The sequence below is a fragment of the Lampetra planeri genome, chromosome 22, assembly GCF_965212315.1.
Source record: "Lampetra planeri chromosome 22, kcLamPlan1.2.h2, whole genome shotgun sequence".
NCBI classification, from domain to species: domain Eukaryota; kingdom Metazoa; phylum Chordata; class Hyperoartia; order Petromyzontiformes; family Petromyzontidae; genus Lampetra; species Lampetra planeri.
This window is the reverse complement of record NC_136128.1, coordinates 11,874,638-11,984,058: the sequence shown is the minus strand read 5'-3', so window position 1 is coordinate 11,984,058 and position 109,421 is coordinate 11,874,638. Positions and strand designations below refer to the sequence as shown.

Sequence of the window (109,421 nt, the reverse complement as noted above, 5' to 3'; positions counted from 1 at the left end):
AAAAGTGAAACTTTACCAACCCAACACGTTCTAGTTGCGTACATCTTTAAATACATTTTTAAAAACCTAAGTAATGATCTTTGATTTTTACAATCATCTCCAACAATTGCCATCTGAGAATGTTCAACGCGACCTGTAGAATGGCTACCGCGAGAATCACCGCGTTCGGTTACACCAGCGCACACGAACGATGTGCCGTCCTTGCATGCATACAAATATCTATTTTTTCTCAGCCTTGTCCAGACCACTAACTCTAAAAGAACTGACTGAGCGGGCCCCACGGATTTGAACAATCACGCGGGGTTATAAACCGCGTACTCAGCAAGAGTAATTTATGAGTGGCAATCACGCGATGCTCTGGGGAGGAGAAACACCGCAGACAATTTGCAGCCAGAGCCCTAACCCCATCGCCGACACCAATCAATCCCAGCCCAATATCACATCTGATAAATTAAAAATATCCTCTGGCAATTCGCACAAAATCGTTATTTACCGCCCACAACGCAGCATCAAGACCACCTTCCACCCCCACTCATCTCCTCTGCCTGTGACCGCCTCTCTCGACGAAGTGGCTTCTCTTCTCTCCATCTGTCCCATAGCCCGTGATCCCTCTCAGCTCCTATAACAAAAGCAAACCCCGAGTACACTACTGGATGTGCCGCAATGCTCCCAGAATGATCAGAGTTCCCCCACATAAATCCACATTGCGCTGAGCGGATGATAATTACCTGTACAAGAGCGTCGCCCTCCATTGGAATGGGAGACGCAATCCCTGAGTTGAGAGGGAATGGTTCGATCCCTGAATCGAGCACAATCGTGTACACGAAAGCAAACGCACGCACGGTGGCGCTACGTCTGGGGGTTGAAAACTCATTCCTGAAGAGCTGCTTTACGTGTTAATTATCACGGTCGGGCTACGTACGGTACGAAAGAAGTTCAACGCACATACATCCCCCACTGCCCACCTGCCTCGAGTACAAGCCCCCTTGTCGCCCGACTCTGGATCGAGGCCCTGGCTCCGTCCCACCCGAGCCACATGAACAACGTTCCCGGTGCGGTGTTCACCATTTGTGATGTTCACCATTTGCGATGTTCACCATTGGCGGTGTTCACCATTGGCGGTGTTCACCATTTGCGATGTTCACCATTTGCGGTGTTCACCATTTGGGGTGTTCACCATTTGTGATGTTCACCATTTGCGGTGTTCACCATTTGGGGTGTTCACCATTTGCGGTGTTCACCATTTGCGATGTTCACCATTTGCGGTGTTCACCATTTGGGGTGTTCACCATTTGTGATGTTCACCATTTGCGGTGTTCACCATTTGGGGTGTTCACCATTGGCGGTGTTCACCATTTGCGATGTTCACCATTTGCGGTGTTCACCATTTGGGGTGTTCACCATTTGTGATGTTCACCATTTGCGGTGTTCACCATTTGGGGTGTTCACCATTTGCGATGTTCACCATTTGCGATGTTCACCATTTGCGGTGTTCACCATTTGGGGTGTTCACCATTTGTGATGTTCACCATTTGCGGTGTTCACCATTTGGGGTGTTCACCATTGGCGGTGTTCACCATTGGCGGTGTTCACCATTTGCGATGTTCACCATTTGCGGTGTTCACCATTTGGGGTGTTCACCATTGGCGGTGTTCACCATTTGCGATGTTCACCATTGGCGGTGTTCACCATTTGGGGTGTTCACCATTTGTGATGTTCACCATTTGCGGTGTTCACCATTTGGGGTGTTCACCATTGGCGGTGTTCACCATTGGCGGTGTTCACCATTTGCAGTGTTCACCATTTGCGGTGTTCACCATTTGCGATGTTCACCATTTGCGGTGTTCACCATTTGCGGTGTTCACCATTTGGGGTGTTCACCATTGGCGGTGTTCACCATTTGGGGTGTTCACCATTTGTGATGTTCACCATTTGCGGTGTTCACCATTTGGGGTGTTCACCATTGGCGGTGTTCACCATTGGCGGTGTTCACCATTTGCAGTGTTCACCATTTGCGGTGTTCACCATTTGCGATGTTCACCATTTGCGGTGTTCACCATTTGCGGTGTTCACCATTTGCAGTGTTCACCATTGGCGGTGTTCACCATTTGCGATGTTCACCATTTGCGGTGTTCACCATTTGGGGTGTTCACCATTTGGGGTGTTCACCATTTGCAGTGTTCACCATTTGGGGTGTTCACCATTGGCGGTGTTCACCATTTGCGGTGTTCACCATTTGCAGTGTTCACCATTTGCGGTGTTCACCATTTGCAGTGTTCACCATTTGGGGTGTTCACCATTGGCGGTGTTCACCATTTGCGGTGTTCACCATTTGCAGTGTTCACCATTTGCGGTGTTCACCATTTGCAGTGTTCACCATTTGCGGTGTTCACCATTTGCGGTGTTCACCATTTGCGGTGCATTTCCCTGCTCGGTCAGTTCCAGTCCCTTCGCATTATTTAATTATTTTACACACACACACACAAAACCAAACCCATGCCCATCCCGTCCAAACGCCCCTTTTCGCATCGCTACACCGATTTTTTTTTTTAGCACAGAAGCAAGCGCGCGTCTTAACACCGCTAACATGCAAGAGCAAGGCAGGTGTTGTTGGTGCATGTGTGATGTGGATGGTGCATGTGTGATGTTGTTGATGCATGTGTGATGTTGATGGTGCATGTGTGATGTTGTTGGTGCATGTGTGATGTTGATGGTGCATGTGTGATGTTGGTGGTGCATGTGTGATGTTGATGGTGCATGTGTGATGTTGTTGGTGCATGTGTGATGTTGATGGTGCATGTGTGATGTTGATGGTGCATGTGTGATGTTGTTGATGCATGTGTAATGTTGGTGATGCATGTGTGATGTTGTTGATGCATGTGTGATGTTGATGGTGCATGTGTGATGTTGATGGTGCATGTGTGATGTTGTTGAAGCATGTGTAATGTTGATGGTGCATGTGTGATGTTGATGGTGCATGTGTGATGTTGATGGTGCATGTGTGATGTTGTTGATGCATGTGTAATGTTGGTGGTGCATGTGTGATGTTGATGGTGCATGTGTGATGTTGTTGATGCATGTGTGATGTTGATGGTGCATGTGTGATGTTGATGGTGCATGTGTGATGTTGTTGAAGCATGTGTAATGTTGATGGTGCATGTGTGATGTTGATGGTGCATGTGTGATGTTGATGGTGCATGTGTGATGTTGTTGATGCATGTGTAATGTTGGTGGTGCATGTGTGATGTTGATGGTGCATGTGTGATGTTGTTGATGCATGTGTGATGTTGATGGTGCATGTGTGATGTTGATGGTGCATGTGTGATGTTGATGGTGCATGTGTGATGTTGTTGGTGCATGTGTGATGTTGTTGATGCATGTGTGATGTTGATGGTGCATGTGTGATGTTGATGGTGCATGTGTGATGTTGTTGAAGCATGTGTAATGTTGATGGTGCATGTGTGATGTTGATGGTGCATGTGTGATGTTGATGGCGCATGTGTGATGTTGTTGGTGCACGTGTGATGTTGTTGGTGCATGTGTGATGTTGTTGATGCATGTGTGATGTTGAACTTTACCCACGCTCACCTGCAGCTCCCCAAGTCTTCCTCCTGGACGCGACGGGAGCTCCCCATGCCTCCTCCATCTCTGCACGACCCAGCAACTCTCAACATCCGTGCCAAGTCCCTCCCGCGCTGCAGTCGCCCCGTGGAAAGTCAGCACCCTGGGCCACGGCTGTCCTGCATTCGCTTTGTCCGGGGGTGCCGGCCCACTGCCGAGTCATTTCTCAGCAGTGGGATGTTTGCCGAGAGAACAAACATATTCCCACATTGACAAACATCCTAAAGGAATTCTTTTTGGTGGACACGCCTTGCACATACACACACCGTGTTGCTACGAGAAAAGGGGCATTGGCTGAAACGCTGCCTATCGCACATGCAGGGTTACCTCGCTTTGTGCGGGTTCGGTGTTTGCGATTTCGCGTAAATGTGGCGAACTGTGCCTACCCAAAATTCGCTCTATGCGGTTTTAATTCGCTCATATGCGGATATGCGCCGGGTGTGATACTACCTTGTGTGTGTACTGTGTGTACTGTGTGTGTACTGTGTGTTGTATGTATGCTGTGTGTATGCTATGTACTGTGTATGTACTCTGTGTATGTACTGTGTGTATACTGTATGTGTACAGTGTGTATTTTGTGTGTGTACAGTGTGTATTTTGTGTGTGTACTGTGTGTTGTGTGTATACTGTGTGTATGCTGTGTATGTACTGTATGTACTGTGTGTATTCTGTGTGCTCTACACGGCAGGCAGCTGTATACTCGTGCGGTTTCACTCTGTGCACCCTTTTTTGGAACGTATCTACTACTACTGCACCTACTACTACTGCACCTACTACATCATCTACTCCTACAGCTACTACTAAGAGCGCGTTATCTGTATTTGTGCAGCACAGATAACGCAGCAGCAGCAGCATCATCATCACACGAGTAACAACAACGGGGTGTTTGGCTTTGGGATTTTGGCAACGTGGGCTTAGCTCGCTCCCTCCGTGTCCTCCGTCGGTTTCCTCCTGTTCCTCCCGAAGATACATAAAATGAACGTGGCCAAACCCCCCCCCCCCAACGCCGAGAAATTAACGAGAGCAATTCCCTTCCTTTATCCGGGATGAAAGCAATCAGCGAGTGTCAAGACAAGGCTCATTTTCATGAGAGTCCGTACATACAAATCATGCACGCACGCGTGAACACGACACACACACACACGCGTACACACGCGCACGCGTGAACACGACACACACACACGCGTGAACACGACACACGCGCACGCGTACACAGGGCACAAACATAGGACGCGAACACACACGCTGAGCAAACGCCGCAACACCGCCCTCTGCCCAACAGTGGACCCATTTTGATCTCGCCGCTGCGTAGAAGGACCCCTGCCACGAAACGTCGCCCGCGGTGCGTTTTGCTCCACCGCTCTGCGAGACGACGGTGGGAGACGGACGGACGTGGGGGGGGGTGGTGGCGTTCCGCGTGATCCGCGCGCCTCTGCATCGCCGCCAGCGGCTCCCACGCTGCACGAAGAGCGCGCGAGCTGCGCGTGGCGCCGCCTCCTCGCTGCTCCAAATCGACGGATTTCTTCTCATTCAAAGCAGCGGCATTATTAATATATTTATCTACTTCTACACGGGAGATCCCATCCTCATCACACCCACCCACTATAACCCCCCCCCTCCTCCTCCTCTCTCGCCCGGCTCAGCTCAGACTAGCCTTGGTTGTGGTTGGTGGTGGTGGTCAGTTGTGGAACACGCGCGCGCGCGCACACACGGGTGCCAGGCTAGGTTGACCGGGACGCCTGCGAACGACGCTGGCGACGTCATTGCTCATGCAGCCCGCGCTTCCACTGCGGGAAGGCGCCGTCAGGGCTCTGTGAGGAGGAGGAGAAGCAGCAGCAGCAGGAGTAAGGATGGGGAGCCAGTGGGCAGGCTATGCTTGTCTGTAGCCCCCCCACCCACCCCCAGCGTGCTATTGTCCTGACCCCCTCGCTCGCTTTTCTCGAAGCCATTGGAGCTGTCGCTAAGGGCGTTGGAGTAGTGGCCGGGGGTCCCCCCACCCCGGGCTCGCTCAGCCACCGCAGGTCGGGGCCCGGGCCCCCTAGAGCCGACTCGGGGCTGGTTGACCGGCGAGACGTGGGAGGAGTGCGTCTCTTGGTCGGGTTACTGCAGCATCAGCGGTGACTTCATCACCAGCAGCAGCAGAAGCAGCAGCAGCAGCTACACAATCAACACATCGTCGTCATCGACAGCAGCTACAGCAAGGGATTGCAGCAGCAGCAGCAGCTAACACGGCGTCATCATCGGTAGCAGCAACAGCAGGGACTACAACAGGAACAGCAGCTGTAGAAGCAGCAACAGCAGGGACTACAACAGGAACAGCAGCTGTAGAAGCAGCAACAGCAGGGACTACAACAGGAACAGCAGCTGTAGAAGCAGCAACAGCAGGCAAAACGGCTTCTGCAGCAGCAACCAGCAGCAACACACGCGACCGCTACATCAGTGACGGATGTAGCAGGCGCATCACATAAAACCAGCCGTAGCTACATCTCCATTTGCAGCAGCTAAACAACATCATCATCATCAGCAGCAACTACAGCAGCAGCTACAGCATCATCAGCAGCTACAGCATCATCAGTGGAGCGAGCGCGCTGCTTGCATCTTCGTGCCGCAGCGCCGACTCGCTCATCACGAGTGTCCGTCTCGCCACTGACGGCGTCCGTGTAAGGTGTGTAACACACACCACACACACACCACATCATACACACCACACACACACACCACACACACACACACCACACACACCACCACATCATACACACCACACACACACACACGACACACACCACCACATCATACACACCACACACACACACCACACACACCACCACATCATACACACCACACACACCACCACATCATACACACCACACACACCACCACATCATACACACCACACACACCACCACATCACACACCACCACACACACACACGACACACACCACCACATCATACACACCACACACACACACCACACACACACCACCACATCATACACACCACACACACACACCACACACACCACCACATCATACACACCACACACACACACACCACACACACACCACACACACACACCACACACACCACCACATCATACACACACACCACACACACCACCACATCATACACACACACTACACACACCACCACATCATACACACCACACACACCACCACATCACACACCACCACACACACACACGACACACACCACCACATCATACACACCACACACACACACCACACACACACCACCACATCATACACACCACACACACACACCACACACACCACCACATCATACACACCACACACACACACCACACACACACCACACACACACCACACACACCACCACATCATACACACACACCACACACACCACCACATCATACACACACACTACACACACCACCACATCATACACACACACCACACACACCACCACATCATACACACACACCACACACACCACCACATCATACACACACACCACACACACACCACATCATTCACACCACACCACACACACCACCACACACACACCACACCACCACACACACCACCACCACACACCATACAAACACCACACACACACACCACACACACCATACAAACACCACACACACACCACACACCCACTCATTCACTCGTCCACTCACGCCCAACGGGGTTAGAGTCGATCTCCGTGTCGTCGTCATCATCATCGTCATCGTCGTCACCACCATCGATATATCCCCCAGGTCGTCCTTGCAAAAGAGACTGCGTCTCAATGGGGATGATGACATCTCCTGGTTAAATGAAGGATACATCAACATACGTCCCATCTATTACATGTCAACATTCTGTGTATGTGTCGTCACCAACATCATCATCATTATCATCATCACAACCGTCCATGGTCGATCCACTGCTGGATGAAGAGTCCCTGTCGCCGTCTCTCGCGACCCTGCGGCGGTGTGACAATCCAACCTCGCACCTTGGGCCACGAGCTCATTTCGTCGCTCCATCTCCTCGGTGTTGTTCCTGTGTGTATCGACTGCAGTACACACACGTACAGACGAGGTGTGTGTACGTGTGTGTACGAGGTGTGTGTGTGTACGTGTGTGCCGAGATCTAACTACATTTCTTATTTTAAGCATAAACCAATTTATACACGCGCATGAATTACACCCGTCACAGATACGTGTGTAGAGTAGCACATGTATTCACACATACAACTGGATAAAGGTTTAGCTTAGGGGCAATGCTCAAACCTGTGAAATATTCAACATCACATCTCAGATTTATATACAGTACACAAATACCGATGTCTGTACTAAACGCACAGAGACTGCTGGGGCTGTTAGCGAGCACCTATTAAGGGCGGCACGGCACACTAGGGGGTGCTGTGGCCAGAGTCACGCCCGGCCGCCTTTGTCTCCCAAGCGCTGATGTTTACACGTCGCACCAGGTACTGATTTTAAGGCTGAGTCGATCTAGGGGAGCTGGAATCGAACTCGGTTGACCGGGTTCGTAGCGCAGTGCGCTGGCAAAGATGAACACCCCCCGTATCGCCTTTTTAACAGGCTGGTGGGACAACTGCTCTAAGCGAGCACCGTCAAGATGCGGCACGCACACTCGCACAGATACACAGCCTAGCAAGGCAAGGACAAAAACGCCCCCAATATAAGAGAGAGAGAGAGTGCAGGCCAAGTGCCGTCAGTGATCACCGGTCTCCTGCACACACGGACAAAGACGCACGCGCTCACATGCGCACGCGCAATATCCCTTCCGTCGCGGCTCTCCTGTGATGTCGACATCATCGTCGTCGTCATCATCATCATCGTCGTCATCGTCGTCGTCGTCATCATCGTCGTCGTGATCATCGTCGTCGTTATCATCGTCGTCGTCGTCATCATCGTCGTCGTCGTGATCATCGTCGTCGTTATCATCATCGTCGTCATCATCGTCGTGATCATCGTCGTCGTCATCATCGTCGTCGTCGTCGTCGTCATCATCGTCATCATCATCGTCGTCGTCGTCATCATCGTCGTCATCATCATCGTCGGCTGTGCGCTCAGGTGCTGCGGTGACTCATCTCCTGGCTGATGGAGGAACGCGACCTCCCCCCACGCGACCTCTTCCTAAGAATTCGGTACAAGCAGGAATTATTCCTCCGACGCAGGCGGCGTGGAACCCTCTTTCCCGCTGTCGCTCATCGTGATGCTAGAGGGGAACGCAGAGCCGAATTTTTGGCTCACTGCAAAAAAACTCGCCCCACCCCGCGTGAATGAGCCCCCTACAACATCCACAACATTCAACCCCACTCTTCTCTCAGCCCTTACCGACCAACATTCCTCCTCTCATCTCAATCCTCCCCTGGCTCTTCCAGTGACCAAAACCGATCCTCTTCGCTGGGCACAGAGACTGCTGCACGCTCCTCGAGTGTGCAGGCGGTGCAACTGCGCCCGGGGAGTCCTTCGGGTCTGAAGGGCACAGGCATGCGGGGCTGGAGGCGCGACGGCGGTCCCTGCACCAGGGCCCACGCCGACCGCGCCACTGCGTGGGCCCCTGACGCCTCTCCACCCCCCCCCCTTTGTTCCCGGCTGCCCTCCCAGGTCACGTGGGGTCGAGCGCGAGTCTCCACACGCACGCGGAGCTGGTATGATCGCGGCCCCGGCTCCACTTGAGGGCAGCTCCTCCTCCACCCGGGGATGTAGCCGCCGCGCGACCGCCGAGATCACCGCAGACACCATCACACCATCGCCGCCGCTCGCGCAACCGCTCCAGAGCCCGAGGCGACGGCGCTGAAGCCGAGGAGCCGATCGGCCCTCCGCCAGCCGACCCAATCTCTGACCTTCTGAGGTCGCCCACCAGCCGTGGCTCGAACCAAAGTCACACCTCGTTCGCCTCCTCCTCCTCCTCGCTCTCCGCCCCGTCGTCCCTCTCGGGCGGAGGCCATGGCGCACCTGCAGGCGGGCCTGAGGCCCGAGACGCTGGAGAAGGCGCGACTGGAGCTCAACGAGACCCCCGAGAGCGTCCACCAGGCCATCCAGGAGGTGCGCGACCTCATCATCACGAGGCCCGACGTGGGCTTCCTGCGCACGGACGACGCGTTCATCCTGCGCTTTCTGCGGGCGCGCAAGTCGCAGCCGGCGGCCGCGTTCCGCCTGCTCGCGCAGTACTTCGAGTTCCGGCAGCAGAACTTGGAGATGTTCAAGAACTTCAAGGCGACGGACCACGGCATCAAGCAGGCACTCCGCGACGGCTTTCCCGGCGTTCTCACCGAGCCCGATCACTACGGCCGCAAGGTCCTGGTGCTGTTCGCGGCCAACTGGGACCAGAGCAGGTGATGGCACGCCTCACGCACCACACGCCTCACGCACCACACGCCTCACGCACCACACGCCTCACGCACCACACGCCTCACGCACCACACGCCTCACGCACCACACGCCTCACGCACCACACGCCTCACGCACCACACGCCTCACGCACCACACGGCCCCCCACTCGGCCTCGATTCAGTCACAAGACATCATCCAAACCGACCAGTCTCATTCACGTAGCGTCGGTCAACTGCGCAGCTTCATTCACGAAAAATCTTAATTCAACCGCACAGCCAAATTCAGCCGCGCAGATTATATTTCAGCCTACTTCAACCGGTATTATTCAATCGCGTAGCCTCATTAAACTATGCAGCTTAACTCAATCCGCCTCATTCATTCCTTCATTTCACTGTGTGGCATCATTCAACCGCACGTCGATTTTTTTTGCCAAGCTTAATTCATCCTTGCAGCTCATTCCACCACACAGATGAATTCGACTCCACAGCTCCATTCAACCACTCCTACTCAACTCCGCATCAATCAATCACACGACATTCAAACGTGCAGTCTCATTTAACCATCCATTCTTTTAACCGCATTTTTTTACAAATTCAATCACAAACATTATTTTAAACGCGCAGCCTCAATCATTATTAAATCCTTGCCCTCTTGCAGAGCTTAATTCGCCGTATTGACCCACTGTACTGCACAGCCCTCCCTCCCGCGGGCTGTGAACATCACTGGCGTAACCTCCACGTGTCAGAGGTGGACAGTGAGTTCGATTCCTGACCACAGCTGACATCAGTGGCGAGCGATGTTGAAACCAGTCAGGAAACCCCATTTATTCAGAGGTCAGAGCACTGGTGTGGTGCCATTCAAAATCCGAGGTTCAAATTCAGGCAGCTGATTGTAATTCAAACTGGGCTCTTAGAGGGCTAGTGAGTGGATGGTCTCACCTGGTCAACGGTGACTGCACACAAAAACAATTGTGTGAAAACTGGTGTTGCACTCATTGTGGCTAAAATTATTGAGACTTTATTCTTGGCACGCAAACACAACCCCCATCGCATTCAATTGGCGTTGTACTTAATTAGGATACATTCCAGCGGTTAGAACCGAATATGTGTTTGTACGATTGTCAAGCGATGGACATTTCACTCGTATGCAGAGCAGGTGGGGAAAATGCTGCCACCTACGTTGTGGACCAGAGATCGCTTGCAGAGATGTCAGAGGTAGCTCCGTGGTGTCCGCTTCTGTGGGACGCTCTCCAACCCGGAGGCTTGCGCTGCTCTGTGAGGTTTTCCAATGGATTCATGGTTCGTCTCGTGACCACGTGATGCAGTCAGCGCAATCTGGATTAAATTGGGGGGGGGGGGGGGGGTAAGACAAAAATATCTAATTATTCCAACCAAAGATAGAAGACGTCATTTCGAGTGACATTTAACAAACTCTCTTCACAGGGCATACGAATGGTGTGCTCATAGCGTGGATAAAAGAGGCTATTGAAGTGATCTCGGAAGCAAGCTTCACATTTGAAGTGTATTTTGTTGAGCCGGGTTCAGAATTCAAGAGACCAGGATGGGTCTCATTTGTAAGAGCGCGACCTGGGGCACCAAACTGATAAATGAAGAAACAAAAAATGGGTCTGTGATCTCATCTTTTACGGATGTTTTCTGATGCAATGTGATCTTATACTGATCGCTGAGAAAGTTCAAGATGTAATAAAAAAAAATATTACTGGTAGGAACCTCCTGGTTACACCAGCCCACAGGGGATTATTGTGTCCGTCCGTCCGTCGTGCAGGGAGGGACTGGGTGGGGAGGGTGGGGCTGGGAGGAGTGGGGCTGGGTGGGGAGGGGCTGGTCACCCCGTGGTGCCCTTATAAAACTCAACGTTTAACCTACTCACGCCGGCTTGTGCCCGCCCTCACAGTCGGGCATATTTGCGGAATACACCACGCCGCCGTTGACCCTGGCCATTGACCGAGCAGCCCAACGTTCCTACCAGCTCCCTCTGCAGGAATGCGTTGTTCCGGTTAAATTCCAATCATGTTATCGATTTAGATTTTTTATTTAGTTTATTATCCTGCAACTCCGATTAGCACGGTTGGCTAAACACGATGCGAAAGAAGTTCAACATAGTATATACATACGTACCATGAGCAAAAATAAATTTGCATACGAAACTCTGAGATATCAGTGAAGTCACTCCTATAGATACGTTGTGATCCATGCTCTGGGGAACACCTTTGGCATCACCGCTAACAGTGTTTGTCACGTGTTCAGCAAACCGTTATTTAAATTTCACAGCTGGAAAAAAGCCAAATAATATACAAATAGCTTAATGCATTGTACCACCACGGCTGACCGAGCTGAGACCATCGATTTGCTACACAGCGGCATAGCGTGGTTAGCATGGGCCCTGGCGTGAGCAATTAAATGGGGGTCCCTCCAACCCGTGGCCCCTGGTGCAGATGAACCGCCCGCACATTCGATGGCTGCGCCACTGCTCGGAGCTGGGAGAGAGGAGAGAGAGAAAAAAAATCCCAATTTAATTAACAACAAAATTAATTGTGCCGTCTTTGGTGACCGGGCCAAAACCATCAACTCACTTCACTTGCGAATTCGATTGAATCACGGGTGGCTGAAATTTGCATTTAAATGCAGGTCCCCACCTGTGGCGGTGTGGTGTTTCTGACGCAGCATTAGCCACCTGAGCCACACCTCCGCCTCCATCTCATCATAATTTGACACCAATGGAACAGACCGGGAACGCGGCCTCAGTATTACAACAACAAAAAAACACAAGCGAGGAAAGATCATGCACGCTCATGGATGATTCAACACTTTCCAACAGGCGTTCGTCCTTGGAAATGCTGAATTGACCGTACGGAAGCTGCCGGGTGTGGCTGTCGAGGCAAAATGCACGTGGATATTTTCATATTTAAAACTGTGGATATTTCAATGTTTGAATATTTTTTTCCCCGGTTTGTGCTTCCAATTTTTGGGCGGCTCTTTTTGTTGTTTTTCTATCAGTTTGACTGGTTTCCAATCGCATAGCTTCAACTTTACACTACAAAATGAAACACATGTTTTTTGGTGATGCCGCTGCTGCTGCTGCACTGTCAGTTGTGTACAAGCACGAATAAGAAACGCAAATATAACTCAACACATTCGTCAATAACACTGTGGCCCCTAAAATGACAAATATACAAAAGGTAACGTTTCGGACGATGACCCTTCCTCAGGAGGTATAGAGTCCCTTTCCCATCATACTCATCATCAACGCTGCCATGCAACAGAAATGTACGCAGTGGGCCGTTGTTTCGAGAAAAGTGCCTTCTTCAGAGCCAAGAAGAAGAAAAAAATAGCGCAGAGTGGTTGACTGACTTGGAGTTGTGGATCCCGCTTGTGCGGACGGGCACTTCCAACCTCCGAGACGTCAAGAGCGCCCGCCGGGGTGAGGTCTCACGCAAGCGTTAATCCGCGGAGGGCGCAGGTACACGTTCGTGGACATCCTGCGCGCCATCCTGCTGTCCCTGGAGACGATGATCGAGGACGCAGAGTGCCAGGTCAACGGCTTCGTGCTCATCATCGACTGGAGCAACTTCTCCTTCAAGCAGGCCTCCAAGCTGAGCCCCAGCATGCTGCGGCTGGCCATCGAGGGCCTGCAGGTGAGCTCCCCCTCGGCGCTCCGGAGGGGAAAACGCACGTCCATCGAAGCGGGAGTACGTCGGCGTGATGGCAAGCACCGCGTGTGGCTCATCTCCCCGTTTACCGCCCAGAGACAGAGGTTGGAATTCTACAAGCTCATTGTGTGCACCGATGTGCAAACGTTATCGTCGTCGTCGTCGTCATCATCATCATCATGGCTGTCCAGACCTGGACAATATTGTTCTGGCAAGACGTTAGGCCGATGAGACACTTCCTAGCAGGAATACGTGCCCATCGCGATCAGATTCAGGTTTCTCTCGCTCGATGCGGGTTCGGTTTGTCCAATTTCGCGTCTATGCGGCTAACCTACGTCGACCCAAAATTCGCTCTGTGCGGTTTTAATTCACTCAGACGCGGCTATGCGGCCGGGCATGGGACAGCATTGTGTACCGTTTGTACAGTGTATGTACTGTGTATGTGTGCTCTGTGTATGTGTATACTGTGTGTACTGTGTGTAGTGTGTATGTGTGCTCTGTGTATGTGTATACTGTGTGTACTGTGTGTAGTGTGTATGTGTGCTCTGTGTATGTGTATACTGTGTGTACTGTGTGTAGTGTGTATGTGTGCTCTGTGTATGTGTATACTGTGTGTACTGTGTGTAGTGTGTATGTGTGCTCTGTGTATGTGTATACTGTGTGTACTGTGTGTAGTGTGTATGTGTGCACTGTGTATGTGTATACTGTGTGTACTGTGTGTAGTGTGTATGTGTGCACTGTGTATGTACTGTGTGCATTACTCGGCGGGGCATTGTCGGTTGAGTGGCTGTTGCGGTCCACGCACCGCGTTTTCGCTTTGTGCGCCCTCTTTTGTTGGAGCGCATCTACTACTACTACGACGACCGCATAACGCGAGGAAAGCCAGGGGAGCAGGTGATGCGTGCTGCATGTCCGGCGACAACAAGCGTGCTCTCCCGACGAGCATGGCACTCGGTGGCGAGCGAACTGCGACGCGACAAGAACGCAGCGGACGAGAACCACCAAAGCGATGCCGCCGCCATGGCCCATGAGCAGATCGCCCGTAAAGCGCCTGACCTCAGAAGGTCAAGCCGGGTATCGATATGATGCACGAACAGGTTTTCATAAGCGGAAGGGGGGGGGGGGCGTTACGCTGTTGGCAGCAGCGGATTGTGAAAGCCAAAATCCACGGTTGTACCGCACCTAAGCGCTCCCGCGTTGATGCTCCGGGCGTTCAAATAAGAACCCACACAGTACACTCCCACCACACAGTACACAGCTACCACACAGTACACCCCCACCACACAGTACACCCCCACCACACAGCAGCACACTCTCTGCACGCGACGGCCTCGAGCTCCGAGGGGCAGTCCCGTGGCGTTGCCCCTCGCCCCGTGCCCCGACTCCCACCCCCCACGTCTGTGACGCTGCGCAGTGAGGCGCGGGAGCGTGATGGCAGGTGAATATTAATCACGCCGCTAATGACGCATTAGCATTCATCGCAGTCCTCTCTATCTGCCGTGGGCAGGCGGGCGTGCGTGCGTGCGAGTGACGCCTGCAGCAATATCTCCTCCTCCACCACCACCACCTTTGTTTCTCGCTGCCCCTCTGCTCTTTCAGCTCTTTGCGAGTCGTAGGGGTTGGGGGTTGCCAGCTGTCCTGAATTTTTCCAGAGTCGTCGTCGTCGTCTTCCTCCTCTTTTTGAGGATGTAGCCGTCTTGGGTGATCTCTAAACTACAAAACCAAAGTGGTTGTGTTTCACCCGGCAAGGTCCGCTAAGCCACGTAGCTCTTTCACCGATGCGACCTGGACATCACAGATGATAGCCCAACGAAGTGGGCTACCATTGTCATCGTGTGGACATGTAACGCAGCCGAATACTCTGAACGCGTGATGTTGATTCTAAATGTGGAGGGGAAAACCGGAGAGAGACACGCAAACTCCAAATATGCTGCAGGCGTCAGGGTCGAGATCGAACCCACGACCTCCTGCACACCAGACGAGGCCGTTAACATCTGTTCCCGGGACGTGAAAGCTCGCGGTGTCTGCGTGTTCATAATAATAATAGAGTACACCGCTCACGAGAACGCGTTTACACACAAGTTCTCCCTTGCTGCGGCGCCGTGAGAACCAGTGCAGGATTCGTCTGACTTCACACGACTCGTCACAATGTTTGAACCAGAGCTGTAAAAGCGACCAAACGCCCTCTCATCCAGCAGTGGGCTGGGACATGTGCATGCGTAACGTGTGCTGGGGGTGGCACTGTGGGTGCTATAGGCTACTGTGGGGCTGCACGGTGGAAATCTGTGGTGCGGTGTCTGCACCAACGCGCACTGACCAGCGTGGCGAGGTATGGTGGAGAGGGGGGGGCTGTATTGTGAGGATTATTCCAGGGAGGGAAGCTTGGAAGGGGGGGCTGCTTTACGCAGTTACCCCATACAAGGGTGAGCGGAGATGTTAATGAGCTCGCCCGGTACACGAGAGGTCGTAGGTTTGATCCTGCCACGACGCCTGTTGTATATTTGGAGGTTTTAACGTCTCTCGATCTCTCCCCGTGGTCGCGTGGATTTTCTCTTGGTCCTCCGGTTTTTTCCCTCCACATTTAGAAACACGCGTTTACAGTGTTATGGCTGAAATACATTCCCACGTGATATTCCACTTCGTTAAGATTATCATTTGTGGCCAAGTGGCTTCTGAAAAAGAGCCACACAGTTCTGTCGGCCTTGCCTGGTAAAATAACACAACATAGTTTAGTTTTAAATTTCGATTTAAAGCTTTCGTGACTGCAGGGATTCATCTTCTTGGTTCTTTCGGTAAAGTCACGTAGAATGGAAATAATAAGTCACGTAGAATGGAAATAATAAAATAAAATAAACATCATAAAATATTTATTTTATCATGTTATATTTTTATTATTTTATTATTTCCATTATACGTGACTTTTTATTATTATTATTATTTCCATTCTAATAAAATAAATATTTTATTATGTTTTATTTTTATTATTTTATTATTTCCATTCTACGTGACTTTTACCGAAAGAACCAAGAAGATAGTTTAGTTTGAGTTCATTCCTTCCCATCCCCCTGCCCACTCTGTAAACACGGCCCGCTCGAGAAGGCGAGACGGACTCTTTGACGTGGGAGGGGCAGCAACCTCTGGGGTTTCTCTACAGTTTCTGCCCTCCTCCTGCTCGACTCCTGAGGGGGCGGAGCTACCCGAGTAGTGGGCGGGGCCAATGCCAATAAGAGCCAATAGGAGGCCTCTCACTCGCTCTTTGGGGGGGGGGGTGCTAGTGGTTCGAGTGGGCGTGGCTATGCTCGAGTGGGCGTGGCTCTGTTGGAAATGGGCGTGGCTCTGTTGGAAGTGGGCGTGGCTCTGTTGGAAGTGGGCGTGGCTCAGACATTTGTTAGCTCACCGTGAAACCCACAAACATCACAGGGGGCAGCTGCCCGCAAGGAGATTTGCGTGCGATCAGCTGTGAGCCCCTCCCCCCCACCCCGAGGGCTGCGTTTGTGGTTGTTGGGGTGTGGGGAGCGGGGGAGGATGGTGTCAGCGTTAAGTGCATTTGGCTGTAGAAAGGTCGCGGTCTCTCTAAAACGCTAAATTTAGCAGCTAAAACTCCAACGAGCCGCTCGGTTTACCAATTGTAAGAGAGTAGGAATTAATATATTAAGCCACTATGCCCAGCAAGTGGATTTCCCGTGAATAGATTAAAGTTCACGACTCTATTTAGACAGCAAGCACATTTTTGCAACTAATTGTTACCGTCCCATTTGTAATATGGCTCTATTTTCAATGTTGTTCCTACCGTTTAGTTAATTAGCCCAAACGTTATTTGAGGATATAATCTGCACATTTGTATAAGTCGGTCTATAACCAAATCAAGAAATTAAAAAAATAGTACGAAACTATTATTAACACCCTTGTGGTGACCGCTCTGCATCTCTGCAACTTTAACCCCGACCCTTAACCCCAACCCTTCTCAATCCTTAACCCCAACCTTTAACCCTAACCCTTGACCACAACCCTTAAGCCTAACCCTTATCACAAATAAACACTGCTGCGTGGCAGAAGCATTTCAAGATGACACCACGCTCATCAATAGGCACACATCCTTTTCGCCGGAAGCGAACGAGTCCCCAGCCTAGATTTAACGAACGAGGCCATTAAAGTCGATGACCAGCCACCTGGAACGCGCCCGATTCTCGCCAGACCTGGGGACTCTCCGCAGCTTCCAGTGTGGATAGCGCCTGGATGGGTGACCGCCACGCATGGCAGCGTGGTTATCGGCTGCTGCCCCACCCCAGTCTCCTTCATTGCCCCACCCCAAATTTCGATTTAAAGCTTTCGTGACTGCAGGGATTCATCTTCTTGGTTTTTTCGGTAAAGTCGCGTAGAAGGGAAACAATAAAATAATAATAAAAACAAGAATAACTAAATTTCGATTTAAAGCTTTCGTGACTGTAGAGATTCATCTTCTTGGTTCTTTCGGTAAAGTCACGTAGAATGGAAATAATACAATAATAAAAATAAAACATAATAAAATAATTCTCACGACGTTTCGGCCACAACGCAAGTAGCCGTCCTCAGGACAGACCTGTTCTCCACCTGAGGACGGCTACTTGCGTTGTGGCCGAAACGTCGTGAGAATTATTTTATTATGTTTTATTTTTATTATTTTATTATTTCCATTCTACGTGACTTTACCGAAAGAACCAAGAAGATGCCCCACCCCAGTCTCCTTCATTGCCCTGCCCCAGTGTGGGCTCACTGGTGGCCTGTCAGTGCGGCCCGTGACCAAGACACAACGGAATCCTCGTCGTGCTGCTGGTTTCACAAATGTCGTGGCGGCCCTCACACCGATGATGTCTTCTCGGCGAAAAGTTGCCACCACCCTCTCTGTAAATGAGTGAAGATGATGCCCTGCCTGGTCGACATCGCCATCGTCGTCTGACCCCAACCGGGTCACGCGCCTGCTAGGGGGTCCCATCCGTGTGGACGCGTATGGCCAATATCGTCATAATTTAGTTTACCATACATCGGGGGTGGGCACATTCGGAGCATGGTAACGTACAATTCATGTAGCTGCAATGAGCTCTGCTGGCGACGTAGCCCGATCCGAGCGCGACTCTCCAGGCTCTACGCCTGCCTGGCTCGAGTCGGGGCGCTGGGGTCCAGCGTGAATATAAAACCACGCCGGTGACGCCACGCGCAGCGCTTTAATCTCCTAATGGCCGTGGCCCTGCGCGTTCAATTCGCTACCGGCGTTTTACCGGCGGGCGGCGTGGGGAGGAGGAGGGCGGCGAGGCCTGGGCAGGCGCCCTGAGGGGAGGCGGCCGCGTGATTGATGGCCGCGTGGCGTCTCTCCTCCACCGCCCAAGAGCCCCGCCGCTCACTCGCTCCTCAATCACCGCGACACAGCGCTCCCCCCTTGCTTCATCCCTCCCTGCTCCCTCACTCACCACTCACTCCCTCACTCACCACTCACTCCCTCACTCACCACTCACTCCCTCATCACTCCCTCACCACTCACTCACTCCCTCACCGCTCACTCACTCACTCCCTCACCACTCACTCCCTCATCACTCCCTCACCACTCACTCACTCCCTCACCGCTCACTCACTCACTCCCTCACCACTCATTCACTCACTCCCTCACCCACTCCCTCACCACTCACTCACTCCCTCACCACTCACTCACTCCCTCACCACTCACTCACTCCCTCACCACTCACTCACTCACTCACTCCCTCACTCCCTCACCACTCACTCCCTCACCACTCACTCACTCACTCCCTCACCACTCACTCACTCACTCCCTCACCACTCACTCACTCCCTCACCACTCACTCACTCCCTCACCACTCACTCACTCCCTCACCACTCACTCACTCCCTCACCACTCACTCACTCCCTCACCACTCACTCACTCACTCCCTCACCACTCACTCACTCACTCCCTCACCACTCACTCACTCCCTCACCACTCACTCACTCCCTCACCACTCACTCACTCCCTCACCACTCACTCACTCCCTCACCACTCACTCACTCACTCCCTCACCACTCACTCACTCACTCCCTCACCACTCACTCACTCCCTCACCACTCACTCCCTCACCACTCACTCACTCACTCCCTCACCACTCACTCACTCCCTCACTCCCTCACCACTCACTCACTCACTCCCTCACCGCTCACTCACTCCCTCACCACTCACTCACTCCCTCACCACTCACTCACTCCCTCACCACTCACTCACTCACTCCCTCACCACTCACTCACTCACTCCCTCACCACTCACTCACTCACTCCCTCACCACTCACTCACTCCCTCACCGCTCACTCACTCCCTCACCGCTCACTCACTCCCTCACCGCTCACTCACTCCCTCACCGCTCACTCACTCCCTCACCACTCACTCACCACCCCCTCCCTCACCACTCACTCACTCCCTCACCACTCACTCACTCCCTCACCACTCACTCACTCCCTCACCACTCACTCACTCCCTCACCACTCACTCACTCCCTCACCACTCACTCACTCCCTCACCACTCCCTCCCTGCTCACTCCCTCCCTCGCCTCTCCCTCCCTCGCCTCTCCCTCCCTCGCCTCTCCCTCCCTCGCCTCTCCCTCCCTCGCCTCTCCCTCCCTCGCCTCTCCCTCCCTCGCCTCTCCCTCCCTCGCCACTCACTCCCTCGCCACTCACTCCCTCGCCACTCACTCCCTCGCCACTCACTCCCTCGCCACTCACTCCCTCGCCACTCACTCCCTCGCCACTCACTCCCTCGCCACTCACTCCCTCGCCACTCACTCCCTCGCCACTCACTCCCTCGCCACTCACTCCCTCGCCACTCACTCCCTCGCCACTCACTCCCTCGCCACACCATCGCACCATGACTAGCGAGGTGAAGTATGGTCAAATAACCCCAACACGATTAGCGCGGTTGGCTTACGTACCGTGCGAAAGAAGTTCAACATAGTGCATACGAGCGGCACACGGCGTGGGGTGTCGCTCATCCAGCAGTGGAGAAACAAAAGGGATGTACGAGTAGTCGCCTTACCCGCTATCCTGTGCCACGCCACTCCTGGTATCCACGAAAGTTCTAGAATCTGCAGAAAGCCCTATTATCTGCACCCTAATTCTTCCTATTATCCGCGATGATTTGCGGGTTTTCCCCATACCGCAGTGTGGAGCGGCTTCCTATTCTCCGCAAATATTTTTCGGATATAACCGAGTCGCATGACACATTCCTCCAATTAGCCGCATGCTATACGCAATATTTATTCTGCGGATGAGTACATTTGCGGATAATAGAATCCACAGTGTTCATCGCGAGTAACTACAGTGGATTAAAAAAAAAATGTGCTTCACTGTGCACACACGTGGTGAGATGGGAACGCGAGACGGGGAGAATTCCGGGGTAAAGGTTAACGGCACACGACATCCATGCGTATTCTGTTGAAGCAGGTGAGAAATCGCGAGGCGAGGATTGAGTCTGGTTTGCAAGAATGTCCCGGGGCATTCGTCTGCTGCCAGTGGGGATTGGTGGGGTGGTGGTGATGATTGTCCGTGCATCATCCCAATCGGGAAATTCAAGGTGTAATTTTCAAATTTTGCCAATTTGCATTTGTCGACGTGAACGAGGAGGCTGCCCGCTCGCGGGAAAACCAGAAAATCCCGCTCGCGGTTGTCCTTGAGATTACCCGCAGAGCTCGCGGAAGAGAGATGAATAATTTAACGAGGCCACAGCATCGCGATGATGGCGGTGCGGCTCTACCCCCTCCCCCCCCGTCCCAGCGACCGTGCCCTCATTTACAAATCCCGTGATTTGTGTCCCAAATAAATAAATAAATAAAGAGGAACGAAACAATTGCGGCGCTGCTGCTACTGCTGCTATTGGTGCGGCGTTGGTGGTGGTTGAGCACACTGGGGCTGCAAGCCGGAGGTTCGCCGGTTTGATTCGATCTCCCGGTGTGGCACTTGAACAAATGGGACACGTTTTTCGAATTCCCAACCCCGCCCCCGGCTCTGGTCGACCTGTTTTCCGTTTTTGCTTGCCGTGTTTTTGTGCGATAGAAAACAAAAAACGGCATTGGGGAAAGGGCTTGCCACCTGACCTGGTTTTCCCAGGATCGTCAAACTTTTTGAGATAGCTGCCATCGTGGGAAACAGATCTGCAAGTATTTACACCATTGGAACCTCATTTGCCAGTAAAAAATATAATTGATTTTTTTACCCTTCTATCTGGCAACCCATGTGAGACTAGGCTCTAAGGAAAGCTGTCTCGGGTGTGGACCAATCAACTTCAAGGGCAGTGCATATATTATCAGAGTTATGTTTTGTGTTTGCATTATGGCTGCAGGTATTGTGGTCTATGCAAACATGACTCTTTGTAAAAAAAAAAGGTGTCAGTTTTGTTGCAAGATAGAAGGGTAAAAAAAAACAATTATCAGATCTGCAAGTCTTTACCGGGGACATTAACATTCGCCCTCCTTGTCCGTCGCCTAATGGCGCTCAAGATAATTGCACGTCCATAGTTTCCGCCACTCGCTTCTCTTCTGGTATCGTGAGATATTCTTTCCACGATGTCTTTCTACTTCAGAGGTGGCAAACCCTAGTGGAACATCACAGGGCCCAAAATGGTGAATCGGATGGCAAATTGAAGTCGTATTTTGAGCCACTCCAATTCAAGGGAGAGTTCAACCCCTGAAAGCACAGCTCTTATTTAGCGTCTCGAGCTCTGCGAAACGACTTTGAAGCTCCGCTTTTGGAGCTCCCTGGCGATGCAAACCCTAGCCGTTAGGCGCACCTTTCCGATTAAACCTGCCGTCAAATTGAATTAATTGACCGTCATTCATCGGAAACCCGTGCTTCTGCTGCCATTGAGCAGATGTCACATGGCTCGGGGCGTCGGGGAGGAGGCGGTCGTGGGTGGTTTCCTTTTTCCGCCTCCGACCTTTCCACATCAGATGGTGTCGGCGTTGGCTCTGCGCCTTGGCCTGGTCTCACGGGACAAGCTGCTCATGTCCTCCAGGCCGTTAACCGTTTTACCGCTTCTCTCTTTTGTCCGCGATGCTGCTGCTGCTGCTGCTGCTTCCACACAAACACAACGGATGTCCCGAAATTGGCACGGTACGGTAGAGCACTTCGTGAGACTGCTCCAGTGGCAGTGGTGGACAGGCACGAATGACAATCTCGACACGTCCGTCAGTAACGCTGCCCTAGGGAGACGGAGATCTCTCCGAGAAGGGACAATAAAAAAAATATAATTTGTTTATTCTTTCAGTTTATATCGTTCACCTATTATATTATTATTAATATATATTTTTCTTCTTTCTGTGGGGGTCACCACAAATCCGTCGTTGGCAAAACTCGACCAGTAACCCTGAACGGACTGAGACAAAAACAATTGATTAATGTTCAAAGATGACACTGTGTGATCTATAAACAAAATTCCTCAGTTAATTTCAAAAGAGAACGCATGGATTAATGTTAATGGAGATCAATTTGAACATTTGTTAAAATAATATCTTTCAAATCACCCTTTGTGCCCTGACTGTTGGGCCCACCCTGTGTATATTGCGTCTACTTTAAGGCAGCGCTAATGAAGGACCGTGACTCTCGGCGGGTGCTAGACAATGGCAAGTGAATGGCGAGCAGTCGGCTCGCGTGCAGCTGCTGGACAGGGAGCCGCGAGGCGGCGAGAGACGGCGACGCAGCTTGGGGAGGCTTTCATCCGCCCTTCTTCCCAACATAGTCTTTTAATCTTTCATTTCAACGAGGACATGGAGGAATCCGCCTCGCTACAGGGTCGAGGGAAGTGCAATGATTTAATACATTTTCCAATTACGCTTAACATCTCTCATTCCCCAATGTAAATCCGAGCTCGGCCTATTCACCCACGTGGGATCGGGGCGGAGAGTTAATGGAGATCGGGCTACGCGTGGTGGAGCAGTGCCCAGGACATCCCCCTCCCACCCGAACCCCGGCGCCGTCACCGCCCGTTGCCTGACCGTAATCCTCGCGACGACGGTTCACGCCGCACGCGGGGAGATCTGGGAGGGGAGATCTGGGAGGGGAGATCTGGGAGGGGAGATCTGCGAGGGGAGATCTGGGAGGGGAGATCTGCGGTGGGAGATCTGGGAGGGGAGATCTGGGAGGGGAGATCTGGGAGGGGAGATCTGCGAGGGGAGATCTGGGAGGGGAGATCTGCGGTGGGAGATCTGGGAGGGGAGATCTGCGACATCGCGGGCTCTCTGAAGGCGACGGCCCGGCAGTCACACGAGGATTCTAAATCCCGAATCTCGCGACGACCATCTGCTCTCGCCATGCGGGAGGCTCTTCCGCCAGAGGCGACTGACCGAGGACAAATTTGTTTTGAGGTCGCCCTCGGGGTCGCTCAAAGGTCAGAGCGCGGAGCTGGCACCCGTCGAGAGCCTGGGTTCGAGTCCAGGTTTTTAGCCGCCGGTGATTGAAGTTGGTTCTCAATCGCAAGTGGGATCATGGTCTCAGCTCGGTCACCAAACTGTTAACACACACACACACACAAACGCAGAGGGTTGCACTGCACTCCAAGAGACCCTCGTCTCGTGACATGATGCCGACAGCACGATCGGGAGATAGAGTTGGGGAAATATTACGAACGCCGCGTGTGCCCTGGACTGTGCCCTGCTCTATCTAGCGGGGCCGTCTGTTGTGCTGCTGCGTGGGTTTGCCGCCGTGAAGACGACAAACACGCATTAGCGCCGTCGCCAATTACGCAACCACAAACAGCGCACTTGTGGTGCTGTTAACGATTATTTTAATTACGCATGTAATTACTGCACGAGTCTTAAGCGCAGTTGGCCACTGGATTGGCTATGAACGCACAAACGAAGGAACGTTGCCGATGTTTTGTTGTTGTTGTTGTGGAAATTTGTTTTGAATTTGTCAATACGACTCAGCAACGGAGTCTTCATTATATTTCCATTTCAAGTGTTCGCAGTTTCAAGGCGCGCAGAGACGCGTACTGCGCAGTGAGTGGCATAGCAATCGAGTCGGTGTGTAGGCGGTGCAACTGCACCGGGGCCCACGGACCAGAGGGTTTGGGCGGCCAAGCGAGGGTGAAATTGGACAGGCAATCACATTTTAATCCTTGCACCAGTGATCTGTGCCAACCACACTGTTCCATTTACATTCTGCACTATAATTACTACAACAACTACTTCATTACTGAATTCACCGTTGGGAGAGACCCAGAGAGAACAGGTTCAGTTATCACTCGGCACTGATGTTAGCCGTGCACTCACGACCACACCGCCAACTCGCCCACACGCCACACGCTCACCCACCAACTCAAATATCCAAAACCGAACACTGACCCACCCTTAACACGTGAGCTTCGCGACCAATTATATGATTCATGATTGCGTTTTAGGTCAGCTGGCCGCATGAGTAAAATGTGAATGTGCCATGCACTCTCCTCCACCCGACACAGCTAAAACAATGAATCAGGCACATTACCAAATGTTTCAATGTATTGTTGTTTCACCACACTGGTATGCCGGAGAGCAAATCCACAATATGTACAATTGTGAAGTGTTGTGGTTTTGATGCATCTGTTCACGTGACGACTTTGTTTATTCGGCTGTGTCACGTTGAGAGCGGTGTACGACACACATTGCCATTGTACTCACGCAGCGATCTGACGCAACATAAATTATTAATTACTCACCCACCCAAAAAACACTCACCCATTAACCCAAAAAACACTCACCCATTCTCCCAAAAAACACTCACTTACCAACCCAAACTCACCCAAAAAACACTCACCCATTCACCCAAAAAACACTCACCCATTCACCCAAAACACTCACCCATTCACCCAAAAAACACTCACTTACCAACCCAAACTCACCCAAAAAACACTCACTCATTCACCCAAAAAACGCTCACTTACCAACCCAAACTCACCCTAAAAATACTCACTCATTCACCCAAAAAACACTCACTCGTAAAACACCTCCCCCACCCTCCCATCCACCAATGCATTCATCCACCCAGACACCCACCCGACAATCTACTTAACCAACCCAGGGCTGATCAATCGCTCGCCCTGACTCAATTTACTTCAGTTTGCAATCAAGACGCAATGATTGCCAACTGCATTCTTCACGGTCATGTATTGTTTATTGTATTGTGGAGCGCGTAATTGTTGGGGGGTTTTTTTACGATTGACACGCGCGTTTCTACGCGGCCAGTGCAATATAAAAACACACAAACCCACAATTATACGCTGGGACATCCCTTGTAATTGATTCGGCAAGCTGCTGCTTGTTGTCGTTGTTGTTGTTGTTTACAACAAGAGGAGGAAGACCGTTCCGTCCCATTCATCTCGGCGTCCACTTTGATCCGCCTCCGATCGCGGCGGTGATTGGTGGGCAGCAGCAGAGGCAGAAGATCCTCTCGCGAGAGGCAAATTAAACATTCTGATCGTCACTCACGGCCACACATCGCCACTGTTGTCATGGAGATGGAGTGAGAGTGTGTTGGTGGGAGTGAAGGGAGGAGGAGGAGAGGGGCACGCAGTGGAAGAGCCATTAGCATAGATATAAACAGTCCTCCCTTCTGTGGTCTCCATATAAATAAAATATATTGTGTAGTCCTTTTGGCCCATTGGCTTTACCAGACCAATGATATGCAGCAGCAGCTTTTGTTTAAGCAAATTCTGGACCGGCGTTGACCGGGCTATCATCAGAAAAGCCAAGCTAGTCGCGTTCGATTCAATGCTGCCGGGTTGCCATGTTAGTGGCAACAGCACGCCATCTAAACGATGCAGCCCTGTTCAACACAAACTCATAAATCGTTGTTGTGGAGCATCATGCGTGCAGTGTTAAGGTGTATCGGGTGCTTTAAAAATGTTTTAACACTTCTATGGGACTATCGTTTTTTAATGTAAAAAAAAGAACGGTGAATACACTTAACATGATAACAAACACGTGTCAATAGCTTCAAAATACTCTTTGTTTTTTTCAGTAAAGTCACGTACATAGAAAACTAGCTAATCGATCACGACGTTTCGATAGCAACACAAGCCATCGTCTTCAGGTGAAACAGCTTCGAAATGTCTCCACTTGTGCGCCCTCATTGTCAACGCGTGCCTGGAATTTTTTCAAGAGCCCGGAGGAGGCACATTTCCTGTTTATTGTTGCCCATTCTCAGACGCGTTAACATTGTTTCGAAGCACCCTGTACAAGCATACAGACGACATGCGTCCACGTTTCAGTCAATTAACCCCTGCCGGGCCTTCCACACCAATATCGCTCGACAGGCAGCACGTGTCCCGACTAATGCCGTTTGCGATCGGCGCTCATTCGCCAGTTCCGTCCACTGCGTCACTGACTGGAGTGGTGACGTGGGGGGCGGGGCGGGAGAGGGGGAGAGGTGGTGGGAGGGGAGGGGGGGTCACGACCTTCGAGGTAGGGTGGGGGAGGTATGACCGAAATTACAATAAGGCCGCTGCTGCAGCTGCTGCAGCTACGCACAGACTGTGGTGCTGTCAAAACCTCCCTCTTGCGGGTGAGGGCGTGCGGGGAGCGGTGGTGCAGTGCCATGGTGTCACCCTCGCTTCAGCCGGCACGCTGCTTCCTCGCACATGGCGCACAACGCCAGCAGCTCGTGGTATCTGAGCGTGTCTCCACACCCCCCCCCACCCCCTTAGGTAAACTCGGCCTCAAATGAATTTTCGTCAGCCATGGTCAATCCACTGCTGGATGAATAAGGCAGTTTTGTATTGGGCCGTGTTGGTAAACGTGCACACGCAGAGGTTCTCACGATAACTGCGGCACGCGTTGTGGTGGAAATAAATGCTGATTACGGGGCGACTAGCATATAACCATCATGATGCACATCATCATCGTCGTCGTGGCAGCGGGAGGTCTTGTTGAGGTAATTGAGACGCCAATGGAAGCCCCCCCAACCTGAACGCAACATTACGGTACTCCATCCCAGCGTGAGCGGCGATCGCCACCGCCGGCCGACGAGAACACGGGGCAGACGCATCGGTAATTGAGCAAATGGGAGCTCTGCCACCTCCTGCGAAGCCGAATTATTTTCTGATCCTACCCACCGGCCATTGCGTTGACCACCCCACTCATCCTCTCAACCCCGAGGGATGCTCACCCACCTAGCCAGTTATATTCTCCACCAAAACACAAAACCACAAATCCATGAGCACACCCAAGTAACCACCAGAATGTGCAACCACAGCACACCGACTCAACCTACCGAATCAATAACACACCCAGAAGCACTCAACCACCCACCATCTCACCCAACCACCCACCACCTCACCCAACCACCCACCATGTCACCCAGCGGCACACCCAACTACCTCACAAAATCACCGATGCACTTTCCAACCAACTCACTGACGCACCCAACCACTCGCTGAACCGCACGCCGAACTGCCCACACACCTCAAGCAGCGTCAATCGTTTGGGAGGGATGAGGAGGGCGGAGGATGGGGAAGAGAGGCATCGAGGGAGGGAGGGAGGGACGCTTTGGTCGCCCGCCCGTGCTCCACTCTCGCCGCGCGTTCTCGCCAAACGAGCCGAGTGGTCCCCACGCCCCGGAGCAATTCATTAGGAGCCGCCGCGGCGCTGATGTAGGACACGCGCAGTGAGCGACGCGCGTCACTCGCACCGGCGCAGCCCGAGTGCCTTACTCAAGCTCCACAGTGCCGCCGCACACGCCAGCCCTTCCACTCATCCACCCACTCACCCACCCACCCGCCCGCCCGCTCGCTCGCTCGCTCACTCACCGACCCACCAATACGGCCACACACTGAATTACCCATCCACCATCCCAATTACTTAGCCACCCTTCTACCCACAAACCCACCAACGTATACACCGACGCACCTACTGCCCACTCACGAAACCATCCATTTAATTATCCACCGACACAATCATATACCCACCCATCCAACCAAACACTCGCCCTATCAAATGAAGCTCATCCTGGTTTCTTGAGTTTTCACCTCGTGAAACAAAATAGCAACTCACCCACCCGACCGTACACTCACCCAACCGCTCGCAAGCAAGCCCCGCTTCACCCCAAACTGGAGAGCGCACAGCGGCTTGGCTCTGGCTCGGCACGGCAAATCGCCAGTGGAAAAAACCACGCGTACATGAGCCCCCCCCCCCCCCCCCCATACTCGGCTCGGGACGTGACACTGGAAAAGCGGCGCGCGCGTTGTGAGTGGTGGAACGTTTATCGTTGTTCGTGTGCCCGCGTGTCCGCAGGACAGCTTCCCCGCGCGGTTCGGCGGCGTGCACTTTGTGAACCAGCCGTGGTACATCCATGCCCTCTACACCATGATCCGCCCGTTCCTCAAGGACAAGACCAGGAAGCGGGTGAGCCCCCCCGCGGAGCGCGACTGCCGCCCATGCGTCACCGGCGCGTCACCGGCGCGTTCTCATCTTGCGCGACGCTGCCCTCGTAACCTGCATGACTCGCGTTACGGCAATTTTGTGAGATTTCACTCAATTTGAATTTTTTTTTTCCCATGGCCGTCTCACCCATTCGAGCAACTTATACAGTCTCGAGGCTGCTTAGCTTCTCAGATCTGACAAGACCGGGTGCATTCTGGGCGGTGTGGTTAGAAGCGTGCTATTCTGTTCTTGCGTATGGCAGCAATATGTTCGGGAAATAAATGTCAATCTCTGCTAGCCACGAGAGGGCTTCGGGAGAGAGTTGGTGTGGATTTACTATCCCTGCACCGACGGAGCGCAGACTGCAGTGCTTTACTGGATGCTCCTCAGTTTGAGTTGCATGGCCACAAATTTCCCATGAATGAAGGAGATGCGCGCATTGGCCTGTTGACAGGCCACAGGCATTAACATTTATCAGCCGAGTTATTTCCCTCCACACCCCATTGAACAACCAAGGAATGTGTCCATCTCCTCCCACCATCACCATAACCATCATCATCCATGACCGATCCGCTGGTGGATGAAGGCCTCCCGAATCCCATTACCATCTCTCGCAGGCTGCAGCGATGCAACAATCCACCTAGCTCCTGCACAGGAGCTGATTTCATGAGTCCATCTCCACGATCTGTCGTCCTTGGAGGCGTTCCTTCCACTGGTTCCGCCGTGTCCTGCCCACGTCCACTTGCCACTTCCTATCACAGTGGCTGAGTGCAGGCCCAACACGTCAGGTGGCCAGTAACAAACAGCGCGTTTCCTGAATTGAGCAAGGTTATTATTATTATTATAGCTTGGGGGTGAAAGAGACGATGGTGGGAGGAGGGAATTACAAAGTGGAGCAGTGCGTGGGAAGTAGCAGAAAGCGAAGTGAGTGGGTGGGTGTGTGAGTGGGTGGTTGGGTGGGTGAGTGAGTGAGTGGGTGAGTGGGTGGGTGTGTGAGTGGGTGGGTGGGTGGGTGGGTGAGTGAGTGAGTGGGTGGGTGGGTGAGTGGGTGGGTGTGTGAGTGAGTGGGTGGGTGGGTGAGTGGGTGAGTGGGTGGGTGGGTGGGTGAGTGGGTGGGTGGGTGAGTGGGTGGGTGGGTGGGTGGGTGGGTGGGTGAGTGAGTGGGTGGGTGGGTGGGTGGGTGAGTGAGTGGGTGGGTGGGTGGGTGAGTGGGTGGGTGGGTTTGTGAGTGGGTGGGTGGGTGGGTGTGTGGGTGGGTGTGTGAGTGGGTGGGTGAGTGGGTGGGTGGGTGAGTGGGTGGGTGGGTGGGTGAGTGAGTGGGTGAGTGAGTGAGTGGGTGGGTGAGTGGGTGGGTGGGTGTGTGAGTGGGTGGGTGGGTGGGTGGGTGAGTGTGTGAGTGGCTGAGTGGGTGGCTGAGTGGGTGGGTGGCTGAGTGGGTGAGTGGGTGGGTGAGTGGGTGGGTGAGTGATTGGGTGGGTGGCTGAGTGGGTGTGTGAGTGGGTGGGTGAGTGAGTGGGTGAGTGGGTTGGTGGGTGAGTGGGTGTGTGAGTGGGTGGGTGGGTGGGTGTGTGAGTGAGTGGGTGTGTGAGTGAGTGGGTGAGTGGGTGGGTGGATGAGTGTGTGCGTGGGTGGGTGAGTGGGTGGGTGAGTGGGTGGGTGAGTGGGTGACCTGCAGTGAGGTGAGTGGGTGTGTTGTTGTGACCTGCAGTGTGGTGAGTAGGTGGGTTGGTGAGTGGGTGGGTGAGTGTGTTGTTGTGACCTGCAGTGTGGTGAGTGAAAACAGTGTAGGATGAGACGAAACAGTGAGTGTCTGACAGAATTTGAATCAATTGAGTGAAATTCACCGGAACAGAAACCATGGTTGTAGCAATAGAAGAGTGATACGGAAGCGACTGACCGCCGGTGAGCGAGCGACAGAGAGACAATCGGCGTGTCCTCCGTCTTCGGTAGCTGTGCTAGCTACACGTAATCTCCTGCCGCTCCAGTGGTGTCCCTCCCATAGATCATCTGTGGTCGCTAAGTGGAAGCAACTCACGACGCCAGTGCAAAAACTCATTTCTTGAGAAGTACTTTTTGTGATTAGTTTTTTGCCCTTCCCCGCACCTCCGATTAGCACGGTTGGCTACGTGCGGTGCGAAGGAAGTTCAGCGTGCGTACACACATCAACGCCCTCCCCCACCGTCCGCCTCCCGAGCAGATATTCCTCCACGGCAACAACCTGACGAGCCTGCACCAGCTGCTGCACCCCGAGATGCTCCCCTCGGAGTTCGGGGGGCTGCTGCCCCCCTACGACATGGGCACGTGGGCGCGCACGCTGCTGGGCCCCGACTACGACGACGACACGGAGGGGCGGCACGGCGGCGGGGGTGGCGGCTTCTTCGACGGGAGGCGCGCCTCCGAGAGGATGGGGGGCCCCGTGACGGGGGCGCTGGGAGACGGCGAGGGGGGCCTCGACGGGTCCCCCCGCAACAACATCCGCAGGTGGGGGGGGGCAACAACACGGGACACTAATGATGCACGAACAACAATGCTCGCAGGTGTAACGCGGACAACAGCATTCGTGATTGTTCGTGCTTTTTCACATTGCAGGTCTCATCCCCATGGTTTCTTTTTTGCAATTCTCCCCCCAAGTTTACTCCGATTGTGCTTCTGGCAGATGTCACAGAGCTACCCCTGAGATCGCATCATGTGACCTCTGGCCCCACACAGTAGAGGACAACACTTTGCCACGTGCTCTGCCACATGAGAGTAATGTGCATCACGTGACAGTCAAACCGATATTCAATTCTCGCAAGCTGAAAATACAGCCACATTTAGGGCATAAAAAGTGTAATGTCATGGGATTTTTGTGCCTGGGTGATTGGGGACACTAGACTCGAGGATCCGGTTTAATCGCAAGCGGTCGAAACCTGGATTTGAACCCAGGGATCTCAGCGGTGTCGTCTCACCGTTCTGAAACTCCGACCTTCGAGGTCCTTTCCCTGTTAGCACTTCGAGCCTTGAGCGGCAGAGGCCACGGTTCTCACCGCGCCGGCGCGCGTCGCCCCCCCACCCCGCCCCGTCCCAGATCGCAGTCGGCCGTGGAGCCGGGCGTGCTGAAGCGCAGCGCCGACGGCGAGGAGGAGAACATGCAGCCGCTGCTGTCGCTCGACTAGACGTCGCGCCACGCCGCAGCATTGCCGCCGCCGCCGCCAGCACGCAGCAGGTGCTTCAGCGTCTCCGAACTCGCGGAGCCTCACGCCGAGACTTGCGGCACTGGCACCCCACGGCACGCCGCGTGACGCGTCCGTGCCACGCCGCTCCACATCCCGCCAGAAACGCACCCTCGCCACGCTGCTACGCTGGATCACAGGCGGGGAGGGGCTTCATTTCTCACCGAATATTTGTGTTACCGGGTCGCCGGTTGCCCGGAATAGGCGGCGCCGTGACTCACAGCAGCCGCGGCCGTAGGAAGATGGGTTATGCCGGGCAAGGGAGCCGTCACCCAGCGGAGGCAGCTCCGACACCGCGGGGCAACGTGGCGGCGCCATGGCAACCACTCGGAGCACGGCCCCAGCTCAGACTCCGTTTTCGATCGCGATCAGGAATTCTCCTCAGGTTTGCCGGGTCTGTCCGCCGCGTCCATCCGTCCGTTCGTCCACCGCAAATGCGTCCAGAACATTGTCTGTGTAAACGACCTATTTGAGTACAAGGCCGTTGGGAGTTACTGTCAGCAAGTTTTTTTTTTAAAGATAAATTCACATTGGCTTCGGTTTTGGGGATTTGCCGTGCTTACGAGTGACGTTGGCGAGGTTTTGCGCTGTTCTGCCGGTCAAACCGATTACGGAAGAAATGTTTACTCCGTGGTGTTACGAACAGCAAACATGATCTGGCCCAGGGACTCCGCGGGAGGCGTAACGGTGCATCTATTCGACAATTGATATCCTTAGCTCACGATATCATCAATAGAAAGCGATTCTCATTTGCATCGCGATTGAGCTATCACACTCACGCAATGAGATGAAGTATCCATTCAGATTTCTCGTAGGGCAGTGCAAGAGAAAAGCCCACGGAAGCGGACATCAGAGCTTCCACTCTGAATATGACATTAATGTTCTTTGCATGACAGCCGAAGCAATTGTTTTCGTGTTCAGTGTTTGAATGTAGCCAAATTCAATGTAGACTCAAATGAAAAGTTGTGCGCGGTCATTGGTGACCAAGCTGAGAATATCAACTCTCTAATCTGAGAATCCGCTTTTATCACGGGTGGCTGAAACCTCGATTCGAACCCACGTCCTCGGCAGTGCGGGGCTCAGCTCTCCGACCTCTGAGGCCAGTCAGCCACCTCGATTTACAAAAAATCTTACGCTCACGATATGTGGACGGAATCGCACGAGAGTTGACTATTTTCCAATTGGTACACGTGGTATGTAATGGGTTCACGTGACCTCTGCAGTTAATAAGCGTCCGCCACAACCACCGCAAAATATATAAAAAAGATGACCTCATGGTGACGCGCCATGGAATCGGCATTTAGAGGGTGAATCGTTACGCCTCTCATTTCCAGGGAGATCGTCGCAATGTACTCGATGTGACCACGTCAACGCAAGTGTTGCCAGAAGACGTAGGCCCGGTCACTCTGACCCCGCTGCTCCGGTTCAAATTGACCAACACATTCAGGCTGTAGACAGTGGCGGTCAGTGTCGTCTCAAACACCAGGTGATCCTGGAGAGGTGCAGCCCTGCAATTGCTTGCTCACATCACTGCTGGTGGATGGGTCTCCACTCGAGGGAGCTCTGTAGTCGCCCTCGTTCTAGATCACATATCTTACGCTGCATATCAATTCAGTGTCACGGACGCTATTTATTTCATTAAAAAGTAATTTTTTACGCGTCGTAAAAAGTGCGACGGTGACTCGGGACGCCCGGCACGCGCTCCGAGTTTTTCTTCTTTCGCCACGCCACTGTACTTCACGAGCCACTAAGCCAGAGAACGTCCTTGAAAACGGATGTTTAGATGTTCATTTTTTGTCAATCGCACGAGGGAGGGCAAAGCGAACCGCTTGTTACGCGATGGCCGCATGCAATCTCTTCCGTCAGCTCGGCCAATTAACCAATTAATTTATTATCAGAATTGAGCACGGGGGGGGGGGGGGGCATAATTCAGCGTGGGGAGATTCAGCGTCGATGGGATGAGGTCGAGCAGACCGAACAGATCAACGGCCCCAAGGCCCTGCGTTGACTCACAGCGAGCGGGCGAGCGTTCACGTCTGAATGAATGGTGCCAAAAAAAACGCCACCAAAATCAGTTTCTGCTTTTGACCGTAAGTTCCCTGACTTTTGACAACCGCCGGGTCACCTAAAAGCAGAGCTGCCCAGAGTGGTGAAGGGGGAAAAAAAGGGGGGGGGGGGTGGAGGGGGGGGGGGGGCAATTTGCCCCCAGGCCTCGCACAAAAAGAGGCCCCCACAGCGGGCCTGCTTTAGTCGCTCATGAACAATGAGACCCCACGTGGTATTATTCTGGCCTCCAACCCCAGGCTCCAACCCCGGGCGGCCCTGCCTAAAAGAGCAAAGTTTACAGAGAGAATTAAGCGTCGCTTTTCAGCAGACTCCCGTTGCGTACAGATATATATTTAAAATAATAAAAACAGTGTTCATTTATAATGCAGGAATAACACAAATGTACAATGCGTGCACGTCTCACAGCAGTATTTCCGTTCACCTTGTTTTCAAAGCCATGCTTGGCAAATTCTGTACCTACGGCAATTTTGTAAATACGCCCTAAGAGATGCAGATAATCACACACAAGTGTTAGTCTTATTTTTTTAACAATCTCATGCACCATAATGCCATATATATATTATCATCATCTTCAGAGATTAATTATTAGTATATGCACCAACTCACAAGCAACACGTCCTATATATAAATATATTTAAGTATGACCAGGGCTTCATTTTCACTTTTTTCCAGGTTGCTGGTAGACTGGAATAGTCACGTGACCCGTAGTCACAGCAACAGCGAGAGGTACACTGGATGTGGTGTGCCGGATACCGACATATTTTCTAGGGTCGCCGATCTGGACAACCCCGTCTGAAACTAAGCCCTGAATATCAACGTTAGCTGAACAGTTACAACCTCAATGCCAACTTAACTCAACTTTGGCCCAACGGTTCCAAACTGCAATTCAACGTTGGCCCAACGTCGGCTACGTTTATTGCGTCGACACTTTCAGATCAAGGAAAGTAATTTATCATGTATTTTGGCAGTAGGCGAAAGGATAACGAATTAGTCCTGGGATAGCCAATCGGTCTGACGGCGCGGAGGGAACACAGCGTAACACTTTAGCACTCAACGGGTACCATTGCACGCAGGCGCTACTGAGCCCGTACGTCCTGACCGCCGGGCTGGTGATTGATGGTGCCGTCTCAGCCTACGAATGGGAATTCCCACGCAGCCTCGCGAGCCGCTCGTAAATTTGAATAAAGAATCAGCTCTGACCAGGAGGTGGTGGGGGGAGAGGGCGGTGTTCGAGCACCGGACGCTCGGATATATGTCCAAACGACGTTGTGAAATACAAGAGACGGGAATTCTTCCCCGGGACGCGAGTGCACAGGCGCACGCACGCAGCCACACACACGTCCAAGCGCACAAAGACGAAGATCCTCTAGAAAGCCTTTACAGACTATTGGGGCAAGTGCCGTTCGCGAGCACCTATGAAGGCCAGGATGGCACACGAGAGGCTGGGTGGCCAGCACCACACGCGGCTGGCTTTGTGTCCTCAATGGCGATGTTTACACATTATACCAGGTATTAATTTGATGCTAAGTCGACCTAGGGGAGGCCCAGAACCGGTTCAGATAAACGTCACTGGTGTTGGCCGTGAGACAAAAATCAAACTGGGGTCGCCGGGTTCGTAGCGCGGCGCGCTAACCACTACACGACAAATACACACATGCAAGCATATGCACTTACAAATGCACACATCATAAATGCACACAAGTTACGTACACAGAGACGCATCAAGTTCCTTCCGGGTGAATTCTAAATTCTGGAGATGCTGTGCCACCAGCGTCGTCCGCAATCGCTTGGAAATTCAGGGCGAATCGAATTCTCGAACCCCGGCTCCAGGCGCTGGATGTGAAAATACCAAATTGAGTTCCTACCAATAGAGAGCTCAAAGGCACACCGAGTGATTGCCGTGACGTAGATCCCCCCCCCCCCCCCCCCGTGTGTTGTAGCTAGATGCAGACCTACATCGATACACTTCTCAGTGAGCGGGGGGGCAAAATATGAAGCTTTTTGAATAGGAACCCCTACATTAAATATAAATTATATCTGGTGAATATCAACAAAATATCAATAATTGGGGTCTCTAGGGGAGATGGGGGGGGGAAGTCGTCATTGCCCCCATCTCCCCCCTCCCCCACCGATCTGCCAGTGTTTGTAGCAGCAGTCAAGGTAGGAGACACCGTGATCAAAACCATCTCAGAGATCCACACATTCCCAACCAACGCTGTAGAGAGGCAGGTGCCGAAACACCCCAAGCAGCGTAGCAAAATAAAACGTGCGCCGCCATGCGGTGCAGTCTGTTCCCCTGGAACGCCGCGTGTTTTTGGATGAATGTATTCGAAAACGCGTTTTTTTTTTATAACGTGGATGCCAATTGGATATAACGCGATCGAGAGAATGGGACTGCGTCGCGCGAGTAGGAATAATCGGTCGTACGCCTGCCTCTGCGTAGCAACATCGCACGAGGCACTGGGATGCTGCTGGATGCTCCCCACGCGCCTCGGTCTTTGTCCAGCCTGCGCACGCATCTCACGCGTTATCGCGGACTGGTGCTTAACCCCCATGTTCAGTATTATTTATTAGAACGCGATTTTCCATAACGCGGTGTTCTTCGGGAACGCAACTACGACCGCGTTTTAGGAGAACGGACTACAGAGGCATCGCCAGCTGCTGTACCGGGTGACACGAGCGCAGATTCTGACATCCACCAGCAGGGCACATGGGGTCACTCGCGGCAAGAGCTATCCGACATCTCAGTTGTGCTTACACCATCTGGAACTACAGGGCACGTTCAGCTCACATCACCACCACCACCATCATCATCATTCATGATCAATCAACTGCTGGACAAAGGCCTCCCAAAGTCGTTGCCATCTCTCACGATGTAACGATCTGCCTCGCACCTCCGTGCACGAGCTGAACTCATCGCTACATCCCATCAAACACGTTCCATTACTTGGCTTCCACTCTTTTGCTATTGTGGGGCCATTAGCATCCCATTAGCCACGTTTCATGCCCAAACACACTTTTCTATAGAGTTTGGATTTCGCCATTAACCTGCGTATGTTTTTTAGTCCATGTGTTGTATGTGTATAGAACTTCTTTCGCACCGTAAGCAGCCAACCGCGCTAATCGGAGGTTTTTCTGTCTCTCAATGTCATTCCAAGCAATTTCAAAGCACGCATCGTGGCTAGCAGAGACGCGAAAGTCACGCCACAGCTGTGCCCCAAAACCCAGCGCAGGCTAACACAGTTTTTACTTTCAATCAAGGAGATGATGTTCAAGATTTTCCAATTAATTGGGGTGTCACATCGGTGCTAAACACACCATGAGGGGAGCGATAATCCACACGCGCGCACACGCACGCACACACACCGCAGGAAATTACATGAAGATATTCAACAATGCACACAGGGACACGTGTAGGATGACGATGGCCTCGAACGATCACGATGGGGGTGGCAGATTAAGCGCTGCGCCCTTGACGCGTGCACCCTCGCGTTGCCTCCCCCCCAACCTCGTGTGCACTCTGCGCAAAGCAGGAAGAGTTGCGTGATTCGGTGCCAATTACGTCTGCTGAACTTCGTTCGCACCGTACGTAAGGACGACAAATTAAACACAAAAAGTAGTTGTAAAGAAATTACGTTTCAATCTAGGTTACGTAAAAGTGAGTAGCTCACAGCGGCTTCCTAATATCGGAAGGAAGAGCGTTCCAGACGGCCGCAGAAGCGCATCTGAAAGCGCGCGATGCGGCGACCGTCTGTTGTTCGATGGCCAGCCAAAAGCCGCTGCTGCGAGGATCACCTGGGGGGGGGGAGTTCGCGGGATGATGGTTTATGCTCCTTGACGAGATAGGCGAGCTGTTGCGGTTCATGGTGGCGAGCGCTTTGTTTGTCGTGAGCGCGATAATGCCGTGAGCGACCATATCGTAGAAGCCGTCTGATAAACACGGAAGTACAAGACGAGGATTTTGCCGCACTGCCCTCGACTGCCCAGCACGCAGCCGACTGCAAACCCCACGGCAGCCGTGCCGGTGCATTGCCGGTGGTGATGGCTCATCCCAGCGCTGTCCAGGCTCTCGACTCTGCGTAGCCTCCGAAGATCTGGCGAGATCGGGCGAACTCCCGAGTGAAATTTAGTCACAGACTACAGCCACAGTTAGCGCAGGAAAGAAAATCTGAAATGTCTCAAGGGTGAACCGAAAACAAGCGCGTACAAAATGATCAATGGGGCAAAGTGAACACGGCACCGCAACGCGTGAATGGCACTGCCTGCAGCGTGCGCTCTGGGTACCTTTGCAGCGAAAGAGCAGAACTCGTTCCTCACCCCCCCCCCCCCCCCCCCCAAGTGTGGACACAAGCGCAGCGCAGTGGCAGGAGCAGCAACGAATAATTATTTGGGCATTCCCACACATCCAACATCCGAGAGCCGAGATCGCATCGTATGCGATGTCCTCGTTTGTTGAACGCCCTCGCTAACCGCAAACTGCGGCCATGGCATTTACCGCTGATGAAAATAAACGATCCGCATATCGGAGGAACCCAACGAGTTGCAGGAAAGTGCTTGGAGGCCGGCGAGCGAGTGAGCGAGCAGGCGATCGCCGCCACAAACGAGGGCCCGGCTGGGCAGAAGCAACTGCAGGCACCAGATTCAGACCCCAAGTAGCTCAAGGGGGGTCGTCCCCCCCACCCCACCCCCTTCATGTTCATGAGAAAATATGGGTGCACGAAAACATCAACTCAAAGTCAAATCCTAATGGTACGTAACACGATAATGAACATAAAGCCAAATAATCTCACTCGTGTGTCTCTCTTCTCTCATCTCACACCACCTCTATTTCTGTCTACATTTGTCTTATCTGACGACATCTCTTGTGTATATCTCTTGTTATCTCGCTACGAGTTTATGAAGTGAAGAACAGGGGGGAGGGGGGCCCTCCAATCGACCAGCACCACCACTGCCCACAATCGTATATCTGTGTTTGGCCGTCTGCGCGCGTGTGTCTGTGTGTATATAGTTTGGGCAAATTTACAGGGAGCGTGAGAGCAAATGTTTTGGGGCGACTGATATGACATTCTACAAATAGACGGTCGCACCACTCCGACAGGAATGATTTAGAAGCCGCGTCTGTATTGATTAAACATAATAGAGAACGAGCATTCGTATGAAGGGTCACAGCATTGAACAGACGAGAGTAACGGGCGTGAAAGTGCGTAATCTAATATACCACGAGCACGTTCTGACTTACCCCTCGCACAACACAACGTAGCATGTAACAGCTCATCGATTAAAATTATTCGGTTTTTTTTCCACGTGTGAGAATCGTTTACGATTTATTTCATTTATCTTAATGACATTCATCCCACGATCCAGCCACCCATAATGCACCTGATCTCATCGGATGACGGAAGCTAAGGAGGCTTGAAGCCTGAACAGCCCTTGGACGGACGACCGCTGTGCTTCGCCGGTGTTTGGCCACGTGAGCGCCTGCCTACGCCGTGCGGGTCGTGGGGGCTAAATGACCATACTTCACCACGCTGCCCAGTGCGGATTGGTGAAGGCGCGGAGAGGGGGCGTAGATGGAGGAACACAGTACATCACAACTGATTTTGCAGCACTGCGCTCTGCTGCCTACAACATAGTATGGCGATGAATCGTTACACGCACATAAATTACGTGCGCGCGCGCAAACACTCACGCACGACGGACGGCGGACGCCAACAACGCCGAGGTTTGGGACAGTTCCAGGAGCCCCGCTTCGTTGCTGCCTGCCAGTGTCACTGCCTGTGTCTCCGCCAGTGTCACCGTCTGTGTCACCGCCTGTGTCACCGCCGGTGTCACCGCCGGTGTCACCGCACGGGCGCACGCCACGCTGCTCCGTGAGGACGAGCTGCTAACATGACAGGGTAGTTTGATGCGTGAAGTCTAAATGCTGTTGGTGTCGCGAGGATCCGTGTCTAGGCCGATGAGAGTCGTTTGAAATAAACTGCATTCAATGACAAGCTCGCCTGCGTGGTTCATGCGGATTGCTGGGTGCTCAAGTGGACCCGGGTCGGCTGCGGGGGCACCAACGTTTCCGCTTCGACTCCTTCGCTCGCAGCGAGAGCTGGGATGTAATCCGATTGCTTGGGTAAAAATATTACTCTGCCCATTACTTTGTAAACAAATCAGATTACTCGACCGATTATCGATTCCATTACTTGACCAATCGGATAACGCGAAGAGTCCTGCCTCCGTTCCCACGTGTGCCGCTGGATGGGAGGTGACGTGTGGCGGGGCTTGGCGACATCGCCGGCATCATCATCATCACCCAGGTCAGGTTGGGTGCGGCTTGTAGGGGATTTCTGCCTGCGGGAGGCAGGATATTGGGATGGCCATCATTCTTAAGGGGCTCCTGAGTAATTAATTTAGTCGATAATTCGATGTCATCAACGGATCACCCTGGCTACACTCACGGCTGCCGCTTAACAGGCAAACCTGTACACTATGAGATCTCTTTTACCAGTGGCAAAATATAGTAATAGGTTTTTACCCTTTTAAACTGGTACAAAACTGACACCTTTATTCAAGGCATCATGTTTGCAATAACCACAACACAAGTAGTCAAAAAAGCAAACAAAAAGAAGCAACTCTGATAAGTGCATATTATTATCATTATCAGAGTTGATTTTTTTTGTTTGCTTTTTTGACTACTTGTGTTGTGGTTATTGCAAACATGATGCCTTGAATAAAGGTGTCAGTTTTGTACCAGTTTAAAAGGGTAAACACCTACTACTATAGGCAAACCTGTGTTCACGTATGGCAATCAGCGGTGCAATAGCTGCACCGTACAGCAGCGATTTCCATTGATAATAGTGTCTGAAGCAGCTTGGTCGAGTGGCTCAGCTGGAGAGCGAGCGAATCGCAAATGAGGTCAGGAGTTCAAACCTCGGTTGGGGGGTCAACCCAGCCCATCATCCCTCCCTCCTGGGTGCATAACATTAAGACCACTCTGTGGAGAAGTCAACAGCACATAATCCCACGGACAGACTCATACCGACCAGAGAAATGTGGAATTTCCACCGCTGCCTCAGAGCTTTAACCAGGATATTATCACCATTGAAATGCAAGTGCATGTAAAGTCATTCTACAAAGGCGTAGAACTACATTGGGGTAGAAGGGAGGTGGAAGAGGGGGTCAGGGCAGAGAAACGGGAAATGGGCCCAACACCAACGGGTCCCAGGGAGAGCCAGGGCAGCCAGGGCAGCACCGACCATTCCCAGGGCATCCGTGGTGGGTGGGTGGGTGGGGGGGGCGGTGCCTCTTTACCAACGAGTCTCAGAGTGGTACCGGGGGGTGGGTGGGCTGGGCCCCTCGCGGCGCATGTTGTGACGATGCGACGCAGCGCGCACGGCGGGTCCGTGTGCGCTGCGTCGTCTGCCAGTCTGTCGTCTACAACGGTGGCATCTCCTGTACGACAAGCGACGTCGATGAGCGTAGCTCGCGGCGTCCCCAGGCCTCGCTGGAGAGACACGCGGACGCTGGCTTCTCAATCACGGCTTCTTGGGTGGCGATAAAATAAAATATTTCCCCTCGACCTCTTCACCTTCCTCCACCCATGCAGCTCCTTTATGGAGGCCGCTGGGTCCACGAACTCCCAGAAGCAGCAGCAGTCCTCCACGCTTGGCAAGCATCATCATGTCCTATCCGCTGCAGATGTATATATGTGAGTTGAACTTCTTTCGCACCATAAGTAGCCAACCGTGCTCATCGCAGGTGTTTCCACGTCATACCTCTCCACCCCAGCGCCTCCTCCACTCCATTCGTCAATCGTTTTTTTCAGTCGTCCTCCGCCTCCGGTCTCTTTCCACAAAGCGTCGCCGTGGCTTTTGCTGGAATTTGCTGTTTGGTGGCGTCCTCCTTGAGGTGACCGTGGAGCAGCGGCAGCAGCAGCCTGCGTAGGCCTCGACGAGACGACGCGGCTTGGCCAGCGGCTCGGCCCTCCGCGCTGGGATGCTGGCGCGAATATTCTCTCCAAGTGTCCGATGGCAACACGATTTTGTGCTCAAGCCTGGTCCGTACTGGATCGTAAAAGTTACCGTGTCCCTGTGTCGCAAATAGCGTCCGTTAAAGGAAGGCAACCTTCGTTGGAAAGAGTTGATAAAAAAAATCCTTCTGAACAATGAGAGAGATTCTTCGCGGTCGGGCGTGAGTGGTGGAGAGGTCACGAGCGGCCGGGGATTTGGCTTTGCGATGGAAATGCTTGCGAGCAAACATCACAGCTGCGTTCTCCTCCCGGAGAGACAGCAAAGCCTCAAACGATCTCCCCAACTTCACACGTCCAGCCATCCTCCCGCCACCTGATGGGCGAGGGCAGCCAAGGGTGCACACGAACACAACCACACGCACGCACACGCACGCACACACACACGCACGCCTTTAACGGCCTGTAGGGGAAAGTTCTGTGAGCGAGCGCCCATCAAAGCCGGCAAAGCACACCAGGGGGTGGGTGGGTGGCCGGCACCACGCTCGGTCACCTTCGTCTCGCCAGTAGCTGATCCTTATACACTGTGCCAGGTACTCATGTTTGAGTCGACCTAGGGGAGGTCCAGGATTGGTTCAGATATTCGTTGCACACAGGCTAGCATGTACATACAGATACACATCGGCACGCTACCTCACGTTTGTACACGCCTACGCATACACGCACGCATGAGAACACGCACCCACGACACGGCCCGATCAACAAATGCCTGAGACATGCCAGTCATGGGGCTCGTTTGACCATGTTTCACCTCACTGGCCGGAGTGGGTTGGTAAAAGCGGGGCCATAGAAGCACAGTACAACATCACATTATGCTACATTTCCGTCTGCTGCCCACCATGTAGCTTACCCGGCAGGCACCTATGGCAACCTGGCATGCACAGTGGTCACCGATCCAAGTGCTATCCAGGCTGAAACCTGCTTAGCGTCTGAGATCTGACTATATTTGGGTGCGTTACAGGTGATTTGAATCACAGGCTGTAAATTATCACCCACCTATAACAATTAAAAAACGATGATTTTATCCAGCAAGGCCTCTCAGCACGTTCGTGACGGTTGCTGCCACATCGGGTCGCTTGGCTAATTAGGTTAACGAGAGACTGGCTGCGCTTGCGAAGAAGAAGAACACGTCACCCATAAATGAGGCCAAACATTCAAATCCAGTGGGAGGCGGTTATTACACTGGTCAACACACTTTTTTTGGCATTAGGTATTCCAACGGTTTTAATGTAATTTTGGGGGTTGCTGATTCCAAATCTGGCATCAGTTTTTGTCTATCACATCAGTTTTTTGAGATATCAAATATTGCATTTTCAATAAAAACTGCAAAAAAAAATATTAAATAAATGTGGATATCTACATAAAATTATATTATAAATTCTCACGACGTTTCGACTGCACCACAAGCAATCATCATCAGGTGTGAAATCCACAGATGTATTGTTTTATTTTTATATTATTTTATTATTTCCCTTCTACGTGACTTTACCGAAAGAACCAAGAATATGAATCCCTGCAGTCACGAAAGCTTTAAATCAAAACCGTGGCTTAGCTGCAGGACTAATCCCCATGAGTTTATTTTCCTCTCTCCGATTCGGTACTAATTGTCTGCACTATCCAGGGTAATCGGGGGTGGGGGGGGATGGAGGGGGGAGGGCAGAGGAGACAAGGCCCGGATAAAACGAGATAATGTAAAACCGCACGTAAGTGTGGCTATTGAAACTTTTTTTTCATCGTTGAGCTACACGCGAGATGCGTCATCCGCTTTGATCGCTCCTCAAAGTAATCGGTGACTGAGTCACGGACTAGGAGCAGCTAAGAATAGAACTGGCGAGGATGCAAAGACATTGATCGTCGCCGCATTTAGCCCTGAAATGTCTCGCGCCGTGCCACGCCTGAAGGGCCTCCGCTAAAGAGCGTACTTTGGCCTACTCTTCCACACTGGCGGGACGTCTTGGTAGAGGTGGGGTCGTAACCGGCACTTTAACTCGCCCACGCGCGACCCGCCGGCCCGACTCGCTGCCCTGAACCTCATTCACATGACTGGATGGACCTAAGCCAGACCAGGATTCAACAAACCTGCCCCGCCGTTTCAACTGCCGCGCCGGCGGGGATGGAATCGACCCTGCGACCGCTGGGTTGCAAGTCCCGCGTGTGAATTGCTGACCACGACACCGCCGCCACTGCGGCAGCACCCTCGCGATTATTATTTACGCGACGCAGACTGCGCTGGGCGGATCGCGGTTACGCTGAAAGCAATCACACGGCCCGTGGCGATGGGGCAAAAATATCTGAGCTCATTATCGCTGGTGGCAGACAGGACCAGCTGGTGGGACTGTGCTTGGCTGATTGAGCCGGGGAGAGAGAGAGGGAGTGATGAAGAGCGAGAGAGAGAGCGAGAGAAAGGGAGTGATGGTGGAGAGGGAGGGAGGGAGAAAGGGTGACACAGATGGCAAGTCTGCAGCCACTGATGCCTGCAGGTCACTCTTCTCGTCCGACCCAGTAATCCCACGCAGCGCGTCACATATTGTCACGCTGCCTCCATTTATGTTACTGTTGTTATTATTGTTATTATTTACCGCATGCGCTCATGTAAATTAGGCTGAAGATGGGGGTAGGAGATGGGGTGTGAGAGGTCGTGGTGATGCAGGGGAGAGAAATAAAAGGGGAATATCCGTGCCGCGGTATGAATCACCCGGCCAACTTTACTCACAGCCGGGTTGAGACACAAGATGGTACCATTTAGATTCATCATCATCAGCAGCAACAGCAGCATCACAGCAACAGCAACTGCGATTATAATCAATGCACTGATGGATGAAAGACTCCCCAAGCTGTCGCCATCACTCACAGCCCCATGATGCAACACTCCATTTAGATTTTTTTTTTCTCACAATTTATTTACAGCCCTTTGTAAAGCCAGTGCTGGATGAGGTCAATTAACCCACCATGGAATTGTGGGTCATGGGAGTCTCAGCACCGCATCTTTCCCTCTTTAAACGTGACTACATCAGGCTTGCCTGGGCTATTACTCGGTACACTAACCGTAAACGTATGCACCGTCTGCTTCACAGAGGATGTGAAATATCCACAGATGTGACCCGAAACGAGTAGGGCCATTGCATGACAGTGTCACGGTCCAAATGAGAAAATTCAAAAAATCACACCGCAAATTTCTCCATTTTGGGATCACACGCAGCAGAAATCATCGCCCCCCTACTAGCTTGGACGCCAGGTGCCGAGTCACCTTCGTGCCACACAGGGACAACTGCCACTGGGGGTGCCCTTTCAAATGTTTGCGATGAGATACGATGCAAGTCACTTGCCAAGGAGGGCGGCTCTATCAGAAATAAATTATTATTGTGTCCCAGCAGGTAGTACGCTAGCTGCAAACTTGGATTTCATAACTCGTGAACATCGCAGGTGGAGCACCTCGCTGGCGCAGGGCTGGGGTGGATCCTCCGCCCGCTTCACGGAATCCGCAATCCTCTTCAGTTCCGCCCTCAGCGAGGCGTCCTTGGGAAAAACCTTGACGAGCCTCCGGAACGTTGAGAGGGCCTCGCAGGTTTTGCCTGTGGCAACATTGGCGAAGTCGGTGTCGACAACTTCAGAGAAGAATACTAATTATCTTAAAGGTTTTATTTTATTCTTGCGAATGATGGCAGTGTGGTTCTGGAGCTCGATGCCAATGTCGAGGTCTGCTGCTGCTGGCCACGACCAGAGGGCATCAGCAGAGAGAGAGAGTTCGTGTCGTGTCGCTGTTCCTCCTCCTCCGTCGAAGGAGCACAGGCTACACTGGGTTTACTATATTGTCCACAGTTAAGTTTATATTTAAAATTTTATACATGTATGTGTTCACGTTTCACATCCAATTCTCATCGCAGGTAACGTACACTGATTACACCCATTATTGGTGCTTGGTATATGCAAATATACAAGGGTATGTTGCTTATCGTTGGAAAAAAATGTGAATAGTTCGCAAATAAGCACGGAGAGATACACGCTCGGAATTAAGAGACAAGCGAGAGCAAAACGTGGATTAGAAATAAATGCAGATTACATGCATCATATTGACTGTCAAAGCACATACGGTCAGGCAGAAAAAAAACGTTGCTTTTGGACAGACTGGCTCAAAACATGGCCATTCTGAACCTTCTAAGAAGGAAACAAAGACAAAGATCCCCCGTATAGCCTGAAACAGACTGTAGGGGCAAGTGCTGTTAGCGGGCACCTATGAAAGCCAGTACGACACACAAGGGGGTGGGTGGCCAGCACCACGCCCTGCCGCCTTTGTCTCCCTAGTGGCGACGTTTACACATCGCACCAGGTACTTATTTGAGGCTGAGTCGACCTAGGGAAGGCCCAGCCGCCCCCCCGTCGGGTCACGTGACCGCCGTGCCTCACCGAGCGACAGGAGCAGCGCCGTGCGCCGTTCCAGCGCCGGGCGCACCAGGCCCGCCGGCACCTCCGGCATCTCCACCACGGTGGCGTAGAACCGCGTCGCCACCCTGCCCAGCGACGCGCAGCCGCGGCGATCGGCCAGCTCCTCGGAAATCTGGGGGGGCCACAAGCACAGCGCCGTTGTGTTGACGCTTTCTGTGGGTCTGTTCGTAACGGGGGTGGGGGGGCGTGACGGCTGTCGTAAAGATGATCTCATGCGAACGAAACGTGAGTAAGGCGTGAGGTTTAGTTGCTGTCGGGGGACTTTCACGATTGAAGTCCGGTTAAATGAAAAGTCCGGTGAAATGAAAAAACCTCGTGATTACAGGAGCCCCCTCGGTGTCCCGTGGCCTGCCCTCCCTCGCAGAGCCACGGCCGACATCTGCTGCGCAGTAGCATCAGTATAATCATCTCGTCTGCATTACCCGTAACTAAATAAAAACAAAAAGGGTACCGGTTTGCCACACACGCGCGCAGGTAGAAATTTCTCGTGCAATAAAACTTTACATTTTAACCTAAATTCCACGGGAAATGATTGCCGCTTCTGGCTCTCGGATGTAGTAATCAGTTTTAAATGGTTACCGGTGAAAGTTTAGCAAGCCTACTTTCTAACACTCTCTAACTGGCATGCAAAGAATTATAAAAGGACAAAGATAAACCATAAATACAAAGATCCCCCGTATAGCCTTGAACTGGCTGTTAGTGAGCAACTATGAAGGCCAACATGGAAAATGAGGGGGCGGCACCACGTTCCGGCCGCCTTTGTCTCCCCAGTGGCGATGTTTTACACCACACCAGCTACTCATTTAGGGCTGAGTCGCCCTACACAGACCCAGGACCGAGCTAGATATTTGCCGTGCCTGGGAATTAAACTTGGGTTACCAGGTTCGTAACGCAGTGCGCTAACCACAGCGCCACCGCTCCCCCCACTAATACACAGACAAAGATCCCCCATGTAGCCTTCAACAGACGGTTGGGGCAAGTGTTGTTAGCGAGCAACTTTGAAGGCTGGCACGGCACACGAGGGGGTGGGTGGCCAACACCACGCCCGGCCGCCTTAGTTTCTCCAGTGGCGATATTTATACATCGCACCAGGTACTCATTTGAGGCTGAGTCGACCTAGGGGAGGCCCAAGACCGGTTCAGATCATCGTCGCTGGTGCTGGCCGTCAGCGAGAATCGAACTCGGACCGCCGGGTTCAAAGCGCAGCGAGCCAACCGCTGCACCACCGCTCCCCACTCCACACGTACAGGCACACACCAACGCACGCAGGCGACCGCTACACCACCGCTCCCCACTCCACACGGACAGGCACACACCAACGCACGCAGGCGACCGCTACACCACCGCTCCCCACTCCACACGGACAGGCACACACCAACGCACGCAGACGACCGCTACACCACCGCTCCCCAATCCACACGGACAGGCACACACCAACGCAAGCAGACGACCGCTACACCACCGCTCCCCAATCCACACGTACAGGCACACACCAACGCACGCAGACGACTGCTACACCACCGCTCCCCACTCCGCACGGACAGGCACACACCAACACACGCAGGCGACTGCTACACCACCGCTCCCCACTCCGCACGGACAGGCACACACCAACGCACGCAGACGACCGCTACACCACCGCTCCCCAATCCACACGGACAGGCACACACCAACACACGCAGGCGACTGCTACACCACCGCTCCCCACTCCGCACGGATAGGCACACACCAACGCACGCAGACGACTGCTACACCACCGCTCCCCACTCCGCACGGACAGGCACACACCAACACACGCAGACGACTGCTACACCACCGCTCCCCACTCCGCACGGACAGGCACACACCAACGCACGCAGGCGACTGCTACACCACCGCTCCCCACTCCACACGTACAGGCACACACCAACGCACACAGCAGGCGCTGCCTGTGTCCACACGTCACACCTGCGCCTTCCTGAAGTGGCACCACGGGCTGTAGGGGTACGACTCGAGCAGCTCATTATACGCGCCCAGTGCCCTCTCCAGCCAGCCCTGCACGGGAGACACAGAACGGAGGGCGCGGCAACATCGTGGGTGTGCGTCCGACAAGCTCCACGTGCTGGGAAATGAGTTGCAGCACGTGCAGCGAAACGTCGGACAACAAGCCGGCTCGGCTCCTCTGTCACAGTGGGAATGGTGGAGCTGCACGGTACAGTACGGCAGCGGAGTCCCTATGACGACGCAAGACATCCCTGGAAAATGGCACTTCCCACCAGGGCTCAGTCATGGAAGTCGTAAGCCACCAGGTGAGGAGGAGGAGCTTTATCGGTTCAGAATTTTTATGGGGAGGTTGGTCACATGTAAATAATAATACTACCTGTCTTCTTGGTTCTTTCGGTAAAGTCACGTAGAATGGAAATAATAAAATAATACAAATAAAACATTATTAAATAATTCTCACGACGTTTCGGCCACAACGCAAGCAGCCGTCCTCAGGTGGAGAACAGGTCTGTCGAGGAGACTTTACCGAAAGAACCAAGAAGATGAATCCCTGCAGTCACGAAAGCTTTAAATCGAAATACTATCTGTGTGAACATGACAATCTCCGTCGGGTGCTGGAGGGTTAATGACAATATTTTTGGAATAAAAACTACCACCACGTGGCCCTCAACCTAAACACGAACGTAGATCGATGATAATTAGGTTCGAAAACCGGTAACTCCCGGACAGATTTTCCTCGTGCGAGCGGAGTAGCGGAAAATCAATCGGAAGCCACAACGGCCAAAACATTTCTCTCTAAATCGGCCAAACGCTTTCTTGCTGTGAATCATCTTTGAATGCTCTGCCAACCTGCCACAAAGTGCCACAGAGTGCCACAGCGGACTGCTGTGTCATTTTAGCAACTGCGAGCCCAAGGTTGGACACAAAAACACACTGTCAGTCCACACAAAAACAAATAAATAAAAGTGTATTTTTAACCTTCCCCGTTCTCTCTTGGGGCCCTGGCCAGCTTAAGACAGATGGAGGGCTCCGGCTCTGTTTCGTGCAAGACATTTATTGAGTTTCATTGATTTTTGGAGAGCAAAGCACTCGGTTGGAAAAGCCATCTATCGCAAAAAAATGTCCCGCAAGAGGCCCCCGCGACATGAGCCACGGAATATTTATTTTTACGAAAGCCATTTGCCCACGGGCAGCAGTGTGGGGCCATCTGGCCAGCGGTGCACGGGGCGCCACTCCCAGGTCGCGATGATTTCTGCCTCCGACTTCGGAGGCGTGCGCGCCATCGTAGCGCCGCCATCGCACGCCGGGAAGCGTGACCGCCCTGCAGGTAAAGTCTAAATAAAAGGGCAGAGGGCAGCAGCCGTGGGCAGCCGAAGCCGCTGTGGCGGGGGGCCCAGGGGGGGAAGCCCGTGAATAAGAATGAGCGTGGCTCTCCGACGCGTTGTCCAGTTTGTGCCGCATGTCGTTCGGCATGTCCGACAACCTGAGCCGCGGCACGCGGAGCGAAACGTCGGACGACAAGCCGGCTCCTCTTTCACGGTGAGAATGGTGGAGCTGCGCGGTACAGTACAACGGTGGAGTCCTACGCAGACACGAGACATGCCTGTAAAATGGCACTTGCCACCAGGGCTCACTTCTGACTGAATATATTACAGGAACGCTGGTGGACTGGAGATGGTGGTACGTTACTCGCAGCCGCAGACACAATGAGAGGTATACTGGATGTGGTGTGACGGGCACGGCCATTCCTTTTGGATCACGGACCTGTACACATCGGGCTGGAAGTAAGACCTTCTTCCCCTTGGCCCTCGTCCACGCCTCTGACGAACACGGCCTCTGACTCGCAAACCTGACATCACCTCCTCCCGCGTTATCCTCCTCCAGCCCCGCCTCTTCCGTGACCCTCGTGGCGGCAACGTCACCGTGTGGCTGACTGTCATTGGCATGGCAACGAATGAGAATGTGGCGAAGAATAATGTTTAATTACAGAGGAATTGCCTTGGGCTGTCAGGATAATCAAACTAGAGGCCGCTCTCGCTCACACGTGAGCATGTACCCCGATAATAACAATTTGGTTATCTTTAGATTTAAAGCTTTCGTGACTGCAGGGATTCATATTCTTGGTTCTTTCGGTAAAGTCACGTAGAAGGGAAACAATAAAATAATAAAAGATATAAAACAATACAGCAATAATTTTTTCTTGCCGTGTTTTTCACACCTCATGATGATTGCTTGTGTTGCAGTCGAAACGTCGTGAGAATTTTATTTTTTATATTTGTATTAATTTATTGTTTCCCTTCTATGCGACTTTACCGAAAGAACCAAGAATATACATTTGGTTATCGTTTTGTATTTGTGCCATTATAGCACGAGGCCACCACGAAGGAACTGTGTTTGACAGATGGGTATAGTCTGCCAGGAGGGTGCGATGCTACTAATTGACTTTACCCAATGAAGTAATTTGCAATTTTTCAAAGTTGGAAAATATAGACCGTGGCAGCGGCACACAAAGCCTACCCCGTTTTCGGATAACGTCACAAAATCTTTAACGTTCATCGTGAAGCAGAAGGTGCGTGGCATTTAAGGTATTAACCAGGGTGGCCACTGGGCTCGAACCCGATAAAGATGCCTACATCAGGCCGTGATTACGAGCCAGATGACCGGCGTCCCCAGGTCCCCTGTAGGAGAACAGGAGGTGGTGCCCTCACCTTCAAGTAGAATTTCTCGGCCCATTCCAGCTCCTCCAGCACGTCCCTGTCAAATCTGTTGAGAAGCTTCTGATGCAGCTGAGGAAAGCCTGGGGGAGATAATGGCTCAGGGCTTTACGGATCGTTCAACATTTTAACTAAAATCTTTCTCCCCAAAATTTCAACCCTGATCGTGTCGCGCCACGGGGTTGAAGAATCAACTCGGATCTCTCGTGGACCAGCGGCGGCCCTTCGTGCGAGACAAGAGTTGCCTTCACGTGACATCTGTTCCACGCTGCAGAGGGCAGCACTTTCCCACTCGCTTTACCACCGACAGAAATGTTTGTCACTCGACGGCCAAACTCTTGGAGCTTAAATGTAGCTAAATTAAGCACAGACCCATATTTAACATTGTTGGGGGTTTTCCTGTGTGTGCAGTCATTGGTAACCAGGCTGATAACATCGACTCGTTACACTTGAGAACCTGGTTTAATCACTGGCTACTGCCTGGATTCGAACCCAGGTGCTTGACAGTGCTAACTGAGCGCTCTGATCCCAGGCCACCCGGCCACCTCTAGTGGTACCTAATTTATCAACATGGGAGGAACGATGGTCACCAAGTTGACCCATGAACAGCACTTGCACCCGCAAGATTCCCGTCATTGCGATTTGAGCCGTCTCTTCACGAACGCCACGCGGCCGGATTTCACACGACGTCCGCACGGACTTTAGGACAGTCCTTCATGAGAAAATCGCACGGGAAAGCAACGTGGAAATATGACCTTTGCAGCTGCAAGAGCGAGTGCTGTCTGGCAGCAAGGTTGATGAATCTACCCAGGGACACGGGGAGAACTGGAGGCGCAAAGCTCGCCATCGTGCAGCAGCCCTTGCCAGCGGGAACCCACGGCACCATTAACGGAATTTAAAAATGAGGCTCAAGAACAAAAAAAAGTAATAAAAAAATCGAATCACATCAGGGGTCAGCAGCGTGGGTCAGAGGCAGAGGCCGTCCTGACACTACTGATTTTGAGACGGGGTGTTCTGTGTCACTTTTAAAATGACCTTTTGGGTTTTTTCAGCTTCAGAGACGTCACCAGCGATAGGAGACCACAAATCATGCGACGAGTTAAAAGAGCAACAACTCCCTCGCACTGACTCGCATACGTACCGATACATACATGTAAAGCGGCGCACCAATGTTTAAAGGTGAATGATTTTAATCGTCGCGTATCACCTGCTGTGACACGGACACCGACGGAGACCATGGAACAAAAGATGACAAGTGTGCCAAGAAGCATGGACAGGAAGGTGATTGGGTTTACACCGAAACAGAAAGATGAAGGCATGGATAAGAGACCACATGCGGGTTAAAGGTCATCATTGAGACTCTTGGTAAGGGTTAAGTGGGCCCGGGAAGGGCGCGTCGCCAGTAGGGATGATGACCGATAGGCGAGATAACAAACGAGCAGCAGTCAAGGGAGGGAACACGCGAGAGGGGGTACGCGCTCATGGAGATGGAGCGATGGGATCGGGATTGTCACATCGCGAGATCGTGAAAGATGACGGTGGCTTGGGGAGGCATTTGGCAGTGGAAATATAGCGGCTGATGATGAACATTTTAGCATGAGCTAATTTACCCAGGAGAGCCACCTTAGACGACTTTTCATTATTTGTAGCGATGGGAGAAAACAAGCCGGAGACAAACCACGCTCCATGCTGATGGGAGAAAACAAACCGGAGACGACCCACGCTTCATGCTGATGGGAGAAAACAAGCCGGAGACAAACCACGCTCCATGCTGATGGGAGAAAACAATCCGGAGACGACCCACGCTCCATGCTGATGGGAGAAAACAAGCCGGAGACAACCCACGCTCCGTGCTGATGGGAGAAAACAAGCCGGAGACGACCCACGCTCCGTGCTGATTGGAGAAAACAAGCCGGAGACAACCCACGCTCCGTGCTGATGGGAGAAAACAAGCCGGAGACAACCCACGCTCCGTGCTGATTGGAGAAAACAAGCCGGAGACAACCCACGCTCCGTGCTGATGGGAGAAAACAAGCCGGAGACGACCCACGCTCCGTGCTGATGGGAGAAAACAAGCCGGAGACGACCCACGCTCCGTGCTGATGGGAGAAAACAAGCCGGAGACGACCCACGCTCCGTGCTGATTGGAGAAAACAAGCCGGAGACAACCCACGCTCCGTGCTGATGGGAGAAAACAAGCCGGAGACGACCCACGCTCCATGCTGATTGGAGAAAACAAGCCGGAGACAACCCACGCTCCGTGCTGATGGGAGAAAACAAGCCGGAGACAACCCATGCTCCGTGCTGATGGGAGAAAACAAGCCGGAGACGACCCACGCTCCGTGCTGATGGGAGAAAACAAGCCGGAGACGACCCACGCTCCGTGCTGATGGGAGAAAACAAGCCGGAGACGACCCACGCTCCGTGCTGATGGGAGAAAACAAGCCGGAGACGACCCACGCTCCGTGCTGATGGGAGAAAACAAGCCGGAGACAACCCATGCTCCGTGCTGATGGGAGAAAACAAGCCGGAGACGACCCATGCTCCATGCCGAACGGGGGGGACACACAAACATACAAACTCCACGCAGAAAAAGGCACCCGAGTCAGGAACCGACGCAAGTGCTACAATACTGAGCTCGTGAACACAATGCCGGAAACGCACCAACGCATGGACATCGGCTGTTCTTATTCTAACGCGGACAGACTGGTGCGCGTTTCCACGTCGTGACCAGCCAGACGATGAAACATTTCCGCGAAGAGACCGCTCCGCAAAGAGCAACGCACTCGTGCAGTCGCGGGGCGGTGGGGTATTTTTGAGCCCTCGTTCTTCCCGCGGGGGACTTTGCAGGAAACGCAGAAACAAATCTCACCGAGGGCCGCAGCAGGCGCAGCAAGAGGCAGATGTTTTTGGAAACGATCGGCAACGCGCATACGGCGCACATCATCGTCGGCGGGACAGCCGCCCCGGGGAAGGCTGCCATTCACACAACGCAGCGGCCTTGTACACTACGCCACGTGTACTCAAGGCCCTGTACACCACGTGTACTCCAAGCCCTGTACACTACACCACGTGTACTCTATGCCCTGTACACTACGCCACGTGTACTCTAGGCTCTGTACTGTACACTACACGTGTACTCTAGGCCCTGTACACTACGCCACGTGTACTCTAGGCCCTGTACACCACGTGTACTCCAAGCCCTGTACACTACGCCACGTGTACTCTAGGCCCTGTACACCACGTGTACTCCAAGCCCTGTACACTACGCCACGTGTACTCCAGGCCCTGTACTGTACACTACTCCACGTGTACTCTAGGCCCTGTACACAACGCCACGTGTACTCTAGACCCTGTACACTACGCCACGTGTACTCCAGGCCCTGTACACTACGCCACGTGTACTCTAGGCCCTGTACACTACGCCACGTGTACTCTAGACCCTGTACACTACGCCACGTGTACTCTAGTCCCTGTACACTACGCCACGTGTACTCTAGGCCCTGTACACTACGCCACGTGTACTCTAGGCCCTGTACACTACGCCACGTGTACTCTAGGCCCTGTACACTACGCCACGTGTACTCTAGGCCCTGTACACTACGCCACGTGTACTCTAGGCCCTGTACACTACGCCACGTGTACTCTAGGCCCTGTACACTACTCCACGTGTACTCTAGGCCCTGTACACTACGCCACGTGTACTCTAGGCCCTGTACACTACTCCACGTGTACTCTAGGCCCTGTACACTACTCCACGTGTACTCTAGGCCCTGTACACTACGCCACGTGTACTCTAGACCCTGTACACTACGCCACGTGTACTCCAGGCCCTGTACACTACGCCACGTGTACTCTAGGCCCTGTACACTACGCCACGTGTACTCTAGGCCCTGTACACTACGCCACGTGTACTCTAGACCCTGTACACTACGCCACGTGTACTCTAGTCCCTGTACACTACGCCACGTGTACTCTAGGCCCTGTACACTACGCCACGTGTACTCTAGGCCCTGTACACTACGCCACGTGTACTCTAGGCCCTGTACACTACGCCACGTGTACTCTAGGCCCTGTACACTACGCCACGTGTACTCTAGGCCCTGTACACTACGCCACGTGTACTCTAGGCCCTGTACACTACTCCACGTGTACTCTAGGCCCTGTACACTACGCCACGTGTACTCTAGGCCCTGTACACTACTCCACGTGTACTCTAGGCCCTGTACACTACTCCACGTGTACTCTAGGCCCTGTACACTACGCCACGTGTACTCTAGGCCCCTGCACACGCAAGGAGAGTGTCCTTTGAATGTTTTCATTCGCTTGCAGTTGACACCTTACAAAATGGACAATTGTTAAAATACTGATGTTCATTATTCATACATTTATTTCTGAGAACCATGTTGGGTCAGGCAAGGGGGGATACCTCGGTTGAAACTAAATTCAACAAGGGGGGGCAGAGTATCCAAAGAAGGTCGAGGACCACTGATCTTGATCCCCATTTTTTGAGTTCCTCTGAATTGCAAGTTCCAGAAGTGGTGCTGACCATCGACACTACGGTAGCAATCTCTTGTAGTGACAACGCTGTGCCGTATCGTTACACTGAACACTCCGATTCGCTCCCAAATCACCCGCAGAGCACAGAGTTCACCACTGAGGACGAGAATTATAACAAGCACTGAAGAGGGAACGGGTGAAGGAAAAAAACAACAAAGGAGTCAGGAAGAGAGCGTGAACGAAGAACAGAAAGGAAGCAAGCGGTGATAAACTGTGAACTTTTTTTATTGCACTGGCAACGTGACCGCCGCCACCTCTGTCCCCGCCGCACATCCAAGACGTGCACTTGCAACGTTTCGCAGCACGGAGCCAGTCACGGGGCCAGTCGTCCGCGAAGGCAACTCTCCAACATCGAAGCCCACGACGCCAAATCTCCGGCTCGCTCTCGCCCACGTGACGAGTCGTCGGCCACGTGGCGAGTCCCACGGCCAAGGCGGAAAGAAAACAACGGGGAACGCACGGTGGTTAACACGTTACTGGGGTAGCGGCGTGGGCACAGGAAGCCAGTGTCTTGTTCACCGATGCGTAAATAGCAATAGCCCCACTCTTAGGTTTTTTTAGGTAAAGTCACGTAAAAAAAAGAAAAATCACGCGATTTATTATTTTATTTCTATTATTATTTCTATTATTTATTATTTCTATTATCTATTATTTTTATTATTCTTTTTAAAGTCACGTAGGTAAAAAATAAAAAAATAGAAACAAATCTCGTGATTTATTATTATTTATTGTAATGTTTTACCTACGTGACTTTACCGAAAAAAACATAAGAGTATGAATCCTTGCAGTCACGAAAGCTTCAAATCTAGAAGCAATAGCCCTCCCGGATAATAATACAAGTCAAACGGATTTCACGAGAGCTGAATAGAGGTCTGCTGGTTTGGGACACCGGACGATAACAAAAAATGCTTCCGTGAAGTCCGATAAGGGCTGGGTGAATGCTCAAAGCCTTTTGTTTCCGCGAATGGATTTAATTTAGAATCGCCACGTTTTTGCTCCATTCGATAAACAATGAGCGAGCAGCACAAAAGGTCAGCTACTTCAGCCGTCCACGGTACACACGCATGGCTAGAGAAATGCTCCACCGGTGGCTGAAAATGCCAACGCCGCACGGAGCACACAAATTGCCGAAATCCGACGCTGATAACCGCCTCGCACGAGGTGAAAACAGCGTGCAGCAGCAGCAGCAGCAGCCACCCATGTTCAGTCCACTGCTGGATGAGGGCCTCCCCACGCCGTGCGGGTTGTGGGGGTTACTCGACCATACTTCACCGCGTAGGGTCAGTGCGGGTTGATAGAATACGGGGGAAGCTTACACGTGGGAATACAGTATTGTACAGATGTCTTGTGACCCCCTCTAAATTAATTGACCCCTAACAATTTTTTACTCTTTTCAAATTAATTTCTGTTTTAAAGAAACCTTACTTTACAAAAAAAATATTAAAGAATGAAATGAAGGTCACGAGACATCTGGACCGCCCTGTACAGCACAACGACTTTTGCCGCATTTGCCCCCTGCCGATCGGCAAGCAGCAGAAGCGTTGCAGCCGCCTACGGCAGCCTGGCATGCACCGGTGGCCACCGCGTCTCAAGCGCTGTCCAGGCTCAAGGCCTGCTTAGCCTCCGAGATATGGGGCACATTGCGGGCTGACTGGCCATCATAGGGCCTCGCTCCTGTAACGTTCCAAAACGCGTCCACGTCCGGTGCGAAGGGCGCGCCAAATTGGGAACGTGGCCCACGTTGGGACCTTTGCGATGCCTCTGCCCGTGTGTTTAACGCTGCGGACATGCACGGCGGCTCGCCTCGAAGAGGCTTCAACAACAAAACAAACAGTAACAGCCTCGTACATTTTAAATTTCCTAAAAGCCAAGCTTAATAATGGCTTGGCACTTTTCGTAAAACCGGACGTCACGGTATTTACAAATGGGGAAAGGCACCGACAGCCGCACACAGCCACGGCACCCTCGCTCACACGCCGTCGCGAGTAGCCGAGCATGCCTGCCACCAAGCTTAAGCGTTGTTTCTGAAACTTTACAGAAAAGAAATGTACACGGATACCTCTCTATACACGGCAAGAAAAACCCACAAAAACTACACGCAGTTACAGTGTCAGTGGCGGGCAAGCGTGGTGGGCGCAGGATTAATATCAAACGTGGAGGCACGGGGTGGAACGGCGATGGATTATAGCGGTTTCATGAGCCATCGTTGCAAGCCAATGACCGATTACTTTTTGCTCGGGGCGCACGCAAGTGGCGCGGCTCGTCGAGTGTGCAGGCGGTGCAACTGCACTGGGGCCCACGGGCTGCAGGAAGTCCAGACGCTGGGGTACAAAAAAAACGGGGGATGGGGGGGGCATATCAGGGCCCACGCCAACCAAGCTACTGCGCCACTGGTGTACACCCCAAGGCTGTAGGGTAAAACAGGACTGGGTACCGGCGGATCAGTCAATCCCGTCCTGGTTTTGCAAATTTGCAGGAGCTGTGTGGCTTGTACAGGTGACTTGCTGTCGTGGTGTTACATCAGCACCTGCGGAGATTCTACCGCTCAGGATGGAATCAGCACTGCCTGGCGCAGTGCCAATGTCACGCACTGATCATCGTCAGGAATAATCAAGCCACTGCTGGATGAAGGCCCGCCCAAGACGCAGCCATCTCTCGTGATCCTGCGATTCAACAATCCACCCGGCAGCTTGCACATGAGCTCATCTCATCGCTCCATCTCCTCGGTTGGATGTCGCTGCTTACTGACTGGCACCGCTAAACGAATTGAGTTTTCTTTATCGGTCAACTCTCGATTGTCGGACGCAATTGAAATGAGGAGTGGCCCGGATAAAACAAAACCACGGATAATGCAATTCACACCTCAGTGAGGCTATAGAAATGTATTTATTGTTTACTGACATACAGCGGGGGAATGAAAGCGTAGAAAGCGTCATCTATTTTACTGCTGCATAAATGAATAGATTTATAGATGTAATTGCCGTCACGTGAGTCCATGACCCTTGACGAGTGAGTAAATATATATTTCGCAGAGCACGATTAATCCGCAGCCCAGATAGTCCACCGACGGACAAACGGGAGCTAACTTTATTCGCGTTACGTGCTTGCGCAGCAAAGGTTGTAAAATTGTGCCACACTTGGATATTGTAAATATTACCAGGTTCGCGCCATTGGTGCGTACGTGCGCACGCCCACGCGAGCGAAGCTGCTGATGCGTGAAAGCACTCTAACGTAAACTATCGCCGCGCTAATAAAGCACACTGCTTCACCATCAGATTCCCCAACTGATGTGGACGTTCAAAAACAGGGTTCTCAAGAACAGGACAGTCGCTCATTCGGCAGGAACCTAATTTTGAAACGGCCAGAACGCGCCCTCGTGGGCCGTGTGCTCGACGCTCAGTGGAGCTTGCACGAAGCGCGTGCAGAGAGTCGGAGGCGCCGAATTACCCACAGCGGTGACCTCAACGTGACCCAGCCAGCAAGCAATTCGGCGTGTCCTCGAAATACCGGGATCCTTCACGGCTGGGGCATCCCGATGTGTCGATTTTCTGAATGAAACCCTCCGATGTATCCCATGTTCAGCTTGCAATGTTGTTTATATTGCTTTTTTAAATTATAAATACATAAAAACAATATAAAAGAGAGATTAAAGCACACAAAAACCACTGAAACCACTGAAAATCACAAGCCAATTCTGGAATTCGCCATCCAACGCGACAGCGGTTACTTTACCAAACTAAACTGGGCTGCCCCGGTACGTGCGCAGCGTGGAGAGGCATCTGACAATGAGTCGCCGTCGCTTTGCATGCCGTTCCATTGGTTTTTTGCGCTTCGGGAGTTGCGATTTTTCCACCCGTTGAGTGTTCGCGGGCCCGGCCCGACACACCCCGTCACACCACAGGCCACGGTTTTATCGACGCGCGTTATTCCGCGGACAAGCTGCACCCGCCCCCGTATGCCGAGCTGCCCCGCGTGTTGCCGAGGTTGCGTGCCGCGTGCCATCCGGCAGCGTGATGTCCGACGTTTCGCACAACGCGCATTGGAGGAACGGTTCCCAAAGAGGCTTCTTGAGCTCCCGGCACGCGGAGCGAAACACTGGGAGACCACGCTGGCGGACAGCACGTAGCGGAACCACCCAGAAAAAAACACCACTGAGAGCTGGGCAGCACGACCATGAACACCGATGCGGTTGTACAACACTCGACCGCTGCACCAATCTCCCTGGCAACTGGCCCAGCTCCAGCGCCTCTCAGAAGTGGATGGGGGGGGCGGCGGGGGGGCAAGTAGGGCCGTTGTGTGTGTGGGGGGGGGGCACCGTGACAGTGATTCACCGCTCAGTGAACTTGGGTGGGCGAAAGCGGACATTTTGATGGTGCAAGGCCCACCCATGCACCTCCCCCTAGCACCGGCCCTGTCTGGCTCAAGCACGGCGCTCGATGCTATTCAATCGCGTCGCACACGCCGTTAAACAATTGACCGTCGCCTCGGGGGCCTAATTTTGTCCTCCGTGGTTTGATGGATGCAGAAGTCCACCGATGACCTTAACAAACGATGGTGGCACGCACTCACAATTCGGCCGTCCCACATTTCAGCGTCGCCCCTTTGGGATGCAGCTGCTGCTGTACAGTGGCTAATGACTCGTGGGGGGTGGTTAGGGGATTGGGTAGTGGAGGGGGAGTAGAGCCCCCCTCCCCGTTCCCCGTGAGAGAAGGAGGTCAATCATGGGTCAAGCAAGCGGGAGGCGGAGGGAATGGAACGGGAGATAGTATATCGACGACCTCATGCACGGTCAATGGAAGCTCGCCGCTCGCGAAGTTGCGACCGTGTGATTTGCATCGCAGGCTGTGCCAACCGGCCTGCGTCCAGCGTGGGTCCATGTAACGGCCCTGCAGGTGAACAGAGTGGGGGGGGGGGGGCACTCTTGATCGTTGGTGGGTTTATAGGTGGCCGGATCCATCGAACAATTACCCTCAGTGGCGGAGCCAGATGGAAAGTGCTGCCCCCTTGTTGCGTAGGGATCTCGGGGGGAAGCTCTGTGATATCCGCTTCTGTGGGCCGTTGGCTAACACCAAGTGCTGCACCGCTCTGCGAGGGATCCCACTGTTATCTCGGCCTCGTGGCAACGCATCGCGCTCAACCCTTACGACCCATGGCACGTGATCGATCGTCCACGACCCTGCGGGCACACCGGTTTTCTCTTGGAGCACAACCTTGCAAATCAACACGCCGACGCTTTGATTTTACAGTGCACGAAACCCCGCGCTATCGGAAATCATACATCACACGTGCAGTCACTCTGGTGCGAGCAGGAGGCTGAGACCGCTCAGGTTCACTGCTTTTGTACAAAAGTTTGGAGCGACTCGACGAAACCGGCTTCAAAAACCGCAGCTGTACACTCTCGATGGAGGAATATTTTGACGAGAAAATAAAACAAAAAGCATAACTCTGTAAATGTCCCACTTCATAAGTTAAGCATGCCTACACCTACACATTCTAAATCGGGTTATACATTCGACAGATCATGTCACCCCTCTTCAATCGGCGCGCCTTTTTAAATCCGACACGCGGTATGCCATCAGATGTGCAAGTAAGGCGCATCACAAGCCACGTGTGTCGGTCAACAATTGCGCACACAAAGCGGATCGACAATTAAAGGCGCTGGCTCAAAAAATACCTCCCTGACAGCCAAAGTCAGCCTGGCAGCTTCTCGTCTCACCCTGCACGAGCCGCCTCTTCTCCTGTGACAATCCTCACGGGAGCTAAAGGAACACAGACTCCTTCCGCGTGATGTAACGGGGCTCAAACTGACTATTCCAACGGCAGCGTTTGGTTTATGCTCCTGGCCGACACATCCCATCTCACCCTGCACTGCCTGGCTCCTGAAAGTGCCTGTCCCAGAAGTCAATCTGACGATTTGGGGCGGCCCCATCGGTTCCTGGAGTGGGCTGACACACCGGAGTGGGTGACACACCGAAGTGGGAGACACACCGACTCGCAAAATTCTGACTACACGAGGACGACTCGATTGAAAGCCCTCTAAGCTCCTGCACAACCACGTGATTTTATTATGATTTTTGATTACTTATCACTGTTGCTGGATAAGGTTGAAAACAATCATCTCTGTCTATAATGCCGGGGAGGGATTGACGGAGGGGGGGGGGGAGACAAAAACTCTCATCAAGACGACCCAAGACGAATTGAACATCCGATGGACGTTGTTCTGCTGTGAGGGAGTCTGATCCTAGAGAGCCACACTGGCCACAGCGTTGCCCGTGCCCTCCCCGGCAAAGCCGCTAGCCGAGCTCCGTCGTCTCACCGCGGCCTAGGGACGCGCCGCTCCATTGCTATGGCAGATTACACACTGCCGAGGACAAAGGCACGTCGGTGGAAAGCATTCCAGCATCCATGCATATGCATGATTCGTCTTCCTCGTGGAAAGTTGGCGCGGTGCATCCAGCGGTCACGCGAAACCCATTCCGTACGAGACACGCCAATCGGAACGCGTCACTTCCGACGCGCCACTCGGCGCGTGCGCTCAATTTTTATTCCTCCGTTTGTTTCTCTCTCTCCATGAATTAACTTTGCATATTTTTTTCAACTCCCCCCTCCCCCCCCCCTACGTTCGTATGGTCGTGACAATTAAAAAAAAAACATTCGACCCGAGGCACAAGCTCAAATGGTGTGAGTCTTTTTCCTCCTCTCCGAGGACTCTTTGTGGGGCGCGGGGGCGCCGGGGGGCGCCTTAAGCGGGGAGTCGTACACCACCGGCCCGTAGCCGTTGCCCGACTCCACCAACACGCACTGGAAGTAGCGCACGGGAGCTGGCGGCGGTGGCGGTAGTGGTGGTGGCGGTGGTGGCGGTGGTGGCGGTGGCGGTGGCAGCGACGTCGGAAACGAGATGGAGAGAAGGGCAAGGCAGGAGCAGCGGCGACGGGGGTTGAAGAGACAGAGCAGACGAAGGAGGAGGGTAACAAGGCGGGGAGGGGACAGGCAGAAGAAGCGACATAAAGAGGAAAATCAGGTCGTGAGTTCGTATTGACGTTGCGGCGGGAGGGAGGGCGGGAGGGCTCAGTTGGAGGGGGTCGACCCAATCATCCCCCTTCAGGGGTCAACAGGATGAACACCGCTATCGATAACAGCGCACCACGTACAGCCGCTTGCCAAACCACTGCTGGAAGAGGGCCTCCGCATATCATGGTGGGTGATGTTAACCACACTTCAACACGCTGCTTCGGCAGTGTCGGTTGAGGCGGGCAATGTAGAAGTACGGTCTAATGGCAGTGGATGCACTCCCCCCTCCACTGCCCGCACTGTGACGCCTTGTTTGCGCTCACCCGTTCGAGCACTATCGATGCTCGACCCCGTTTAGCTTCTGAAATCTTACACGACACAAGTGATTTTGAGTCATAGGCAAAGTAAGACGGCATCGCCGTAAATAAATCATGGTGAAGCATGATTACCTTTGCCTTTCGTGCTTGTCTTCGGCACGCCACCTGCAACAACCGCACGACACAACTCAATTCTCCACGCGGAAGCGGCGACCGTGCAGGAAGGACGCCTGCTCACGCGGCGGCGCAGGATTATTACCGCGATGCGCACGTGGACGGAAGCTCTCCCGTGTTGGGTGGCTCGGAGGTCCGACTGCTGAGATGGCACCACTGGAAACCTGGGTTTGAATCCAGGTTTCAGCCGCCTGCGGCTTAACCGGATTCCCAAGCGTAAAGAACCGATTGGGTGTCAGCCCGGTCAACAGTGACAGCACAAAAAAAAAACAACCGTCACGTTAAATTTGATTCTGAACCCAATTTGGCAAAATGTTATCTCGAAAAAAAGAAACGTGTTGTGGTCATGCAACGAAGAATACTGTCTGGAGCAGGGAGGATGGGAAAGTTCCGCCCCCTAATGCGTGAACCAGAGGTCACTTGAAGGGATGTCAGAGGTAGCTCTTTGATATCCGCTTTCATGGGCCAGTCTCTAACACGAACCGTATTCTTTCTCCTATGAGAGGACGCCCTTTCGCTGAAGTGAGATATGAAAACATTGAAAAGGGAAAAGAAGCAAAAACATTCTTTGCAAACAAAATAAAAAGTGTGATCATGTGACACCTTACCTCCGAGTTGAGAGAGGGGAATGTCCTTCTCAAGTCCGGCCACCAGAGCTGAAACGAGCGATACAAATCAACGACAAGCGTCATCAGCACTGCCGTCAGCCGCACAGGAACACCGCGAGGAGGCCTGGCGGAAACAGGGCCCGGATGTGTCGCGTTCGCCACTCGTCACGGAGCTTCACCGATCGAATCCAGCAGTCCACCCCGGTTATTACTGCGGGTGTATTGACCGCACAAATACGTGCCGTCTGCCGGACGGCGGAAGTTGAAGATCGCATGATGCAATCCGCAAAAAAGTAGGGCGTTGTGTGCGGGCGTCGTGGTCGTGGAAATTAGTTTCAGAGTGTGGTCAGACATATGAGGCTGCGGGGGACTCACTCTCATTCAGTTCTGTCTTTTTCACCTTCCTCTTCACCGAACCTTTGAAGTGAAGAGAGCGGGCAAATTATTATCGAGTACACTCTAATAAAAAAATCAATGCAACCAGATGTACTGCGGTGAAAGGGGGCACAGCAGCGCCACCTCAATTAACAGACACAAAGAGGCTCACCTGAATCATCCTCTTCGACGGCAGCTGCCGAACGAACACAGAAACACCCAGAGATGAGATGTCAGAATTTAAGTATTTGCAATCACAGGGCGCCTAAGTGACAAAGCAGCTCAAGGCACCTTGCAGAAGAACAATAATCACAAAATGCGCAATTTTCACTGGGGATTGTGTTTTTATAATACCCATGCAAACGTACAGAATGTTTAACACGTAGGCTTTCGCGACCAATATCATCCGTAATAGAGGGTTTTTATGGGTTAGATCGCGTATAAATATATACAAGTGTCGTTAAACCCACCACCACGGTATGAACGTACAGAATGCCCCCACGGTAGTGTCATGGTGAGCAGCGCACTGGACTTGACCTCCGGACGTCACTGGTTTGATCATCTGGCGTGGAAGTTTAAACGCTAAGTTTTCGTAAACACCCCCCCCCCCCCCCGCTCTCTGTCCACCCAGTAACGTGAATGGCTCCAACACAGCCGAACGGCACGTCGTCACATCTGGTGGGGTAAAGTGTTGGTACTCCCACTGCTTCCAAGATGTCTGGCTAACGTGGAAGAGGAGGCCAGAAATACCCTCACTATGAGCCCTCCGCTCCAGAATTGACAAAGGGGTTGCGCTTGTAGAGCAATAATACACGCAGGTACGCACCTGGGATTAGCTTTGCTTTGGCCATCTTGGCTGCAACGAATTAATGCAACAACAAAAGAAATGGTTATTGCACAACGATCCTCACCGAGGGCAAGAGTACGAGACGGCTCCAAGCACAACCGAGAATAAACCCTCCGAGTTACAGCGCACGCAGACAACCCCGCACGGAGCGACGGGGAGCGGCGGGTGGAGCGGCGCCTAATGAGCTGGAAGACCTTACCAGAGATGCCTCTTCTGAAAAATTAAGTTAAGGCAACGGAGCGAGCAAGGGGCGTTAGTATCCAGGAATAGTGGTCGCGTCTTTAAATGGCTCGGAAGGGTTCATGAGTGTCTTGTTGCTGTTGTCATTGTTGTGTGCGTCGTTATGTTACGAAATTAACCGTTCTGAAAATGAGTCCATTTGGATGCAGTGAGCAAGGAATGAGGCCCGAGGCCGACGGAATAATCAGGCGTGAAAACTGGGCATCGGCCGATGCGCAGAGCCAAATCTTGGAAGAATGGAGACGTGAAAATCAAGAATTAAATAAACTGTCGCCAATCACGTGAATTCTAAGGCGGACGGAAAATTATAGCATTTTACGGTGAATTACACCGGGAGGAGCAGAAAAAACCGTACACGTGCAGGCGTGTCGTGAAATAAAGGCGATTACAAACGATTTTTGTTTAGATACAAATTAAATTTTCACAATTTTTCCTCGCAGCTTACGACAGCAGCATCGGCCAAATCTGACGCCCGGGGGGGGGGGGGGTGGTGCAGCATCTCGAACAACGTGCGGAGCGTTGTATAGGGGATGCACAGCGTGCTCACACACGACTTGGCAGCGGCAACGTCAAGTTAGCGTGCAACGGTGGGCCGGCGTTGGTGCGACGTGGGCGCGTTGAGTGGGTGTGCGCGTGTAATTGTAGCGGCACGTACACAGCCCGTTGGCGAGCCGCTGCTGGATAAGGGCTTCCCTACGCCTGCGGGGACCATATTTCACCACCCTGGTCAGTTGGAAATGGGTAGAGGGCAGCTGTTGGAGCATGGTGCAATCCAATAATCGATTTTGCTGCACTGCTCGATGCTGACCGCACTCTCCGCATCAGCCCTTGCCATTCAGTTTCGTGCTCGATGATGGTCGCCCATACGACCACTATCCAGGCTGTTTTCTGCTTAGCTTCCGCAAAGTGACGAGATCAGGCACATACAGATCACAGAAGCTAAGCGCGGTTTAGCCTGGATAGTGCTTTGTATGGGTCACAACCATGCATTAAACAGGCGTTATAGGCTGCTCCACGGGTTACGATGTAGGCAGCAGCGGGGGCAGTAGAGCAAAATAAATTGTTATTATGTACTACGCTGTCATGTCTATGCTCCCCGGCTAAATCAAGTCACACTGAGCAGCAATATGGTCAAAGAGCTTCCACGGGTGGCACGGCGTGGGTAGGCCTTCATCCAGCAGCGGATTGCACGTGGACATCCCTTGAGGCAATGCCCAATCGTTACCTGACTGCACCACCTTCTCCTTATCCTTCGTCACGACAGGCTCCGTTTCTAGCAGAGCAAAGGTCACGAGCGAGGTCAACATCTTACTGTGCAGTCGCTCATCGCTCAGCGATAACAAACACATCAACAAGGGCAGCATCATAGGAAGGCAAATGCAAAAAAAGAAATGTCAGCTTGTAGATAGGCAAGATTCGAACACTTTAAATTGTCTTCCGCTGTCATGCCATTTTAAAAGTGATTTTTTAGAATCATGAGTTTTTTTTTTATTAATACCGATCTCAGTTCGAAACTATATTTGGTGCACCCCGATGTTTTCATTAATCCGGGGCCCATTGAGCTACTTGGGACTCTAAGCTTGTACTTGAATCGCTTGTGCCTAGTGCTGCCACTGGACCCAGGGCCCAGGCCGTGAAGAGGGATGGGAAATTGGACACAGGAGGCCACTTTTAATTCCTTAAACCAGGGCCCACGGCAACCATGGTGGGATCAGTTTGTGTGTTGTTAGGCTGCGTCTTCCCTTCATCCCTTAGACTTGGGTGAGGGGGAAGTGTGGTGAAGGCGACGGATTTACTTGTCGCGGGTTCTTCGGGAGGAGTCGGAGTCGGAGTCGGAGGCTTCTTCGGTGCTGCCGACACAAAAAAAGCAGGGCACGGGCAATCACTTGCTAAGACAGGCAAAGACGCAGCCCGCTGGATTGCAGTGCACTTGCACAGAGAGGACAACGTCGCAAAACCGACAGACTAATGTCCACGGTGGTGAGATGTTATCTCCTTTGCCTGGTGTGCAGGAGGTCGTTGGTTCGATCTCGACCCTGACGCCTGCTGCTGTATATTTGGAGTTCGCATGTCTTTCTTTCTCCCCGATTTTTCTCCGGGTCCTCCGGTTTTCCCCTCCACATTTAGAAACATGCGTTTAGAGTATTTGGCAGATATAAATGTACACATGGTAAGCCACTTTAGCTGAGTGATCATTTGTGGCCAGGTCGCTTCTGCAAAGAGCTGCGTAGCTCAGTGGACCTTACCTGGTATAATAAAGAGTTTAGTTTAGACTGGGAACTGAGGTATAGGCGGATACGATGAACAGGTCAGATATCTTGATTTGAAGCTTTTGTGACTGCAGGAATCCATACTCTTTGGTTCTTTCGGTAAAGTCACGGAGGTATAAAATAAAAAAAATATTTTATACCTACGTGACTTTACCGAAAGGTCAGATATGTGAACAACTAGAAAACTTTTTCCGGTTTCACCGCTCGCAAGTAATGCACTGGGTGTGGGCAGCTATTTGGCCAGGGTGGATATGCGACGTAGTACGGCGCGTGCTGTGCGTGTGTTGTTCGGCCAGGGTTCTTACCGGCAGGCTTGGCGTGCGGGCTCGCCGGCTGCGAGTGGCTGTCTGCAAACACAAACGACGGACGGTTAGATCGTGATGACAGCAGCAGCAGCAGCTCAACCGCAACAGCTTGCCCAACACTCGCACCTGCAGTCCGCGTCGTGAGACAAAGACATTTCCACTCGGGGCTCTGCTGCCAACAGTCGGTCGCCCGATCATGGAGACGTTGGGATCGTCCCTGGGGGGGTGCAACTGCCCCCACCCCCCCAGAAGACGACGTCACAAAACCACGTGACTCCTGTCATGTCTCTGCACTGATTGTGGTTGTAACTCTCTGACCCCGTGTCCCTGCTGGACATCTGTGAGAAAGAGCTTCATGGCTCGTCGGATTTCTCCACGATAAATGAAACATTTTGATTCTGTTCTAGATTTAAAGCTTTCGTGACAGTAAATCTGGCTGTGACGGTCCCACCTGATGACGGAGACTTGTGTTGCCTCCGAAACGTCGCGATTTATTATTTTATTGTTATTATTATTCTTATTATTTATTTATACCTACGTGACTTTACCAAAAAACCTAAGAGAATTCTGATTCTGACCTCATTTGGCCTCTTTATCCATTTTCGATAAAACCTCTCTGAAATGGAAGGCCTTGGGCTCCAATTGCCTTCATCCTGCCTGACCTTGGCCTTCTTTGCGTCACCACATGGCCCCCCACCCCCTTTGTCGTGTCACCGTATGCCCCCCCCTCCCTCTCTGCAAGTCATCAAGCAGCGTCTCTATTTTCTTTGTGGCATCGGTCTTCACGGTTGTGCTGTACGCCCATCCGCATGCACGGTACTTGCCACCAACACGTGGGAAACCATCATCGTTTGTTTTCAGTCTCTTGGCCTCTTTTCCAACTTCCTCCTTTTCAGACCTTCCTTTGCCCAGCTGTCACCTCTGGGAAAGTGCTCAATGCAAATCTCTTGCCTGCGTGAGTTATGTACGGTTTTTTTTTGGCTTTTTATTTAATTTACGTGAAAATTAAGAGGACAGAGCACCAGAAGTATTTTTTTTTGCTTTCTGTCATTTTTTCAAGTAATTGTATGCGCGACTGATGAATCGTTCATATCTCGGGCACACGACTGAACGACAGGAATGCCGACTCGGTCCGGTTAATAACGGCCAAGTTTTGAGATAAGTCAAGCTGCAGCTAACACTGATGAAAAAAATATATAAAAACCGCGACCGGCTTACATAAATTCACGTTAATGCCGTGTCATCAGACCCAAACAAATCATCGAGAAATACGCCGTTCAGCCTTCTCGGCGGCTTTCGTAAAATAGGTTTACAACGGCATAGACCTCATTTCAACAAACACCACTGCAAGCAATTCAATTTTTTATCATAAAAATCAAATTGTGTGCACGAATTGTATTTTCAAATTTTCCATGCCACTTTTCAACAACAACATGCACATATCCACATGTTTATGAGCTCTCGCCTGGTTTAAATAAAATATATTTCCGCCCATCTTCCTCTCTGTGTCTCTCCCTCTCTCTCTCTCTCTGTTATCCACGTGTTTGTCTGCACGTCTGTTGGGATGTTTTGTCTTTCTGTGTGCAACCTTCGACCAGTGGGAGGTCGCTCATTCTCCCCTGCCGCCCTGATTGTCTGTAACTCCAATCCCACAGCCATCCGTGCTGTCGACTCCATGTCCCAGTTCAAGTCCAGGCTCAAGATCGTCCTCTTCTCCTCTGTCTGTGACAGCTGCCCCCCGCTCTCTCTCTCTATATATATATAAACGTGTGCACTGTTTCTTTAGAGGAATCTTCAGATGTGGTCGCATTTGGACAAGACCTCGAGAGAACTGTAACTACAAATTCACCAACAATGTTCACTGAAATAACAATTACAATGACATGGTGATTTGTAATTTATTACAAATTGCAACTCACAACTGTAATTTATCCCAGACCTGTTTTAGATGCTACGTAAATCCGAACTGTACCAGCATGCTTGATCACTCGTCTGCCTGTCATCTGCCCGTTAGCCCATCTCTGTCTATCTGTCTATCTATCTGTGTCATAAATAAACATGAGCTTTGTTATCATCAAACACATCCCTTACCCTCCTCTTTGGGCAGCGGCTTTGTCTCTTTCACCGCATCGGCTTCTGTGGAAGCAAACAACGTACAGTCCGATGAGAATCACTGCGGCGATGTCAACCTCATAGATCCCTTGGTCTCGTGGCAGGGGGCTTCTCATGGTCACCCTCTGGAATTGGAGGCTCACTTCACCTGCAGCACCAACGCCCACCCCCACGCACACCGCACCAGCCCCCCTTTCCCTCCAGTGCCAATGCCATTGTACTGCAATGGCATTTAGCAGGTAAGGTCCACTGAGCTAGAAAGTTATTTTTCAGAAGCAACCTGGCCACAAATGATAGTTCAACAAAGTGGCTTATCACGTGGAAATTTACGGCGCCCAACTACTCTAAACGCGTGATGTTGATTCTAAATGTGGAGGGAAAAACCGGAGGACCCGGAGAAAAATCCACACGACCACTGGAAAAGAGACATGCAAACTCCATATATACAGCGGGCGCCAGGGTTGGGATCAAACCTCCTGTATACCAGGCGAGGGAGTTAACATCTCGCAACCGTGGTGCCACTGGTTAGTCACAAAAGCCTCCCCGAGTCTCAAGACGCGTTTTAAAGAGGGTCCCCGCTACGTTGGGATGTTTGACCAAGACAGAATTGAGCAGTGAGCCGGCACCACTGAGGTCTTGGGTTCGATCCGGGCAGCCACCTGCGCTTCCGCTCATCGACCCAAGCGGAGGAAGTCGATGTGGACTCGACCCGCTCACCAATTGATGGCACGATAAAAAAACATGATCACGTTAAATCTGGTCCTGCAATCTCACCAGCGTTGAGAACTACAGATGTTCGTGTGACTGACAAAGTGGATGTGGAAGCGCTGCCCCCTATTGTGTGGAGCAGAGGTCACTTGAAGGGATGTCAGAGGTAGCTCTGGGATATCCGCTTCTGCGAGCCGTTCACTGCTCTGCGGGAGACCTGAATGGATGTCTTGTCTCATGACATAATGCTCGTAGCATGTTGTACGATAAAACTGGAAATAAACATAAACACAAATTCATGGAAAAACACCAATGCACGTCTGTTTGCTTATGCTACGTGACTAAATGGAAGTGTTGTTTGTTGCTGTATACGCACTAGCAAGCATTCAGCTATCTCGTACAAATACCTATACACAGACAAAGATCCCCCGTATAGCCTTAACAGACTGTTGGGGCAAGTGCTGTTAGTGATCAGCAGCACCTATGAAGGTCAGTACGGCACGCGAGGGGGTGGGTGGCCAGCACCACGCCTGGTCGCCATTGTCTCCATCGCAGCAACTTTTACACAACGTGCCAGATACTAATATGAGGCTGAGTCGATCTAGAGGAGGCCCAGAACCGGTTCAGATAATTGACACCGATGTAGGCCATGAGCGGGAATTAAACTCGGACCACCACATCCGTACACAAACACAAATATACACGCGAATGGCGTAGCGGATACACGGACGCAAAGGCCAAGTTAGGACACCACGACAAGCTGCTATATTTGAGAGTACACTTCACAATGCTTCGGTCCCGGAAGGTCATTTGGAAAGGTTAGCAGGTTAAGGGAACTCGTTATGAGGTTAATGAGGGGCGGGGTCATTTAACGATGGAGCTTTAGGAAATCAAGCCTAGTGCCACCACCTACTTTTCGCCTTGGGTTTGGGTGCAGCTGCTGTCAACACTGACAACATTATCACCATCACCACAACATCATCACATCATCATCACACGGCGACAATTCACGACTTTGCGACAAACCACGTGCGTACGCGAGTCGTTATCCAATTACGAGAAGCCCCTGAGGCCTGCGATGGCCCGTTGATTTCAAGCCATAACGACAGTTTACAGCCATCTCCACCGCCTCTCAATAATTATCAATGGTACCCTTTGATGCCAGTATCAAGATGAAAAATAATCGGCTTTACCCTTTTCCGCCAATAATACTGGAGGTGTTAAGATGTTCACACACCACATAGACACACCGATGATTACAAGCCATCAAGTTTGCATTAACCACAAATACTTATGGTAAAAAATGCTAAATGTGCTTTGTTAATGTATGCGTTGTCTTTGAAACTGATTGGCCTACAACAGAGGAAGCCTCCTTCCTGGCCTTGTCTCACCGCCAGTGTCAGACCAGAGAAAAACCCCACAAGGCATTCTACGGTCTATCTTTAACTTTGATTTTATTAGATTGCCGCTTAAATATTCAAGAATCAAATGATTGCACGGGCTAATCTGCCCGTTATTGCGCTGCAAGCGTGCCGTGCTAGGAAGAGAGAATGAGATAAACACGGCCGTGGGAATGTCCCGGAGGCAGAAGCTCACCTGGAACAGCCTTGGCAGGACTCTCAGCTGCGGCAGTCACAGGCTCTGCAACGACAATGCGCTGGTAGTTCAGACATTACCGCTGACGTGAATCGTGGTCGGGAGTCGAACTCACACTGCTGGGTACCGAAGCGCATTAAGCTAATCGTTGCACCACCGCTCCCCCCGTTGCAATGACATTCATAGTGATTGTTGATAATATTCGCGACTCATGCTACTTGCTATGGGGCACTGTGGGCACCATCTGTACAAGCTGCAGCGAGGAGTTGTCTGCAGGGACTCACTCTTTGCATTATCTTCCTTTGGAGCGGCAGTCTTCTTAGAGCCTAGCGGAAGAGACGATGGGCGATTTACAACAACGAGCGTTTCCATTCGCACAATGGCGTCTAAGTGCAACCACATCACACCAGGACTCTTAACCAAACAAAAACACTACACTGGGATAGAAGCGGGGGGGGGGGGGGATGTGGAAGGGAGGGCAGAGACGGAGTGATGAAATCGGCTGGAGCGCAGGAGCTGGATGGATTGTTCCATCGCAGCGCCGTGAGAGATGGCCTTCATCCAGCAGGGATATTTCACAGCTGCTGATTAGAGTACTATACAATACGCACACACGTGTACTATTACACTGCATAACGAGTGCAAACATCCCCGTTGGGTGTGTATATTTATTAGACATCTGTGAAAAAAATAGCTTCATAGCTCATCGGATTCCTCCAGAATGAATAAAGATCCTGATCTTCTTTCGCACCGTACCTAGCCAACCGTGCCAACCGGAGGAGCGTGTGTCACGCCGCCGCACACCCTCGCCTCGCCTCCGTGTTGCCACCTGCACGCGAGTCCTCGGCGACTGCGTGAGCGGCACCGAACTGCACAGCCGCGTTTCGTCGGCTTCGGACGGAGATCCGTGTCGCCAAGACAATCAATGTCCTCCGCTGCAAACCCGACAACCCCCCCCCCCCCCTCTGCGCGGCCCCGGTGTCCCGGGAGAAAACCGGTCGCATTGTATATATACTGGTTGAGGGTGGGAGGAGCCAAGGTATATCCACTTAAGTGGAGTATCCACTTATACTGCTGGGTGGACAGAGGCTGTGGGGCTTTAAGAAATGTACCCCGTTCATCTGCCGTGCCAGAAAAGGTGTTTGAACCTGTGACCTCTGGATTGCAAGTCCAGTGCACTCATCACTACGCCATGCCAGCATCCCTCCTTAAATGACAACGTCCAGGAAATATCTGCTTCAGGTGTAGAAGGCTGGGCGGGCGGCTCGCAGGTCGGAGCGCTGAGCCGGCACTGCTGAGACCCTGGGGTCGAATCCGAGCAGGCGTCTGCGATGAGGCCGGGTTCTCAAGTGCAGCGAGATGGTGGACTCAGGCTGGTCACCAGCGGACGCGTTCGTGGGTCTTCGCCACGGCGGTCTTGGACCTTCGCCACCCTTTTCCGCCAATAATAGTGGAGGTGTTAAGATGTTCATGCTCGTGGGCCAAGAGGCCGTCGGCTCGACGTCACCGTCTCGGCTCTCTCGTGCTCCGGCAGGAGATGTCCTCGCTCCAAGGACTTCATTCAAGTCTCAAACTGGTCACGTCGTCCGTCTCCCACTCCGTATCCAAAATAAAGCGAGTGCGTGAGGGTGGGTGGGTGGGGGGGGGCGAGGTGGATCGCCGCCAGTATCCTGCAGGACTGTTTAGTTTCCACGGGGATTTTTTTTAATTACCCCCCACAACCTCCCACCCCAAAAGCCTAGCAGCAGAGGCGGCCGCAGCTGTATTTTGGAAGGCAGGTTATTAATGGGGCACACGAGCATGCGCGTGTACATGTCAGAGTCTTAACTGTGTCCCCGCCGCAGAAGCTGATGTAAGAAATCCAAGTGCGGGCGCGCGTATGTTCAACGCGTCGATTACGGCCTAAGCTAAAGCACTCTCTTAGCAGCTGCGTAATGAAGAGACTTTTAAAAGCAAACAGCGATTTGCTCCTCGCAATTTGTCTCTTTCCGTTGACGTTTCTCTCTCTCCCTCTCCCCTTCTTCTCATTCCTGCCGTAGACTGCACTCGGCTCCTTCTGAAGATCGTTTCATCTCGACCGAGCGCAGCGATCCCTTTGTATCCTGGTTTCTGTGTTTTTTTCTTTTGTTTTCTCTCTGTTGAAAACATAAATAAATAATAATAGCGAGCAAAATCCATCTCGGATGGCAGCTGGGAGCGAGCGCGATCCCGACGTTGCCCAGAGGTCACGGCATAATCTCCACATTCGTGATCACGCCACACATAACCCGCAGTCGGGGCGGGGTGGGTGCTACAGATGGAGCGGCTGGTCTCTCTCGGCGCTGCCCATCGTCGCCTTTTTTCACTCCAAATCCGCACGCGGCCAGGGGCGGGGGAGGGGCGCGGGGACCGATTTTGGGAACGGCAGTGAAGCGTCAAAGGTTTCCCCGCCGAGTCAATCACGCGGCCACCAGCTCCGTCTGATAAAGGTCACATCGTGCGCCATGTCTGCTCACGATGCCAGCGGCGAGGGTGCTGGCGAGTGCCCGCGTGCGTGTGCGCGTGCGCGAGACTACTATCGCTTCTCTCCAAGCACCTTCTTGAGTGCCGCTGTGATGGAGCGGCGGCGCAGTGGTTAGCGCACTGCCCTACGGACTTTCGATTCCCGGCCACGGCTAACGTACGTGATGAATAGCCGTACCGTTCCTGGGACTCCCCTAGGTCGACTCGGCCTCGACCACCCGGTGCGGTGCGAAACATCATTACGGGGGAGACAAAGGCGGCTAGGCAAGGTGCTAGCCGCACCACTCCCTCGTGCGCCACGCCGACCTTCATAGCCACTCGCTGACAGCACTTGCCCCAACGGCCTCTGTGGGCTACACAGGGGATCTTTGTCTGTGTGGGCGCGTGAGGTTGCTATCGGCACTTGCCGAGCGGTGCAGATAGCGCCCTCGGACGGCCCCCGTAGTGCGGGAGGAGCGTCTCTCGCCTGAAGTTGGCACCTTTTTTTTCTCATGTGAGCGCAAGCGATCGGGCACACCAGCGGGCACCTATATTTAGACCGCCGCCGCTAACATTTTCCAGACTGTCCTAGGAGAAAGGCGTGCTGGTAATAGGTTATAACGCCACCTCGATTTGCGTTAATCTTCCAGGGAGCATGTCCCCCCCCCCCCCGCTTGTCGAGCCGTGAACGAAGAATTATGTTTATTATTTCAGAAAATCTGGATTTATGTCCCCAATACTGTCAAGTGAAAAATCAAAGTGAAAACATTTAAATATCTGCCGGATCACGCTGCAGCCTTCTCTCTGAACCCCAGACCACCAGACAACGTGGGAGAGATGTGATATAAGAACGCAGCAGAAAATATTATAGTTTGACGAGCATTCGACGAGACTTGCGCAATTGCTTTGTGGCCACTGTCAGCGCGGTTCGTATGAAAAAAAAAAGAAAATCCGTAGCTAGCGGCGTCGTTTGATGAGCGGCTTCCGAGTCGGGAGGCTCGGTGCCTGCGACGGCGCTGTGGGTTTCCCGATGCCGGGGTTCGTGCGGGAGACATCTCCCACGCAATGTGACGGAGGGGACCATTTACGTTTGAACAAAATCGCCCAAAGGCTGGAGATTTGCTGTCAGGCACGAAAAAATGCAAGAAATGAAAGCACGCACAGAGCGTACACGCGGGGCTCGGCTACGCGCGTGCAACGGCGCACACGCGCACGCTAACGTCTCCGGTGAAGCCTTACACACCGATTAGGGTTAGAACAGGGGGGTGGTGTGACCATCACCGTACATGTTAGAGAATGGCCCGGGGAAGTTGATATGACATAACCACTTCTGAGTGGAACATCACACCTTCCCACGCTCTCTCACGTGAGTCGACCCGATATTTTTAGTTCTCAAGAGCTGGAGTTTCGCCAAAATTACATGCAGTAACACATTTTACGTGGTGGCGTTTTGTGTGCGGCCACTGGTGACCGGCCTGAGTCCACCATCTCGCTGCACTTGAGAACCCGGCCTCATCGCAGACGCCTGCCCGGATTCGAACCCAGGATCTCAGCGAGCCGCCCGCCCACCCTTCTACGCCTGAAGCAGACATTTCATGGACGTTGTCATTTAAGGAGGGATGCTGGCGTGGCGTAGTGATGAGTGCACTGGCGTTGCAATCCAGAGGTCACAGGTTCAAACACCTTTTCTGGCACGGCAGATGAACGGGATACATTTCTTAAAGCCCCACAGCCTCTGTCCACCCAGCAGTATAAGTGGATACTCCACATCGAGCCGATCGGCAGGCCGCCCCAGGTGGAGTAAAGTGCGGCTACTCCCAACTCTTCCGAGATTTGTTGCCAGCGTGTGAGATGATGCCAAGTGCCCTCTCGCGGGGCTCTCTAGAGGGCCTCCGAGCGGAGCCCCTTCTGCCAGCAGAGGCGCGTGAGCAAGGCATTGCAGGGCTGCACCTCTACCTCGGCAATGAAAGAGATGAAGTTCGAAGAGGAAAAAAACAGCTTCAGGTGTTTTATGCACCTGGCCACAGGTGCTCGTTGTTTCAGGGCGAGCTCTCACTTTTGGTTATAATTAGTTGCCAGAACCCGCGAGCGTGTGGCGTTGGAGTGGACCCGTGCGCGGCATCGATACCTTGAGCTACGTGCTTGGCCGGTGGCGGTGTAGCCTTGGCAGGAGAGCTGGGGTTGTGAGCTGCAAGAAAGACGGGACTCATTGTCACTCGGGGAGAACTCACCAGGGCCATCCGCGTCGCCAGCATCGTCGCCGCTAACCCCGTGAAGAAAGAGAGCGCAATCGTTGGTCCGTATCGACGTGTCTAGCGGCATCGTTAGCAGAGTCCTCTCTCTCAACACCGCCAAAAGCGCTGCATTACAGTAGCATCGTCCTCAAGGCCACCACCACCACCATCCCCTGCGACACCACTGAGCATGCCTGGCAGACAGTTAGCATTTCCCTTTTTTGAGAAAACGCACGGCAAGGATTAGGCATGCACCCAAAACCACGAAATCCCAGCCTATACCTGGAGACATGTGCTGGTGCGCAAACGCGTCAAGCACATAGCGACAGAACTCGTACTGATCTACGGGGAAAGAGAACGACAGCAGATCAGCACGGCAGTGGCAGGGGACGTGGTGACGGGGGTAGGGGGTGGCATGGGGCACGCGTGACCCTGGCTGAACCCGCGAACCCAGGGCCCACAGTGCGAGTCACGCAACGCGAGTGCAGTGGTGGCCGGTGGGTAGATATAATGGGGTGGCGTGGGGGGAGGGCACGGAGGTCCGAGTGGGGGTGGTGGGAGGGTGAAGGGAACACGAGGGAGTTGGATTTTGGGGGGTTGTTGGGCTGGGGCAGTGTGTCAGATTACCCTCCCCCACCCCCCCCCCCCCCCTTATATAAAACTTTTATTATTTTATTGATATTTACCAGGCACAATAGGCGGACTTTTGTTCAAAAGGTTGAACATTTTGGCAGCGCCCTCCCCCTTGGTGAGTGTCTAGAATCCGCCTCTGGGGAGGGAATCTCATTTAAGTACAAGACATCAACTTACTAGCCAAGGCCCAGCAAGGCTCGTGCCGGGCAAGGGGGCGGCCCAGGTTCGTGGGCCTCTTTAATTGGCCAGAAGTGAACAAATGCAGCGATCGCGGCCCCGTTCTGCTTCTACGACTGCGGAGCGTAGAGCGGTCGCGTCGAAGCAGCGGAAAGCGACCGATCCTACAGCGGCAGGAAACCTACAGCGGCAGCAAACCCACAGCGCAATCGCATCGCCCTTAAATGACCGAGTTCACCAGTAACGAGCAGTGGCCGCCCTTTGCGAATTCTTTTTTACCACAACCGTCATCGGCCAATAAATCTAATTAATCGAAGTGTGGGAAGGAAAATCTCTTACACAAGTGCAGCCAGAGCTGTCCAGGGCCTGAGTTACAGAAAATATTTGTTCCCTCATAGCCCCGTAACCACCTCACGACCAGTCATTTTGTCAATCCACTGCTGGATGAAAGCCCCTCCCCACGTTGTTGTCAGCAGTCATGTGAAGGGGACTGCTCAGTGCAGGTCGGTGAAGGGCGGTGGGACAGGACCGATTTAGATGTCACGAGCACGACGCACCACTCATGTTAGCCGTGCCCGGGTATTGCATCCAGGTCTCAAAGTTCATCATTTCGATTTAAAGCTTTCGTGACTGCAGGGATTCATCTCCTTGGTTCTTTCGGTAAAGTCACGTAGAATGGAAATAACGTAAGCAGCCGTCCTCAGGTGGAGAACAGGTCTGTCGAGAAGACAGAGTCTGAACTTCAGACTGAATTTCAGACAGAGTCGTGAGCCTCTTTAAGACAGTCTGAAATTCAGACTGTCTTCTCGACAGACCTGTTCTCCACCTGAGGACGGCTGCTTGCGTTGTGGCCGAAACGTCGTGAGAATAATTTAATTATGCTTTATTTTTATTATTTTATTATTTCCATTCTACGTGACTTTACCGAAAGAACCAAGAAGAAAGTTCATCATGTAAACCAGTGCATTACCAAATACCCCAGCCATACATATTGCAGTATTATTATTATTTTGATAACTCTAAATATGTTACGCTAGAAAGATCATGATACCGGCTGGGGTATCGACGACATCCTTATTTGCTAGTCTACCTTTTTTCTCCGTCTTCTCGGCCGCCCGCTCGCTCTTCTTCTCCCCCTCGGCCGCCCCGCTCAGCGGCTTCACCGCCACTTTCACCGCCTTGGGCTCCTTCGGCTCTGTGTGCTTCTCGTTGTCTTCCTCCTTGTGTTTCTCGTTGTGTTTCTCACTGTGTCTCTCACTGTGTTTCTCGCTGTCTTTCTCTTTCAGTTTCTCACTGTGTCTCTCACTGTGTCTCTCACTGTGTTTCTCGTTGTGTTTCTCGCTGTGTTCTTCTTTGTGTTCCTCATGGTGTTCCTGCTTTGACTTTTCCAACTTTACCAACCCCTCCGCTTTCTTCTCGAGCGTCTCCACTTTCTCTGCCCTCTGCTCCTTTGCCCCTCTGTCGTTTCTGTCGCCCTTTTCTGCTCTCACTTTCTCAGCATTGTGCTCCCGATGTTCATTATGATCCTTGACCTCCTTGGCCTCCTTGGCCTCCTTGGCCGTCTTGGCCGCCTTGGCCTCTTTGGCTTCCTTGGCCTCTTTGGCTTCCTTGGCCTCCTTGGCCTCCTTGGCCGCCTTGGCCGCCTTGGCCTCTTTGGCTTCCTTGGCCTCTTTGGTTTCCTTGGCCTCTTTGGCTGCCTTGGCCTCTTTGGCCTCCTTAGCCTCTTTGGCCGCCTTGGCCTCCTTGGCCTCTTTGGCTTCCTTGGCCTCTTTGGCCTCTTTGGCCTCTTTGGCTTCCTTGGCCTCTTTGGCTGCCTTGGCCTCTTTGGCCTCTTTGGCTGCCTTGGCCTCTTTGGCCTCCTTGGCCTCTTTGGCTTCCTTGGCCTCTTTGGCCGCCTTGGCCTCCTTGGCCTCTTTGGCTTCCTTGGCCTCTTTGGCCTCTTTGGCCTCTTTGGCTTCCTTGGCCTCTTTGGCTGCCTTGGCCTCTTTGGCCTCTTTGGCCTCTTTGGCTTCCTTGGCCTCTTTGGCCTCCTTGGCCTCTTTGGCTTCCTTGGCCTCTTTGGCTGCCTTGGCCTCTTTGGCCTCTTTGGCTGCCTTGGCCTCTTTGGCCGCCTTGGCCTCTTTGGCCGCCTTGGCCTCTTTGGCCTCTTTGGCCTCCTTGGCCTCCTTGACCTCTTTGGCCGCCTTGGCCTCCTTGGCCTCCTTGGCCTCCTTATTTTGCTTCAGCTCCTTGGCCTCTTTGGGTTCCGTCAATTCTTGATGTGCCTTGGCCTCCTTGGCCTCCTTCTGCCCCTTCATACCCTCGTGTCCCTTCACCACGTGCCCCGTCTTTTCTGCTCCGACCTTTACAGGGCGTTCGGACTTCTCGGCTTTCTGTTCTTTCTGCTCCTTGCGTCCCTTGGACTCCTTGTGGACTTTGTCCTCATCGTGAGCTTTCCCGTGCTCCTTCTCGTCCTTGTGTTTCTTGTCCGCCGCCTGCCGTTGCGCTTTCTCTTCCCTGTGCCCCTGGTGTACTTTGTGCTCCTTGTGATTGCCGTGCGCTTTGTCGTCCTTGTGTCCTTTATGCGCTTTCTCCTCCTTGCCCTCTTTATCATGTGCCCTGTCATCCTTATTCGCCTTCTGCCCTTTCTCTTCCTTGTGTTGCTTGTGCTCCTTGTGCGACTTCTCCGATTTCTCCGTCGTCCTTTTCTGCTGATGCGTCGACTTCACCTTCGGCGAACCTACGCAAACAATTTTTTAGGGTCACTTTAAAAATCTTGTTCATCACATTTGGCAAACAAACAATTAAGCGAAGTATTTAATTGTGTTTCTTTTACAAAAAGGTTTTAAAAATATATGTTTACAAAATGAAGTACTTTGCCGCAGACATATATACGTGTTCATATGAAGTGTAAACTGTGCAAGGTTCGTCAGTGGTAGATGGTGGAATTGTTGAGGTCATTGGGGCTACACAGCACTGGCGGGGTCATTGGTGGGGTCATTGGTGGGGTCATTGGAGGGGTCATTGGTGGGGTCATTGGTGGGGTCACTGGGGCTACACGGCCCGGGGTTGCGCTACTGACGCCGAGTTCCTCTCAGCTGCCTCTTGTAACCGACCAGTGCTGCCAACTCTCTGCGATCTTATAGTCACGCGATCTGGCAACTTTTCGGGTTTCCCGAGCGACGAAATTTAGTTGAAGCGACTGGCGACGAATCTATCTCGCTCAGGTGGTGGCAACCCCAGCTACCAGTGACTCCAGCTGATGATCACGCATGGCGGCTACCGCGGTTTGTGGTGGGGGAGGGAGGACACGTGTCTCCAAACATCTGGGAACCCCGAGCCGGCTGTGTCCACTCTCTCTTCTCTCTCTCTCTCTCTGACAACCCAATGTCACCTTCTCAGTCGAGCTGCCCCAGGGACTCTCGCTCGGCCATAGCTCTCCCCTGCGTCGCGAGTGTTTGTTTAAAACGGACGTGGCAGCGCTCCGACCGATTTTTCGAGCGCGACCGTCTTTGCACGGCGCTCGCGGTTAAAGTGCGGTTTACCGTAGGCAACGACCTTCAGAGCGCGTGCGTCCATGTATGTTCATAAGCACGCGAGAAGCCACCGGGGCATCATTATCGAGAGCTGGGACAATGTGGGATTATGTTTTGCTCCAAGGAAGATACAATCAAAGAAATGCGGTTTTTTCTTTGAGGCTGTACAGAGGCTGTGCCCCAAAGCTGTGCGAACAATTGTTTTAAGCTTTGTTAATGAGATTAAAAGACTTTCAAATAACATTCAAGAGCATTATTAGTGAATTAATCAAGGAAAATGTGTAATCTTGTGAAGGCGGGAAACCCCCTACAAGCCACGCCCAACGAAATGCGGCCGATGATGCCTATGACGTCACCAAAATCCGGCCGACCACCTCCCGACCAGCGGCACACGTGGGATCGACAGGTGAGCTTTTTTTTGCCGCGTCATCAAATTCATAACGGAACCGATAAATTGGTAATGTAATCGATTACGTCATTAAGTGGATAGACCAGCTCTAATCGTATTCCCCGTTGTGGTTGTTAAATCCGCTTGTTCCAAAGTGCAATTGATCAACGACGGTAACCCAGCAACAAGCCGCGTGGCTGAGGTCACTGCATCGATGGCGCCGCAATTCCAAGGACACGTGCTTGAGGCGCTCATCAGCGCAGCCGTTGCTCAGGATTCACCCAACTTGGCTTGCCACCCCATCCTGCTTTTTCCCAGCATCGTCCATCTCTTTGATGTGGCTGTTCTGGGAAATCTACAAGTCTTCGTGCGCTTGTTAAGAGGCCTGCTTGGTTGTCCGTTGCATAATACGCCACTCAAACGCAATATCCATACAGCTCTCATTCAGACGCTGTCTCCCCGACAGAGCTGTTCTTCACCTGAAGATCGCTGCTTGCGTTGTGGCCAAAACGTCGTGAGAATTATTTTATTATGTTTTATTTTTATTATTTGATCATTTCCCTTCTACGTGACTTTACCGAAAGAACCAAGAAGATGAGTTCTCCCCCTCTTTCGGATTCGCGAGGTATTCTTAGCATGTCCTGATTTTTTTTTTGTAAGACAGAGGTGACAATCCTACAACCAACTGGAAGGACGCATCTATTATCGACGCAAACAACGCCAACTCGCAAATCATTTGGCTTGCTGGCTGAAAAATAAAAAACCCTGTTTCTAAATCTGCACGTGCTGAGTAAGCAAGATGTATCTTTCACAGGTGAACACGGGCTTTGCTTTATGGCCCACTAAACCATGGAGACAGGCCAAAAGCAGGTTTCCACAGAAGAGGCCTGCGAGGGAAAGGCCCTCATTCACAACTGCGTGAGGCATCCCTGTTTGACAGTTGTAGCCCTACGGCCAATCAACGCTGCCGATATAAAGCACACGAGTGGCATTAATACGTACGGTCGTGGATTTGTTTGCCCAGGATAGCGTCCCTGAGTCTCCAGACTGTTATTTAGGAGTTCACTGATTAGAATGCGTGTCCCGGCCGTATGCTCGAACAAAAACTGACTGAGAATAAATGTCTTCCTCTGAACAAGTGCGCTAAATAAAATCTATATTGTGGCTTAATTAGTTTTAAGCTATAGATTTTTAAAAAAATGTTGGTGTATATACAGACGCTAATATTTGGGCAGCTGCACAAATGACGTCAACCTCAATATTTCGAACTTATCCGAATAAAATACGTGGGGGCCGTCGTCTCGAAGGCCACTATAGTTTTGTGGTGCAAGTCAACGATCTGCCACACACGCACACGGCGTGTGTGCACCGTTGCCATCTCAAAATGGACAGAGGACTACATTTATCCGAGTACATCGGACGCCGTGGTATGTTACGAGCAAGTCTCGGCTGCCAACAGACGTGGACACATTCATTTATATCTGAACCACAGTCCTTGAATTGGTTGACGCACTATACGGCCAAACAGGAATAAACTTCACGGCCGTGCTAATGATTACCCACATCTTTAAAGTGTATCAGACGAACGTCTGAAAATCATGGAATTGCCCAACCATAAAATGAACTCTGCATTTTCAAGACCGGTCTAGTAGTTGAGCAGTGGCTTCAGAAACAGCTGCGTATTAAGAAAGGCTGCCCCCGAATGCACTGTCGCCGGTTGATCGTGCCGCTCGAGAAAGCTCAGTGAACCTCGCTCTAAATACGCTGCACACTTTACACCGCAAATCCCACGCCACATTCTACTCCAGATTCACCCACAACCCCCCCCCCTCGCCCACGACACCTCCCCTCGCCAACCATTCCACCACCCAAGTTGACACCCACCACCCTCGGGGTGACGAATTAATACGGGAAATGTGATAACCATAAGAGCGCACACACAAACACAAGACAACAACACAAGAATAGAAATCGATAGACTGTATAATATGCCACGTCAATACCGAGCCCATTCACCTTGGGGCCTTTCAGCCACGTTAGCCGGCTTGCGGGCTGCCTGCTGAGAATGGCCCTTTGGCCTTTCCTTGGTCATTAATGCAAGTACTGAGGGGGGGGCAGTGGGCGGAAGAGTTACAGGGGGGGTTGCAGGTGCACGGAACGGCGAGGAGTCATGCGCAAGGTGTGGTAGCGTGCGCCGCATCACAAACGCATGCACTCGCCGGCTAAAAATACCCAGCTGCGCGCTCGCGCCCGGACAGCCCTCGGCGTGTTTACACGACGCACGGTCCAGCGATGCCGGGCAGCGCACGTCCCATGCACCGTCAAGGCGCCGACAGCGTCGAGGCGCAGCGCGCAGCGGCCCCCGGCCTCCCTCTTCACTTACCGCACGAGAAGGCGGCGAATCGAAAGGTGCGCGCGGTCGGTCGTCGGCGTCGCGCCGTAAACGTACCGCGGTGTTCGTTCTGCCGCCCGCACGCGGTCAGGCGGGGCCGCATGCGGGAGCCGCGAGCGGACACAACAACGACGACGGGCGTTAGACTTCTCGAGGCCGTGGCGACGATCAATGGATTCCCTGGGGATTGATTTCGGCTCGGGCGGAGATCAGCGGCCGCGTAATTGCCGACATGCAAAACTGCTCACCGCAGTCTTTAGCCGAGGAAATCAATGCCCCCCCTCGTTTGGGAATCCGGGCAACCGCGGTGCGGTGTGGCTGTTAAGACGCGCGCGGCGCGTTGACGACGCGTGTGCAGGCCGTGCACATACAGACCTTTACGCTTTGCGGGGATTCTCCTTCGATCTGGGAAATCGACACGGGACAGCGTCAGCGCCGCGGGTCGGAGTGCGCCAATAAAGAAAACGCGTCATCCCCACCGGTTTGCTCCTCGGATCGTCTTGTGCCCATTGTGTGAAATGTTGAGCCCCTCTGACCGTTTCTTTCAAAAAGGGAGTGATGCAAACTATTTCGTCACTCAATCAACACCGTTGCACATTATTTATCCAGGAAAGCCTCAAAAACTCGCCACACTCGAGAACCCAGATTCAAACCCAGGGCCGGCTCAGTGCCGAGCTCCGAGCCAGCCGGCCACCTCTGATGATGAGTTTTATCTATTTATCCAGGAAAGCCTCGCCGAGTCTAAACTTTTTTTTTATCGCGTCACGCATCGTGGCGCTCGGCCAATTCCATTACTGAGCATTTTGGCACACGGGAGGGAAGCACTCAACAGCTCTACACGCTCAGATTGAACAATCCGTGGCTGTATTTACATTGCCTGGCCACATCATCAGTATCATAAAAATTACTTTGTTATTAAATATCGTGCTGATGCATGCAGGCATGTCTCAAGTTCCCAAAGGGCGAAATGTGCCTCAGCAGCCCTCCGGCGCTCGCTGCAAGTCTCTGCGAACGCTACGACACTCCACGCTGTGTTTCTACGACACTCCACGCTGTGTTCTTAGGGATTAGCGCCTCAGCCGGTGGAGATTGTCTCGCACAAAAGCCCCGACGCTGGGTCACACGCAAACCACTCGCGGATCACAGAGCAGATCGAACAGCGGCGCCTTTCTTCGGAAGTGGACATTTCCTCCGATGCTGTGCCGTACTCATTGCAAGCAGCACTAGCAGCAGCACGTGTCCGTCACCCTGCATGCTGGTGGGGTTAGTAAAGGCCGTGCCGCGGGTCGTGTTAAGAGCAGCGGCATTCTGGGACGAGGACAACAAGCCGGTAAGTTGTTATCGAGGATGTTGTATTCGTCGTCCCCACGTAACATGTGGCAAACACCTTTTGTGAGGGAATTGATGACTTGAAAAGGGTCTATCGAGCAGATCTTGAGGTTCCGTTGGTCACATTACACCTTCATGAATTGGTAACGCTGGAGTTCACGTCTGTTTATGTCCGTTTAAATTAAGTCCAGACGACACGCAAAGATGTCGTCCATCCCACGTTTTTACCGGTGCGAAGATGTAGTCCATCCCAATGTGGGGCCAATGTTGTTGTTAGTTGGCATGCGGAAGTGTGCACGTTACTCACAGGACACCATTAAAGCAAGACCCAGAAGCAGCTGGATGCAAAGCGAGGTGCTGGGGCCACGTTTATTGAGGTTAGTGCGGCGTGTGCCAGACAACTCAGCTGAAACCCTGCACAAGGCTACACACACACACGCAACAACACACCCTGAAAATCACGTAACTGCAGTGTGCACAACAACACCGGAGCTGAGCGATCAAGGTATGATCTTCTTCTTGGTTCTTTCGGTAAAGTCACGTAGAAGGGAAATAATAAAATAATAAAAATAAAACATCATAAAATAAAAAATTCTCACGACATTTAGGCCACAACACAAGCAGCCGTCCTCAGGTGCAGAAACAGAGCTGTCGAAAAGACAGCGTCCCAATGTTAATTGTATTATGTTTTATTTTCATTATTTTATCATTTCCCTTCAACGTGACTTTACCGAAAGAATCAAGAAGATAAATCCCTGCAGTCACAAAAAACTGTAATTCGAAAGGTATGATCTTATCAATAATTATTTGAGAATACTGTACAGTGAGGTTCCTTTTATCCACGTTCATGTGGGGGGGATGCTATCTGCAGATTCGATTATCCGCAGTGTACGGGAAATCAATATCCCCATGATCAATATGGTTTGGAGAAGTCTTTTCCGGCATTGGACAGACCTAGGGGTGAACACAAATCCAGGAAAATAACTCCTCTTATCCGTGTGGTCACCTGGAGATAATCACACAAATATTCCATGGGAGTCCTCTTATCTGTGAAAAAATAAGTTCACTAACATTTTGCATACATTTATTAGGGGCTATGGATCATATCAGTTGCAGAAAAGAGACACGTGGATAACAGGAGTTTCACAGTGTTGAAGACAACGAAAGGTTTGAATACATCTGTTGTTATTTTTTTTCACTTATTTTAAATCACGCCGGTTCAGTTAACTCTTGATTATCCAGAGTAATGTGTGGAGGGTGACCCAGATAAAACAATAACACGGATAACGATAAGTCGATTATAAACAAATCCATTTAGAATTTACATCCTTAGAATGACCGTGCAGACACAGAATGTGTCGTCTGGTTTTTTTTTAAGAAAACCAACTTACTCTACACTACTTTTGCGGTCACATGGGGAAACGAGTCACTGACCCCCAACGAGTGAGGAGCAGCCGATGATTTGACCCGGCGTGTGCACGTTCACTCGTGCTTATTTCACCCCGGAAAATCCGCCCACGGATAATGGAGAGTTAACTGCATCGAGGACTGCTTAGAAAATTGATGAGTCGAGAAAGAAAATTTAAATTTCGACGAAAGGTCAAATGAGAGGAGGGACGTTGATGTCGTCACCCACGCCTGAAAATCTCAACGCTCCCTGAGGTCACGTGGGTTGCCGGATGGACGGACGGGTACGGCACGGTGCGGAATGGCTAAGGTTTGGCCGCAAGGGTGTCTGGCAACGGCCCTCATCGTGGCCAGAGGAAAGCCGCCACCCCCACCCCACCGCTCTCGGCCACAGAAAAAGCACATGAGGGATGCGTGGCTGTAGAACTGCTTCTTGTCGTGTTTAGTTTGTTGTCCTTCGCCCGCACCTCCGATTAGCATGGGTGGCTACGTACGGTGCGAAATAAGTTCAACATACGTACAAACGCTTTCAGTGCAGTGTGATCAATAGGGTTTTCACGATAACTCATGTCATGATACGATATGATTTTTCATGATGTGATGATTATCGTGATATCAGTTTCCCATAAGCTTTGTAATTGAGTTTCTCATTTTTTTGTATTGTACGACTGTGAATTGGGTTACAGAGTTGCGTCTTCCGTTGAAAAAGTTTGATAAACATAACTTATGTTCCAGTTGTACAGAAATGTTAACGTATGCTTTAATTTTAATCAAGGTTTTTTCAGGGTAATGATGTACATCACTCGGGTCATTACTATTGTCATCAATATTAACGTCAATAGTTTTTTCTATTTTAATCATTGACGGTTTACCTTTTTTTTACTTTAACTTTCACAGTCGACGTGAGACCGCTCCCAACCGCACACGAATTCTCTCCCAGCTCCACGAGGTTTCTTTGTCATAACTCTCTCAACGGAATTGACTCGCATGCAACTTATAGAATTGCGTAAACCGTTCTGTACCCGGGCCCTCGGTGACAACACCTCTCTCAAAGACGTCGGTACAGCGACGTGTACAGGCGTAACACCCCCGCACACAGCACGCCACACGGCCTGCGACTGCACTGATCGCTCACTATTTCGTTGGTATTTCTGGCGAATGATCATTTTTTTTAAACCCCCTGAAACATAACGTGCCGATAATTATCGTCACCGATTGCACCTCGGGAGAGCATTAGTTACGGGTTATGGAAACAGAAACTCTATAAGTTAAACGCAACATACATGCATCATGCGTGTAAGAAAGCAACGGTGGAATTATTTTCGCTGGTGATCGACCGTATATCGTAATGACCTTACGACCTTTCAATCACAAAGTGCGTATTTTCTTAACCCTTGGTTACTACGGAGCTCTAACCTAGACTCTAACCACAACCCTCGTAAATCTCTGGCAGATCACCAACAAGATCACCACAATAATTAGGAGGTAAATTAACAGCGATGTCTTTATGTCAAACACAAACCTTGTTAAATCCCTCCTGTAAGTGTCATTAATTTGTGAACACGGCAAGAGTGATCTATGGCCCAGAACCGCGCGCGTGCGAATCGGTTGTGCGATGCCCATCGTGGCATTTTATCGGCGGTGTAACGATGGACTCATACCCAGCTTTCAGGGTCATAGTTCAAGAGTTAAGGGTGATTGTGTCACAATGTGCTGAATGTAGCAATGACACTGGCGTCTGTAGGGGTTATCAGATATAACAGACAAATAATAAACGCATCAAAGGCAGCGCGCGTTTGAAACTATCATCACCGGCCCACGCTGTGCGGCAGTGCGACTGGTGCATCGTGAACGTGGCGTTCCGAAAACTAAAACATTTCACGCGTTCAAATTAAACGCAATTAGACGAGTGGTTTGTTTAGGGGCTTATTCTAAGATGTAAAGACGCACATTTTGTGAATAATAACACATTTTTGCGTAATGATGAAATCCACAAATCGTTTTCAGGATGTCCACGATCGTTTATGATATTTATCTGGATTGTGCACAATTCAAGGACAGAAATGAGGCTGCTGGGGAAATTGCGTGAGGCAGAAAAGGAAGCCCACTGTTGGATGATTTGAAGGTGGGCCCGTGCTGCAAAATAAAGTGGACACCCCAAGGCCGGGTGACTACATGAGCAGCGGTGAACCTACGGCCGACGACTTCACGTCACACGGTGAGTGACCACGCGAGCCCTCGCGAATCAACACGGCCCGCACACGGTATTTATCCGTCACTGCCAGCATCTTGCTAATCGGGTACTGGAGGGCAATATTGTCGACAACCTGGCAACAACACCACGTTTATAAATTCAGCACGTTCGTTGACTTGTCACTACGAGGCCCTCTCTTGGATAGCGCTAAGCAGCGTGTTAACGTGCGACTGCCCGCCAAAAGGAACGCGAAAGTCCTATACGGCCGTCGGCAAGAAAAGGCTTCCGCAGCCGTGATGTAAACGTCGGGCATCGCGTTAACCGCTGGCACGCGCAACACGTCACACCCTGTAGAATAAGGCTCGCCGGCGCGTGGTACACGTTGAACTTTTTTCCCAGAGCGAGGCCGCCGTCGCCGCCGGACAACGACGACACGTGGTCAGGCACCACCGGGGGGGCTGGTGCCGAGTCCGGGTGGCGGGGGGGTGCGGGGGCGGTGCCGTCGCCGGAGTCTGTGCCGAGTTCGGGGGGGGAAGGGCGGGGGGGGGGGGCGGCTCGGCACGCTGGCGCGTCACTTCTGGAGCAGGCCGGCCAGCACGTGCGTGCGGGACGTGGCCGTCCGAGGGGTACCTGCCGTGCCGTCTGCTGCCGTCTCACCGTCAGAGCCGCCGCCGCCGTACACGTCGTCGTCGTCGTCATCGTCGTCATCATCGTCGTCGTCATCGGGAGCGATGAGGTCGTAGACGATGCCCCACACGTGGTTGAGGCTGTCGGTGCCGCGCCCGGCCACCCTCCCCACCGCGCCCAGCGGATCGGAGAACACCCCACCTGGCACCCGCGGACACACACGCGCACACACACGTATGCACACACACGCACGTACACGCACGCACACATGCACGCACACGCATACACACACACGCAGACACACACACCCACCCACGCACACACGCACAAACACACAAAGATAACCGTCCGCCGTGTGGCCTGCGTAGACTGTTGGGGGAAAGTGATGTTCAAATATAAATCAGAGTCAAGTCCTCCTCAAATTGGCATAGACACGGTGCTCTCATGTCCTGCTTATAGAGGCTGAGCCAGCGGTGGATATTCCCCATTCCTATGGTGGGGGCGAGTCCCTCCACAGGGCGACCACCGTTGACTTGCTCACAAAGTGGTGCCAATTTTGTCGCCCCCAGAGGGGCGATGCGCCGTGTTCACCTACGACCAGGATGTGAACTCGCAACTGGCCTACATAGAAGGCAGCGGTTGTTGGGGAAGTTTCTGTGAGGCCGGCACAATGCACGAGGGCAGCGGTGTGGCCAGCACCACGCCCGGCCGCCTTCCCGACAGCCTGCCCAGTGCGCTGCCCTCCGTTGCCCACGCTGCTCACTATTTTCCCAGGCTCAGCATTTGCTTAGCTTGCGAGATGTGACGAGACTGAGAGTACTACCGGGTGGCTTGGCCGTCCACAATCCTCCAATACGGGGCATGAAGTGTTGGAGACAACGTAACGAGCGGTTATTCGTGTTTTGACGAATGTTGCTGATTATGATTTTGTTAGATTAACATTCGCTGAACGTTGCTTTTACCAAAAAACGACTTTACATCTTCTATATCGAAATCGCCATCCCCGTCCGCATCAAACTCCACCATGGAACCTGCGATCCCACACACACGAACACACACACACCAATACACACACACACAGTGTAAAACTAGCAGCAGTAGAGCTACTCCATGTCAACCCGTTACTCTTAGAGTCAACGACGATTTGCGTCGTTTGATTGACCAATACCAAACAACCCAATGCATGTGTTTGTGGGGGAGTGGTGCTCGCCAATGTTTCACGAAGCTTTGACCAAATAAAGGTTACCGTGAACTTCCCAAGTCCCCCCTCTCACACAAGACCCCAGATAATTGGGAATTTTTATTAATTTTTGCCAGAAAAAAATCAGGTGAACGCAGGTTTCCATCGACACATGCATCGGGCCCTAAATGTTAATGGAAAATCCTCTTGCACTTGCCACTCGCCCACAGGTTAAACCGGCACAACCCCACAGACAGCCAGGCATGCAGTGGTGTTAATGTCGAGGCACAGTGCGCGTGGCTTCAGAATGCCCTCGGACGGAGCACACTGTCCCCTCTCATGCTGGATAACCACCACCACCATCATCATCGCCATCATCGGCATCATCGGCAGGCATGATCCACACACTCCTGGATCAATGCCTCCCGGCCCGTCGCGCACCTCTCATGGTCCCACGATGTACCAGCGCTTGAGACGATTTCATCGCTCCATCTCCATAATGGCGGTGGTGGTGAGCGTTTGTCTCAGACAATCCATGTCGCTAACTTCTCGCGCACATTCTCGACTGCACGTCTTCTCCCCCCCCTCCTCCCCCTGTCTCTCCAGTGCAGTTCTAAGCGTGCACCTCTCCACTCTTTGCGCGCTTCTCTGATATCGTTCCACGGTGCGTTTTGTCAATGTCCATGCGTCTGATGCGTACGTCACAGGTGGTGGCAGCCACTCAGTTCAGCTTTACAACGTTCATCGAGTGGGCATCTGTGAAAAAGAGCTTCATAGCTCATCAGATTTTGATTTAAAATTTTGATCCCGGTCTGCCGTCAGTAACAGTCCCAGCTTTACATGCTCTGGCGTGTATTCGAGTTCTGTCCCTGCAACCGCGATCTTTAATTGCTTAGCGAACTCGGAACGCGTGGAATGTAAATTCGATTTCGCTCGTATTTATCTTGAACCCCATGTTGCAACAAATTTTTTTTTCAAATTAATGGTTATGATAACAGGACAATGGTGGAATAATCATAATAAAGTGAGTATAAAATAAATAAATAAATAACGTATTGCTAAAAAAAGGACTGTAAAGAAAATAAATTGTAAACAAAAAATAAGCCAAATCAACGGCACTTAGATCAATAAATCGATAAACACGAGTCACCTTGTACCACACAGGGACAGCTGTCAATGGGGGTGCCCTTTGGAATGTTTCGAGCTGCGATGCGATGCAGGTCGCTTATCGTGCGCAAAGCGGTCTGAGACACCCCTGACGTATAGGACGCGCGTTTAAGAACAAATCACGCACATCCCCAATAGTGAATGTGCTGCTAGCAGGCAGTGAAGGACCACGCGCCTGTGCCTTGACCGCGGGACGGGATCACGGGGGAGGGAGGGGAGGGTGCGTGGGGGGGGTCAAACGACTCGGTGAAGACGGCACGGCACGCGTGTCTGAGCTCATTACCGGGCGGCCGGCAGGGCTGACTGCAGGTGGGCTCTGCGTGAACGGGGAAAGTGAAGGGAATGGAGGGGGCAGTGGGGGGTGGTCGGGGAGGATGTGTGTGGGGGAGGGGGGGGGCAGAGGGCAGAGGGCACGGAGGAGGGAAGGGCGGAGCAGCCGGCCACTCAAACGGGGCAACGCAAAGCGTCGTGGTGGGCAGGCCACGGTGGGGGCGGAGACAGTGCGGAACATGCGAGACAAAGAGAACAACATGAGGCAATGAGATGGAACGTCCGACACGCGCGCTCACACACGCACATGCCGCACGGCAGACGCGCCGCATCCAGGAGCTCGAGGCACTTGCGTGGCGGCGGGAGCGAGGTGAGCGAGCGGATGAGCCAGGTGTGGAGTACACCAAGACGGTGGCGAACAGGTAGACGCCGAGACGCGCCGATCACGCACTCGCCTACCCACTCGTATGCTCATTTCCCCACTCACCCACCCACCCACCCACTCACACCACACCGCAGGTCACAACGCTTCTCTTCCTACTCTTTCCCTCTCACTGCTCCACTTCTCCCGGCTTCTCGCGACAATAACCTCGCTCAATTTCTAGCAACGTGCTCAGGCTCGTCATCGACTGCACCGTCAAAAGCACCGCTCGTTACCCGGCCGCGTGCCACTGAGCGCCCGTGGTCCCGCGCTGGGTAACCGCGACGGGAGGCTCGCATTGCGCTACGGCACTACGGGGGGGGGGGTGGGGGGGGCGATCACAGCTCGCCATCAGCTCGAAGACTCGCGGGGAACACGGCACTGGGCTCGGGGGTGGCGAGGCGATGGAAACGCCGCAATTGAGCATCGCGAGCAGCGTCCTTTGAAGTTTGCGTGAAGAGCGGCAGCCGCACCGCGGCCCCCTCCGGCTGCTCCGTGGCCGAGCGATGCCGCATTCGCCGCTTGCTGCAGAGGTTCGCGGCCTCCAGCCCGGCGGCCGCCCAGGTTCCTGGTGGGGAGCAGCGGTAACCCGGCGGGCGTGAAGGACGCCGTGGCGCTGTTCGAGTTGGCCACACTTGTGCCGGCGGCACGGTCCCAAGTTGCCAATTTTGAACAAATATTCGCGAAATCTTCACTTAAAGCTTTCGTGACTGCAGGAATTCATATTCTCGGGTCTTTCGGAAAAGTCACGTAGATAGGTGCAAAGAAAATAACAAAATATTCGCGACTTACACAATTACTTGACGGGGTGAAGTCACGGAGCGACGTCGCCCCCCCATCCCCTCCGCACTGGAACTCTACACCCCCGTCTGCCGAACACCGACACCTTCACGATCACCTTCGTGAGTCCGATTACGATTTATTTTTTATTTTGTTCGTGTCCCAACATCTCCTCGCCGCCCCCCCCCCCCCCCCCCGGACGCGCTGCGAAGCTCGACTTAGCGGAGGGCGCGTAACACGAGAGACCCCTCCCCCCACCGTGACACAAATAGGGCAGCCGAGTGCCGTCTTAAACTGACACCGCTCGGGCCGGCTGGAATTTGAAACTCAACTTTTCGCCCGGCGTGTGTGTGCGTGTATATATATAGATGGCTTAGCGCCGAGGGCCTAACGGGTTCGCCGCTCGCCGCTCTTTCCCCCCCTCAGGATCGTCGGCCGTGGCGCGGGAGCCGACGGGTCCGGCCCGGTCCGCCCGCGCTCGCGTCCGCAGCACCGCCGCTTGGCCCGCGACAGCGCGGTGGCTGCCCCCGTCGGGGCGACCGTGGCCGCAGAATGATGGCCGGGTTCGGAGCCGCCTCCCCACGACGCCCATGGGCTGGGCGTGAAACACACCGAGCAGCCTTGCTTGGCCCCGCTGGGCGTTTGTTGTCTTACTGCCCGTCTGCCTGTCTGTTCTACACTGTCTGTCTAATCGTCACTCCGTCCCCCCCTCCTCTGCCTCTTAGGTCGTTTGGCCCGTGTGCAAGTTCGTCCGTCTGTCCGCCGGTCTTTTCTGCGTTTTCGTCGGATCCAACAGCGGCGCTTCCGGCAACAACCGCGTGACTAACGGGCGCCCGACGACGAACTACGATTGCTGCCCCGTGACCGTGCGTCGGCCGAGAACGATTTACAACCTGGAACAAAGTGTTCACTGCCATCACGAGCCTAGCAACTCCACAACACAAACCCCAACTTCAAGTTAAACAGCTCAAGGGCACGGCGTTCCGAAACGGCACGGACACGTCGCCGTGCGGTTTGACTCGTGCGCCTTAAATTCCTGCTGCGCCGAGGACATTAAAAAACGCGAAGTTATTGCAGAAGCGCCGCACTGTACTTTCTGATGATCCTGCAGAACGAAAATACCCGGCACCGAAATACTCAGATGATGAAGCGATAAGAGAGATGCGGTAATCTAAAGGTTAGGCGTAGGATGCAAGCCAGCCGATTACACTAAGACCGCCCCGCTAATGTGCAGAAAAAAGTCCGCCGATATTTTAACCCCCGTTAGGAGCCTCCGTATCGCGCTGGTTAAAAATGTTGCCAAACGACGCGACGGTGAAGGCAGCGGACAGCGGAATGGGATTGTCCCATTCGGCTGTCTCCCCCCGACACAAGGCTGCTAACTGGGGTTTACCGAGGCCTTCCGTCCGGCACCTCCGTCTGGCGAGGCCCCTGCCTGTGCGACCCCTGCCGCGAGGGGGTAAAGACGGCAGAGTCCTTGCGCTGGCAAGGGCAGTGCTTCCATCCACAGGGGGGGTCCACCAATGCCATCGTTAGAGGGTTTCACTTCACACGTGTGGACCGTTTTGCACAACTTATCCACTGAAGTTGGCTCCCGTGGGGGGGGGGGGGGGGGGTTAGAATTAGTTTTTGTACTCTCATTTCAATTTCGCCAAGGAAATCGTTCTAAAGCGCCCTGCGCACCCAATCACAAGTTCTGAAGCGATTAGAGACGACTTCACAGGCACACCCATGCAAGAGACAGAGACAAGTACATCTGTAGGTAGGCAGGTGGGTGGGTAGCTGTGTAGGTAAGTAGGTAGGTGAATAGGTGCGAAGCTGAGTGGGTTCGTGTGGGTAGATAAACAGGGGAACAGACAGATAGGAGTGGTTAGGTTAGTTGGTGTGTAGAGAGGGAGGCAGTAGGTAGGTCATGTAGGTAGGTTGGATACGCAGGGAGGCTAGCCAGTGAGCATACAGTCAAGCATTCAGGGCAGGGTAGCGGGGATGGCAGGCAGCTAGTCAGGCAGATACAAGTAGGCAGGAAGACAGCTCGAGCCAGACACAGATAGCCAGACCCGGAGATCAACGCGCAAGCACCACGAGCAACAGGCGGCACAACCGGCACGGCCGCCGGCCCGCGTCGCCGCGTCGTCATCGTCGCGGCAGTACCCAGCGCGCTGCGGTAGTCCACGAGGTCGAACATGAGCACGGCGACGGCCGACCAGGTGAGCAGCAGCGCCAGCAGAAGGCCCCAGGCGGCCGGCGAGTGCACCAGCGAGCCCTCCCCGACGACGCCGCGGCGCACCACCTTGCGCAGGATCACCTTCTCGGCGCCGCTCAGCCCGTTCTTGCCGTCCATCGCGTGCGCCGCCTTGCCAGCACCTGCGCCGCGTAGAGAGAAGTCGAGCCGCGGTGCGTGCGTGCGTGGAGACGCGCCGGCGAGAAACCCCGATTCGCGACGGTCAAAGCGATTTCCCTGCGCGTGTGGTCATTGACCCGGCGCTGCTCATCTCGTACTTGCAGCCCTATCAGTCAATGGCGGAACCTCCGTGATTCCTACGGCGGGGGGAGAGTCCATCCGTGGGATAACCGCTGCTGACGTTACCCAAAAAGTGCCACTCGCTGTAGGGAACCCAGAGGGGTGACGATGGGCAGAGTCATCCGCCGACCAGGATTTGAACTCGTGACCTTCCGATCGCGAGCCGCTCGCTCTGCAGCTGGACCAGGAGAAGAGGTGAGAGGGAATTTGGTTCACAATGGCTGGTGCAGCTGAGATCCTAGGGTTTCAGACGAGCCGTGTCAATCGGCTCGTGTGCAGGTGCTGGGTGGATGGTTACATCGCAGGACGGTGAGGGATGGACGCGGCATGGGGAGGCTTTCACCCAGCAGTCATCGTGGCTGATAGGCTGATGGTTTCGTCCCAGTCACCAATCACTTACAGAGACCCATAGACTCGCATCGGGATCCACATTCATACAGAGAACCAAAGACTCACACACAGACTCACAGTTTCACACAAAGACCTAAAGACTTAGAGATCCATATCTTCACAAGGAGACCCATAAACTTACACCGGGACCCACAGACCCAATAAGAGCTGGGGTTAAACCTGACTATCAAATCTCGCGAGTTGATCATTCACCACTTGCTGCAGATGTTCACGGTTCGATTCCAGCAGGTAGCCCTGGTTAATACTGCAGGTGTATTAACCATGAAACACGCGCCGTCTGTTTCGCAGTGGACATTAAAGATCCCGGGATGTCATTGGAAAAGAGTAGGCCACTGTGCGTGCCGGTGTCATGGTTGAGATTTGTAAAAAAAACAGTATCCGCATATAACTAAATTGGGATTACACACAACATCGCCCCCTACTGTGATACTACCGAAGACTGTTGTTTGTGAAACATAGCATCTGAGTGATAAGAATGTGAGATGAGAGGGGAGAGGTAGGAGAGTGCATGAAGGGGAGTAGAGTGAGGTGAGGGATGCGGGGGGGGGGGGGACGCGGGGGGTTAACGCAGGCACGGACATGGGCCCCGTATGTGGGAGATGTGGCGCCCATCAACAACAACAAACAAGGCCTTGCACAAAAGCCCAGCGCTTGGCTTCCACCTGGCCACACAGACAAGTCGCGTACACGCATTCTGGGAGCGCGACATCCGCGGGCTTCCAAGCGCCACTCCGGCACGGCCGCAGCTGCCTCTGCCGCGGCGACGTCACGAGACCTCTAACGGGGCCCAAACGAGCGCACGCTTGCCACTCCGCGTGGCCACATATGCCCAATTCTGTCGCACATTTCTGGCCGTGCGAGGCACGGAACCGCGAGCCAAAGGGAGCGCTCGGAGCTGTCAAGAGCCCTCCGCGTCACAGCGAGCCTCACGAGCCTCGCGCGGGCAGGGGGGAGGGGGCAAAAGCACGCTGCCTGGAACTGGGTTTCACGGCTCAATAATGCCACTGGGAGTATCGGCACACACAAACACAACGACCCGCAACACCACGTGGCCTACAGACACTTGGGGCAAGTGCTGTTCAGAAAAACATCAAAGCGATTTCCCGGGTTGAGCCAGTGGGAGGACATTCCACAGTCCTATGATGATGATGGTGATGGTTGTACCTGAGCCGACGTGACCTTCCGATAGCGAGCCGCCGGCTCGCCCGCTCAGCCACCGGGCCGGATGGGGTGCCGCTCGTGAGCGTTGGCTAAGGGCAGTGGCGCGCTGGGTAGCACACTCACTCGGCTACCAACCTGCTGATGAATGATGATATTTATATCCACAAATTGTCGAAGCTGCATCAACTGTTTTTTGAGCGCGGTGTGCGCGCGAGACACCCTGTGCGCGTGTGTATACACGTGATTTGGAGCAGCATTATAGCGCACTGCGCTACGAACCCGGCGACCCAAGTTCGATTCCCGTTCATGGCCAACACCAGTGACGATTATCTGAACTGGTCCAGGGCCTCCCCTATGTAGACTCAGCCTCGAAATGAGTACCTATTGATGTGTTAACATCATCATTGGAGAGACCAAGGCGGCCAGCCTTAATAGGCACTCGCTAACAACACTTGCCCCGACAGCATATTAAAGGGATGTTTGTCTTGACACACACACACACGTACATATTTACATGAAGCTTATTTTTAACTAATGAGCACATTGAGGCAAATGTCTCTCTTGCACGAGAGACCAGAGGTGGAAAACAACACACGAGCTCGGAGAGAAATAACCAACACAGCAGTAACACTGACCAACCTTAATAGAGGTTTTGTTGGGTTAGATCGTGTAAATATAAATGTGTCGTTAATCCCACCACCACCCGACACAGACAATTAATAAGGTTTGTCACGTGGGCAGTAATTACAACTGGCGAAACGTTGTACTCGAATTGTAAAAGTAGTGGGTTTACTCTCCAACGCACCAGTGTGCTGAAGTAGTAACGAATCGGCACGTTCTGTTTACGTGACAAACCTTGGCTGTGTCGGGTGGTGGCGGGTTTAACGACACATTTATATCTACGCGATATAACCCAACAGAACCTCTACTGTGGATAATATTGGTCGCGAAAGCCCTACTACGTATTACACTGACTGAACAACCTGTTAGTGTCTCATTACAATACATCTCCGTGTACACGTTAAAAGTCATTTGCCAATGGACTGCTGGATGAGGTCCAATCATCCCCAGTACCGTGCGTGTCGTGGGGCTTTTATTTGACCACCACCTCGGGGATGTCGAGGTGTGGTTTCGCTGCCCACCGCGTGTCCCTGCGGCCTACAACAACCCTGGCGTGCACGGTAGCCCCCCATGCCATCACGATCCAGGCTGAGAATCCTGCTTCGATTCCGGGGTCTCATGGGACTGGGTGCATTCCGGGTGATTTTGGTCGAAGGAAAACAGTAAAACGCGTTAGAAATCATCTGGTCGAGCACGGAACACAATAACAACACTGTACATTTCACGACGTACATCCCACACAGGTCACTTCGGGCTTCTCTCGCCACGTGACCCCCCCCCCCCCACCGGCGTAGCCCGATTAGCCAACTGGAGCAAGTTCTGTGAGCGAGCCCCTATTAAGGCCAGCGCACCACGCAGACGGCGCGGTGCGGCCAACGCTGTGATGTTTGCGCACAGCGGACTGGCCGTTATTTAAATCTGTTGACCTCGGGTCCACGATATCAATTTCCGTTCTCGAACACGCACGGGCAGCGTAGCGCACGGAGCGATTTCCAAACGGATCGTTCGCATCGGGGCACGGATGCCGAGAGCCACAAGAGGAGTAATATTGGGAAAAAGACTTCCCACCGAAAAAAATATATATCCACGTTGGCCTTCGAGGTTCAGGGTCATGACCGCCATCATTCCCCGCACCTCCGATTAGCGCGGTTGGCTACGTATGGCGCAAAAGAAGTTCAACACGCATACGTACATTTGGGATTTACACCACGCCTCCCAATTAGGACACGTGTGGACGCCAGAGCAAAGCGGTATTTAACGATTAAAGTTTGATCCGGTGCCCAAGTGGGAAAGGGCAATCGGAATTATGATCACGACTTTAATCCATCGCCCCCAAAAAATAAATCCTTCCCTCATATGTTCTTAAAAGTCAGACAAGAATGGGACATACGCGAGCTGGGATCGAGCTCGCGGTGCCAAGTTCACAGGGCAGTGCGCCAACTGCTCTGCCACCGCTCGCTACAAAACAAACTGCACGCAAAATCCGAACTTTCAAAGCATCGGCACTCACAAGCGAACGGCCAAGCCTGTCAGCCACCACACGCACACACGCACGCACACACACAAGCACACACACACGCGCACACGCACACACGCACACACGCACACACACACGCACGCACACACACACGCAAGCACGCACACACACACGCAAGCACGCACACACACACGCGCACACGCACACGCACACAGGCACACGCACTCACACGCACACGCGCTCACACACACGCGCGCACACGCACACACGCACTCACACGCACGCACGCACACGCACGCACGCACACACACGCACGCACACACGCAAGCACGCACACACACACGCGCACACGCACACACGCACATTTCCGTCACCTTGGGTCCCCGTCCAGCAGCAAGGCACGCGCCCACACAGAGGTCAGAGCCGAGCCTTAGAGGTAAAGGCGCTGCCCTGCAAGCGCTCGCTCACGCCGCTGCTGGCAGAAGGCACTCGACTAGAGGGAGCTCTCTAGAGCCCCGCTATCGAGGGTAATTTGGCCTACTCTTCCACTCTGGCCAGACACCTAGCTAGAGGTGGGGAACGACCGCACTTAACCCCACCACGCGCTACCAGCCGATCGACTGAATCCTTCAAACCCAAAAACCGGCCAAGCAAACCGACCGAGCCCTCACCGTCCGCTTTGTTCATCTCCGTCATCATTCCGGGCAGCAGCAGCAGCAGCCACCGCCGCTAACAGCGCGGAACTGAGATGGTGGCGGTGGCTTCGTTAGTCCCGTCCGTTCACGCCGTCACAGCAACGCCCGGCCGCCCCCCCTCGCAAGCACACCACGACTCTGTTTGGGTGGCACCGCCGCTGCCGCCGCCGCTGCCGTCCAAGAAGAGGGTGTGGGGCTCCTGCCACACCGACTGCCACCGGCTGCCACCGGCTGCCACCCTCTGCCACCCGCCGGCTGAGCCGCAACGGCCGGCGCGAGCACAGAGCGCAGCGCGTCTCGAGCAAGCGGTGGCGCATCAGCTGGCGTCCAAAATAGCAACGGGCGAAATGTGGCGGTGGTGGTGGTGGTGGCGGATGGGAGCGCGGCACTGACACCCGACACCACTCTCCGGGGCTCCTCGGGAGCTGGCGATTACGTGGTGTCGCTGGGAACGCGCGGGGGGGGGGGGAGGCGGTGGTGGAGGTGCGAGTCGGAGAGCGCGCGGGGGTGCCGTGCGCCAGCCGCCCGAGTCAAGGGTCGATTTGGAGATGCCGCAGACGTCCATTCGTCCATGCCCACAGACGTGGTGGTCATCCAGCGCGTGTCCTCAGAATACCGGGGCTCGTACGAGGCCAGGCTCCCCCGCTTAAGAAACCCCGATATTTCCATGTAAATTCGGTACCTACTTTATCGACCCCTCGAGGGACGATGATTGGCTGAGACAACCGTCTGATAGCGCGCCGCTCGTTCAACCGCTGAGCCACGAGTGCTGATTGACACCGCCCTCTGCTACAGAAGCAGGGAGTGACCAGGAAGACATCTCCCTGCGTTATCACATTCACACGACGTGCCTGTAAGTGGAATCCACATACCGTGCCTGTAAGACACAATCACAGAAATTGCTCTCTTATCTTGTAAAATGTTCTTAGGCTATGTGTACCAGGCTTTTTGGCATACGTTATACGCTTTGTTAACGAGATAGAGACTTTAAAGTGGTGGTTAAGAAGGCTCAAATGTAGAGAAGAGGCAATCAGTCAGCTCAGCTGATTATAATTAATCGAATAAAAGTAGCGGTCAATTACTTAGAACCACCATTTACAAATGACAGCCACTGCCACACCCTGCTTCCCCCTCCAAGCCACGCCCAGTGAGACATGGCTGATGATTTCGATGACGTTACCTAGTCCCATCACCTCCCGTCCAGCGGCACACACGCGAACAAAGGCGAGACTTTTTTTCCACCGATTATTTTCGTGCTATCCGATTTTGCTGCTTAATGGGACCGATAATCGGCGCAGAGATCGGCTCCTCAAAACAGCGGAGAGCCCAGCTCTGCTCTTGCGATTTCACTGCGGCGGCGTTATATTAACCAGCCCGCACTGACCGGCGTGGTGAAGTATGGCCGGCGAATCTGTCCCCCCCCCAACGGTAGTGCAGGTCGGAGCCACGGTCCTCCGTCGCACCCCCACAGCGCTGATTTAATCGAAAATGACAGCGGCAGGCTAACCGATTTGACGCGAACCCTGAGCAACAGTCAAATGCTTCGCCGAGCAAATTCACTAAATGGATGTCACAAACTTCAAATAACGCAACGAGCAGCATCGGAACGGACACTGCCCTGTCACGTGAGTGACACGTGAGTGACATGGCAGTGAACACGGCAGTGACATTACAGAGGCACGCCCTACAGCCCGACTCCCAATTCCACTGTTGAAGGAAGGCCTCCCCCAATTGCTGTGTGCCCTGAGCCAATCAGCTGGCCCATACCCAACGCGGTGTTTGTGAATGGCGTAAGGGGCCGTCCATAAATGACGTCACGCACCTGGGTGGGGGGGGGTCAGACATTTGTGACGATGTGTGACGAAGGGGGGCGGGGTTTGAGAAATGTGACGTCACATCAAAATGCACAACTTTAAATAAATATATAATTGTTATAACAACAGTAATTGTTCTAACACTCCTACGACATCAGAGTGCAGCGCCACATTAAATACGCACTACAATGACAATAGTTTAAAGCGATTTGAAGCATGTTTTTATTTCAAAATGGAAATATGGTTGGGGGGGGCAGAGCTTTTGACGCCATATTTGAGGGGTGGGTCTGACTTTTTGTGACGCTGTGTGACGAGGGGGGGGGGGGTCAAAAATCGTCCAAAATCGTTTGACGTTATTTATGGACGGGCCCTAAAGACAATTTCTACATTGAAAACTCACTCTAGACTGAACAGTAATTTCTTCACAACTGCTTTTTGTGCTTAGTTTGTTGTCCTTCCCCGCACCTTTGATTCGCGCGGTTGGCAACGTACGGTGCGAAAGAAGTTCAACATAGTACATCCATTCAAGTTCAACATACATTCATTTGCTACGGATGTTCAGAAAGCCATGCTTCGGCATCACCTCCGGCACAATTGCTATGAATGTTATAACTGAGCTCTGTTTTGTCCGAGGCTGTATAAATGGTTTATTTACATGAACGTCTGTGATTGGATATTTTATTTATTGTTCATTCTGTTGTGCAGTAACTTATTGCGTGGGTTTCGTGTCAATTATCTATTATACGGGTCTCTATGTAACTCTCTGAGTATGTGTGTAACTCTAAGGGCCTCTATGTAACTCTATGGGTCTCTGTGTAACTATATGGGTCTCTATGTAACTGTTTTCTCTCTATGGTCTCTATGTAACTGTATGGGTCTCTGTTTTCTCTCAATGGGTCTCTATGTAATTATATGGGTCTCTGTGTAACTCTATGGGTCTCTGTGTAACTATGCGTCTCTGTGTAACTCTTTCGGTCTCTATGTAACTCTATGACTCTGTTTTCTATGGGTCTCTATGTAACTCTATGACTCTGTTTACTATGGGTCTCTATGTAACTCTAAGGGTGACGACGACGATGACGACGGTGGACTTGGGCAGCACGACTTGAATCCCACTTACAGTCGACAGCCCCGAGGTCCCCTACAGGGGCCCCTCTTATACTGTCACGGTGGCCTGGCTCCGCCCCCGGCCACACCCCCTTTCTAGAACCTACCAGCGGGTTCCTGGTGTGCCCCTTCTGTGACCTTTCCCCTAGATCCCCCTCTGGTGTGTCACGTGGCCTGCTGATGTCAGGGCTGCCGTAAGCCGCAGATCCCCTTCCCTGCCAGCAGCCGGCGCTAAGCTGATACATGACTCTGCTATGCCACTGCACAGGTACCAGAGAAGACTCAAAAGCCCACACGCGTGGTTTCTCAATTGACATTTTCTCTCGGCCATCTCCAGTCCGGTGGATGAGGAGGTCCACAGATGTATTACGCCGCCTACTTTTGTTAGTGGTAAAACTTGTCATTTGCAAGGAGATGTTCTCGTAGTGGCATTACAGTCACTCAATTGTACCACCTGTCTCCTATCGCCTGAGACTGGAAACCCCAAGGTGGTCACTCCATTGCCTCCTCAAGCTCGGCCCACGCCGCCGAGGAGTCTGCTGGCTACGAAGGGGGGCTCTCGTCTCCATGGGTCCCTGGTGAGAAAGCGGGGTCGTGGCAGAGACCCCCTCGGTCAATGTGGGGTCGTCACTGCCCCCCCAACGACCACGCTCTTCATCGCGCCCTTCGCATTCGCGCGCTCGCGCACGTGCAAAAAACACAAAGACAAAGATCCCCCGTATAGCCTTAACAGACTGTCGGGGCAAATGTTGTTAGCGAGCACCTATGAAAGTCGGCACTGTGGCACACGAGAGGTTTACGCACCGCACCAGGTACTCATTTGAGGCTGAGCCGACCTAAGGGAGGCCCAGGACCGGTTCAGATAATCTTCACCGGTGTTGGCCGTGAGCAGGACTCGAACCCGTGTCGCCAGGTTCGTAGCGCAGCGTAGCGCTAACCGCTGCACCACCGCTCCCCACACACACGCACACACACACACAGAGACCGCTCCCTCCGTCACCACTCCCTCGCACTCCGCACAACGACACCCTGGACGTCAGTCTGCAGCTGTTGAGTTGGCGAAGCAACGGGTTGCGTGCAGCACCTTGCTATAAATAGCCGTCATAAGTCGCGGGCGTGGGCAGGAATGGGTGCCAAAGGGTCCGTGTGCTCGTGGTGGCACACGGAGTTTCGGACAGCGCCGACGGTTTGTGCGGAACGTTTTACGTCGCATATTAAACAAAAATAAACAAACGGTAATACCGAATTAAGACGGTTTTGTGATGCGTTGTGCTTTATTGCAGCATTCAATTTTCATCGATTGGCCACGAGGCATCCGATTGTCTTAATGGCGAAATAAAATGGCACAGAATTCCAGTGTCAGTCACCGAACGTGGCTCGGTCGATGATGAAGTTAAGGCTTTGTCTTAGGCCTCGTGTTAGGCTTCTCGCGGTGATTCAGAGTGGAATTGTTCAGGTTCGAGTTAGGTGCAAGCTCTGCAGAAAGGTCAGGCGACGGCTGGGGTTAAAGTTAGATTTAGTGCCAGGGGTAGGATTACGGACAGGGGATATGTTTGCAAATGGCAGTAAATACCCACACTTCTGCAGCTTCGCGGGTAATGCAACGAGGCCGAATCGCTGCGAACTGAACCATCGTTTTAGAAACGATGGGCCCATGCTGCCAGTAAGAGCCACACAAATCACCATTACACTGGTCCGGGACATCAGAGCAGGTTTAAGCGACGTTCACGTGAGCGTCAACGCGAGTCCGAACCGCTTTGGATAACCACGTGGGCTGCAGATGCACTCAAGAGAAGCGACGGCGCAATGGGTGGTGCACGATCCAACCACCCGGGTTCAAGTCCCCCCTCTGGCCGCCTTCACCAGCGTAATCATTTATTACTTCGTCAGTAATCTCGGAGCTAAGCAGGGTCGAGGCTGGACGGTGCTCTGATGGGTGAACAGGATGAATAAAACAGGTGCCATAGGGTTGCTGTGGGGCTGCGTTTTGTCAGAAGTGGACCAGTGCAGTTTGTACGGTACTCTGCTGCCATGTCAATGCTTATTCTTTGGGTCTTTCGGTAAAGTCACGTAGATAGGTTCAAAGAAAATAATAAAAAAACAAAAACTACGACGTTTAGATCGCAACACAAGCGGTCGTCTTCAGGAAAAGGGGGGTTAGCTGTCAAAGGCAAACTGTTTATAAGGGTTTGAAATGGACGTAGCCCAAATGTCAGCAGCCAATGTTAATGCAAGCGGTGGGCAGCAAACCCCACGGTGGTTGGTTTTCCACCAATCAAAGGGATGCCAGGTGAAAATTAGCATGTTAATGAGAGATTATCATGTTAATGAGAGATTCGCATATTCATGCGAAATCGCAGAGCCACAACCGAGGGGTAGTCCGCACACGAAGTGGCTGTGTTGGTGTGGATCCTGTGAAAGCACAAGTTTCAAATGGGCGTAAAGCACTACTACCATATCAAGGTGGTAGGATGGAAACATCACAGCCAGTTATGACTGAAACTGGTTGATAACGTCCTTCCAATGATTGCTCAGTTTGTACCCATCTTCTCGGTTGAAACTGTGTCTGTGTCTATATATATGGATGACTTCATGAACATTCATGAAGCCATCCATATATATAGACACAGACACAATTTCAACACAATTTCAACCGAGAAGATGGGTACTGTATCCACTTACCAATACAATTCAGTTTCTCACGTTCATTCTCAGTGTAAATACATCTTGCCGGGCAACATACATATCCAGTGGCTGGAAATTCAGGAATTAGTGGAATCAATATACGGGGAGTCGTATTGACGAAAGACCTGGAGCATTGGGATGCACGTGTCTCATTTTGTGGTCAGACGACTGTTTCCCTGCTACACAGCTGGGATGGAAAATTCCTAGCGAGATGTCGACTGCATCTTGCACACGAGTTCAATTGAAACGTAGCGAGGGGCAGCCTAATTGCAGGAAGATCTCACTATCCCAAAAAAATCTTGAAAAAATAACTATCGATGCATTTTTTTGAAACTGTGTCTTCAGAGGAAATGTGATCATGAACCTGCCCACATAGGCAAACTCAGCCACTCGTGCGATTGCTGTACAGCCCTTTGTCAATCCACTGCTGGATTAATGCCTCTGCACCCTGTGTCGGTCATGGGGATAGTGTGACCATTCTATGGGGATAGTGTCATGGGGGTAGTGTCATGGGGTTAGTGTGACCATTCTATGGGGATAGTGTGGCCATACTTCACAGTACTGCTCAGTGCGGGTTGGTGAAGGTTGGGCGGTCCAGAACCGGTTCAGATATCATTCACCGCTGATGTTGGCCGTGGCCGGGAGCGTGCGAATCGGCGCGACACAGCTTCACCCCGATGCGATTGCTGCTCGCCCATCATGAATCTTGTGTTTCTCGCCCATCATGAATCTTGTGTTTCTCGCCAAACACATCTTTCTGCCAGCAAGATGCAGCTTTGTAACACGCTCTCAATTGCTTGCAGCAGGGAAACATATTTCTGGCTGCAGCCGGAGCAGCGTATTCTTAAGCCGCTGGGCGCAAACCGCTGCGTTTGCAAAGGCCGTGCACTGCCCTCTAGCGAGTCAAGCGGACGCTGCGAGAAGGCTTCCTTGGCACCCGTCATCACTCTACTCCTCAACACATGTACTACAACCGATGTGACCCGATAAATCTGAAGATTCGCGCAGTGCTCGATGAACTGCTTGCTGTGTTTAGTTTGTTGTCCTTCCCCCACGCCTCCGATCAGTACGGTTGGCTACGTACAGTACGAAAGAATCTTGGTTCTTTCGATAAAGTCACGTAGAAGGGAAATAATAAAATAATACAAATAAAACAATAAAATACAATTCTCACGACGTTTCGGCCACAACGCAAGCAGCCGTCCTCAGGTGAAGAACAGGTGAAGAACAGGGCTGTCGGAAAGGCAGCGTCTGAATGAACACCACCAGGCTTGGTAGCGTATATTTAAGCTTAAATTTAAGACAGCTTAAATATACGCTGCCAAGCTTGGTGGTGTTCATTCAGACGCTGTCTTTCCGACAGACCTGTTCTTCACCTGAGGACGGCTGCTTGCGTTGTGGCCGAAACGTCGTGAGAATTGTATTTTATTTTTTTTATTTTATTATTTTCCTTCTACGTGACTTTACCGAAAGAACCAAGAAGATGAATCCCTGCAGTCACGAAAGCTTTAAATCGAAAAGAGTACGAAAGAAGTTCAACATACATACAATAATACAATACACCCACCAGGGCAGAGGGAGGCCAGGCAAAAGACAAAGATTCCCCTATAGCCTTAACATACTGTTGGGGCAAGTGCTGTTAGCGAGCACCTATGAAGGCCAGAACGACACACGAGGGGGTGGGTGGCCAGCACCACGCCCGACCGCCTTTGTCTCTCTAGTGGCGATGTTTTTTTATGCACCACACCACACGTTTTGGGCCTTTGCTCGAGCAACTGTTTAGAATTACAGAGGCGCTCCGAGTCACGTGACGGGGCCCTCCGGTCGGCGTTCACATTTCTTTGAAAGAGGCCCCGGACGGTACCCACGTGCCGTGCACATGGGTGCCGGCTGCAGCTCGACGCGCTGGCGTTGTGCGCTTAGCCGGCGTTGTGCACTTCCTGTGGCAACGCCATCAAAGCATTCTGTGGTGGGCGCGGAGGATGAGGGGCGGGCAGCCGGGCGAGCATTGCCGCCACGTGGCGGAAATATCCGAGGGCAGCGATACGAGACTTGCAGGCAAAAGAAAATTGGCAAGGTGGTGACAGTACAGCAAGTAGGTGCGTGACCCGCCTGTACGGACTGTTGAGGAAGCTCGTATGGATGGGTTTTCTCCAGGAATTCGTTTCCTGCAACATTCGAAACACGCATCAAATAAGCAATTGGCGAGACATCATAATGCGGTTCCCTCCCGAAAAAAATAGTTGGGAGGATTTTCTTGATTTATATAAAGAATCAAAATAGGAATCAGAAGAGGAGTCGGGCGAAGAAATAACCACAGCGAAACTTTGAAGATATTTTCCAATAAAACTGGAGTGGAGAAATGAAGGCGTCGAGATCCACTGAAGAGGAAATTGAGCAGACAACCCTCCTGACGAAGAGTCGCGAGACTCGGTAAAGGCTTTACTGGGCAAATCGGCGATGGCGCGACATTCAAACCAACGGTGCAACATTCTTATATCCCACGCCGCCTCTGTCCACCCGGCAGTACGAGTGGGTAGAGCCGAGTTCGTCGGTCGGCAGGTACCGCGCGCGTGGTGGGGTAAAACGTGGGTACTCCCCCCTATTCTAAGACGTCTCTTCAGTGAGGAAGAGTAGGCCAAATATCCTCAAGGTATCCCTCCAGTGGAGGCCCCTTTGACCAGCAGTGGCGTGAGCGAGCTATTGCAGGGCTGCGTCTTTCAACGTTTAATTGAATCCATCCCACGGTTATTTTATTCATTTCGGAAACTCATGCCACGCGCCATCTATTTTCTACCCATATTCACCCAGAGCGCGCCCTTTGGGACGTCTTCGTAACAATAACCATAATTGTCGTTGGTTGTTATGGCGACTAGGACGTGTCGCGAACAACATAGGCAGTGCGCGGTGTTACCGTCACCTTGTGTGGATGTTCACTCATCCGGCCGCTTCCCGTATCCGCCTTCGCCCTCATCAGGCGGACCGCAAACTGGGATGTTCGTGGTCAGCGCCGCACGCTGCTCCACATTAATTTCTGTGGCTGCAAAGACGTCCTCCACAGCTTAGCAGATCATCGACCCCCGTCCCCTCGCGTGATTACGACGCGGGGTCAGAGAGTCCCGCTCGCTCAGCGTCACCAGAAGTTACCTCCACGGT

General features: G+C 52.6%; 3 protein-coding genes across 4 annotated transcripts; 1 reads left to right on the top strand and 2 right to left on the bottom strand.

Moving 5' to 3' along the window:
- The first annotated feature begins 9,324 nt into the window (after positions 1–9,324).
- LOC144725046 (clavesin-2-like) lies at positions 9,325–32,410 on the top strand. The gene is made up of 5 exons (XM_078604488.1): positions 9,325–9,952; positions 13,431–13,605; positions 28,894–29,004; positions 31,220–31,503; positions 32,090–32,410. The coding sequence occupies exons 1-5, from the start codon at positions 9,564–9,566 to the stop codon at positions 32,175–32,177; spliced, it is 1,047 nt and encodes a 348-aa protein (XP_078460614.1). The 5' UTR covers positions 9,325–9,563; the 3' UTR covers positions 32,178–32,410.
- Positions 32,411–42,176: 9,766 nt separating this feature from the next.
- LOC144725044 (aspartyl/asparaginyl beta-hydroxylase-like) lies at positions 42,177–65,353 on the bottom strand. 2 transcript variants are annotated; one of them, XM_078604484.1, is made up of 10 exons: positions 65,327–65,353; positions 64,673–64,696; positions 64,501–64,542; positions 64,126–64,173; positions 63,476–63,508; positions 51,450–51,538; positions 48,706–48,792; positions 46,720–46,870; positions 45,748–45,887; positions 42,177–42,631 (listed from the first exon to the last, which is right to left on the bottom strand). In XM_078604484.1, exons 1-10 carry the CDS (start codon positions 65,349–65,351, stop codon positions 42,605–42,607), a joined length of 666 nt encoding a protein of 221 aa, XP_078460610.1. In that variant the 5' UTR covers positions 65,352–65,353; the 3' UTR covers positions 42,177–42,604. The 2 variants fall into 2 exon arrangements, with proteins under 2 accessions (XP_078460610.1, XP_078460611.1); XM_078604485.1 differs by lacking the exons at positions 63,476–63,508; positions 64,126–64,173; positions 64,501–64,542; positions 64,673–64,696; positions 65,327–65,353 and adding an exon at positions 54,328–54,485.
- A 1,334-nt stretch (positions 65,354–66,687) lies between these two features.
- Positions 66,688–101,010, bottom strand: LOC144725126 (uncharacterized). Its single transcript, XM_078604598.1, has 13 exons — positions 100,636–101,010; positions 95,925–96,137; positions 90,918–90,986; positions 89,986–90,156; positions 79,194–80,822; positions 77,576–77,635; positions 77,188–77,247; positions 72,863–72,904; positions 72,579–72,623; positions 70,254–70,298; positions 68,163–68,204; positions 67,384–67,437; positions 66,688–66,860 (listed from the first exon to the last, which is right to left on the bottom strand). Exons 1-13 carry the CDS (start codon positions 100,661–100,663, stop codon positions 66,688–66,690), a joined length of 2,631 nt encoding a protein of 876 aa, XP_078460724.1. The 5' UTR covers positions 100,664–101,010.
- Between the last annotated feature and the right edge of the window lie 8,411 nt (positions 101,011–109,421).

Coding starts and splice junctions, on each gene's coding strand:
- LOC144725046 (XM_078604488.1), top strand. CDS start 9,564: ATGGCGCACCTGCAGGCGGGCCTGAGGCCCGAGACGCTGGAGAAGGCG. Junction 29,005..31,219: donor AGGACAAGACCAGGAAGCGG/GTGAGCCCCCCC, acceptor CCTCCCGAGCAG/ATATTCCTCCACGGCAACAA. Junction 31,504..32,089: donor CCCCGCAACAACATCCGCAG/GTGGGGGGGGGC, acceptor GCCCCGTCCCAG/ATCGCAGTCGGCCGTGGAGC.
- LOC144725044 (XM_078604484.1), bottom strand. CDS start 65,351: ATGGCCAAAGCAAAGCTAATCCCAG. Junction 64,697..65,326: donor CAAAGCAAAGCTAATCCCAG/GTGCGTACCTGC, acceptor TTCGTTCGGCAG/CTGCCGTCGAAGAGGATGAT. Junction 46,871..48,705: donor GCCACTTCAGGAAGGCGCAG/GTGTGACGTGTG, acceptor TGGCCCCCCCAG/ATTTCCGAGGAGCTGGCCGA.
- LOC144725126 (XM_078604598.1), bottom strand. CDS start 100,663: ATGATGACGGAGATGAACAAAGCGGACG. Junction 77,248..77,575: donor GCACCAGCACATGTCTCCAG/GTATAGGCTGGG, acceptor TCTTTCTTGCAG/CTCACAACCCCAGCTCTCCT. Junction 72,905..77,187: donor GGCCAAGCACGTAGCTCAAG/GTATCGATGCCG, acceptor CTCTTCCGCTAG/GCTCTAAGAAGACTGCCGCT.